The sequence below is a fragment of the Melospiza georgiana genome, chromosome 3, assembly GCF_028018845.1.
Source record: "Melospiza georgiana isolate bMelGeo1 chromosome 3, bMelGeo1.pri, whole genome shotgun sequence".
Lineage (NCBI taxonomy): Eukaryota > Metazoa > Chordata > Aves > Passeriformes > Passerellidae > Melospiza > Melospiza georgiana.
The window spans coordinates 24,251,148-24,395,326 of NC_080432.1; the positions used below are offsets into that span (position 1 = coordinate 24,251,148).

General features: G+C 40.8%; 1 protein-coding gene across 3 annotated transcripts; it reads left to right on the forward strand.

The window, feature by feature from the left end:
* The first annotated feature begins 5,299 nt into the window (after positions 1-5,299).
* LCLAT1 (lysocardiolipin acyltransferase 1) lies at positions 5,300-117,375 on the forward strand. Of its 3 annotated transcripts, XM_058021440.1 has the most exons (7): positions 5,315-5,376; positions 5,483-5,576; positions 43,125-43,293; positions 45,444-45,642; positions 57,929-58,075; positions 66,565-66,681; positions 113,231-117,375. In XM_058021440.1, the coding sequence occupies exons 3-7, from the start codon at positions 43,129-43,131 to the stop codon at positions 113,737-113,739; spliced, it is 1,137 nt and encodes a 378-aa protein (XP_057877423.1). In that variant the 5' UTR covers positions 5,315-5,376; positions 5,483-5,576; positions 43,125-43,128; the 3' UTR covers positions 113,740-117,375. The 3 variants fall into 3 exon arrangements, with proteins under 3 accessions (XP_057877425.1, XP_057877423.1, XP_057877424.1); XM_058021442.1 differs by lacking the exon at positions 5,483-5,576 and having other exon boundaries at positions 5,300-5,376; XM_058021441.1 differs by lacking the exon at positions 5,315-5,376 and having other exon boundaries at positions 5,447-5,576.
* The last annotated feature ends 26,804 nt before the right edge of the window (positions 117,376-144,179 follow it).

A 144,179-nucleotide genomic window follows, 5' to 3' on the forward strand; every position in this document is an offset into this window, starting at 1 on the left:
GTTTAAACAGACTGGAGAGGGCTGCAGTATAAAATCTTTGCACTATAAAAAAGGCAGCCTTGGTTTTTATTGCCCCTGTGGGGAGTCTCCTGTGAACCAAACAGCAACTAAATCAAATAAACATTTCTGAATCAACTCCATCTTCTCTTCAGCTTTGGAGAGTTTAAAAAACCCTGTAATTTATTGAATCGCCTTTTATGGTTGTACCTACAGATGTCTTTTGAATTTGATAGTAAAAACATTTGAACTCATAATGTTTCCCAAATCAGCTAAACCCATTATATCACCTGTGCCAGTTACTATATTTGTAGGGTAGTAAACAGTGGCCTTTATTGTTTGCTGTTCATGAGGCTGTACATAAGAACGAGCTTAGTCTGTCTCCAGAGATATACACCTACCTTGCAGGCACTAGAAATATTATAGCAGCTTAAATCAGTGCAAGCTTTCCATGCTGTCACTGCCTCCCCTGTTTTGATTTGGTGACAGTAATCTCTATTCACTGCTGTGCTGATACCCTTCAAGTCAAGGCCTCTTCTCTACTTCTGCTGTTTCTGGAAGAAAAATTAACAAGTGCAGCTTAGGCATGTTATGAACAGTTAGCAAATTTCCACACCTAGGAGGATATGTGGGCTCAGATATCTGATTTTCTTTGCAAGCAGATGGAGAGGTGAAAATCCTTCTGCAGGCTTGTCATATCCTTATCTCAAACCCTCCAGAAAAGTAGGCAAATGGAGGTGAGACGGTGAATTATCCAGACATCAAGTAACTTAGCTCTTCTCACAGGCTGTGAAATTTGCTCAGAAAACCCAGAAGAGAGGAAAAACCCAGGTGGATGTGGAGCATGGCAGATTCTGTAAATGAGCTACATGAGGTCTGTTAGGGGAGAGCAGGGGTGTGAGGGCAGAGCCATCCCAAGGTGTCCTTGGAGTAAAGGCAGTAGGAGCCCTGAGGATCACATCTGCACTGCTCTCTGGGGCACAGGGCTTTGGGGAATGCACCTCATGACCTCCCACCTCAGGCATTTAATAGCTCCTTCTCATCTTTCTCTCATGCAATCCTTTCCTCTTCCTCTTCTTCCATTCCTTGAATTTATCATTTAATACCATCTCTGGGGCTAATTTTGCAACTGTTTACACGGCATAGGACCATTAGGAAAGCAATTAACACATACTGATGAGATTTAGGAAGTGGAAATAGCCATGTAAACCGCAGATCCATAAGTAGCTTGTGAATCTCAGTTTGAAAACCAATTGATGCAAGCACAGCCCAGGCCATTTCTCAACAAGAGCTCCTAGAAAGTCTCTTTATTCAAGTGACTGAGGCTTTTTCAAGGACCAGGAGAACATGAGTTATCTTTTCTGCTGTTCTTTGGCAGTTACAGAGAGGCGTGACTGGCTGCCTAATGATATTTTCCATACTGTTTATCTTTTCTTCCCTTTGAGTGCCACATGGTCTATCATTCCCTCAGCTCAGATATGGGCCCCAAGGGGACTTAGTCTGCAAATAAAACACGGAGCTAAGCAATAGTGATTAAAACCCCAAATGTTTTAGGCATACTGCTCTCGTTAGTAACACTGGTTTCAAATGATTTCCCTCCTCTCTGTGTCCCCTCTTGGAGACTTGTTATGAGCTCCATGATGCCACTTGTCATCCAGCTGAGCTAATACAAGATGAATGGAGGGGTCCTGCTACAAAGCATATAGCCAAAAAATGTTTTGTAAAGCTAACCCCAGCTATAAAAAAAAAAAAAAAAAAAAAAATCCTTTCTCTTGTGTTCCTATGAAGATCTTGAATTCTTCATGCCATATGTTTCCAGGTCCTGTCAGTGGATGGATAGTAGCTTGTATAATTTTCTGTTTTTCCTATTTCTCAGGTGCTAATAAAATTTGAAAGACTGAATCATTTTCAATTTCATCCCCTTGCAAAAGGATTTTAATTTTTGTGAGGTTTTTCCCCCCACTGTGGGCAACTTTCTAGTTTTCCAATCTGTTTTTTCACATGAACTTTCCTTATGTGGCCATGCTGCTTTTCAGTCTGGCTGCAAGTCCCTTTCCAAGAGCTTTTGAACCTTCTTGATGAATTTTGCTCAAATTTGATGGAAGGGCAGAATTCTCAGAAACAATCATGCTCTTACAAGATCTGTTAATACAGACATTATGATAGAGGAGTGAGAACTAAATTCATGCCCTGACTGAGCAAACATTATTGTTTCTCTTGGCAGCTGGTACTTGCTGGCCCACCTGCACCTCCTGCTTCTTGCTTTGCAAGGATGCTGTCCATGGAGTGGGAGGGAGACAAAATTAATGCAGTGGGGATGGAGATGGGCTGAGTAGCACAGGGAAGCATGGCTGTTGGGAATCAGGCCTTGCTGCTTCCAGCTCTCCCCACAGGAATTGTTTTGTGGCTAAATTAAATCTATATTGTTTTATTTCAAACACGTGGAAAGCTTGACTTCGGCATCAAATGGCATTATTTTTGTGGACATAAAGCCAATACCTTAATATTATTTTAACAAAGCCTTCTGAAATGCACATACATTTCCAGTCAGCCGGATTCTTCCTTTTTGCTGAATACTGAACATTCTTTTCTTCCCCTCACTGTTGTCTTTGGCTGTAGAAATTGTACTTTCCACTTTCACAAAAACTGTAGGGGCATTATGAATGCCTATATTTTTCTTGAGCAGACTTTTTGCTTTCTAACAAAATGCCTACACTAACTCACTTCACACAAGTTCAGCTTTCAGTGTCTGTGTGTAAAGCACAAGGTGCTTATCTGCTTTGCCCATGTAGTTGCAACTGAAAATTAAATTTGCCTTTGTATTTTCTGCTAGAGTGCTAGGGTGAATGCTTGAAAAGATGCCATGTCCTTCTTCAGCTGCCTGCATGTCAATGTATAGACAGAGATTTATCTCCAAATGGTACAAAAGTGCTCTGGGGTTCTTAAGGAAAACAGGAACACCATTACTCATTATTGTTTGTCTTACCAATTCGTTTTCTCCACAGATTTAAGTAAAATATCTTAACCAAAAATTTATATAGTGAGGTGTTGGCATTTTCTAAGCAAATTACAAACTTTGGTTATCATCTCCTGACAGCACTCTGAGCAAGAAGAAAATGTCATTATTCTTACTATGCTGATAGGAAAGTGAGATGATTTATCCAGGGTCACCCTGCAAGTGGCAGAGAGTGGGCTGCTGTAAGATTCTGGTCTATATTTTGGTGCACAGAGTGCCAAAGCTCCTTACTTAGCTACTTGGAAAATCTTTCTCAGTATTTTATTAACCCATTTTAGCATGGATTTCTTCCATGCAGAGACCTTCAACCCAAGAGGCAATTAGCCATATCCATTTTTGCCCAGTTTATCAAAAGAGCCATGACTGCCCTTTGGTACAAATACCAAAAGTCGCATGTAGACATGACTGCTGTTTCACCCCTCTCACCTTTCCTAGACTACAGCAGTATAAAAATTTGGGGACAGCTTTCCATTTAGCATTACAGGGTTGCACCAGGAATTTTTGCAGATATTGCAGATGCAAACTATCTATTGCAGATACCAACTTCAACCTTCTGCTTGAAGTTTTGAGGCTGCCCAGGAGCCTGGCCACAAGTCTGTGGCTGACAGCCCACAGCACATGTTACCCTTGGGGACATTCTGCTGATGATATGTCTTTCATGCTAAGTTATTGCTAATTAAAATCCAGCAGTTTGCCTTGTTCTTGTCTTTTTTTTCAGGAGGCATCAGCGAGGACTCATTTCACCTGGCTTTAACTATGTCATCAGCCAGAGCGACCTCAAGGTGAGCTATTTCAGCTCCCCATGTGCTGGGCTGTTTTAGACAGTTTGGGACAGAATGGGTCACTTTTTGGAGATGCCTAGAGGAGGGAATCTTGGTGACTAAGTCTGACTAAATGCCTGTTTCCTGGTTAGCACAAGTCAGATGAGGTGAATCACACAACAAAGAGCCTCCCAACACAAGAGGCAGAGCGCTCCAACACAGAGCTGGCTTTGTCTCTTCAGCTAAAGCATTTCGAAGGATTTGGGATGCTGTTCTTAATTTTACATAAGACCTGGTCCATTCTGGGTTTGAGATTGCACAAGGTCTAGGGAAGCCCATTCCAGTGCTTGACTGCTCTAACTTTGAAGAATTCCTTCCTATTAACTAATTGGGATTTCTCCTGCTGCATCATGGGACCAATGCCTGTCATTTGCTTGCTGTGCACCTTGGAGAAGAGTCTGGTAGTAATTTCTCAATTACTTTCCACCAGTTGTAGACAACAGCTAAGTGCCCCCTTAGCTCCTGCTTCTCCAGGCTGAATGAACAAATCCCTCAAAAAGCGATGACAGTGGAATTTCCAACATTTTAGGACTTTTAGGACGAGATTCCCCAAAGGCTCATTCCCTATTTTTTTTTCTTTAGATTTCAAGTTTTGACCAAATTGATGACTGATTCTCAAGCCCACAAAGGTACTCTTTAAGGCAACAAATTCTCACTGGATCATTGTAAGCGTATTGGAAGAGACAATGTTGTCCTCAAAGCTAGCTGCTAGCTAGTGGGAAAGAAGGATCTCAGAGGGAGAATGGCTATGGGGGATATATCCCGAAGTGGATATGGGATCAGGTTTTGCCCTGGCATTTGTACTTCGCAGGAATTTTGCAGAGGAACGTGTTCATCTATAGACATGGAATTGATGTGGAATCAGAAAGAGAGCCCAGGTTACTCTGGTCCCCATCCAGCAGCTCTTGTCAGCCGGGCACGGACTCACTTTGGTTTCACAGAAACATAAAACTTTATTTAAAACCTCCTGGAGTTTCCCTTCTCAGACTGGGGGTTTCACCAGCTTTGTTTACCTTATAAAAACATACATGTGGAAAGAGTATAAAGAGGTTAACTCCATCAACAGTGAGTGGTGGCAAAGGGCGGAGTAATAAAAACTGAAAATACGGCTTGTTTCGGGGAAAGTTAAGGGGAAAGTTAAGTTAAACCATCTCCTCACAGCAGTGGAAAACACGCCACGGTCGTTTTCCACTACTCTCCCACCGCATAGGCTATTTTAAGACGAATTCCGGAGCTAAGCAGGAGTACGGATTTCCCCTCGGTGCCGCGCTGAGGGGCGGAGGAGCCGCTGTCCCTTTGGGGCTCATGCCCACATTGAGCCGCCCGCTTTCCCTCCGCAGGCCCCGAGCCCCGTCCCGCGCGGTCCCTTTAAGGGGGCCCGGCCGCCAGCGCTGCCATGGCAACGGCGTGACCGCCGTGACCGGAAGTGAGCGGGGTCAGAGGCCGCGGGAAGATGGCGGCGGCCCTGGCGCCCACGGGCGGCGGCGGCGGCGGCGCGGCGGCTCCGTGAGCTCCTCCCGCCGCGGCGCTGCCCTGTCCCAGGTGAGGGAGGGGCCGCCGGGGCTCCGAGGTTCCGCAGCTCCCCTGGCCTCGCCGGGTGGTTGTCGCCCGCCGGGCTCTCTCTCAGCCGCCTCCCGTTTGTCCCCAGGCATGGTCGCCGCGCTGTAGGACGGCCGGGAGCCGCGGCGATGGAGGAGAGCGCTTGAGCTTGTCTGCGGAGGCGTTCCGTGTGTGTGAGACGTGTACGGTACCCGAAAGCTCGGTTTCAGTGCTGCTGCTTTTGTTGCACCTGGAGGAATAAATAACCGGAGGCCTGTTGTTATAATCTCATCCTTAGCGTCTTTCCTTCTGGGGAACAAACTGAGTGTCTTGTTTTGGCTTGTACATACACAGAAGCCAGTCAGGGTTTTTTCCAGCTGTAACGGGGTGGTTTTCTTTGGTTATTGTGTCTTGTTGTCACTTTTCCCGTTAGTATTGGCGCGCCTGCTGCCGCCTGGGCTGGATGTGCCCTCTGGCAAAGCTAAACTTTGACCTGAATGGTCTCTTGTGCAGTGAATGCAGGGCGAGTGCTGCAACAAGGCTTTGCACAACCGGGCTCTTCAGCACATAGCTGTGGCTGCCAGAAGCTGCACACTAAAAATAAACGCTGGAGTTTTAGACTGGGCGTCCAGCTTCACACCGGTGCTTGTGTGCATTCATTGCAATGTAGTTCTTGGTCACTGGGCTTCTTTAATCTCTACTTTTGTTGGTGTGTGGAGTGGGCTACACTAATGGGTAGTGTGTTTTACTTACTGATTAAAAATATCACCGTATCTCTCTCACTTCATAGCACCTGGGTGTTCTGTCCAACAACTCAGCCACTGCTTTTGGACATTTCAGTTGTAGATAGCATGGTAACCTTCTAATGTTTCTCAAGCATGAGCTTATTCTAACACCGTAAAACAGAGATTAATAGATGGGTTCCCCTCCATTCTGCTTCTCACTTAACAAATGGGGAAGCTAGGATTTAAAAAAAAAAGCCACAATATGTCTTAAATTGAACACAGAAAGCTAAAATGAATTGGTTTACTTTGCAGTCATGTTTTACAGTGTTAGCTCATAGTCTGAATGCAGAGCTGCAGTGGAAGCTGTACCTCAGCACGTCAAGGTAGCCTTTACCAGTGTGAATTCAGTTTGGTCAGTGTGTGGGCTGCAGCTGAAGAGTGTGGTCTCACTCCTTTCCATGCCTGGCCATGGGTTCTTGTTGGTCTCTTTGTAGTGGATTTAGTGGCTGGATGACTTCAGGGACAGTTGATCTAAGAGTTTTATGGGGATGGAAGTTATTCCAGTGAGTGCTTGCTCTGATATGAATGAAAGCTGTTTCTCCCTCTGTGCTAATGTAACCCAGCTGTGAGTCAACCATAATGTGAAACTGTACCTCGAGAAACCAAATCTCAAAGTGGTCATTCAGAAAATCAGAACTACACCTCAAACTTCTGAAAAGTTTCAGTTTTAAAAAAAGAAAAGTCAGCCATGTGTAGGGAATATGTGGTAAGACTGAAGAGAGTATAAGCCTGTGAAGGAACTTTCTCATCTTCCAAGGGTTTTTTCTCCATTCACTGCTTGCCAAAGTGTTTCTGTGCTGAAAGAGGGAAGTCACTTACAAACATTCATTTATACCTCACATGGTTCACCATATGTACTCAGTGAGGCAGAATCTTGAAGGAAAGATAATTTTGTACCCTACTATGAAAGTTAGACTGAGATTGTGCAGGGAAACTTTGATTCTGGCATGGCCCAGCTCCTCAGTCTCAATGAGTTTTGCCCTCTTGGCTTTGTCTGCCCCTGCCCTGCCCACAAAAGCAATCTGGAAGGAATATTGGGAATGGAATAATGTGTCATCTTCACACCCACTTGGGGTTTTAGCAGTGATAGGATTTGCTGGATCGCATGAACCTTTCTCCAGTTGCTCACGTGGGAAACTCTCATGTGTTTCATCTGTTCCTTCAGAGTCTCTATTCCTTCACCAGCTATTTTTAGTAAAGCCAGATTTTTAATCCCTAGGTTCTTAATGTGAACTGCCATAGGTGCAAATCCTCTTGTCCTTCTGCTGGCTTTCTACCTGATTCTGTCCAAGAGTTTTCCCCATAGAGTTTATTTCTCCTAATTTTTGTTTGGACAGTCTCACGTATGTCTTTTCTTTCCTCTTACTTGTCCCATCCTTCAGTGTGCTGGTACCCCTTACTCCTCCCAACTCTGCTTTGCCAAAACACTTTTATTTTTTTTTTAACTTTTGTTGGCTGCTTCTTTCATCTTCTTGGGATGTGCAGAGTCTTTGTCTCAATGTATGCTTTCTTCCTACCTCATCATTATATATTTACAAATAATTGTGTTTTCCTTTGTCCTTCTTTCCTTATTTCATTCTCCTCTTCTCCACTTACAGCCTTGCTCAAGCCTGTCCCTTCCTTGTTCCCTTGTTTCTGGGGGCACACAGACACGAGGCACTGAGCTCCACAGTCTGGTTCAATGTTTTCTTGGCACGGGCCTGAGGAGAGCTGGCTTGTTTGTGTTGTGTGCGTGGTGCTTGGGCAGCGCTCAGGGCTAAGAGAGGGGGAGATGGAACCTTTGGAGAGTTGAATTTTTGGAACAGGTCCCTGCTGACTGTGGGCAAAAGCTCACAGTTTGATTTTACTGTTTGTTGCCTTGGCCTAACAAGTAAATTGCTCCTGAGAGACAATTCTGCATTGTGAATTGTCCAATTTTTTGCTATAGCATGGCACAGTGAGATATGATAGAGCTATGATAGCAGAATTCTTCAAACATACCCAAAATATCTCTTCGTTTTCCTAATTTTTTTCTCTTAGGTGAGCTAGTTGTGAACTTGACCTTATTTTGGTACAATAAATTTAATTTACCTAATTACATTTGTTTGTATTAGAGTTTTTGAATGCTTAGGGGTTAAAAACTGGGAGAGTCTTTACTTGCCAATGCAAAATTAGTAGCTTTGCATGCTATCCTTTCATGAGTTTGAGGAAATTAATTTGCCTTTAATCTGATAATAGGCTTAAGGTGTTTTCCCCTTAGGAACAGAACTGCTTTTTTTCACCCTGCTTTTCCAAGATTTTGCATGTGTGATACTAAAACTCCCCTGAGTCTTGAGGAGCTTGTTTCAGGCATGCTTTGGTGTAAAACCTGCTGTTGATGTTATTTTAGGTGTCAAGGGAGCAGGTATTGCTTTCATTCCAGCGTTTCTGAAAGACGTTTCTTAATCTCAGGCGCTTTTTCATTGAGCTTACGATGGTTTTATTATTTTTAAGGCATCCAGCATCTCTTACTGTTGAGAGAAATTGATCTCTATTTGCTCTTCTCCTTTGGTGGCAGCTCCAGAGGTGCCATGAAGGCTAAATGAAGAGTGCCTCATGAGTCTGTATGAAGCAGTTATGTGGATGAACTCACACTGCTGGTAGAAAGAGAATTAATTTTTACTGAAAAGTTTCTGTGTTCCTTTATAAAATTACTCTTGGAATGATGGTGGTCCTGTGAACTGCTGTGTCCCCAGACATGCTTCTCACAGTTCCTGTGTGTTTTTATCTATAAATGACAGATTGTTTTGTACTCCTTTCACCAAATCAGTGAAACAACAGACTGGGCTGCAGTCAGAAGAGTCAAAAGATAACTGAACACTCAGGCTTTCAAAGGACACCCAGAAATAGAACACAACCAAGTCATTAATTTTTCTTACTAAATCAAAGCCAGACAATAGAAGGTAGTGCAGGTACTGACAAGTACATGCCATCATGATTTTTAAACAAGAATGGAGTTACTTTGAATTTCTTGCAATCCTGCTAATTGCATCAAACTGTTCATGATTGTTGCAGATCAAGATTTAACTTACTTTGCAAAGTAACTGGAATTTACAATGGTTATACATGAAATGGACAAACAGATCTGGGGTGAGCGTGTGATTATGTTTAATTTTTGTTTCCTTTTAACTTTTGCATGGTCAAGTATGGTAATGATCCCATGAAGATATAAATGTTAATTTTTTGAAGTAGCAGAATATATGTTCTATGACCCTTTGAATCTATTTGAAGACCCTCTCTGGTGTTGGAAGGTAAAAATGTTGCTGACTTGCTACACATGAGAGCTTGGGTGAAATGCCTCCTGATGCAGTTTTAGTGAGGATAAAATGGCTGAGGACCCTCTGTTCAGCTTGAGCAGCTCTTGGAGAGACAGAGGCAACAGAGAGAGATTCCAAGCCTTTTTTTTCCCCTCTCCTCGGAGAAAATTCTTGAAGTAATTAATTCCACATCACTTGGTAATTCTGCTCTTAGATTTCATTATGGTTACTCCTATCTAGTGTTGGTATTGATGTTTAACATTGATTTCCTCAGTCTTCACACAAACAGTCTGCATTTGTTCAGATGGGGTATTAGCATTGTGTTTGAATTCAGAAGATAATTGCATATCTTGCAAATTACCCAATGGCTGTTTCATCTTGAAACATTTAGAAATCCATTTTAGTTTCTCATAATTATAATGTTTTAGTCAGACAGCCATCTAAACTTAGGACTGCACTTTGGCAGTGATATGCTTGTTTTTCTAAAATGAGCACAGTTTTTGTGGTTAAATTTTCCTTTCATTTAAGTATAGACTCTAATCAGTGTAGGCCAAACTTTTCCAACCATCTTTAAAATTAGTTCAAGCCATATTTTAAAAAGTATGTTCTCCTAATGGGATTTAACTTACATAGAAAAATGTATGCAGAAATTAATGTTTTTAAGCTGATTAATGTTTTTGAACTGTTTTTACAATTTGTTTATAGACAGCCTCAAATAGGATACTAGTAGTTCCTCTGTAATAAATACCACTGAAAGCACTTCACGCTGTATTTCTGAAATTTGAAAGGTAGCTGTTCAGAAAGCAACTGTAAATTCCATTCATGAAGCAGCTAAATTACAACATCAAAACACAGTAAAATGCCTCTGTTTTTCCAGACTTCTCTGCAAGCAGTATGTGAAGTTTTGGAGATTACTGTTTTCATTGGTTGTCTTGTATGTCCTTGGGCAGGGTATAGTTACCATTTTCAGTTGGTGAATTAAAGCTGTAAACAGATGTACAGCAAGTGCACAGCTCTGGCTAGATGGTATTCAGCATTTTATATATTCCCACACAGAAGTGGGAAGGAATTTGGATTGCCTCTATCAGGTGGCTATTACAACCTTCTGAGTTGCTAAACGTTTGCTTGTTACAGTTTTTAGAAAAGTGCTAGAAAAACCCTCAAGTAAAAAGACTCTGAAAACTGTTACCAATCTTGTATCACTTTTTTATACCCAAATGCAGAAAAAAAGTGTCTTGGCTATACTGAGAGTTTTCCAGTTGGCAGAGTGTTCAGAGATCAAGGGAGTCAATTTGTCAGCAGACTTCTCTTCAGATTGACCATTTCTTCTGATCACAGGTAGAGTAAATTCCTTTCCCTAAGTGTGAGGAGAAATGGAAGAAAATGATGAGTCCTCTGGATTTCCATTTTGTGTTTTTATATGAGATGTGCTGGTTAGCTTGGAAAAACTGTTTCTCTAGTGAAAATAATGTCAAAAAATTCTGTTCTAGTTTGGACATGGAATTGTGAGAAAGCTCATTTTGTTTTTTTAGATGCTTTATTTATTACTCAGATGCTAGAAGGACTAGATCCTTCTGGTTCTTAATACCTACAGTAATCAGGCATTTGTTCAGCTGATCAATTCCATTTGTTTTCAAGATCATGTTTGTGGTTTGTGTGAGTGTAAAGAGCATTGGTTTTGAAAAAGCAGATAGTACTTCAGCAAGAATAAAACATTATAAATTTAATAATGACTGGTAAAGCTTTTTTTTTTCTTCTAATATTTGCAGCTTGTGCTATTACCTTTAAGAAACTAACATGGTGAAGCACTTTCAATTTCAGTGAATGATTTTTTCTCATAAACTCAACTAACTCTTCCTCAGAATTCTTGTGGTACAGTGGGAATTTCTTAAGCAGTCTGTTCACTGAAAAGCAGTTACATGTTTTGTCCTCATTGAGAAAGAACTTTTAACTCTTGTGGTATGATAAGCCAGGAGACAGTGATGACCACATGCTGATCCAAGCTGCAAATGGGCTTTCAGGCTATGGTCAGAACTTGGAGCTTGTTTCTGGTTCTGCTGGGTAAATTTTTAAGATTGTGGATCAGCTGGAGCTGGGGGCCATGTGCTCCAGGGAAGTCATTGCTTGGTTCTTTAACAAAGCCAAGGAAAACTGCAAAAGATTTCTCACAGAGCAAAACAAGTATAAGAAGTACTTACCTGTTAAGTTTCTGTTGGGAACCAGTCCATTTTTTTTAAAACTCCTCACTCATGGAAATCCTGTTTATTCAAGAGTCCAACATTTTAGGAAGTGTGAGGTAATACACTCATGCCAAGGTTATGGAGACAGCCTGTAGTCTGGTAAGGTAAGGCTAATCATTTCCTTTCAGCCTCCTAAACAGACAGTAGCTTTCTTCTGGTCCCCCCCTCTTCAGTGTGAAAACACCGCTCATCTGTCAACTTACCTAGTGAATTCCTTTAAAAAGAAAACAGTTTTAGCAATTTCTTTTAGGATCTCTTTCCCAGGTCATTAGATTTATCCTCAGGACAAGTAAAAATGATGGGTTGCCAGGCAGCTATTTATGTGTAATTCATCATCAGATAGTGGAATTCCCAGATAATGCCCTGGGAATTGGCATGCATTTCACACTTGGAAAGGGGGTATTTGGTTTGTTTGAATCTCTCTTAAATAATTACAGACTGTCTAAGAAGATGGAATGTAGTGTATGTTTGATCTTTCTAAACTTTGGTGATAGACTGTTTGAGGAAAGGATTGGTTTTGCTGCATTTTGTGCTGCCTCCATGAGATGGATAGATTTTGCACTAGAGTTTCCTTCAAAAAATACTTATCTCAATATGATTTACAATAAATGTTTTGCAGACTCATCTATTTCTAACCATTGGAAGTGACAAAGGGTGTGTCTCTCCCAAAATTATGGTTTTACTCAGAGAAGTGTGTTCTTTTATTAGGAACATCAGGTTTAAATTTTCTCTTGAATACCAAGTTTGAAATGAAATCCTTACAGTTATCTGCTATTTTGAGCGTTTGCATGGGTCTGCCATTCATTACAGAATGAATACTTCATTAATTTGTTATAAATTATTCTGTCTTGAGATGCCAATTTCCACAATTTACATTTTAATAATTATTATTCTGTCTCACAGAATATTTTTACTTGTGTTGCAATAAAGGTAGGCATTGTACGTCTTGTATCTCAGTCCTGCTATGAAGAAAGAATCTTGGTCTTTTTGGTAAATGTTGAGAAGCATTTAGTTTTGCACCTCTCTTGGATGCAGTGTTAGATGTTGAAGAGTGTCAACTCCACTAAGCAATAAAAAACCTCACACTTTCAAACAATGCTTGAATTGAACAGCATATCTCATTTAGATTATGACAGTGGGTAAAAAAGCTGTATGTTTATCCTGTCTGCCACCTTAATAGTTTTTGAAAGACAAATGCCTGCTAAGTTGTCAGAGGTCAAACAGCTACTTTTTTGTGTGTGTTCTAATTACAGCAGCCATCAAAGGACCTTGAGAGATGACTGACCTGCAAGATTGAGACAATGGCTCTGTAGTTATGGAAGTATGGAAATTAAGTTTAGGCAGAAGCAAATGTGCCTGAAGTGGTCACAACAGGGATATTGCTAAAATGGTTATTGATAGCACAGGAATTCATATTCTGTCTAAAGGGAGAAATAGCTGAAATGACGTGGGTTTTGTTGAAGTAATTGTGGTAGGCTGGTCTGCTGAAGAACAAATATGATGTGTTACACAGTAGTCCTGTAGTTCTCTTTGAAAACATACTAATAACAATTATTTTTAATTGGAATTAACCATATGAAGAGTTTAAAGGATTTAGTAAAGTTTTGCTTTCAGTCACAGGTTAGCTGGGCTTTCTGAGGGTCTGCCTTCTCTCTGTGCCTTTGCAGCTTGGCAGACTTTCACCTTCCAGCAGCAGCCTGGGGCCCCTGAAATGGGTGTAGGAAATCCTTCCCCTTTTTAAAGGGAAGCTGTCAGGTATTCCCCTGTTCCTTCAGGTCCTTGTTCATTTTATATGTTGTCAGTGGCAAACAGAGGTGCCAAATACAGTTCTTCTTTTTTTTGTAACCTTATGGAAGGCATCCATAAAAATCTTTTAGACAAACTGGCGCTGCACATATGTCCCAAAGCTTTCTTATCATGGGCTCTGGGCATTCAGCTTGCCTTCAGAACTGAAGGTAGCATTGCTGTGAGCAGGAAGCTAAAATGAGTTTGCATACCAGAGAGAAAGATTGTATTCATAGTCTCCATGATCTCTCAATGTGTATTGAAGGACAAAAGTAGCTGGAAAAGGCATATTTAGGACAGACATATTTAGGGTTTTGTAAAGTTTAGAAATACATCATTTCTTGATAATTATAAAATAGACAAGCCTTCAAATTTAGGGAAACTGTCTGACAGCTTTGGATTTCAGTGCAAGATATTCTCTATGAACACAGTATTAACACAGATGATAATGTTTACTAGAAGTCTCACAAAATAGCATATTGGCTAAGAGATGCCCAAAAATGGAAAGTAGCAAAATATTACTGTAAATATAGTTCCACAGGCGGCAGAATATTTTAGAATAAAATTTTTTGGCTGTACAGAAAATTATTTGATGTGTTAGAAAAGTAATATTTTAATGAATGCTTATAGCATAATGAGAAGAAAAAGAAATTATCAACAGGTATTTCTTTATCACTTAAAGACTGCTCTTGCTGCTGTTGCCCTCCAGCCCTTTAGCCAAACATTTACAACCTTTATAGGGAGTGTATATTACAAGCTGCAAACCCAATACCTTTGGCCTGAATATCCTGCAAAGATATTTCCTGCAAATTCCATTTTCCCAAGATTTTTACTTGTGGAACCTTAGTTCTTCTTCCAGCTGATACAAGTCTCCCTCTTAAGAACTTGTGTTTTGTTGTTAATATGGAGGAGTGGCTCACCCCTAGGAGCTGCATCTACTTCTGTGAGACCTCAGTGTCTGTCCTCCTCCTGAGAAAGATTATGGTGTGCTTTTCTGCTGATTTCAGGGGTTTGATTGATTTTGTAGGGAAGTTATAAGAACTTTCCTTTCTGGTTTGGGAGGTATTTGTTACAGAACTACCAGTCTGTTGTTCTTGAAAAGAGTCACTCAGTTAACATCTCTCTCTTAAGCTGAACCTTACTGAGATCTGTCAGATTTCACCAGACTGGGACTGAGGAGTAGAACATAAAAGAGAAGTTAATGTTGGAGTGGGATCTGGAGAGAAGCAGTGTTGTGGGCAAGTATTTTTCCATTTTGCAAATGTTAAGCTTCAACCACGTTAATAATATTTCTACAAAAATATTACTCGGCTAATTTAAAGCAAAACTCTAGAACAGTTATATCCCACATGGCATGAAACATTCCTGGTTGGTTTTTTTTTCTTGGTGTATTAACTTCTAACACAGAAAGGAAATGAATTTTAGAAAGAATGTTATACATAAACCATTTGAGACATTCTCTGTTAAGGAAATACCATCTGTCAAGAAAGATGCAGCCAATGTTGAGTTATATTCAAAACATTGTAAAGGAAACATTTCTCAAGGAAAAGTGGTTTAATTAAAACATTTTAACTGTTTTTGTTCTGGAAAAAGCTTAAGAAATGTCTATATAAGCATTGTAAATGCAATCATAATAAAAACTCAGTTTTTTCAGAGGGAAGTTAGCTTGGATAAGTTGTTCCTTAATGTAGAATAAAGAAATTTTCTGGCTACAATGTAACTAGTAGGGAAAAAGAAAAAGAAAATACTTAGAATCATTACTTTATTACCTTCAAATTCTGTAGTTTGATTGATGTAATTGACTTTTCTTGATGGGCAGAATATATTTCAAAGGGAAAATAGGTTACATTTTAGGATTTTCATATTAAGGTTTTTATTTGAAAATCAGTTCTTTTATGAGCATTTAATAGCACTAGAAGACATTATTTTGCTTCTGGGGAGGAAAATAGTGAAGTACTCATAAAAAAGGTACCTAGATTAGGCATGAGAAACATTAAAAATGATAGGATTTGCTCTTTCTTTAACTCAGTTGAGCCTGCTGGTTTAAGGAATTGTACACTGACTACACAGATTTACACTAATAGCTTGAAATAAAAGCTTTTGCTTTAATTAGCACTTTGCTCTTTCATCCATTAACCTGTTGGTGATACCAGACCTACCCTGAAATGTAGCAAATACAGAAACACTTATGTCTGATCTCTTTCTAGCTCCAGTTGGTTTTTGTTTTTGTTTTTGTTTTTTGGGGGGGGGAGGGGGTGTTTTTTTTTTTTTTAATTTAGTGAAAGAATTTGAAGGGAATGCTTGGAAGTTATGGGTTTTGGCCAACTTAAATGCTGAGGTTTTGATTTTTAGGAAAGCATGCATATTGTACGTGGGAATGTTGGGTCTTCCTCTGTTTAAGATATCCTGCCTTGTCATTGGAGTGTTTTCCTTTCCTTTGTTCCTTGAAAATAATAAAATGGCATTTCTTAAGTTACACGATTGCTGTTAGAGATGAGCAGCTGTTACTCTCCCAGATTCTCTTCACAGTAGGCTCATGATCTTAGACTTCATTAAAATACCAACAGAAACATAAGTGACAAGTGATATATGGGCTGAGTTTTTTAATGTCACCCACATCTCCTTATTTGAATTGACAGAATGTATTTTCATTAACACATTATCTTTTTTTCTTCCATTAAAAACTTGCTGTTTACCACAGCTTGTATTTTAGGAACACCTTAGATTTAAAGAGCGTGGTCTGTGGAATCTGTAGAACACATTTTACTTGTTGCATGTGCCTGATGTTGTATCCTGAACTGAATAAAGGATTGGAGATGATAATCTGAAGGTTTCTGTAGTTAAATCCCACTGAAGACCTGAATTTTACTTTTTGCTTAAGAAGCAAGATAAGTAACATTATTAACAGTAACCACTTGTGATCCTTGTATTTCAATAGTAAGGTTCCAAATTGGACGTCTATAAAATAAAGAATGCAAAGCTTTCACAGCTGCAACTGAAGCTCATAACAACTGTGAATTGTGCTTGTGATGTACTGCACAGTGACAAATATTCTGAAAAAAATTAGTCTGGAAACATTCCAGATTAAGCAGACACAATTCATATGCTGCGTGCTGAGTTATAATATAGGCCTTGAGTTATTAAAATACAAATAGGATATTTTGTGGAAATAAGTTACTGAAATACAGCACTTTCAGATAGCAGTATAATAAACTTAAGATGGAAGAAAAAGGGGAAAAAAGAGGATTTTGCCCTAGAATTTTAATATCTAAGCACTCTATTATGGGAAGGGGAAAAAGAATTACAAAGTAATTTCTCCTTCTTCACCCTGCTGTCATGGCCTGTGCATTAGATAAGGTGGAGTTCCTGTGTGAAAAAACAAACCAGCCAGGGAGCAACAGCCTTAAATCTGGTGCTTTAAAATTTCTCTGTGTTTCATTGTGCAGCTGCAGTATCCCAAATGTTTTTTTGAGTGGTGCTGAATCCCCTGATCTCCGCTGTGGATGTAGCAAACTACTTACACTGAGGATGACCCCTTGCAAAACCCCTCCTGTAAATTCCGATGTTGCTGTATCTGACTAAAACACTTTCTGGGCCCAAACTAATCATTATGTGTTAGATTTCCACAGAATCACTTCATCTGTAGTCTGAGACTACTATGATTTCCTGGCAGTCTGTTTTATTGTAGGCAAATGATAGATACCTGTAGAGATCAATGCTGACTCCACAGAGAAGTCACTGGAATGAGTTCCTGAATATAGGATCAAGATCGCCAGAAAAAGAAATCTGTCAGTATTCCAAGGTATTTCTACAAAGCCATTTACAATCACAAATGGTCCTGTAGTTTGACTGAATTCTGCTTTATGCCTCTCAAATTGTGCTTCCTGCCTTAAATCTTGCTTTGGTCCAGAGTGAAGCAGTTCCTTGTCTATTTACACATGCATGATTGAACACATAGGTTATTGTTCCAAGAAGTAGGAGGAAAATAGCCTGTTCTAATTTCTCTACTCACATTCTGAAATTTTCCTCACAGTAACTTGTGAAAATTGTATTGGCCATCCAGGACCACTTCCTCTAGTTTCAGGCTGATAGCTCTGCAGTCAAGGTGAAGGATGTTGATTGGGATGCCTTTCTCCCAAGGAAGTAATACTGAACCTCTATGCTTTGACTTTTACTTCCTAATTGGTGATAGACAGCTTTCCCTAATCTTTGTTGGCTTTCACAGTGAATATAGTAAATATACCTTAGTTTTTTATGATATTTAGAATGAGACAAAGGTGACTTGATGAACTGGCAGACATCTTTGCAGTTGATAACTTGGAGAGATGCATTTTGAATGAGGTGTGAAGCTTGGAGTTTTAGATTTATCATACTTTACCTTATTTGGTAATCAGTTCAGTCTCTTTCAGCTTTTGATGGAGGGCACAGTGATTGCCTTTATTGGCACATCTGATAACAAATTGCAATTAATGCCTTGACTTCCCTGCTAGTGGTAAAAAAAAAATAATATTCCTCTATGCACGAAGTAACCTTGGATGCCAAAAAGTGTTGCCATTTCTGTTATGTGGTCTGCATAATAGAAAGTGACTAAATTATGCTATCAAAATGTGTAACAGCTTTACAGAAATTGCAGGTTGTAGATGTTATTTAATGGGGTATCTTGCAGCTGACTTGAGGGGGTTCGTAATGTATAGAAAAACCTACTTTCATCTTAAAAGAGTCAGTTATGATCTCTTAATGTAGTTTCCCATTTATATGCTTGATATCTCTATCTGACAGGATGGAAGCTGGAGATAGAAAGTTATAAAGAGAAATTATTTGACTAGATAAAGTGTTATGGGAGAGTTCATATTGAGTCCCGTTAGCTATGTTGTGTTGAACTGCAGCCAGACATTTTGAAATACTTTAAATCCCTAACGTTCCTGAACAACTGGAGGAGAATCCTATTCTAATATTCCTTCTAAAAGGGATTATTATTTATTTTTGTTGTAGTTTGGTCTAAGAATTTCAGTGAAGTATCAGGAAATTATTATATTTTTCCTTACTGACTCATGCAGTCAAACATGATTTGAGGCATGGAATCTGTTACCAGTAAAAAAGACTTATAAGTATGCTGTTAGAGGTTTTAGATCACTTTCAATTTTGTATTTTCTATAATATACGTAAAATACCATTTCTTGCTTGCTCTGTTGCCATTAATCTCTTTCCTCTTTGCTACAGTTTTAGTTATTAAAAATTCTGACATCCTAAGAAATGCTCATCACATAACGTCTCATTTTCTTTGTTACATCCCTTTTTCATAGTGCAGATTACTGTAAACTGCTCAGGAAGCACTGTGAAAGAATAATGGCTTAATATAAATAAGTGTAAAGGAACTTGCAGTTGTTGCTCATGTCTTCTAGTCTACCTAGGCATTTGGTTCTTTTACCAAAATGTGGAGGGAAAAAGTTGGAAGATGGGTAAACTTTTTTTTTTTTAATATATTTATGGTTTCCTGAAGTAATTTGAACTGTTTTGATAGGTCATGCTGTGACACAGAGTTGCTATTTTTTCTCTCAGCCTTGCAATATTTCACAACAACATTATCTGCTTTATTATTTGCTTCATGAAACTTAAACTGTTTGAAAGAGAGCTGAGGAATGGTGAATTTTTAAGTGACTTTATAGTCTTCCTAATTTTGCACCTAGGGAGATATTTTCAGACAGAATTTAGTTTCCTGAAAGCTGGCCTTAATTGTTCTGCTCTGAGTTAGGACCAGGACCAAAGCTGTTATTGTGGCTAAAGCAGAAACCCCCTCATGGTGAATTTGGAGGGCTCTTTGGCTTCTTGTAAAACCCTGTGCAGCAGCTTGGGTGAAACTTTTAACCCTTCAGGCTTAACTTCCCAGCTTATCAGGATACTCCATTTCTTTCAGAAATGTTTAGGATTGATCCCCTGCACAAATACATACTGGATATACAGGAGAGAGTTCAGTGAAGGGCCACAAAGATGGGGAGGGGACTGGAGCATCTCTGACATGTGAGGAGGGGATGGGAGCTGGGGCTGCTCAGCCTGCAGGAGAAAAGGTTTGGGGAGGGACATGTTATCAGTGTGTGCAAGTGCCTGAAGGTGCAGAGAGGATGGAACCAGGCTCTTCTCTGAGGTGCCCAGTGACAGGACCTGAGGCAATGGACACAAACACAGACACTGTCATATCTATGAGGTGCCCCGTGGCAGGAAGGAATGATGAGTCTGACTCCATGCTCTTAGAAGGCTAATTTTTATTTTATGATCTATATTATGTTAAGGAATGCTAAACTATACTAAACTATGCTAAAGAATACAGAAAGGGTACTTACAGAAGGCTAAAAGATACTAATGAAAACTCATGACTCCTTCCAGAGTCCCAACACAGCCTGACTGTGGTTGGTCATTAAGTCAAAAACAATTCAAGCAGAAACCAATGCAACAACCACCTGTTGGTGAACAATGTCCAAACACATTCCAAAGCAGCAAAACACAGGAGAAGCAAATCAGATAATTATTGTTTTCATTTTTCTTTGAGGCTTCTCAGCTTCCCAGGAGAAGAATCCTGGGCAATGAGATTTTTCTGAAAGTATGAGAGTGACAAGCCACATCAGAAAACACCTTTTTTGACTTGGAGGGCCAGTGAGCACCAGCACAGGTTGTCCAAGGTGGTTATGGAGTCTCCCTCAGATATTCATAAGCTCTCTGGCTGCAGTTGGTCCTGCTTGATCAGGATAGGACCAGAAGACCTCCAGAGATCCCTTCTATCCTCAGCCATTCTGTGTGGATCTGTTGTTTGTAGGGTACTGTGTCTGTATGGGTTTGAGATGACTCAGGGATGAGTCTCTTTAAAAGAAAAAGATGTCTTATTAATTCCTGTAAAATTCTCACAGGAAATAACTACTTAGCTTTAAGTAAGCTGCAAAATAAGGGGTGTTATTTGGGAAACAAATTTCCTTTCCACTTTTAAGTCTTGGGAATCATGGGAATTGAAAACAGAAGCTGTAGTTTTAGCTGCTGTGCAACTTAAATGTACGTTTTAGCTAAGCCACCCTAGGAAAATAATGCTCTTTCCTGAGGAGGGGAAGGACAGAGGCACTTGCTGTGTAGTCTTGCTATAGGCTGTTTCTCCTCCTGTGTTAATGGTCTTGCCCTGAAAGAAAGGAAAGAAGCGCTTTAAAACACAGGAAAATGTGGTTGTTGAGCCACAAAAAAATAAGTTTCAAGAGTGGTTTTGATGCTATTCACAATCTCTCTCATTCTTGATTTTTGTTTTGATTTTGATAGTGACAGTTTAAAGAAAATTATTTGAAAACCATAGTTTTCCTTAAGGTAATGGAAATCTGCTTGTCATTTTTGTCATGCTTCCATTTTGAAAATGCCGGTTTATTTTCATAACTCTAAATTCAGTGACTTCAAAACGTGCCTGTACATTTTAATTGGCCTTCTTAACACATGCTTTGTTGTTAAATGAAACATTTTTATTGGCACAAAGATATTTGCCCCACCTATTTTCATTTGCTAGCGGTGGGAATGGTAACATTAAAGGCTGTTTAAAATATATGAAGGGAGTTCTGGGGTCATTCCCCACCTATTGTTTATTTTGGTTTATGCAAGTACAGTCAAAAGTAATCATGTTGGTGAAGCTCTGTCGTTTAAGTAGTGCTTTTGGAGACTCATGATTTACACATCAACAGGTTTGGCTTCTTCAAGCAAAACTTGGGAATTTTGTGTTAGTGAACAGTGAATGCTGGCAAGAAAGGTCACAGCTTTAAAGAAACCTAGAGTACATTGTACTATGTTATGGAACAAAAGACAGTAAATACAGAAAGTCTTTGATTAACTTCTCCTTTTCAAAGTGTCCTGACCTTTATTGAGTTCCTCTAGCTGACATTTTTAGAAGAGTTTTAGTATTCCTTTCATTATAAAGGGTTTATTTGTATATTTGATCCCACATATTTCATTGTCATCTTCTCTGCCATTTGACTTTCTTTAGTTACAATGGCATCTACATTTCATATCAGGATGGTTTCTGTCGTAGTGGAATGATGTAGTCCTTTTTTGTACAAAATTCTGGAAATGCATTTCTGTGACTAGGTGGTATCTTGGTACACAAAAGAAATGGAAAGCAAAATTGAATGAAAAACAAAAAAATTACCAAAGCTGAAAGCACCTAGGAAAACATTTGAAAGACAGCATAATATATTCATGTTAGGAGTAAGTCCTATAGGATTCGCATCACATATCTTTCTATTTTTAGTTTTAAAATTATTAGTTGCCATTTCTATTTAAAGATAATGACATATTTAGTCAGACTTAATGCAAGTGAATCATAGTATTGCATTATTATTGTATTAAACGGTGATTGTTGGTTGTGTTTCTTATACTCCTTATATTTTGGAGGGCAAAAATAACTTCTCAGTGCTCTGGAGGTTGCTCAGACATTTCAGTCTGGGGTGGTGATAAATAAATTATACTCTAAATAAGGCAGGCAACAGGAATTCATATTTTTGTTTTCTTCAACCAGCCTTCTCCAGCTGGCCCCATTCCTTCTCTTTACCCCCTGTGGGTTTAGCCATGTAGGCTGGATAAGATTACAGATACTTGTTTTACAAGCAGTCACTGCAAACTTGGTCTTTTTACACAACTGTTTGTGCTGGTTCTGCTGTCTGAGCTGGTGGCTCCCAGCTGTTTTTGAAGGGTTTTCCAGGGCTGCCTTTTAGTATGGTTGTGTCCTTCCTTTGCCCAGCTCTGCTCCTGGGCTTGCTGCTGGAGAATGAGAACTTCCTCCAACAGTTCAAGGTTGATTAAATCTTTGTAGTTGGTGCCTTGGACGGCTGGCCAGCCCAACCAGACCTCCTGGCTTGGAGAGGCAGCTTCTCAAGAGCATCCCTTGCTCTGTAATAACTGAACAAATCCCAGATGTAAGATTTAATCTTCTCCTTACTACTTTCTTCCTCTGTAATACTGTGCTCCCTGAAGCCTTGAAGCTGTTTTACACACTCTGAACCAGCATTCACAGCTAACAATGCCTCCTAGTAAGATATTCCATAAAATGGAAACTTTTCCTTAGAACAAGATACAGCATTTAGACTTTATTTTAAAGTCACAGGACTTTAAGTGTGGCGCTTCTGACTGATTACCTACTACTGGCAGCTGAGGGAACCCGAGGGTCTGATTTGTACCTTTTTTGCTTGAATGGGCAGGTTGTCTGGCTGCTGTCAGTCCTTTTCCTTCATGAATTTGGGTACTCAGCAAGAGTGAAGAGGGCTTAAAAATTGCTTGTGGAACAAAAGGATTAGGTCTTTTTATATAGAAGACAGGAACAGTCTGCTAATGAATGAGTAGTAGTGAGAAGAATGTAAGCCTGAGTATTTTATAATACTCAGGCATAAGATAAATGTTACCAGAGGCTAAGAATAAACTCACCATCTCTGTCTCTTGCAGGCTTTCTTCCTGCACGTTCTTATTGAGGTGTCTGACAAGACACTGTCAGACAGGACAACTAGCCAGCACTACTGCTGATTGTTTGGCAGTTTCTGTGGTTTTTCCACTGGTCATTTCTTTGAACTTCATACAAGATAACAAAGTTTCCTAGGTCAAGACACTGGAAATATTAATTCTCCATAAATGTTGTTCTGTTCAGCACAAGTCAGATCTGAGTTTATAGAATACTTTCTTTCTTCAGCCTCGGCAATTCTCCAGTTTTCTGAGGGCAAGCAGCCCAGCAAACACTCCTTCAGACAATTCCTCATCTTTCTCCTTTTTCCAGAATGAAAATCCAAAAATCTTGGCAATGGCGGCCAAAATAACAAAAGAAAAGTGGGTGTTGCCCCTTCTTGCCAAATTTTTTGTAAATGTTTCTCTCCTTCACTGTCCCAGCATAACAGCAAAACTTCCCAAAAAATCCACAAAATAAACCAGACTCTTTTTCAACCTCTGCTCAAATTCAGAATAAATGCCATTAGGAAAATGCTAGAGAACAAGTACTGTAAAGGGCATATGGTTTATCTGACTGTTAATGTTTTATTCCTCATCAGTTATGTTGCAGGAAACTCTAGGGCCACTGGTAGGTCCTTGATGATGCTCAGGTTTTATTCTTGTTTCTAGGATATCAGTTGGGTTGGTTCCAGTTGCTTCTCTTTTACTTGGTTGCAAGGAATCTGAACTGGGGCATGAGTGGATAGATCTGTAGCTTTGGGCAGGCAGGAGTGAAATACAGTTTTAAAGAAGTGGAAAACAAGGGGGTACAAGCTCCAGAGAGTGATTCTAGGCTAAGTGTTCTCTCCTGCTGGCTTGTTCGTCCTCCAGTGTCAGTAAAATGATTAGAAATAGTAGGGAAGGGGAGGGGCATGGTAGGCAGTGAGATCCAGGGATTAGTGTTAAGCAGACCAGAGGTGAGATTAGAAACCAAGGCTTTGCTGGCAGAATGAGTTCATACAACTGAGGGGGCAAAGAGCACTGCTGGATCAGAACCTAAGACCAAAGGGCACCAAGAGGGACAGCCAGCAGGTTCTTAGAGCAATAGTCAAGATGTTATCTGTAGCTACAGAATAAAATCTGTTTGGGTTTCCTCTGTACCAGGAGTGTGTGGCAACCTCCATTGGTGGAGTTGACAAGGTCAGCTCTTTTTGGCACTTCTTATGCTGGTGGCTGGCTGCAGCTTTTGTCTTGAGTCACATGTGCTGCTTTTTCTACAGGTTGTTGTTATTTTAATTGAAATTCTTGCAGCTACAATGAATTCATTAGTAGGAGAGTTTTAAGAGGTTTTTTCCCCCCAGAAGTGTTTTTTATCAACAAACCATTGAACTTAAACATGTTCATATGTGTGATAAGAAAGAATAATTTTTTCACCAGTGGCTTTACTAGAAGAAATTCTGTTTGAATTTACGCATTCAAACTGTTGAGATTGCTGCTTTTTGATGTGTCTGCAAAATTGATCTGTATAATGAAATGGCTGTGTGTGAACTGTGCCATGACACATTCAAACAGCTAATAATTGATTCCTTGAAACTATCTCTATGTATGTGAGTCATGGTTGGACTTGTGACCTCCCTAAAATGCTGAGGTTTTTTTCAGGATCCTAATTGTGACCTTTCCCCAAGAGTTAAGTATCTATAAAGTATTTCCAGGTCAATGACAGTCAAAGTAGAATTCCAAATCAAACGGAACAGCCGTCCAAATTGAGACATAGTCTGGAATCTGAGTAGCATGTCTGTGTAGGGAAAGAAATTCTCAATTCCTGTGCTTTTGCTTCTATTTTGATTGCTAATATAGTTTCTTCTTTTATTTATTTTGGAAAGTGCTAAAGCTAGAAAATCTGATTCACTGAATCCAGGCAATGTCTCATTGGAAGACTCCTGGAAAACCACACTTGTTTAAGACAAACATGATGTCATTTCAGTAGCAGAATCCTTTTGTGAGCCTCCTGGAAACAAATGTTTTGCATGAGGACTCAATTTTTCATGTTCTGGATTAATTCAAACAAATTACCCTGCAGACTGTATTTGTGGTAAACTTTTTTTGAGAAAGCCTTTTCTTGGGCCACATTCAGAGACAAGACTGACTCTGAGTGATGTTTAGAAGCTGCCGAGGTTGTTAGCTTGTGAACAGGTAAATGTATCAAGCAGAGCAGTGTGCTTTAGTCTTCTGAGCAGCTGGGAAAATGAGTGTTCTTTAGAGCTTCCAGCAGGTGTTTCCATCTGCTCTACAAACTATTGTGCTCTCCGTAAGCAAAGTATGTTGGCCTGGAACAGCAAGGCAGCTTGCTTTTCTTTCTTTAATTAGGTGATGACTTAAGATATTTGCAGAGGAAAGAAGATAATTTGCTTAAGTAAAGCCAATTTATAATAGGGATGTTGAGGACTCAGCTTTATCTCTTAGAATCTTTTTTCCCCTTCCATATCTGAACGTTCACAAGTTTCTGGTTTCTCTAGTGCAGGAGCAAAGACAGAAGGCTGCCTCTGAATGTCAGGGAGGGACTTAAGATATAAATCCAAATGACCTTATTGGGACTTTGACACATTTGCTTTCCAGCTGATTGAGAACATAGCCATGAGAAGAACGTGCTTGGGAATTTTCCACCTGCCCATTTGACGTAGGAGAAGAAAGAAACCATTCATTTCCTGACAGCATGTCTGAAAACTGGAGATGGAATGGTTATTTAATGTGTTTGGGTTTTGGCAATCTGATTCATAGTTTTTGAATGCTTGTAGTTGCCAGTTCTTGATGCAATGCATTTTTTTATTCCATGAATAAAAAGATGCAGCAGACAAATCTTCAGAGTGTCAGAGCACACTGTGGCCTGTTCTCTGTTTTGTTCTCCCTCTAATAGCAGGATAAATAAAAGTATTTTGAGGCCTGTCCTCTTCCATCAAGCTTCTGGGAAAGAAAAAAGAAAGGATGGGGGTGGGGGGGAGAGGGGGAAGACAGCATGGAAAACTTTATGAAATTGCTTATGAGTTTCCTTTTCATGTGAAATTTCCCTGAAATTTTCCCCATGACTCATTTCCTCCTTATTCCTTTTTAAGTCTGTAGTTTGGGCTTTTTAATTTTTTTTTCCTTCTCAAAGACAAGTTGGTAGCTTTTTCCGGCCCAGTGTGATGTTGATTTTGCAATGGTATATATTTCACATATGGGCATTGCCATCTATTCTCCATGTGGGCAGTTTTCCTCTTGTCTCTAATTTCTCTGCACAGAGCAAAGACAGGAAGCAAGGAATACACTTCCACAGAAAACAGATATAAATCATGTGTATTGTGTGAGGGAAGAGGTGGTGGGAAGTAGGTTTTTTATTTTAGCAGATGTGTATTGATGCTTGCAAAGGTCCTGTGCTGAAAGAAGGTCAGTGAGAGTTTGTAATGATTTCATAGCTTCTGGCTTGCAGTTTTCCATTCATGCTGATGTACACTCCCTGCTGGGTATAGAATTTTCTAGAACTCATTCCCTGAAATGTGACCCACCATCTTCTAAGTAATAAAGGCAGCTCTTTTCTGGATTGAAAACTTGTGTAATTAACTCTTTTTCCTTGTCCAGTGTGGGAGATGCGAAAGCTTGAAAGAATGCCAGTCTTTAACCAAGACATAGTCATTGCTACTCAAAAATGGAACCCAAAAATACTTATATTTACTGGAAATCCATCTAGTCTGACCCAATTCTTGCATATGCTTAAAACACTACAAACTGACTTCTCTTGCAAGGGAAAAAGAAAATCAAAACTCTCAGGGTTCTTATTGTACTGCTAAGATAAGGCTTACTTCTTTAATGCAAATATACACAAAAATGTGTTCCTCTTGTGCAGCTAGTGTTTAGTAAAGCAATTCAGTGCATCTGAAGAATTATAAACTCTTCAGGACCTTGGCAGTGTTTCTTGGAATATCTGATTCCATAGAAGCTTGTGTGATCAGATCACCAAACTATCCTCACAGTGAATTAAGGCTACTCCTCTCCTTACCCTCATCCAGGGCTCAGATAGATCAGTGTGAGTATTTAAAAAAATCGTGTGATCCCTGTAGTGAAGCAAAATTATTTGAATTCCCAATCATTAATTTACTGGGAAATAATGCATAAATACTATAAGTAAAACTCTTTGCAGAGATAAATTAGATTTTGATCTCTACATTGGTAGAGGTCAAAATAATGACATGATTTACATAAACACATACTACTTGTATAACTGTTCCCTTTTTAAAACATAAGCAACCAAATGGAAAACCTTGAAAGAAGAATGTCGCTTACCCTTAATTAGAAATAACTGCTCTCCTCTTAAGCAGTACAATCCTCCTAAATGTTGAAAATTTCATGGTTTAGCATCCTCATCCTTTATGAAAAAAGAACTTTTCTTTTAGAGAAATTAAGTGACTTCTTTTCTAGGCCCTTTCTATGTCATTAATAACATAATTTCTTCTAGTTGGACAAATTGCTACATCTGAAACAAGTTCAGGATACTCAAAAAGAGGTCTCAAGAGCAAACTGGAAACTGGAATCCAAAATAAGCTTAAAGTAAGTTTATAAAAAATACTAAACTACCCACACACGCCTTCCTATCCCAATATAACTAGAAACATATCTCCTGCATTAACTTAGAGCTGTTACCTGGTAGGATCTTGCAAATACTAAGAGAAAGTGGCATTTTCATCAGCTGTGGCGATGCGGTCTTAGTTCCCCTTTCTAAAATGAAGTGAGTTTTCCATCCAGGAAAATTGTAGCTCACTTTAAATTCTGTATTTCCATGTGTAAAGGGTGAATTCTTAGCTTGTTCTGGGATATCAATGCATCTAAACATTGATAGATGCTCTCTAAGTGTTTGTTCAGCCACTTAGGAGCCCTGAGCAAAAGGTTTGCAATCTAATTTTTATGTTCTTGTCTCTGAACATACAAATAAATGTGAGGAGTAGTTGTTGAAAGGCCAAGTTCTTCAAAATTGCTCAGAAAATCCTCTGTTCAACTAGGAAAACTAAACTTTTGAGCTTAGTCACTGTTTATTCTTTTGGATTATGAATAACTTGACTGGAGACTGGCTGAGCGTGCTATATTATTACTTTTATCCAGTTTATCTAAGTGAAGACTGAAGTTTTGTGGTTAGCTTGCAATTCTCTTTATAGATCAAAATTACCATATGAAAATAGGGGGAAACCTTTTTGCAGGCCAGCTATTGTTGAATACTGTGGAATAGCATTCCATAAACATTTGATTAACTGAACTAATGATATCTTCTGGCCTTCAGCTTTGAGAAGGACAAGTCCATGATATTTAAAATACCACCTCAATATAACACAGTTTTTCCAAACTGGTGGCCTTGACTAAAGGATCTTTTGTATGTTCAAATCAGCAGGGTCAAACTGAAAGAACACTGAAGAGGGAGCTATTTTGCAGAAGCAATTAATTTTGCTAACAGGGATTTTTTTGTTGCTGAAGTTTGTCATTATTCTGCACATCTAGTAATTTTTTATATGTGAAGAGGAGAATGGCAATTTTATTGTCATTTTTTATCCTTTACATATCTCAGTGAGTCTGATGATCCAGCTCTGGAACTGATCTCCAAACCAGCTTGAAAGGGCTAAATTTCATTACATTCTGAAATTCAGTTTAGAAATCCAAGATGTGTGGGTCTACAGAGAGAAGCATGTTCTTGTAAAAAACCTTTTATTCCTAACACGAAGCTCTTCCAGGGCATCTTGTGCCTTTTTCCTTCACCCCCTTTTCTCAGAGGAAAAACTTGAAAAATCTTTGCTTTCACAGTAATTTGCATTTGGAGGGTCCTAATGTGACAAAGATGTGAGGCATTCCTGAGGTTAAGTGTCTCTTTAGCTTTTCCTACTGTGATTGCAAATTTTACCTAGGAGTTCTGAAATATTAACCCCCTGGAGATCAAGCCTTCATGAAAATAAGCTGTATGTATATTTGCTGCTTCACAGGGAGAGAAAGTGCAGTTTTCTTTTGTGAAATTAGATTATAGGATGAGCCTTCTGAATAGAGTGAGTTGGGATAGGGAATGAGGGAGAGTAATTCCAGTGACCCAACTTAAGGTACTTATGTAAATGCCCAAAATGAAATGAAGGAAATCCTTCTTTGATGGATTGGTACTGGGCTTGGCAAATTCAAAATTGCATAAGGTAGTTTTGATCCAGGATTTTAAAAAGTCTGTACTACTTTGCTGGTAGGAAGCAGAAGGCAGCTAATTTCTTTTCAATTTAATCTTTTCTCAGAGATTTTTGAAAAATAAAAACAACCAAACCCTTACTCCAAAAACACATTAATGTATTGTATTATACATACAAAAGAGGTGAAATCTGAGTTAGAAGACCATTCTTAAAAGTACATTAATATCTATTTAAACTAAAACACTTGAAGAAATGTGCTCCTTTACATAAGCAGGTCTGGCTGTGGAAGCTGCTTGTGGTTTAATGTTTCATCACAATAATGGCAGCTTATATGTGCTTGCCAAGAGACCATTATTTTTTCTTCTGCTGCTCAGGCTCTTCCAGTGAAATATCTTTAAGGTGAGAAAATGCATATTTAACAGAACCTGTCATCACTGCCTGTGCAGTGAGAGAGCTTTGTGTGAACTTCTTACCCCATTCCACCAAGCATAATTGCTGATGTTTCTGTGGAGCAAAGTTTAATTAAAAAAAAAAAAAAAAAGGAAAAAAAGGATAAAATAAAACCCAATAACAGAATTAAATGTGACTTACAAGGGGAGGTTTTAAAAGTGACTTATGTAAATAATATTTTTTTTATTGTAAATACTGTAGTATTCTACAAAAAGTGTTTTCCTTTTTGTAAGGAAATAATGGGGAATGTTCATCTGCTGTTGTCAGAAAATTGATTGTTCTGTAATAAAACCTTGATGCTTTGAGTTCTTTATTTTTATCCCTTAATGATAGCCCTTTCAAAGAACCAGCTGTTCCTTTACCTCAGCATCCTTTGCCTGATGGAAACAAATCAAAGAGCAGCACACACTGGGACTAATGAGGGCTGCCCATGTGCTGTTTGATCAGTCAGCCTCTTCCAAACAGAGTTCATGTGGCTGTGTTACTTCACTGGGTTTGTATACATTGGTTATGTATTTCTCTTTGAAAAGGGTGTTAAGTTGTCATATCATTAAACTAGTGAAGGTGGGGGAAGGATCTAAAAATGTTGGGTTTGATTACTATTGCTAGCTTACCTTCTATAGCAGGAATCCTGAAAGATGTCACTTTTTTGTCTGTTCCCATTTCTCTATAGCAAAAACGCCCAAACAAACAAAATAAAACTTTGATTGCTTAGTAAGTATGTTAATAATATTATTTAAAACTGAATTTACTGTATGCATTGACCATAAAACTTTTTAAAATATTGATGAAGAGGATTGTTTGCATTTCTTAATATTCAGATCCAGGGCAGAGGGAAAGTAAAGACTCAAAGAATAGTTTCATGAGCATTTGTCTTCAATTTATTTTCCTCAATGCTCTGTTCTGAAGTTCTCATCAATACATTGAAATTAATAATGGGATTTAATTGCCCAGCAATCCTTGCCATCACTTAGTCTGATGATTGATTCCTCTTACAGGCATTGCTTTAATAATATATCTGTTTGATCCCAAAAGAAGAGAGCTTCATAAAGTTGTTGTGAAAGCTTCTTTTCTTACTGTAATGGTTCAATGAAATGTTCAGCTGTGGCTGAATTGGAAAGGAAACACATGCTGTTGTAGCTTGTATCTAGCTTGGAAAAAAATTTCAATACAATAAATCTTAGCTGTTGTTGAAAACTCTATGCTCAGCAGGAATCCATGTTTCCTCAAGTTGTTTTCAAATTTTCTCCTTATTGCATTTTCTAAATTCTAAGCAGCTCTACCCCTCCTTCCATGAGTTAGACAAGGATTCTTGGGAAACACGGGCGGTGGAAAACTCAGGCTCATCCATGCCTGAGTCAGTACATTAATCTTCTGGCTTATAACTGGTTTCAAATTGTCTTTGTTAGAAGGCATGTTGTATTGCCTTGCTTAACTGGAGTACAGGGCTTTCCACTGGCTTTAGGCTTCCCCTTTTGACACAGTGTGTTCCTTCACTCCCAACGCTGCGTTGTTGTACTGCTTTCTGTCCTCTCTCCCTGCTTGTTCATCTGCAGGAGGAGCAGGAGCAGGTGAAACTTATTTGTGTGAGAAGGAAGTTTTGAATGTTAAGCAAGTTAATGTAAAATTAATATGTTTTAGCCTTGAGAAATTATGGCCTTCTTTCTTTAAAGTTATTTGTGTTAGTCCAAGTATATAACTGATACTTTAACTGCCATGGATTTTTCTCGCAGCGTATTTGTAGAGACCAGTAGAAATTGAAATTTATTTTCTATTTAAACTATGAAAAATGCATTATTTATCTTTAAATGAAACCATATAATGCTGGTTGCATTTCTAAAGAGAGCTTTTAAGGCCATCTACATGTTTTGAGCTATCCTCATGGAAGCTTGTGCTCCTGTATAAATTCATATCAAAGTATATACAAGAGCTCATATTTAGTGTTAGGAGTGGAAGCTCTTAGAAGTGTCCACAAATGTTCTCCTATGGAAGTTGGAGAAATTAACAATCACAGCTAACTTTTCCAGAGATGCTACTTCCTCAACCACTGTTCAATGGGGGTCTGCTGAGGGGAGAAGTCAGAATTATGAAGAGCAAGGCCTTGCTTGTCACTGGGGCTCTTATTTCACTACCATTCTGAAGAATTAGGGGCAAAACCCTGCTTAGTAGGAGTTAAGACCCAGGAGTGAGTTATTTTCATTTGGAGCCTCCACTAGAGCAAAAATTCCCGTACTATTCATTCTGCCCATGAGATTGGAAAGTGTTGTCTGTGTGTTGTCTTGGGTTTATGCCTTTGTGAAAGACAGCAAGTTGACCCAGCTGCCAGTTAATTAAATCATAACATTTTAGTAAAGTGTTGGAACAATTTTCCTGTGCCTTGTTTGATGAAGGTTATGTAACTACAGTTTCTCCAAATAGTTACCATGTATTTACTTATGTTACCATAAATTAATGGCTTTAAGAGACTCCAAGTGATCCTGTGTAATTTCAGGTCTTTGATCTCTGTGTTGCATCCTTTGCTATCACTACTCTTGCTCTTGTTTATCAAACTCTGATGATCTTTCTGGCAACAAAAATATTTCAGAGGTGAGCATCTCAGTGTAGGAGAATAAAGTTGTTTCTTTGTTGCTCAGATGAAAAATGTCACTTAACTCTGGAACATAAGAATATTTCATCGTCAGTGCTCTTACTTTTAGTGCTGGCTTTTCTGTGTTTAACTTTGTACCTGTGTTTGTGATGTTTTTTTTTCTTAAGTTGAGCATGCCTTGCAGTCATACTTAAGGTGGAGTAATTTTCTTGAGGCTCTTGTGCTTGAATACAAAGTATCCCAGTAACTAAATGCATACTGTCCTTTGATTATTTGAAACTACTCTGGGAGTTTCAGTTTTGTGTTTACTTTCAGACAACACAGGGAGAGAAGCCTCAACCTGATGAGGAAGAGAGGGAAGTGGAATGTCATAAGCAGCTATTTTTGAGAAGTCCATAATTTATAATTTCCCCAATAAAAACATCACTTTCTCAATGCCCATTGCAATGAACTCGTTAAAAGCATTTCAAGAGCTGTGATTACATTTGAGAATCCTTCTAAAAATGCAACTAGAAAGATGTGCTTGCTTTCTCACATATATCCTTAGTTAGTTGCCCAGTTACTTACTAAGGAGCATGTTTATACCTTGAAGATAAGTTCTTGCTTCTGTTTCTCTGATATTACTGTGCTAATCAGAAAGAGCAAATTCTTTCCAGGAATTCTGTGTTTTGTGTAATCTTTTTCCTGCAAGGTCAGGGCTCTTGCTAAAAGGGAAAGTGCACACCAGGGTGTGTTCCCACTTGGAAATAACTGAGACAATACTAGGTCTTCTTGGAAGAGATTCTTGTAGTAAAACAAAAAAGGGGAAAAAATCTTTATAACAAATTGATAGATCATTAAATCTTTCTGGCCCTAATGAAAAGTGTGGATATGGCTGATGTTATATGTGTTTCATTACTATAAGAGCTGCTGTGAGAAGATTCTTGATTTAGATATTTCTGGTAGCATGACCTGCACAGCCAGATTTGAACAGTATCTTCCTTTTTGGATAAGATTTATCTAATGCAAAGATTGACTCACTGCATTTCCTCTTAGATTCCTTTTTTATTGTCATTTATTTTAAGGGGGAGAGGGGATACCAATAAATTACCTTTCCTAGACTATTACTACCTTGTCACCTGTTTCCTTTTTCTTCCACGTGATAGTTTTGGTGTAGGTCAGGGTATTCTCTTTTGGCCTCTCATTCTCTAGGTATGTGCTGTGGAGTTTTCTGAATGATCCAAATGTGGCTTTTTGCTTCAGTGGTCTTTTAAAAGTTGGGTTTTTTTGTTTCTTTCTGCTACCACTTTTCAGCTTTTAAGGCACTTTTGTAGCAACATCAGTGTTACTGAGTCAGAGACTGGAAGGGTTTTTACTTGGTCTATAGCAATGCCCCAGATGTTGTTGGGAGACTTTATCTGTAGCTCTTGCAGGCTTTCCTTCTCCCCCCCCTTTTTTTCCTAATAGCTCTTGTTAAGCCAGAGCATTGCTCACATGTGTAAAATCTAGTAGTCCCTGAGTAGCTGTAATAGGTTATTTCCCTGACTGGGTCACTTGCTGTTCTGTAGTTATTTCATGGATACTTTGTTCTTGGATTGACTAGCATCTATGTGTCTGTCCCAGCAGCTGCCAAACGTGTTTGCAGATGACTTGAAGCTCATTCTTACTGTACATTGACTTGGTCTTTGTGATGGGGAATGCAGCACCTATTAAACCACTTCTAATTATTTTTATAAGCTCCTTTCAGTTCTGGCAAATTTTATTAGAAACTGAGTTTCTGTTTCAAATGAGCTACTATTTTACCTAATAAAAGGCTAAAAAGCTAAAAATCATGGTCTTAGATGTTGCTTTTCCCCCCGTTTGTCTTCTGGCAGCTTAGTAAAGTATTGCATAAGCACTGGCAGATAAACTTCCTCAGTTGTCTCAGCACTGAATTACTTTATTTAGCTTCTTATGCTGGTAATTTGTTTTAGGCAAAAATGACCTTGATAAATTTTCATGGAAAACATTTTCATACTCATTTGTCAATAGCCCTGGATCCTTTGCATCTGAATGCCAAAAAATTTGCAACTAAGAATCAAATGGTTGCTCATATCTTTGTAGGTGTTTGAGGGACCAAAGCCATTCAGCTTTAACAAGGAACAACATGAGTTGCTTTATTGTACTGTACTGATGAGACATTTTCTGGCTTTGAGAGCATTTAAGTCCGAAGAAGAATGTTTTATAGAATCAGATGCAGTAGCCCTGGAAGCAGAGGCAGCATGTCTGCATCAGGCTGCTGCCATGAGTACCCCTGCTGAGCCATGGAGCTTTACTGGCAGAAGTACAGATGGACCAACGTAGTTGTGCTTCTTCCCAGGCACAGCCTGCATCCATGCACAGCACAGCACACATGGTTTACACCCTGAAAGGCTCTGCTAGAAATGGCTTTGAAGACCTCAATCCACCTGAAGCCCTGGGGACATCCTTTTGGAGTCTTGTCAGAAGAGAAAAACTTCCCATTGTAGCTGATGGAAAGACGAAATGACAGAGCTGAAGATGGGGTTAAAGGTACCCTGCTCAGCAGTGGTTTGTAATGTCCTCTTAGAAACAGCCAGGTATGATGTGATTCTACTGGTGAGCTGTGCAAATGAGATGTGAGGGCTGTTGTCTAGAAGACTGAAAAGCACAGCAGATCTTCATCTCTGACTGTAAGGTCCTGAAGCAGAAATATTGTTAGTTAATAGTGGGATGGTAATTTGGCAACATGTGAGTTTTGACTATGCTTTGGATATTGATCTACACCAAAATATAGTAGATTGAAAACAGCATTTCATGTCCAGAAATGGAGCAAATGCAAATAAACTCTTTTCTTCTGCTTCTGGTGGGAATGAAACATTTATAAATTTTCTGCAGAACTGCTGCATTTTTTTTCTTTTGCTTTGGAGCCTGCCAGGTAACCCATCTATTTTTTGTTCTATGCTTACCTTGGAAAGCAGCCAGCTTGTAAGCGCAGCTCACTAGAAAACTGCAATTTATATGACTTTTAAAGTTGTTATAAACTTGTGATACTTGCTGATGTGTAAGTATGCTTCAGAGTGCTGTGTACTCCTGACACAAAGGCAGCCCTGCAAAATTTCAAGTTTTCAAATGGAATTTTCCAATTAAACGGCTAGGACATTTTTAACATTATTTGCAAATGGTTTTTTTTCTTTGATATTTGTCTTGGAAATACATTTTTAAAAGCCTGAGGCAGTTGCAGAGACTCAGAGGCTTGGCAGAATTATATTCCATTGATAATAGCAATTTATCTTTATTATTATTGGGAAAAAAAGTGGCATAACTTTGTCTGTAGGTGCTTTTCTCCATCTCTCATCTAAGTACTGTTGAGCCAGAATCACTTACATGGTGGGCAAATGAAGATAAGTGTCTGGTCTTTGTCTTCAGTCATTTAATAATTTGAGAGTAGATAAAATCCATAATCTGATCTTGCAACTGATTTTAGGTGGAAACTCACTGGCTTCAGTAAGTTTGCTGTTGGATTTTTAGCATAGGCCCTGCTGAACTTTGGCAGCATGTAATGTGCTATTGAGAACAAGAATAAAGTAGTTTAGCAATTGTTGCTGTACAGGTGATGACTGTCACAGGATAAAAGATGCTAAAAAACAACAAAGCTGCAGTGGATAAGAAAAACAAACCACACTGCAGTATTACCCATCCAGAATCAAATTCATTTGCAGCATACATTATAGCTGGAAAAGGAGGAATTATTTGGGCCAATATATTCTGTTATGAAACTGAGAGAGGTTTTTATAGAGGATGGTCACAAATACAGAGCTCTGAATGAAACTTTTTCCAAGCTGGGTACCTTGCTTAAGGCCTCTGAAAGTCTGCTTTTACATCCCCCCTCTTTATTTTCATAATTGCACTCTGAATAATATGAGTTAGCATAGGCTGTCTTGCTGTTCCTGTCCTGGTGATAGCCACTGGTTTTCCCAGGCTACATGAGTTTTCTTCATATGCCTTTCCTGTATTTCTTGAGTTGTTAACCTGATGAGAAAATTCTGTCTTGGTGAGGGAAAAAAAAAAACATTTGAAGTTTCTTGGATGTCTTCTTCTCTGAGAGTGATTTTTAGTTCAGTGCCAGTGACAGAGATTTAAGGATACTCCTGTGAAAATTACTAGTTTTCTATTTGAGTAACTCTTCTTCAGCATGAAGTCCCTTATTTCTGTTTCCCCACTGAGGATTTTATTGTGAAATAGATACTTCTGAAATTATAAATGTCACCCCTTCCCACCAAGAATAGCTCTGAACTAAAGTGTTGGGGTGCTCTTATGCAGGGGAAAAGAAATTGATTTATTGGTTTGTTTGTAACATCTCCAGTTACAAAGTGGAATATTTTATCTGCTTTTCATAATTTCCACTTGGATTTGTTATCCATCAATGTTGGTCAGCTTTTTGGTCTGTAGACTTTGGAAACCAAAGGGGACAGATTTACCAGCTGTTGACCACAATAACTTTTTTGAAAAACAGAGTGGGCCTCAAGCTGACTTGCAGGTTTTATATAAAGTACTTAATAAACCCCTAAAATTGACACCGCTCCATGTTTATTGCAAGGTTATGTTGGTTTTTTGTTTGTTTCTTTTATTTAAAGAGGGGTTGGGAGGAATACAGCAGCTGTTTTTCATCTGCCAAACCTATTCTTGATGACTTGTCAGCCAGGGCACTCTGTTTATATTGGTTGTTGTTTAATACAGGCTTGTGAGGCCCCAGCAGCTTGATGGATAGTGCAGAGCACAGCTCCATGCATGGAAAGCCATGAAGAAGGAATTCAGAATTATTAGTGTCTGTGCAATATGCATAACAAAAAAAAATGAGGTAGCTTTTGGGAGTAAGAGCTCTTGTGCAGTTATTCCTACAGCAAATCTGTCAATTCATCTACATTTTCTGATTATAGTAAGGAATAAAAGCAAGCTACTTTTCTATAAATCATTGTTTCTTTTTTTTTTTTTTTTTCAGGAAACAGCTGTAGCTATTGCATCTTACAAATTATTTCAAATACCTTAGCTCATGCTTTCATTCAAGTTTTATTGGTCTAATGGTTGTCTGGAGCAACAGTGGAAAGAGAACAGGTAAAGGAGGGTGAAAAAGCATCAGACTGATTTGATGTCTGTACCCTGACTGAATTACCTGCTTACAGTGTCTAAAGGCTGTACTGCAAAGAATCTCAGCGAGCATTTTTGCATTTGGGAAGACACAATTACTTGGAAGAGCAAATTCAATATTCTATTAAATTTTTTATTGAATTATAATAGTCAGATTAAGTCTTGGCAAATAAAAGAGATAATAAATTGTAAGATGCAGTAATAATAATATTTTATTTGTTATATTTCCGGAAATTGTTCATTAAGTTTTGTACTTTGTTTATTTTACGTGTAAGCTAATATCTGCTATACTGTCAGGGGTAGGGCTTGTGGTGATATTACCTTGTATTACCCTATCCTATATTGTTTTATGATGAATGTATCTCTTTAAGTTTTTAAAATGCAAGAATTATATAAAAAGGAAGTAGTTTCAGTGGTCAAGTGCCTGTTTCTTCACTTTTTTTTTTGGTGATAGTGATCTGTGCCATATTTGTGTGTTCCTTAAAATACTGAAGTGCTTAAGAGAAGGACCAGAAACAAAATGTAGTTCATAAAGAGTTCTGTGGAGACTGACGGAGCTTCCTGCCTGTGTTGCGTGGACTTCTGATTAGAGTGGCTATTTCTGCAATTAATAATTCAGCTTCCTCCTGCCATTGCTTCCCCTAGAACCTCTTCTATTTCTCAGTTAAAAGAACTGAGGCACAAGTGAGAAGTTACGTGATCAAAGAGACGGGTGAGTTGTAGATCTGGAAATACAACTGAGTCAGCCTGCACAAACTTGCTGCGAGCAAGTTTCTTTTTAATCCGGTGCTACACAGAAAGTAGTTTCTTGCTCTGGGTGCAAGAATTGATAAAAATTTCCTTTGAAATGCTGTTATGGAAAAAAACCATAAAATGCTCAAATAGAAAAATGTGGTGATTTTGTTGGACTTGAAACGTTCTGCTAGGATGTGTTGTTTCCACTGAAACTTTTGTTTGCTTGGCTGATGTTCAGCACCTGCTCAGACCTCTCATTTGCATCTCTAAAACTGGGAAGGGTTGTCAGTCTGCCTGCTCTCTTGTCTAGATAATTTTGTTTAGTGACCTGAAAAAACAATAAACAAGTGAAAGTTTGGATCATTGATTTGCAGGTTCATTTAATGAACACCTAAGTAGTTGGCAAACTTTGTTCCTCTCTTGCCCACCTCCTGGAACTTCAATTCAGTGCACCCAGATCAAAGGTTTTTAAAATTGTTGTGAAAATGGTATCTTCTGATTTGAAGATTATGTTTTCACATGCAAAACTGAACATTTTTGAGCTGGAATTTACAGTTCACCTGTTTCACTTGCCCTGCTTGGAGGAAATGCAGAAGTTAAGTCAGTTTGGAGTTTAAGTGCTGGCTTTCTTTGCAGAGCTGTTAGAGAAGAGGCATCACTGGCTGTCTCTGTGAGTTTCTGCTTGATTTTAATTGAAGATGTTTACCTTTTCTACTGGTAATTGACTGGAAGAAGCATTAAATCCAGTGCCTAGTATTTCCCATTCAGGTTTGAAGGCTAATGAGCAGTTTTATTGCCCATGCTGATTGAATGGAAATGTGATGACCAGTAATCCACTGTTGTTTTATTGGCACTGAAGAGCATTTCTTTATTTTTTCAATGGTGTAATAAAACCTGATTTGCTCACTTCCTAGTACTAAGTGCTTGAAGATTTCTCTCATTATCAGGCAGCTGGCTCTGTTTGTCACGTGGTACTGCTCAGTGCTATGCTGAGGCTAAAATCTTGTTTTACATGGAGCCTGGAAGATGAATTAACCTGTTTGTACAAGCACTTTGAATTAGCTGGGAGCTGTTAAGGAAGTTTGAATCATGGGGTGAGTTGACTATGCTGAGACTTTCATACCTGAAAGTTTTGAGCTTTTCTGTTTCTTATCAGATAAACTTTTTTTGCATCCTTTGCCCACTTACGAGCCACAAAAGCAGTTGTGAAGAAAAGTTTTGTTGTAGAGAACAGTGTTTAAAACTTTTTGAAATCACCATCACAACAAGCTGTGGTTTGTCTGTCATTTCAGTTGTACCTTCAATAAAAGTATTTAGATGTCAAACACAACAAGCCAAAATCCAATAACAGGAAAATATCTTTGCTTTATGTTACTATGCAAGCATTTTGTTTGCATAGTTTATCAAAATAATTTCATGTAAATATTCTAATAAAAATGAAGTTTACAAAAACTGTTTGGGAAAGTATTTTCTCCCCTTGTAGCCAAGAATTTTTCAAATGAACTGAAATAGAAAGCAAAAATTGTATTTAAAGAATTATTGTTTCCAGTTACCTGGAGACAGAGCATGTTTCCCTTCTGCTATGGCAACAAGAACATATAAAGTACAGTACCCCAATAACTTGGAGTTCTGCCATGAAATAGATGAAGCCCAGTAGTATGAGGGTGCTGTCTTTATCAGTGCAGCTTTCAGTCTGAATTGTAAAATAATTTTGACTGACTTCTCACAGCTCTGACCCACACAGCTAATGGAAAGTGGCTTTAAGATACATAAAGATCATCCTACACATTAAATTCAGTGTTGAAGGAGATTGCTGCATTAGAAAGAGAGTTGTCAGCAGCAGTAAGAGGATACTTCAGTACTTCTGTACTTTGAAAATGCTTGCGTCCTGTTCAGGCTTCCTGTCGAACCCTGTAATTCATTCCTTGGGTGTCTAATCTCTGACATGAGTCAGCTCCAGTTTTCTTTGTTTTGAGATTTTTCACATTTGCTTTAGATCATTTTCCAAGTCCTCATTAAGTACTCCTTTCTGTGGCTGGTTTTTATCATGTTTTGAGGTTGCAGGCATGTATTTTGCATTGATTTGTAACTGTTACTTGTTGAATGCAGGTGTTAGATTTGGGATGGCTGACATATCTTAGAGACAGTTTGTTTCTAAGGTAGGTATTTAAGGGCTGAGGAATGCAAAAGGATGAAAATAGTCAGTTCCTTCCTTGGTGGTGGGTGTGTGGAATGGTAAACTGGGTACAACAGCCTGGGTTTGCAGTGCCTGGCCTGGCCCAGCTGTGTGCCTGCCCTACATCCTCAACCCTCACAAACTTGTGTAGTGCACACCCAGTTGGATCTGCTGAAAGTTTCTCCCTTTCTCTCCTTCCTTGGGGTAGAGGTAATTCAGAGACAAAGTCCAAGTCTGTTACTCCAGATAAATGCATGTGTAAAGATATATAATGTGCTATGTAGAAGCAATAAGGAAAATGGGGTATTTATCATGCTAAAAATGTGGCTTTAAGAGAGATAAATGGCATCGATTGAAAACACACATGGTATCTTTTGTGTCAAGAAATAAACAGCACAGTGTTTAACCCTCTGGAATGCACTGTAACTCTACAATGTATACACTGGAATGTAAAAGAAAGTACTGCTTGGTGCTGGTTGAAGAAGGGGAATTTCAGAACTTCCTCAGGTCTTTTCCATAGCTCAGATACTTTCATCTAAAACAAGCAAACATAAAAGTGTTTATGAGGCAGTCTTTCACAGAAAAGATTTTCTTTTCCTTAAATCTTTTGTTGTGTTTAACAGTTTGAGGGAAGGACCAGTGTAAACTGTGAAAAAGACAGCCCCTAAATAAGTGACCCACACTGCTTTTCTAAGAGTCTAGAAGGATGACAGAGCAGTGTCTCCTCTCATTAGCTCTGGGGGTACCTGTGGGCAGCAGCCAGGTGTTTGGAGCTGGAGCATCTCCTCGGTCCCTCTTGTCTGGCAGCCTTTTGGAGCCACAGTGTCTGCCTGGCAAATGTCACTGCGTCTGACTGATGCCTCTGAGAGCCTCACAGAGGAACAGAGCAGCTGGCTGAAGTCTAGCAAACTCCTGTTCTCTGTCTGGTAGCAGGTTTTACCTGTCTTAAAGCTGTTTCCAGTTGTTTAGGTACATTTGTTCCTCAAAAAATGCCTGTTCAGATCAAGCACATAGAGTTTTAATTCTGTCTGCTGCCTTTTGCAGTAGGTCTCAAATCTTGATGGCAAGAGAAGGCTTTTTCTTCTGGTCTTGCTGCAACTAATAATTCCCCCCTGACCCCCCTTCCCCCCTTTCTGTTGGTTCCTGCTTTTTTCTGGGTTGCTGTTTTTTTTGGTTTTTTTTTTTTTTTTTTTGGTTGGTGGGGGTTTTTTTGGGGTTTTGTTTTGTTTTGGGGGTTTTTTTTATGTCCTCTTCTGCCTTTATCATGGACTTCCCCCACAGAGTATTGCAATAACAAATAGAAAAATTCCTAACAAAAAGATAATTTCCTCCAGGGCCTTACTCTTCAAGGATCCCTTAATGTGTCAGAATTGATACTACTTAGTGCATGCTTATGTACAGATGTGGCTATTTAATTCCTGGTTTTGTACTCCAGGAAATAAATATTATGTATGTTTGAATTCAAATTTCATTTCCAATGCAGTGATCAGCAAACATTTGAATTTAGTGTTGCTTGTTTTACTATGCTGCAGAAGCAGAGTTAAATACAGCTTCCTAAACCCTTCTTGCATTAAAAATTTGCATGGCCCCTTGTCTCACTCAGCCTTTCTCCAAATACCATACAGTTTAGGCAATTGTTTAAACCTAAAAGTATCTCAAGAGTAGATCTTTCTTGTTATTTGTCAAGATGAAGTAGCAGAAGTAAATTTCATTTGCTAGCAGCCCTAGTGTTGCCATTTCTTTACTGTCAAATACTTTGCTGTGCAAACATCATTGCTATGGACATTGTAGAAAACATGCTTGAGATAAATCATGTATGTTACAATACACAAGGCTTAATGGATTGCTTTTCCATTGCTCATTTTAAAATTAAACCCACCAGCTTCCTGTTTTTCTTGTCCTGAAGTCCTGTCTATCTGAGCTCTTAAAATTTCTAAAATAGCCTGTCAAAAAAAGGAATTCAGTAAAGTGACTAAAAAGTGACTTCTGCTTAACCTTTGGTTTTATAAACAATTGGCTGTGTCCTAAATAGATGAAAACAGTCTATTTTTAGGCCCTAATTTAGAGAATTGATATTTCCACATTTGCTTTGTCATAGCTGGTAGTAGTTGCTAAATTGTGAAAGCTTGTAGCTATTACAAATGCTTGGAGGATTGCTGAGTGTTCTGCCATAATGCACTAAGAAGCTCAGTGTACTGTACATTTCAATTTATAATAAGACAGTGTAGCTGATAGCACAGACACTGAAATATTTCAAGTCTAGACTATGCCTTAAAAAACACAGGCTATTGGCTTTTTGGTGCAGCAAGTTGGAAAATAACTGATAAGGGAAATGAAGTACAGCAGACTTCAAAAAGTGATGAGTTCTCTAAGCCAGGGTGGGTTGGGAGGGTTCAGCCACTGCTTGCCTGCCTTGTTGGGATGAAAAGGGACCTGGTGTTTGAAAGGGTTGGTCAGCCTTGCCAGGTTTGAGTGGTTTGTGAGGGAGGTCACACATAGATGGGGAAGAGGAGTTTCTGCAATGCTCTGTTTACTAAGAAGAAATGGGATGGAGAAATAGAAGAGCAAAGTTTCCTCTCTTTAGAAAATGGTAACATTAGTATTTCACCACAGACAAAGGTAATGGCCAAAGAGTTTAATGTCACTGGTGTTCTCTTAATAGCCCTTTTGTACCTTTGGATAATAAAAATAGCTTGCTGAAGGTTTTGAGTGGAGCTACATATTGTAGTAATGGGAGGAAATTATGATGTAGCTGATACTTTTATGGCCCCTTTAATATCCCAATTCACCTTACAAATCACTGTGTTTATCAAGTCCTTTTCTTACTGCTGCTGGGGAAGAAGAACATTTTGGTTGTGTTTGCTGTTGTCCTGTGTTGTTAGCTGTGGAAAAAAGGAGGAATGTTACCTCAGACCGGGCTTGTGGACTTGAAGAATTACATAATTTCTTTCAATTTGTCTAACGTAATGCCAACCGTGTTTTTCAGAGCCATGGTGTCATGGAAGGGGATGTACTTTGCACTTGCACTATTCTTGGGAAGTTTCTTTGGAAGTATATTCATGCTGGGCCCTTTTCTGCCTTTGATGTTCATCTCGCCAGCCTGGTACCGCTGGATCACCGACTGCATTGTGGCCACGTGGCTCACACTCCCTGTGGTAAGTGCCACATCATCCAGGTCTGGGCAGCTCGCCATAATCCCACAATCTGGCTTGCTCACTAACACTTTGGATTTTATTTTAGGGTTTTTAAAGCTATTTATGCTTCTGTATAAACAGGCCCTTACACACTTACTATCGGTGGAGACTGGTTTACAGTGTTGTAAACTATGTGCCTATTTACTGTCCCCCTCTTCTTTCACAGTTTAATTTATATATCAGCTAATCTTGTGTGTTCATGTTATGCTTGAAAAGGTCTTTTTTTGACATCTTCATCCCGTGTCAGTCAGATGCAGAGAAGAGTAGGTGAAACTTTAATAAACAGAAGAAAGTTTTTTTTAACAGTTAGCTTCCTTAATGAGTTATCTTGTAAACCCTTTCTTTGAACTGTGCTCTAAGTCTTAGGAAATTTATCCACTGTCTGGTAGATTGTTGTCAACCTTCACATTCCTTAATCCTTGTAGAATTTAGCCCTTCTGGTTGACTTAGAGATAAATGTTTTCAGGTGAACAAGAAGAGCTCCCCCTAGAAAGGATGTATTCCTCACGTATCATCAGCTTTACAGCTATATGAATCTGGAAATCAATAACAAAGCTCTTCCCTGAATTGTTCCAAAGGAAAGGCAATGTGAATGGAATCTGTCTCTTCTTCCGTTCTCTAAAAGCCAGGGAACGTTGTTCCTCTAGGCCATTAGAGATTTATTTAACTTTTTCTGAAGTGAAATGCCATATTGGTATGCAGCAGTATGTGTCTTGTGGAATAAAGGAAGTTCTATCCTTATAGTAGATCAAGTAGTTTCTGCTTTTGCTGTTTCTGCCTTCTGTGTTTTAAAGGGTCTCAGCTGTTTCTTATTCTAAAACTTTTGTAGATTTTATCATTACTAAATGCAGTGAAATTAGGAGGGCTGATGTAATTTACAGTAAAGGAAATAGATTGTTATTTCTTGTCATGATGAAATTTAACTGGGTACTGATATTGTCACAAAATAACCCTTTCTCTGTTTGTATTCAAATTTTTTTATAATTTCAAAATCTCCAAAATCTATTACCAGTCTTTTCTTTGATTAGTTGCCTGGGCTTTTTAATTCTGGGTTCTTAAAACAAGTTTGTGATAACTTTTTCAGTCTAGAAGTTTGATTTTTAGCCCACACTAGAGCTACACAAAAATAATTTTAATGTCTTTGTGAAAAGGATTCTGTCTTCTGAGAATTGTGGGGATTTAGATTCAGGAAAGGAGTCTCAAAAAGATTTTGCATCCAGCCATTTTGAGGCTCAGACCTTGTCTGCCTTAGGTTTCTATACTTACACCACTGCATTCTTAGTCAGGAGAAACAGGTTCTTGGTTTGTCTCTCCAAACAATAAAAGGCTCTTGTGCCAGTTGGACTCCAGCAGGGAAACTCTGACCCTGACCTCTGTGATGTAAGAAATTTTCACCTTCCTCACTCTGCTATCACATTTTACTTCCTTTCTAGGAGTCAGCAGGGTGGGACAGTGAGGTGGGTCTGAACTGTTTCAGTTTAGTTTGGCTTCTATTAGGCACACACAGAGCTGGCAGAAATATGAACAGAAGTTGTTTTACTTTCTAGAGCTCTGTTTAAATCCCCAGTGTTTGTTCTTTTGTGGTTTTTGGTGGGGTTTTGGTGTTTTTTTGTTTTGGTTTGGTTTTTTTGGAGAAAGAATGGGGAAGAGAGGGTAAGGAGGTAATTTGAAGGCCTTTTTCTTATGGTGTTTTGCTGTTTTCTTTTTCTGTGCTGACTGGGTTGGACAGTGTGCTGCCAGTGACCCTGACCTTAGGGGCAATAAATGTTTGTGCAGCCAATCTCTCCTTAGATTACCGACCAAGTTATAATCCATACTGAGTCACTTATGTTCCTACAGGAGAGTATTCCTGGAAAACCAGGGAAAGGTAAGCTTAGTGCAGTGATGGGAATAGAGTGCTTTTTAAGAAGTGCTGCTTAATTGTTGTTTCCTCTTCCATTCAAGAGCTATTACTGGAGAAAAGCTGACTGCTTTATGAGAAAACAGAAGTTTGTTTACCAGTTAATATGAGCGAATGAGTGAAATTATATAATTCAAATTAATTTTCATTGCTAATGGGGTGATGCTTTTCTTCTGGGAGTAAAGCCATAATACTGAGATGCTATTTCTAGGCCTTGCTGGAAATGGTGTGTGGTGCCAAGGTGGTTGTCACTGGAGATGGATTTGTTCCTGGAGAAAGGAGTGTCATTATCATGAACCATCGCACACGAATGGACTGGATGTTCCTGTGGAACTGCCTGCTGCGATACAGCTACCTCAGACTTGAGAAAATCTGTCTCAAATCCAGTCTCAAAAGCATTCCAGGATTTGGTATGTCACTAAACCCTTTAATTTGAAAGGAAAGTATGTTTAAATTATGTCCAGCATAGTTCATAACCTGCTAAATGACATAGGTTTAAATTCTGTTTCAGTATTTAAAGAAAACGTTGTGTAAAATATGTGGCATGTGGAGCAATTAAACCATAAATCTCCAGAGGACACCTGGACTGAATGCCTAAGCATTTCGTTTTTAAGGTACTACATGTGCTGCTGTTGCTTGTAGGTAAATATTTTTCTGCTTCACATACCAAAAGCATTTTTCAGGATGATGAAAAATGATTTTAAGTTTTTTCAAAGTCTCTTTCAGCATTGTGGTTTGGGTGCTATTTCACCCCACATTGCAAATGCTCTCATCAAGCTTCTTTCTTCATTATCCAATGTAAACTATTGAGAAGATGGAAAAAAAAGCTCTGTAGGCAATTGCAAAGTTAATGGTTCATTTTAATAACTAATTTTAAATTGAACTTGGCTATGCAAAATATTCTGTGCAGGATATGAAATAATCAGGATTTATAGTGATGTAGGCTGGAAAGAGATCTGAGTTGCACGTATTCAGAGAAATTGTTTCAGATAGTCCAAAAATTGTTGCACAAATGGTTTCTGAATAAATAGGCAGACTTATCTGAAATAAAAGCATCTCTGCATTTTATTTATCTCTTAGATTTATTTGCTGTTTTATACAAAACTAGCTTGGGCAGGATATGCGTCAACTTTATGATGTCGAAAGAGTAACCTTATTTATGGTTGCCTTTTGTCAGGCCATTTATCTGAACAGATAATTTTGGCAGGATTCCATCCTGAGGAGCTCTCCTACTGTTGCATTGTGTTGCATTCAGTGCTCTTTAAGTAACAGCAGCAACAGGGTAATGTGCTTTTATTTCCCTAACAGCCACATATTAAGGTCAATTTTACTTGACAAAAGAAAAATCTCTTTTAACATGACAGGAAATGAGAAAATGCATATTAGATATCTTCATTATACAGCAGAAATGTTTTGAAATCTTGGAATCAGCTGTGTATGCAACTTTTTATAGCAGTGATGGAAGATGAAGTCAGGAGTATCCTGGGGAAGATTGACAGATTTCTGTCTTCAAAAGTAACATGTTTTGTTATTAAGAAAACCACTTGTATTTGTGCTTATTAAGGCCATTAATAAAATTGGAAGGTCACCTCCAGAAGCTTGGATGCTAAGCTGTGCTTGGTAAAATGCAGTTCCTGAAAGGATGTTAGGAGTCATTTAGAGATTGTTTGTTTTTTAAAAAAATATCAATTCTCAATTTTCTGCATAAACTGAACACATCTAATAGATTTGATCAGTGGGCTCAGGCAGATGGATCCATGTCAGGTCAATATTAGCAGACCATGATGCCATCTTTGTTCTGATATAGCAGCTTAAGCCACTAACAAAATTCTGGGCTTGTCCTCCACCTTGTGATGTAGAGGTGACACATGCAGACATTTGCTCCTGTTGTTTCCATGACAGAATGACAATTTCTGGTGGTAGAGCTGGCACTTGGGTCTGTAGTGTTATAAACAGCTAATTTTATGCCTGATCCCCAAGAATTCTCCACAATACATGGGCTTTGAGGACTTTGGTTGCAATTTTGTGAATTATGGCTTATTTTTCAGTAAACTGTTAATGCTGGATTATTAATCACAGAAGGGGACTTCAGTTAAACTGCATCCTTCACTGAAGCCATGATTTGATGTCCTGAAATTCTGGAAGATAAGCTTCTGTTTTATTTTAGTGTATCTAAAAAAGAGGCCTTAAAAATGCATGTCTCTGTATGCAGTCAGGCTGTGGCATTTTCTTGCAAAAATAAAGTGTTCTGTTATCTGTGTAATTAGGGGATTGTTAGAAAGTGAGACTCTTGGATTAAATGAAGACTGATGGAAACAGATGAAGCTGTATGAAGTTTGTTGGGGCAGGATCACTGCAGAGAATGGTGTCTAAAGAGGAGAACCCTAAATCTCACCAGAGACAGCAGAATTTCTCCCACTTATTGCTCTCAGCCGTGCTGTGTTATATGATAGACCCTTAGTAAGTGTTTATTCAGGTTTTTGGCTTATTTTTAAGTTGTGTCCTGTGGTTTTTAACTAAATGTTTTATTTTATGAGCTTGTAAAAGCCAGAAGATCACTTGGAAATCAACCAGACAATTTCAGTGCACTGCATCTGTAATTGATACTTTAGATGTTGATCATTTAAGATTTGATATTTGTGATAATTCAATGAGCTATTTTTATCATGTCTTTCAGATTTATCTTTTCATGTATTTATATGGATTAGTTGCACATAGTCAGATGTATAGGGTTAGGGAAGTTTGATACACTGGCTAAATGCATCTTCTAATAAATCTTAACCTAGTGGTAATCATACTCTGAGTTTCAGAAATATTTGAGTGACTATACCATATTTCCTTCTTTGCAATTTTTTGTGATCTTTCAAAGGCTTTTTTTTTTTTTTTTTAACAGGCATTAAATTTAAAATTATGTTTAAGATAAGGTTTGTAATGCAAACCTTCCATATCCATGTTTCTGAAAGCCTTGCTGTATTCAGCATAGCACTTCTGTTGTCATAAGTAATTTCCCATTTGGGTGTAAAAATAGGTCTGTGAGAGATTATGCTTTTTCCAGTGGCATATATGATAGGTGAAAGGCAAAGCTGGGAATGGAAATAGATCCAGAGTTCTTGTGGCCCCCTTTGTAGGTTAAAAGTGTAAAGGTATCAGATTTAATGAGTCTGTATTACAAGTAGGATGTTATTTTCTAGTTAATTATAATTAAAATTAGAGGATTCACTATTTCAAGGAGACACATTGAGTCATTTATCTAGTTCTTAAGTTATTAATTCTTTGCATTCCAGTGTATGAAAAAACTTTAAAATTGATTAAAGGTGAGCTTTAAAAAAAGAAGTCCAAAGAAAAACAGATGGTCCTTTCTTCCTGGAACTGTAGCTTTGACTTGATGAATTGTGTGCAGTAAAGTTTTCAAAAAGAGATATTACGTTTCAGTAATCTCAATTTCAGAAACATTCTTGCAGCATTTCAGTACATCTTGCCAAAGCTGGCGTCTCCAGGGAGCACTACTCTGCTCTTGGCTGTTGCTGCAGTTTCTCATCTGACATCATCAGAAGCTACTGACACATTCTGCAGTATCAGTTTTCAAGGAGAATTTCTAATGGCATTGACAGTTTCCTGCATGGTCTGACATGATAGGACTTCTCTACAGTACTTGTAATAGATAGGAGCAATTAATATTCTCAACTATCCTGATTTAATTAGGAGTAGTTTGGGAAGTGATACAGATTGTGGTGCAGTCATGTTCAGAATGTGCTATGGAACACATATTGTTCCAGTAGGTACCAAGGAACATACAGGGTAGTGTGAAATGACCAGATAATGTCTAGGAGATGGTTTTAATTTTTTTCTGAGCATTTGTGGAATTTCCACATTCATTTGTGGAAGTCTTCTTGTGATAACCAGTAAGACTTCATTGGAAATAGGTATGTTTTAATGATGGACAGTTTGATTGTGTTGGATGAGCTTACAGTAATATTTGAATTTTAATGGTTAAATGTGCCTCAATATGTATGTGAAAAATAAATTGAAATTTGGGTTTAATTTGAGTGCTATCAGATAAATCTATGGAAAAGTGAGAGAGGGTAACCAGAAGGACTAATGTCAGAGCATGGCTGCCACATGAGATAATATTAATTCTAGTTTTGCTTAGTGCAGATGGAAAAGATAAATACCATCATAATTCAGTGTACAAACATAAAGTATGCAGGTGTTGCAGGCACCATTAATGGACATATCTTCAGGACTTCTCTGTTCTGAAAAGGCTCACTAAGGCTGCTAAAGGAGGGAATTATAATTGAAGCAGACCGGGCAGGAACAGGTAAGGAAAGGACAAGATGACAAAGAAAAAAGAGGAGAATAAGCAAAGGTGACAAGCCTGGAGTAGTTAAGCACAGATATAACTGAGTAACTCTGTCCAAATCTTCATCTCTGGATTCAAGTTATTCTGTGGCTAACATTAACGTATAATTTAGAAGATTGCAAGATGTTGGAGCTTTTTAGTCATTTTTCACTCATCTGTTCACTCACATGTTGTAGCTCACAAAGGCTCAAGTTAAATGCCAGGGGGGGAAAAAAAAGGACGTTTGCTCTATTTCAGCACTGGGCTCAGCCCCACCAATCTTCTACTACACGTCAGTTGATCCATTATAGCTGTCCAAGTGTGCGAGCCTCGCCTGAAGCAAGCTCAAAGTAATTTGAGTCATCTTGTTTTTCAATGAAGCAGGGCAAAACAACTCAAATTATCCTGCCTTTGCCACAGGCTAAGAGCATACACACCGACAGCTATGATGGATCAGCTACCAAGAAGTAAAATATTGTTGTCACTAAGCCTAGAAAATTTTAACGCTTAACTCAATTGGAGTATGGCTAAAGCAGTGCACTGTGGAGGATCTGTACACATTTGTATCGGCATGGAAATGTTTGTGCTGCCACAGCTACTATCATAGGTAGGGATGGAAATGCTTCAGCATAAAGCTCCTTTGCTCTGGCAAAAGCAAATCTATAGCTGGATTTACATTAAAATTCTTACCAATAGAGCATATTATTCAAAAAAATTGAAACTTAACCTACTGAACTTCCTAGTATAGTTCCTGTGTCAAGTATCTTACATTAAAATAGGCTGAGAGTTTTGAGGAGCTGCAATGTTTTGTCTTCTAGCAATTCAATTATGAGCTGCCAGACTTAATTACCATAGAGTTGTTAACCTACGTGATTTCGAGAGTAGAAGTAGAAAAGCATGCTCTCTAATGGCAAGCACAATTGTTATTCTACCAGCTATTCCTGCTGAAGACTCTTGAAGAAGTTTTAAGTGTGAATGAAGGATTATTACTGTGCAGCAGAAATGCAGTTTAAGTTGCCTGTAACCTTTTATGCTTTTTTTTTTTCCCTTTTGTAGGGAAGAAAAGCTTAGGGGCCTGTTTCCCAGCTTGTCTCATCCAGGAAAGGCATAATAGGTTTCTCCCACCCCTGTCAGGAGAAAAAAAAAATCCCACAACCAAAGCCAACAAGCCTGTGTTCCATTAAACTTTCCTTATCCTTTCTATATAAGAAGGACTCCATTTGTTCTCTACCCCTTTTCCTCTCCAAAATGCACATCAAAAGTGTGAGATCAGATGCTAACTTCTTTCATTCTCCCCCTTTTGCAAACAATAAGTGATGGAGGGAGGGGTTATTTTGTCCAAGCTCACAGAACAAATCAGAGCAGAATTAGGTTGGCGTGTTTTCCTGACTTGCATTCCTTTGCTGTTACCAGTGGGTTATGCAGCATCTGTACAGCTCAGCTCTTCAGGCTGGGTTCCTTTCAGGGTCCCCCGTGGAGGAGATGAAGCATCTGAAGAGGATGCAGGCCTTTGGAAGATGTTTTTTGTTGTAGAATCCCTCCCAGTTCCTGACAGGCAGTTCGGATGACACATCCGTGGGAGAGTCTCACACTGTTTGGTAGAGCCTGCTTGTTCTTCCTCACAGTCTCACAACTGGAGGTTGTTTTCTGCATGTCTTTGGAGATTTTGGAGTGACGTAGGGCTTTTCTTCAGATACGTATTGGGCAAGGCTCATCTTTTTTAACACGTAGGTTTTCATGCGCTGTTTCACTGTATTGATGTATTTTTAAAATGCAACAGAAAAAGCTACTTTCCAGCCATCCCAGAGCCTTTGCTTTAGTTTCCTTTGCTTTTGAGTGATATTATGTTCTGTTATTCTGATTTTACATAGTGCATCAAATCAAATAAAATTCAAAATAAAATTTAAGGTGCATACTATAACAAAAGAGGTTTAATAGTCTGTAATGCCATTTATAGCATTTTGTAAGTGGCACTAATATAATGGTAGAGTTAATCATCTAATTGTCCATATTCTATAACAATGGCATAATTTAGGAAATGAAATTAATTTTTGAATATGAAGCGTCCAATAATATCCTTCTGAACCACAATTAAGGCACTGAATATTGAAAGAAGATGGTAAATCTCTGGGTGCTTTATATGCACACATATCTTGCTGCTCCTGTAATGAGTCTTTCCCACATGGTTTCACAAGCTCTGTGTTTGTTCCTTGGCTGAGAGATACCAATTCTTCAATGGAATATTCTTTCTAGAAGGTTCCACAGTTATTTTTTCACAGGCCACTGTATCTGACTAGCTTGTTGACAGCATTGTTCTTGCCCTGACAAGGAAATCTTGTGCTGCAAACCTTGTTTGAAGAAGTTTTTATTCTTTCTCAAGAGAATGAAGCAAAGGAAATTGAGAAAGCATTAAGACTTGAATGTGACTTAAACGAACATAAAATTTGGAATAATTTGGTACTGAAATAAATGCATGAGAACTATGGACAAGTGAAAGATAAAACTAGCTAATCAAAGCAAGACCAGAATATTTTTGTATTTTTTTCAGTAACCTTGAAAATCTGTGCTTTTAACATTGCTATTTGTTAATTGTTTTAGTCAGGAAAAAAAATTTGGTTAGGCTTCACATACATTAAAGGACATGATATTCTGTAGAATGCATGGTAGACTACATAGTAATATATATATGAAATAGATAATCTGAACATAAACTGGACATCACCATAAAAATAATTTTAAAACAGATGTAGATTAATGTTCAGAGTCTGTTAGTGCAAGGCAATAGCAAAAGCATGGTGGTTTTTAAATTAACACCTCACAAATTGAATCAAATTAACAAATAGACTGAATCAGATGATTCACTATAAAAACAAGAACACTACTGTGAATTTGTATTTGTGAATTTTATCTCTGAGTTTATCTTGTAATTTGCTTAAAGAATTCACCCAAAAAGACAGTAATAATTCAATTCATTATACTCCTATTAACTGAATTATTGGAAATGAGCATGGTTAAAGAAAACTTGCCAGGAGCAGAGATTGTACTTTACGAGATTGTTTCAAGAAACATTTTTTTCTTTATTTTTCTAGTTTCTGCTCTCAAACCATTACATTAAATATAAAAAAAAATTAATTATTTGTTTGGGGCTTGTAGACATAAAACTACCTAGGAAGTAGGAACAACAGCAAAATGCCCAGTTCTAATTGAATTTGCAGAAATGTGCTTATGAGTCTATACTGATTAAAACTCAATGGTGTATATACACAGTACCTTTACACCCTGGCTTCCTGTATGATTTTCTGTGAGCCAGCATCTTTTCAGTACCACGGATCTCTGAAACAGGGGACATTCACAACTGCTTACTTGTTGCCTTGTGGTAATTTTATGCAGCAAAACGCTTGGAGTACCAAACTGTTAATGGGTGCAGTTATTTGTGTACAGTGGGATCATGAGCTTCCGAGGGATTTCCCTTATTAAGCCTGGATGTCTGGTTCTCTGATGCCTCAAAAGCCCTGATCAGGACCAGACTCCTGTTGAACACAGACACACTGAATAAGGCTTTTATTTTTGACCAAGATAGTGCTATGAAGAAACAGTGAGTAATCCAGTTGTAGAAAAGAGAGGATGAATGAATATAATAGCAAACCCCATACTAGGCCTTTTACCTTCCTACCTGTTTCTGTAATTTTGAATCATTTATTGAATTTGTTTGCAGGGGGTTTAGTAGTATTAGTTGTTCTGTTAATTGCTACAGGTAACATACTAAAGACACCATTTTCTGGAGGGGAGGTGTGTGTGTATGTTTGCTCTCAATATCAGCCATAATATCCCTCTTTGAGATGTGACATTTTGGGGGATATCTAATTTCTGAGGCTGTGTAGATAAAATTGTGATACAAAACCAGACAAAGGCTTTTTTTTTTGGCACAGCTCAGCTCTTTCTCTCTTTTGTTCATTGTCACATCCATGTTTGGTATCTGCTTACTTCCAAATTACCTTTGCAATGAAAACACATAAAGGAAATTTCAGCTTTGAGTGTTGTTTTCTTCTAAAGGATTTTGGGATGAGGAAATAGAAGTGCAGGGTCTTAGAATTTAAAAAGCTTTAGTCTTGGAGCTAGCATTTTTAATACAATGCTGCAAATTCTTGACCTGCATAAGCTGTAGTTTGTTTTATCCCCAAGGCAGTAAGGAAATTCTGATGTATAGCACATCTCTCTATTTCAATAGCAGGCTTTTCTTTTTGTGCAAGCACGGTTTTTTTTCTGCACAGAATTACATCCTAATAGGATACATATCATTACTGTGTCTGTGTTCCTAGAGATTTTAAGCTGCTTGTTTATTTTTTCAGCTCTGAAATGTTGATTTAAAGGTCAATGTGGCTAGCTATTCTCTCTGGTAGGTTTTTGCACTGCTGTTTGGCAATTTGGAACAAGAGCTGTGCAGTGTGATGTTTTTTGTGTGCCTTTGCAAGCAATGTTAGTCATCCAAAATGTCGGCTCCGATAAGAAGATTATTTTAGCAAAGAAATGGATGTGCATTGTTATGGTTTCTTTAGCTTTGCTGTTTCTCTGCTGTGTTTTTGTCATCAATGATTTCTTAAGAATCTGCAAATCCAAAGGTAACCATTTTTCCCCAGTCAAGTAAATGCTGCCTTTGCTAAGAAAATTCCTGTTGTCCAGGAGCTTTTAGACAACCAGAAATGCTGTGCTAAGAAAGCAAAATGTATTTAATTCAGTTGAATAATATGTTGACCTAAACTGAATAGCAAGTCTTACTGCAGGCTGCACATGAGAAGGGACTGCCTTCTGCTGCTTTTTCATAAATATTACTGATTAGCAAAACCTTTCATTCTGCCCATTGATTTACTGTATTCCTCCTGTTTCCCCACACATTCCTGTTTGGCTCCCACATCATGTCTTGGACTTGTAACATGTTGTTTCTGCAGCAGCACAATGCAGACACACTGGAATAGAAATCAAAGCAAAAGTTGCGTTTGCTTTGCACAAAGGCAAGGAAAAGTGGGGTTTCCTTACCCACTTGACACTAGTGGGGTGATGAGACACTGCTTCATGAAATAAGGCTTTATAAAAATCAGTAATTCACAGTTTTGTTGCCTGGAGGCCTTGAAGTGGAAATTTCTCCACAGTCATAGATGGTAAAATAGCTTGGCCCAGTGTGCTGTGCTGGGGTAAGTCAGGAGGAAACCTGGGTCCTTTACTCTTAGTCATCTATCTGTTAGATAATCTCTTCTTTTTTGAACAGTCAGGACTGTTTTATGTAATTAGATATACACTTAAAGACAGACACATTCTTCCAGAACACTGGATGTTATTTATTGGAAAGGTTACAAAATCAAACCTGTTGTTTATCTTAAAAACTGGATGCCTCCCAACTCCTTCCCCACTCCTTCTCCCTGACATTGTACTGTCACTACATTACAGCTTCTGTTTAATTATTCATAGCCCAAATATATAGCACCACCACTTAGAGCAGGAATGGGAAACTACTGCACTCTATCCTCTGTTTTATGCAGTTTAGTCAGGTAAAGTACAAGTCACCCAAGCAGCATCTTTTGTTGGTAGCTAAAGGTGTTTTTAATTGGATGGTCACAGTGCTGTTGAAGAATGATAGCTAGAGTGAGTTTATGTGCAAGTTTTGTTATAATTTAAAGCCTTGTACTGCATGAAGAAGGGTAGGAGAGAGGATGGGATCTGACACCTTTTTCCATATTCCCTTTCTTATGGACCCAAATCACTCCTAAGGAGCTGCTGACCTGGGAAAGTATCAACAGGCTTCCTTATAAGTGAGCATTTACTTTGCTTTTTGCTTCCATTCTTTCAGCCTACAGACTGTGCTGCAATGAGAACACAAGGACTGAATAATTTAGGCCTGATGTGTGATACCACACAATAAAATGGCTTAGCACAGTACAGGTTCCCATATACTAATTTAGGTGTAGTGTCCTATGTACATAAAACATATAAAAGGTCTGGGCTGAGGGCTAAGAACAATTGGAAAACACAGCAGAACTTTCCTAATCTCTGTGTATTTTTCCACTCTGTCCTGTGGAGCATCTGCATTCTCACAGTTATAAATGGTATAGTTCAAGGCATCTCTGTTTCTGCTCAGAGGAATTTTGTCCTTTGCACTGTCCATTTTTATGAATTTGATATCAGGTGAAGTATCACAAAATATCTCAAGTTGGAAGGGGCCCATAAGGGCTATCAAATCCAAATCCCTGCTCCTCACAGGACAGCCTAAAGCCAAACCATGCCCAGGAGCATCAGGCAGATGCTCTTTGAACTCTTCCAGGTGGGTCTGTGATGACTTCCCTGGTGACTGACCACCTTTTCAGTGAAGAAACTTTTCCTAACATCCAATCTGAACTTCCCCTGATACAGCTTTGTGCAGTCTCCACCTATCTTCTAAAGGAACCAAGTGCTTGGGCACCATCTGGTATGAAAAAATGTCCTCTTTATATAACATTAGCATGGAAATGAAGCCCTGATTATTTCAATTTCAAGTACTAGTGTGGCACTGTTTTTGTGCCATGTATTGTAACAGTAGGAGATGATTACATGCAAAAAGATAGCATAGTTAAATTGTATCAGTTATTTTAAAGTTACTGTAAAATGTACTTTTATTTATTTCCTTCAAGCAATTTGTTAAACATGGATAGCTTCTGTTAATAAAGCTGTAGTGACACTTCTTGACTGCAGATGTGGGAATGTGATAGGTGCATAAATGCACATAAAATGTTGTGGTCAAAGTTGAGCTTCCTTTACAATGAGTTTTTCACAAATATAGTATGCAAATATGGAAAGATTTGCTGAGACTGCATTCTGGGCATTTCTTTTCTTTAGTCATATAACCACTTCTAGTATTCAGTTATCTGAATATCACTGATTGTCTGGATATCTGAGATTGCAGACTGCTTGTTAGTTATTCATGTTCCATTTCTTTAACTGATTTTTAAAAATTAGAAGTATTTACCTCATGATATAGGTCACAAATCTTTAACAGTGCCAATAATGTTTCTAACCAATACAGAACAGATAATGCAGCAGGTTAATGTATTGTCCAGGCTGACTGACTTACAAAATTGATGGAAAAAAGGAGTGACTTTAATAAGTAGTTTTCTAGCATGTGGTCCTTATGAGGTACTGCTCTGAACAGAATATAAAGGAATCCTGTGAAGAGGAGCTGTAATGAAGGGCAAGAAGAACATGCTGTAAGTCACCAGCAAAGGAAAAACAGGCTTTGAGAGTGGTGGTGAGCAAAGAGGAGAATGGGCAGCTGTGATGTTTTCTCTTTGATGTGCAGGATCTCTCGGCAGGTTTTCTGATGAGGTACAAGCTCGCCAAGTACGGTGGCAAGGCAGTGTCATGCTCTTCTGAGCCCTGTTTAGGAAGGGAGCATCTCAGGCATGTGGTGGAGCTGGAGCCCTGATTTTTCATCCTGCTGTCTGAGCTAATGGACAGAACTTGTAATATTATGTGATATGCTGTACACTATATACTTGTGCCAAAAAGAGCTAAGAAGATACTGAAGATAATGGGGTGGCCCCCCCTGAGCTGCAGGCTGAGCAACAGTTGCACTTACTTCCCTGCCTTACATTGTCAGTTGGATAGCAAGCTGCAAATCTTTCTGTGTATTAATACAAACAAATAGATAGATATAATTTTTTATTCTATAATCAAGTGTAAAGAAAAGCTGAAAGTATTTTCTTCTGTGAGTAATGAAAATTATAAGGAGGTATATGTAATAAAGCCCTCAAAGGAACAGATACTTTCTGGCTTTAAATGCTTCACCTCAGAGAATCATGGCACTGTTTAGGCTGGAAAAGACCTTTAAGATTATCAAGTCTGAGCACATCCCTCTGCACTGCATCCCTGAGCAGCACATCTACACAGCTTTTAAATACTCCCAGGGATGGTGACTCAAACACTCCTCTGGTAGCTTGTTCCTAGGGCTAGGTTGACAGCACTTTTGGAGAAGAATTTTTTCCTGGTATCCCATCTAAACCTGGTGCAACTTAAAACCATTTCTTCTTGTTCTGGTGCATGTTGCTTGGGAGAAGAGATCAACCCCCACCTTGCTACAACCTTGTTTCAGGACAGCATTTACCCAGTTCTTGGTCTGGTAATGAGTTTTGAGTTTTGAATGCATTTACACTTTCTTTTTTTTACCAATCCAAAACTCTTTTTACAAGGTAACCAAGTGCTCTCAATCAGAGTTGATAACAGGCGGGCAGCAGATTAGATCTAACACAATTTATAAAATTCTTTGGAATTACAGACACTGTGGAAGTATCAGAGTGAAATGTTGCTGAAGGTGTGTTTTTTTTAAACTTCAGGCTGGGCGATGCAGGTTGCAGCCTTTGTTTTCGTTCAGAGGAAGTGGGAGAATGACAAGAGTCACTTCAAAAAAATGCTGGATTATTTCTGTGACATTCGTGAACCGCTGCAACTCCTCATCTTTCCAGAGGGAACTGATCTCACAGGTAGGCTGTACTTGTCATCTTCTCAGGGAATGTTCAACATGGAAATTGTTTGTTGTTTATGGAAAGAGTTTAAGTTTAAGTCCAAGGCAGGAGCAAGACCTGGTTCTCATGGGTAGTAGAAATGATAGTAAATGATCAAACAATGTGCTGGTTCATGTGAGAGGCACAAACACAGTTCCATTAGGAGACTTTGCAGTCTTCCTGAAATAGCTTACATTGCAAAGCATCTACTGATTGACACTGCTTTTTATTGGTCAGTACTGTACATACACTGCATTAGCAAAAGCAGATTTCAGGACCTGGAATATATCACTTGCATGCTCCTATTTCCTGAATTACTGTGACAAAATCATTTCATACCAATGAGGGATCAATTTCAATCCCTAAGAGGGATTGAAAAGGACTAATGATTCTATTTAATTTCTTGCCCAATGTTTTAAGAGGGGAACATGGAGATACTTGTTCCTTAGGCCATGTAAGCGCTGGAAGCACTCTCTATCTGCCTCTGTAAGGGAAATGTCTCTGTAAAACAAATGTTGAGATAATCATAGGAGTAAATGTAATGAGTTTGACCCTGTAGCATTAATTTTTAATCAAATATCTACCTTGATACAGGTATCTTATGGCATCATTAGGAAGCTGTTAATCAATGTTGAAGACAACTCAAGTGCCTATAAAAGAAAATACTGTATGAATGTTCTGTGGTGGTTTGTGCCTCCAGCATGATGCCTGATTTGATAAGTGTTATCTTTAAATAGAAAATGAATTGCAATTAAGCTTCTATCTTCTGGCTTATGTTAAAGATTTTTGCTATACTTTTCATTGCAGATATTCTCAAATCATATTTTATTGCAAAGACATGTCAGTAAGTAGTAGACACGGTATAAAAATAACTAACATATGGTGCTGTTTTTCCTTCTATATTCCAAATATCCTTAAAATGGATATGTGTGTAGTATTCAGATGCTATCACACTGTAGGGAATTATCATCACTTGATCAGCTTTCCTTAAAGAGGATAAATTCATTGAACATTCTTGGACTTCTTCACATGACATGTCTTGTTGAATTGGTTATCTTGTATCTAAAGATAGGAAAAAGGATGGAATTTTCTTCAGTAAAAAAATTGTGAGGCCCTTGGACAGGGTGCCCAGAGGAGCTGTGGCTGCTCCATCCCTGGAAGTGTTCAAGGCCAGGCTGGATGGGGCTCTGCTCTAGTGGGAGCTGTCCCACCCTGCCCATGGCCAGAGGCTGGAATGAGGAGATCTTTAAGGTCCCTTCCAAACCAAACCATTTCAAGATTCTATGAAATTATCTCACTTCAACTTTTTTTTCTTTGAATTCATGAGGAACTGTTTCCTCCTAGCTCAAATTATGAGGTACAATCTGTATCTTACTCATGGAGTAAGGAGGCACCTCCTTGGAGCACTCACACTTTCTGAACAGGTGTTTCCATCTCAAGATGTCTGAAAGAATTGGATTGTTTAGAATTTATCCATAAATTTTGTATGCCTTCTAATCTCTAGAGGAAACTAGTATTCCTGAGAGACAACAGAATTTTAAAGACTTGAGGAAGCTTTGTATTGCAGGTTTAAAAAAGATTTGGCTGAGGACTAAGACAGCCACAGTGTGTTAACATTTGTGCTTGCAGAGTCCTAAAGACAGTGGTGAGGATGCTCCCACCTGAATGCAAAGCTGCTTAAGGAAACACAGGGTTTTCTCTGTGCTGTAGTTACTGATTTAAATTACTTAGGTTAAACTTGGTTATAAGTTGTTGATCCCTCCACTGAGAAACTCATGGGAACAAGTTTCTTTATTTAATTAATTTTAAAAAAAGCTAATTGAATTTCTGGACACAGGTTGTTGACAGATTTTTTTTCCCTTTGGTAAGGTAATTCTGTTGCTCTGATTTCCCTTCTTTATGCCTGTGTAACATGTTCTCTTTACCTCCACAAAGCCCAGTGGAGATGTACTAACTGTGCTGTTCTGCTGAGGCCACCACAGGTGGGTGTGAGCAGCCCAGGAGGAAGCAGAATGGTGGGAAGGATGGAGTGATGGATAGGGAAGACAATAGGGCACTGTTGTGCTGGCTTCTGACGTGTTCTGTATTTACCACTCTTAAATTGCCATCAAGTATTGAATGCCACTTGGATACTGCATTTGTGCTTAAAAGGATGAATACAGATGGACAAAACCCTGTATTTTTTTCTCTGGAAGTAAATAGCTCTCCCTCTCTGATTGTCCTCACAGGAAATACTGCTTAATATACATTTTAAAATAGTGTAGGAGACAGGAAAAAATCCCTTGACAAGCTAATCCTGACCAAGCAGTAAATGTATGCCATATGAGAATGCTAGAACATAATGTATGTACCCTTTTGAAGAAATTATTTTCAGAAAACTGTTGCATTATTGACATATTAGGACCTGTTGCAATTTCATGTTCCATCCTTTAGAATAAGAAATAAACTGCGTTTTTTCTGAACAGTTTCTCAGAATTGTAGGGAACATTTTGCAAAAATAGAGGCAGTGACACTTGTTTTCTGGCCAAATGGTAAAACTGCTAATTACTTCTGAAAACAAAATTCCTCTGATGCTTAAAATGAAAAGTAACATTCTGCATCAATGAATAGCAGAATTGCTGTGCAGCTCTGTGCTGCTGTCATTTCTTTATCCTCTCAGTGGCCATGTGACAATGATAGATTTACTTCTCTTTATAATATTTTCAGGTATTTGAGAATGAGATTTCCAAGAAATGTAAAATATGACTGTATTTATATTTTGCCTGACTTTAAGGTGGTGAAGTACTTTGCTGTGGGAGATGCTACAGAAATAAATTTTAGAAATAGTAATGTCCTGAACCCTGAACACTGTATTTGCAGACTGGATTGTATAGGGGCTGAGGCAATAATTACATAATTGTATACTTATTTCTGATAGGTTGGCCATCTTTTCACTCTGGAGTACTTGAAGGTTAAAGCTCAAAGGTATTTTATTGTAATTGCTTAAAAAGAAGCTCTCAGCAGGTAAACATGTAGCCAGGCTTTCTGAAGCCCTGAAGAAAACAAAGCCACCATGAGTGTCATGCTTCCAGAAAGCTGGAATACAACCCACCATATTGCCTGCTCTTTTGTTTTTCCTGGTGTTCCTTACAGGACTGTTTGTAGTCGTTCTTCAGAAAGCAATAACAGAAAAAAAAAAAAAAGTTACTGTGTTGCTCTGTGCCTGGTGCAGCCTGATTTCCTCTGGATTTGTGTGTGCATCCCTGTACATGTTCCTTTCTCCACACCAGTGCTCCTTTCCCATGTGTTCCCTTCCGTGTGACGTTTCCTGCCCAAAGCTCCTGCTGCTGCCTGGGCTGTGCTGCCCTGGCCAGTGCTGGGGCACCCAGGGGGCTCTGCATGCTGTGCTGAGAGCCCTGGCACACCAGCAGCCTGCCCTGCACTCTCCCTGACCCTCATCTCTGCTCCCAGAAGCTTGCCTTTGCCCAGGGTTTTCTGAAGCTTCTGCTGGGCTGGATTGTCTTTGAACCTCTTGTCCCTGATAAACTGTGTTTGCAGGGGGCAATAGCTTCAAAAGTTAAGGGGAACAAACAGGTGGACAGAGTGTGATTGCACAGAGCTTTTTTCCTTGAGGAGCAGCTAAAAAGCAAGTAGGAAAGCTTGCTGAAGTTCAGATTTTGGCAGGGGTGATGTGATGTGGATGACAGAAGGTAACAATGAACTGCAGTTGGCTTTTTAACTTTGCTAGTAAATGTGATGTGCTTTGGTAGGGCAAAGAAAATATTGATCAGAAGCACTGAAAGGGGTTACTCTAACGTGGAATAGGTTGAAAGTAGCACAAGTAAGAAAAATTGCTTCCTTTTTTCTCCAGGTATTAACTGTGAGCCAATAAAGCTTTATCATTTCTATGCAAACCTCTAATAGGGAAATGAGGATTTTACTTTTTATCAAATTTGAGAGACTTTTGGAGTACTCATTTACTCTTTCACTGTCTGGCACTAATATAATTTGAGAGTACTTGAAGTCATAGAAGAACATGCATGTTTTTATCAGTGCGTTTTTATCACAAGTGAAATTAAAGAAAAGGGTAGTACTTAATATCAAATTTCAGCTCACAAGCTAAAAATACCATTTTACTAAAAAAGGAAAAAATTGTTCATTTTATGCACAGCTTTTCAGGAGCATTTCTTTAAAATCTGTAACTCAAAAATAAAGAAAATGTGTTAGCAACATTTCTTCCTTTAGTTACTTTAAATGAAATTTTGAGGTGTGGTGCTTCTAGAAAATGCTGACTTTGAGCTTTGCCAGTAATTTTAGAGTGTGGCAAATGGGATTTAGAGAAAAGTGGGAAAAACATAACGAAATTATTTACCAAAGGTGGCACAGGAGCACAAAAAAACCTAAGAAGTTTTGGCAAGAACCCTTAAATTCTTGTATTTTTGTGTAGTTTGATAGTTGCTCTGCAGAAAAGTCTAAAGACTCAAATAAACTGGATGGTTGTACCTGTCACCACCCCAAAGAACATGCTCTGGGAGCCTGCATGCATTAGCTGAAGGAGACAGGGAAGGAGAGGCAAGTTGGTGTGAGATCTGAGGAGACAGGGCATGAAGCAGCCCTGGAAATGTCCCACATCACCCTCAGCTGATAAACTGGTGCTTTCCATAAAAATAAGTTATTGTCCTTATTCCTTTTTAAAAGCAAAGAGAACCAAGTGGTTAAAATAGTCCTAATAGGAATGATGAGCAAAAACATGGAGACTAAATTTGCTTTGACTTTAATACGATGTAAGAAAGAAAATACTTGTTCCTAGAAAGCAACACTTGCTCAGCTCTTCAGAGGGCTTGGTGATAGGGGACATTACCTTTAGCCAGCCAAACTATGTGAGTGGATTTTGGCGACTGAGGTAAACTGAGTGCATTTGTAGGACCTGTTTCAAGAGCTGCTTGATGCTATTTATGTTGGTAGTTTAGAAGAAAAGAACGTATGTTTTTCCTCTTTTTGAGGAAGTTTTTAGGCATCTTTCACTTTTTTTTTTTTTATTATTCCACCTAAGACTATTATAAACTTGACTATGGAACAATAAGACACCTGCATGAGTTTTGCTGCACTGACAGTGTAGCCTGGTCTATTGATTATGGGATTTTAAAGAGGCATTGGTTGTGTGAATTCCCTCAAGCTGCTAAGGATATAAAAATGGGTTTCTAATTTCCTGGATTGGTTTTCTAACCTCTAGATTTCACAGAACGGGGAGCATTGCATGTTCTGCCTTTTGTTGCCTCTGGTTCTGAGCAGCAGAATTTGCTCTGAATCTCCCCCAAAAAGTTTGGGCACTGGTGTCTGGCACAAGGATCCTAAACAGCAGTGGGCACCAAGGTCCTTACATTGGATGAGATGGCAGTCAGAACATTTAGTCATAAGTAAAAAAAGAGCAAGAAACTGGGGTTTTTTCCAATGCCAAGATTACAGAAGGGGGAGGAAGGGCATCATTCCTACTTTTTTGTAGTGTGGAGGCTTATGCTGCCCTTGTTTTCAGTATATCATCAAAGCACATTGACCTTCCTGAGTTGCTGTAATAAATAATGTTTAATGCACAAAGACCTGTGGCTTTATAGTTGTTAGGAAGGGGAGAGGGAGATGATTTTTCCAGATGACAATGATCGTTGTGTTAGCTGGGAGCATTATTCTAGTTGTAAAATCCCATTACTCTAGGGTCATGCAAAAAGGGAGGGGAGCAGTCTCTGTTATATAAAACTTACAGTCCAGAGGCAAGACAGGCATACAAATGTCAGGAAATAGCTGAATAGTGTTGGCCAGTGTGCTGATGTCCAGCTGTTCACACATTTCAGAAAGGCAGTGTAGTAAAGGGAAATTTGGAAGATGTTTTGCAGATGTTTACAGTGAGTTCTTGCCAAGTACAGGGAGGTGCACTTAGAAGAAGTTTGAAGATGATTACTTCAAGGTGATGGGCACTGGAGGTCCCAGATTTTTCTTGCAGCATCAGTTGGGTTTTACTCAGAGAACATAAGTGTCCTTTCACTCCTTGCTTATCTTTAGTGCAAGTAGGAGAGTTTTGCAAACACCAAGGAGCATTTTTGTGCTCCCTCTGAAGCAAGGTGCTAGTGAGCAGATACACAGAGAGAGTTCTGAGTGCTCATTAACTGTGTGCACTTTGATGTGCTTAAAACTTAGAATTCTTGTTTTAGACTGCTTACCTTTATGTAGATGTATATGGCACTTGTGTCTCAAAGCTCTGATTGACTTGATTTGCAGATTTTCTGAAGTGAAACCCAAACTTGGATATGCTGAAAATGAAGAATATGATACTTCTGTCCTTTGGAAACAACAGTACATCACCTTAAGAACTTTTGTGATTAATAAATTTAAAACATTTTACTCAAACCATTCCAGAATCTGGAAAGGAACTCTTGATTTTGGTAGTTTTTATAGGAACAGACTTGGTCATCAGTGTCATTTCTTAGAAAATAGTTTTGTTCATGAGCTAATACTGGTGCACCTAAGAGGTAGAACCTGTTTTTTTTGGAGGAGCATTGAATAATTACCAGATTACTGTTGCCTCTTCAGCCATTCCAAGTCTGGCTCATGGTTCCCTTTGCAACTTTTGCCATTGCAGTGGGAGTCTGCAAGGCAAGTCCCCTTTGCTGATTCAGAATAGTCATTTGCAGTATTGAATGGAGTAGTAGTTGAGCAGACAAAAATAGATATTCTGACTATGTGGTTAAAGACATAATGTATATGTCCAAGGGAAGATAAATTAAATTACCTAGCCAAGTGTAATTTTAGTATTTCACACATTCCATAATTTTAGCAGTGCTTTTTGAAGTTATAATATTTTTCAAGTATTTGTATGTTTTGGCAATTTGGCAAGAATTAAATCTTTGGATCCTCTTTGCTGAATCACTTGCTTGGCTACTGTGCAACAGCTTTCCTTTCCTTGTGACAAATCACATGGTCAGGAGATCTGTGCAGTGAATCTCAAGGCTTGCATATATGAAAAGCAGCTCTCTCAGGCATGGAAACAGTAGGTCACAGGGAAAAGATATTTAGTGTGGTGATATGTTATAGCATTTATTAATTGGTTGACAAACCTTTAGAAGGGGCACCAGCATTTTTGAGAAATAAAGAGGTCATATAATTTAGGGACAAAAGAAAGATGGGGGAATGTTACATTACAGCAAAAAATAAATCTCTCACTGCTCTTGATTTGTTCACTTGTGCTATTGTACTTTTACAGGAAAAATTGGGAGGACTGTAAAAGGAAGGATTTATCTCTAAGTATCACTTACTTTAAATGATTAAACAGCAATATGTTTTCTATTACTTTATCTTCCATCTCTGTTAAGCTTAACTGTGGACCCTTAAAAAATAAATTTTTGTTTTAAAAATAAAATAGACTGCTCAAGCAGTGATTTTTTCCATACATCAGTTGCTGGGATTTTGTCTTTTAAGCACCTGTAAAACTTCATATGTATGAGTTATTAAATAAGTTATTTGCTCAAATTGATTTTTGCCATGTTGCCAAGGGAACCCTGCAGATGTCCATTGCCTTTTGGCCCCAGGGGAGGCACAGCAGGACCCGCAGTAAAGAGCTGAATGTAGCCAGCAAAGTCCTTTTGGCTGTTGACTGAGGCTGCTTGGAAGAGCCTCCTGCACATCACAGGAGAACAAATTGCCTCCTCTCCACCTGTCTCCAGAAGTTTTTGCTTTGGTGTCCTTGTCTTCCTTGCTTAGCGGGCTCTCTTAGCAACCAGCTCTGGAAGGCCTTTGGTTTTCTCATTAGTTTTTTTGATTACCAGAGGTTTGAAATACATCTGTCATGGGGTTTAGCCATGGTGCTTTCCAGCTGCCTTGCATGTACTGTGTGTACAGTGGCAGGCATGTGTTGTGGCACTGAGATGCTTGGTCAGAAAGATAAAGTGGGGAACTGTGTGCAGCACAGGTTGATGAATAAAACATGGCAAGTTCAGAATGAAGATGTAAAATAACATTTTAAGCTATTAGATTAACTGCTTTCCTCTTTTTAATATTTTCTTTCTGAAATAAGTGTAGTGTGGTTAAACACTGACTTCAAGGTATCTCTGTAATATGAAACTTATATTACTGTATGTTGTGCTTTTTGAGTTGAAAAAAACCCCAAAACACAGTTGAGCCAATTAATACACTGTAGAATGGATATTGAAGTGTACAGAGAGCTATTAACAGACTTATAAATCTCAGATTGCATTTGATAAAGTATGAAAGATTTGCTGATGATTTGCTAAAATGAAGTGAGAGGGTAAAAAGGCTTTTCTTGCAATCCACATGGCTCTTCCTCATACCATGGTATGGCCAACTGAAAGCACACTTGTGTCTGCCTCCACATCCGTACTGTGTGAGCTGCTGTTGTGTCCTTCCTGTCGTGTAATCATTCCATTTAATCCATGGTCTGTGTGCACAGTAACACCGAGTGCTGCTTCTCCTTCTCTCCTCAGACAATACCAAAGCCCGCAGTCATGCATTTGCTGAGAAGAACGGACTGAAAAAATACGAGTACGTGTTACACCCGCGAACGACCGGATTCACCTTTGTGGTTGAGCGTCTAAGGGAAGGTAATCCTGCCCTGCCCTTGTTTTTCCTTTAAAATGATTGTAACATGGAGAGATTTGAGACTTGATAACAGACACTGATATCATCAGGAGGTATGCAGGGAATGGAAGCAACTTTTGTGTTGTTTAGTTTTAAGTATTTTAGCTTGTTTAGCAGACTTACATCAGAAATCAGTGGAAAAAATCTCAAGGAAGTTCAGCCTGTACCGTCCTCAACCCTGAGTGGGTGGTTGACACTGAACACACAGGCACGTATGTCACTGCCCTCTCAGAAAAGGCTTCTGGGTTTAATTCTGAGAGCTGGGTAAATGAATTGTTATGTTAAATGGACAAGGGGAATGCACAGCAGCATGGAAACTCAGCAAGTCAGCCGCCCAGCGCTGCCAGATGTTTGGGGTGATGGTGACTCAGAGAAGCTGTGTGAAATACAAGTTGTGCTGCTTGGCAGGGTAGTGGACAAGAAAATGTGTGATACTTTTTACTCAGAAGTGGTTTTCCATCCCAATATTAATCTAGGCATTAGGGTTGAAGATGTGATTGTTACACTGAGATGTCTGGGAGTTGTTTTGGGAATGGGCACTTTGAGGAGGTTGAGGCCATCAGGATGTAACCTTTAAATGGTACAGATGTGGCAGGGATTCAAGTACAGATGAGTGAATATTTGCAGGATATATGGTTGAAGAAAATAAACATGCACAGTAGATATGAAGTGACTTTTTTATAGGCTGGTTCTTCAGGGAAAAGCAATTCCAGATCTTTACCACATGCTGGTTATTTTGACTGCCAGAAGAAGAAGTTTGAGATTATTAAAAAGAATAGGGGCCTTCTGGTAGGTTTTTTTCTAGCTGGAATCGTTGCTTGGATTTTTGAAGGCAGACCTGGCTTGCATTTTACCTGCTTCCTTCTAAGCAGATACCCTAAAATCACTGCAAGCACTTTGGAATTTTGTCCAGCTGGACAATCCCATTTATCTCTTTGACCCTATTGCACATTCAGAGCTGGACACCTTCGATTTTCGTCTCTCTTGAATGTTTACTACTCAATTTGCTGTAGTAAAAAAATTTGCCACATGCACAGTTTCAAAAGCTTCCTATACTTAAAACGTCACAGCATTAAGTTAACCTAGTGCATAACAGTATTTCAAACTGGAATAAATTTTCAGTTAAAGAAGTGTTTTCTACTTGAAATATTAATAACTGTAAAAAAATTCTGTATTTGCTGCAGGAGCAAGCTTTGTGGTATACAGTAATTTTCTAATTTAATAAAAATGTTTTTCTCTTCCATTGCTCTATGAGCAATCTTTGCAAATTAGGCGGTTGGGTTATGAAAAGGAAAATATTTGAGGCTGATTAACTGATTTTATGCAGTAGAAAGCTGGGGGAAAAACAATAACACTCCAGCCTTTGAAGTGGTTTTACATCTCCTTTTTATTTAAGGCAGGCAAATATTGTGTGAAATATTAATGTCCCTTTTGTGTTGAATTTACTAGATATTGGATACTTTGAAAGGCGTTGTAGGCTATATATATATTATAACTGTATGCTATTATGTAGTAAATTGTGTGGGAGAAGGTAGTTCAAGTAGCATTTTAAAGTACTTGGTTATTACTTGTTAATTTAAGAATTGGTTTTCAACTGCTTCCAAGTGTGCAAAATGGGGACCATTTGTGTTGAAAAGTTTTGGGGTTTTTTATATATGTATATATATATAACTCATCTGTAGTTGCTGCATTTTAAAATACTTCATTATATTTTATAGATGTGCAAATATATATGAATCTCTGTCTTTTCATCTGTACAGTATAGATATCAAGGTTGGTATCAGATGCAGATGGCCCAGTTGATACTTGGTGTTATTGTGCATCTTTGGTTTGAGTTATAACTTAAACTGATAGAATGCTTTCTTAATAATCCTAATTTCTGATGCTAGCAGTAGTAAATAAAACCAGGACTGTCAAGGGATATAGTGTTGACCTGAGTCTCCATTTCTGAATTGTCTTAATGCTACAATCATAGTAATAATCATAAAACCAGATTTGATTTTTTTTTTTTTTTTACTGCTCATACCTGCAGGCACAAAGTAGTGTGTGTGACTTCAACATGCAGGAGGGAGTGGTGGTGATTTTAACATGTTTATGTCTTTGAAAGTATTTTTGTGCATAGATGACAACCTTACTGCCCTACAGCTCTCCTGTGAATACATTTTGGCTTGTGGCTGTTTTCCATTCCTGAGGCTCAAGTGTCTTTTCTTCAGGCCTGTGTACATTATTTTGCTCCAAAAATAGGTTGATGAAAAGAGGGGGGAAATGTAATTAGAAGTTTAACTGCTTTTCAAATGTTGAAGGAACTAATTTAATTTGGCAAGAAGCCTGATAAATATGCATCACAAGCTGTAGCATGAAAGAATTACCTATTATTATATAAAAATGACTATTAGTGACCCTTCTGAATAGGAAATAAAGAATCAGGTGAAAATAACCTTCAATAAAATTTTGCCTGTGTCTGTGCAAAGGACTTTGTTCCTGGAGGAAGCACTGCCAGCATAAACCAAGCTCTTACCTGTTCTTTGCTTTCATAGGTGGAAAAAAGCACTCAAACTCCTCTGGCTGGCTTCTCTTTCTTATAGGGTCATTATTTCAACTATTTGGGTTTTTTGGCCCATAGATGTTGTGGTGATGGTTTCTAAGTCACTGCTGAGATTATGGGAGCTAAGAAAAAAAGACCTATATGATGTCCACCAAAACCCAATAAAAGATGTTTAGGTAGTACATCTCCTTGGTTTTTGACTCATACCTTTTCTTTCCGCATTCTGATTCATCCAAGTGGTAGCTCTTTCCCCCTAAGCTGTCTCTTCTAAACAAAAATCCACACAGAAGTTGACTGGTTTTTCCTTTCATTATGCTCAAGTGCCAAAACAAGTGCCAAAAAATCCATAACATTGTTGTCTTCTTATTCATAGAAACCATAGAGTCACCCAAGAGTAAACACAGACTATGAACATGCTTTAGATGTATAATTAATCATAGATATCTCAAGAGAATAAGGACTTAAGCTGTTGCTAGTTTTCAGGCAAGAGGTATCTGGTTGGTTGACTATTGATGGAAAGCTAAGAGAAAAAAAATAGGTGATTTGCTTCTTTCTAATTCTGTTCACTTGATCAAGTGAATCATTTGTCTTGTCTGCACTGTAAGGAATCCTGATTTCCATCAGCACCTGGTAAAAAACTACTACAGATTTTTGCTGTGTTTCTTTGGGGAACAAAGATGAGCATTTTTTGAAAGACGGAGTAAGAACATGTGAATGAGCAATAGAAAGTGAACTCCAGCCTCCAAAATGAGGATTGATCATTACTTTTTTTAGTTAATCCCTCTCTTTAGCCATCTTCTAGAATCATATTTAATCCTTTTTTTAAGACTGAAATTCTGAGTAGATGTTATTTGTGGAGTAATTTTTGGCAGAACTTGGGTTAAGGTAACTCATCTCTTTTTACAAAATGTGGGGCTTTGAAAAGGGCTGAAATGCGAAGGAATTTAAATAAGACCTTTATAAAATCATGCCATTAACAATGTTAATTGAAAACATTTGTGGTTCATATAATTTTCTTGAAGATCCACTTTGTGAGATCCTTCTGTAAGAGGTCAGGAGGTTACTCAGGAATGACGTGTAGGTTTTCAGACCTGTTTGTATTTTGTAAAGTTTTTTCTGAAGTGCCAAATGACATTGAAAGTTCAGCTGACTTGAATGCTCAGTTTCAAAGAGATGGAAAATAATACTGGTTTGATTTGATTCAATATTGTCTGGATTCATTGAATTACATATATTATCTTGGCATAATATCTGTAATTGTGGCCAAATAGTCTGTCAAGAGAAAATAGCTGTTTACAAATGTTTTCTTAAAATTGCTTCATGGCTTTTAAGCATTTTCTCAGGACTAAATAAACAGTAAGTGTTAAGACAGAGCTAACACTTTAAAGCATCATTAGAAGATTATTCGTGCTTTTGTAGACAGTCATTTCTGCCAACATTAAATTTAAACTGACCTCTTTTTGACACTTCCTCTACAGCCATCAACAGTCTTTAATAGCTGGATACATTGGACTGGATGTTCCCATTGTGGGGTTTATATTTTACTGGTTGTACAGTATAATGACTAGTCAGAATTAGTTGTCTTATTATAGTATTTCAGCTTTGAATTTATTTCTGGCTCATAATTAGCCAACTGAAAAAAATATTGCAGATAACATCTGCCAACTGCAGGATCCCAAAATAACAAAGATACAAATTTAACATGCTTGCCTTCATTGCACATTCTTACTGATGGAAAGAAACTGTGATTCTCATCCTTTTTCTATGATTGATTTAGAATTGATAGTTTTGCCCTAAAATTAATGTTTATACACACACAGTTGAAGCTAATCTGTACCTTCTAATGTTCATACCTGGGTTTTGCAGTTGCTTCAGTAATTACATGCAGGTATTCAACCTGATTCATGGCTAGGGCAGGAAAGTTTTCTTTAGGTGTTCAATCCAGGTTATCTCTATATAAAACTGTAAACGCTTTAATCCTGGGATGCTTAGTGACTATTTAGGCTCAGTAGTAGTGTAGATTCAGATTTTCTGGGAGTTAGAGTATACAGATATGCATATTTATATACTGAACTCTTCATGGCATTTATTTGGGTTCTGGTGCAATTTGCTTACACGGCACTTTTGAGCTAATAATGTAGAGAGACAGTTTGTGATTTGCAGATCAGTGTAGAAGGCAGTCAGTAGGAGATGATGATTAACAGTTCCTGAAAGCTGACACGTGGTTTGGCTCCCCTTTGCTGAGGTGTGAAGTAGCCAGGGTTAGGCAGCAGGTCTTTGTGAGCAGTGCCTGGACATCCTTGCTGTGCACCAAGAATATTTATTAATGAAACCCTTCAGCTTCAAGTAGCCCAAGTTTATGAGCTCTCAGAGCTTTTCTGTTACTCCAACTTTGAAAGAGAGGCAGGAGGTTGCTTGTATGAGTTGATGAAACGTCAGTGAGAAAAGCTACCAGGGGTCTTGTCTTCTGGTGTTGATAACACTTATGTCCAAAGCACCTTCAGCTTACAAGGCAGGTGCCATTTGTTCTTTCAAACATAAATCAAAGTAATACCAATTTCTAAGTGTGTTAGATTTTTAAAGAGAAAATTGATGCAAGTGTGAAAATCAGGTCTACTCATTGACTGAAATGTTCAGGCTGTGGTAATAGGGGTGTATGAATGAATAAATGTGCATATTAAATAAACTGCTTTTTATTTTGATTACATAGTTTCTTTCCTCTTCACATATATATTGGGTGAGGCATGTGGATCTCAATCACAGAAGTGGTGTCTGCTGAATTACCTGCAGAGGTTTTATGTAGCAGGACTGCAGCAGTTTCCAGGTTTGTGCATAATTTGTCTTGTGTGTAACAAAAGTATAGGACATAGAAAGGCCCCACATCAAATTACAGAAAATGTTAGATTTGTTCTTTCAACAAAATTTAGCCTCCCTCTTTGTGACTGAACAGATTTCTGACTCTGCCAAAATTTCTGTGGGTTTTGGCAAGGCCAGAGCTTGCACACTGACCAGCACTGCCATCTCTCAGAGCAGCTCTTGCCTGTTTGTGCTGGTTGCTCAGTTGTGTAAACTAAAACCAGTCTGTTTTTGAAATGGGAAAACATAAGTGTCTACATCAGCCTTAGCTTTGGGTCCTCAATCAACTGATTTCCCCCGTATGTCCATCAGATTTGCAGAGATTAAACAGCAGCTCTAAACCATTATTCCTTAATGCAAGGAAATTCTTTCTTCAGGATTTCTTTTTCCTCTATGCATGCGTTCCTCCCAGAGTCATGTCACTAAGTAGATTGATACTCTGAAATTACTGAGCTATTGTAAAAGAGCTTTGAGCAAGTTTTTAGCTGAAAATGCAATATTAGAGCTTCACTAACTGCTGTAATTGATCTTCTGCTTTTATGAGAATTGGATCCTGTGCATTAAATAGCATAGCCTTTGATACAGAAATATCAGTATGTAAATTGAAGCTTGCATACTTTTTATGCCTTTTGTGTCTCAGTAAAAAATTCATAACATTAGTCATATATAAAAAAAAAGCAGGGACTTGGTTCAAAAGCATGCTTTTATCACTGGGCATGTCTGTGAAATTCAGCAAAGCAGAAAATCGGATGCAGGCTGTTGTGCTTTATTGCAAATGCTGACAGTTGTCTCTGTACTCTGGAACATGGGAAAGGGCAGCTCGACTTTTTCCAGAATCATGTTAACCGCTGATGATTACCATATCTTGCAAACATCTGCGTGTGTTGGCTGTGATGTACTTCTCAGAATGAGCACCAGCTTTCTGTTAGATATTTTCTGGCCTTTGGTACACGTTGAAGTTTCTGTTTCTCTTCTTTCATGTCTTACTGGAGCAACATTCTACACTGCTTGCCCCACCTCTGTGGAAAACAGTCCATTGTTTCGTTCCTCCTGGGAAGGATTTGCTTTTTCCGAATCACTCTTTTCTGTCAACCCCCATCCTTTGCTCTTTCCACCCCCCACTGCTATTGAGAAGGGAGCAGAGCCTTTCACTGAAGAGTTTATGGTGTAAGAATCGCTGCCCCTCCAGTGTTTGCAGGGTGACACGTTTGAGTCACCACACATCTGTGGTATTCATCGGAAATATTTCAGGTTTTACGTTCTCGAGCCTCTCAACGTCCACCTACTGCAGTAATTCCCTTGCAGTCTCTCACGTGTGAGTCATGGCTTGTGACAAGCAGATACACCATGCAGTGGATCATTTTCCATTTACCTCCTCACAGGTTATTAATAGTTGCAGTGGTAACCATACTAAAAACTTAGCATTTGCCAGCAGTTACCCCACAGTGGTATTAGAGGTTTCCACTGTTTTCCCTTGACTCGAATACACAGTATCTGTGGTAACGATGTGGTAATGTTTGGCGAGGGTGGACTTTTTTAATTGCTTCAACTGGAGGCCTGGAACGATGCTAGCTCATCAGATTGCATATGTAAAAACTAAGCTTGGCCACCAATGAGTTCAGGAAAAGAGATTTTTCAGGAAAAACTAGAATTATTTTCTTCAGAATTATAAAACTATTCCTGCTCTTTGATTTTATGTTTTTTTTTTCTCTTGAAGATATTTTTAAGAAAGATTTTTCTAGTAGTTAATGTGCTTTGACTAGGTGGTGGACCAGGACTCTGAGTAACAAGTTGTATCTGTTGGTCTAGACTGGGTCAGCATCTCTCTGGGTGTATGTTTTGAAAGGTCATTCATTGATTTGTGTGTTTTGAGTACTGAGCTTTATGGCTGTTTTTAAAGACTTAGGACAGACAATAGGTGAGCCTGAGGTAAAGTACAAGTTCATTAATTACTCCTCTTTCTTGTCAGCCAATGATCCAACAATTTGCAGATGATCTTGGTTGGATTGGTAGCCTATTTAATTATTGCTGAAGTTGAAATTAATTCCTATAAGCAGAGGAATAGTATTGGCATCTATTTGTTTCACATGCTATTACCACATGCTTTACACAGCTTACCCATTTCTCAGCTTGGTTTATTAGTAAGGCAGATAATTGCTTCAAGCAGTCTTGAGTAGAGAGAAACCTAAACATACTTTTTCCATAGTCTCTTTTTCTTTTTTGTTTTTTAACTGCTTTAGTTTCCGTTAAGAGATGATGTTTCCTGATGTGTTTTATTAGAAAAATAGCAGCATCTACAGGCTGAATAGACTAATCCCAAATCAAGAGTCCTATTGTACAGGAGAATCTCAGTCATTTTTTTTTTGTATTCTCCAGTCTTCCACTTTTTGCAGATGCTAGCTGTTTTTATTTCCAGCTGCATTAAGGTTGCTGCAAATGTGTTTTGTGTATTCTTGATAACCACTTTGCTGTATGAGTAATTACTGGCCGGGGAGAAGGTCCATGGAGTATCCTTTCAGTTACTGGGAATGTTGGAATCCTCAAACTGTTCAGATATAGCCTCCAAATCTGTAAGACAGTAATAAAGCTCTCAATCACATCTACTTGCAAAATATGCTGCTTATGTATCATTAAATCTTAAGTAGTTTGTTTCTTTCATTCCTTTCTGCTGTTGCAGCTTCAGCTCTCCTTCCCTTTGCCCTCCTCCCAGTCCCCTGCCACTATTTTCAGGATATAAAAAATGAGCCCCGCATCAGACTTTTCCAAGCTGACTCAGATCCCTGAGTTTAGCAATCATTTGCAAGGCTCTGCTCCAGAGATGTTTGAGCAGTGCCACAGCCACGAATCCTGCATGTTGCTATGGGACTGATACTGAAAAACGAAAAACATCAGGGGGCAGAGGAGCTTGGGAAAAATTGTAGTAAAGCATAAATGCTTTTTAAAATAGATTTTTATCAAAACATAAACTTCAGCATAAATTCAACTCTACACCTCATTCATCACTTTATATGTAATCTGAAATATTCCTGTCTTTGAGACTTATTTTGTCAACCTTTTTCTGAACTGCAGGATTTTGGAGGGCAGGAAGCAAGGTCTTGGCTCTCTGTGTTCTCACTAAACGTTGGTGGGATAGAGGAAGGATTTCCCTTTACTGCCTGTGTGCCATGCCAGTAATTTGAAGTGCAACATGTAGTAAGTGTTATAATGAAGTATATTACAGCTATAGGATTTGAATATATTTTCCCATAAATTCATTTATTTGTAGAATGATTACCAATTAAGAGTTGGAGAACTGTTTTAATACACGTTTGAGTCAGTAGTGTCTCTCTCTAATTCTATTTCATACCATTAAAAACAAATAATATCTTAAAATAAGCATCTCTGAAATGCCTATCATCTATATTTAGACTTCTGCAAAACTGTCATTTTGTTTGCAAAGATAGTAATTGTTGCCCTTGTAGTCTAGCAATAAAAATAAATGCTCTTGATGATTATTAAATCATTCCAGAAGCAGGGTCCTGAGCAGGGCTTCTCCTGATCACTGGTCCTTCACTGCTCTGCTCTGAAAGGAGCCAGCCTGACCTGATGGATTCTGGCATGGCAGACAGTAAGGACATCTATTAGGAGAAAAGAAGAGCCTGCACAATAAATAAAAAGAAGAGAAGCATTTTGAAAATGCCTCAGAGACATTGGAATTTGTGAGCAATGGCACGTTTGCCTTGCCTTGAAGTTGCTATGGGTACTGGCATTTAAAAGCCAAACACAGAGGGCAGACTTTAGGGACGTAAGTCCCATTTAAGATCCTTTTAAGAATTCTCCTAAAGTGTTCTTTTAAATTTGCTTGGATGCTTTTGAAAAATCATCCCTCAAAAGCATTCTTTGTCTAAGTGCTCTGCAGGTTCATCCTGTCAGCAGCACCATTGTGATTTTAACCAGTTGACTTCTGCCTTCACTTATCCAAAAAGCATTCCTTCCAATGGACCTGAAAGCTCCCTGCCATCCTTTATCAGCCCTTTGCTTGCCTGCTTTTGTAGCTTCTACCAGAGAATTAAATGAAACATATGCTCAGCAGCTGTGTGGCTCCTTCTTTCCTCCCCATTGCTCACACCCCATCTGTGAGGCCTGTGTCTTTTTGAGGCAGGGATTTTGTTTTGGTGTGTCTGAAACACCCATCTCACTGGTGCAGAAGCTTTGTTGGAACAGGTAGCAGTTAAGTCACAGCTGTCTCAAACAGGGCACTCTGCATGCCCACAGCATTGCAAATATTTAATAAACCTGTTAATAATACATTCCAAACTGTAGAGGCTGTAGAGATTCACCAGGATTTATGCTACCTGTGGTGCTGACAAACTGAGTTGACATTACACACTGAGACACACATGTAAGCATGCTCTCAGTGTTCAAATATATACATAATTTCTGATTTATAATAGCAGTGTTGTACATTTGGATAGAACATTTTCAAAGGATTATTCTCCTCCTTGAAGGGATAAGTTCTCTTGACTTTCAGTCTTGTGCCTTTCTATTTTCTGGCACATGTAATCAACCAGCAGCATATTCTTTTTCATGTGTTCTTGTGTGAACAGTAGTGGACAGTACAGAATTCATTAAAACTGAACAGCCAAAATGCTGATAGAATATAATGTGCCTGTGACTTAAATGGTGGGGCTTTTTCCTGTGAAGTGTGGTACGCTGTGTACATACACAACTGTGTGTATGTATATAGAGGAGTTTTGGTGGTAGATTTCCATCTTTCTTGGAAAACTGTCTAGGTCAAGGATTGTAAAAACCCCATTAACACAATTACAGAAAACAAATCTTACTTAGCCTTTGTGAAGTTATGCATAAGAATGTATGCCCCATGAGTTTTTACGAGCAAAATGGTTTTACTTTGCCGCTCCCTCTCAGCTGACTGAAAGCACTGTGGGCAGACCAGGACTGCTTTGCACCCAAACAGAAGAGATTGTTGTTTAGAATGAATTTCACTGGCCTCTTGCTGAAGGCCCCTTACTGCCTCTGAGCTGGGTGAGGGGAGGAACTCAATTAAGTAGGTGCACATTGCTTGGAAAGTGTTCAGGCATCTGCTGTCCTGGATGCCCTGTCCTGATCTGCAAGTGAAACTGCTTCACAGGGCACTGCTTCTTTTCAGAGTAACACTGGAGGAAAGTGTCAAGCATTCAGATTGTGTAACTAAATACTGAGAAATGGGAATTTCAGGAAGGGAGATTGAATGCAGCCCTCTTGTGGTGTTCACTTTGGAACAGGAGAACAAATGTGTTTTGCCAGTTTGGTATTTTCTTTGCTTAGAATGACAAGCTTCTAATAGTGTATTTCATGCTTTTTCGTTTCAAACTATAGTAAAAAAAAGTCAGAATGGAGAGCTTTTGCTGGCAGGACTTTGAAGCTGATCTGCTGTCTGAGAAGCTATGAAAGGATAAAGAAAATTCCATAATCCGTAACATTTTCTGGAAGAGCCCAGGACCTGTGAACCTGAGGAAATGCAGTTTCATCCTAGGAGAGAGGTGGAATTTAGGAGAATCTGGTCATAACTCCTGAAATGTTGCCTTCATTTTCAAATATTCTATAGTAACTCTTTTACAGCTGTTATTTCAGCATTGTTTTCTCAAAATATTTTGCTATCCAGAAACACATTCCTAAGATATTTTCATTATTTTAGTAGAAGAGTTGTGGCAAATACAAAAGGATGGAAATAGTGGAGATAGATGAAAGAAATGAGAGGCTTGAAGATTCATACTTTGACAGCAGTACATGCATCCACATGTAGATGCAAAAATGGGGTTTATGCCCATGAATAAGTCAGACTACACTTTGGGAAACAGTGGCCTGTCAAAGAGATACATGCACATGGTTATGTAATAGGCATCTAGCTCTCAGATTTTGTTCTATTAAGAAAAAAAAAAGGATAAAACTCCCCAAAACAAAGAAATAAAAGACCACACAAAAGCTTTTCTAATTTTCAAGTGATATATTTTTTTGTTAACTTTCATGACAAAATTTTACTTCTGCTTTATGGAGCAGAAATGTCACGCTGCTTTTTCTTCCCTGGAATTTGCTATGCATACCTGATGTGGAAAAAAATTCAAGAGCTGTCTTGAAAAGGAGCACCAGCATAGTTTTAATTCCAGAAGTATGACACTTCACAATAATCATTCTCTGAAAAATACTAAACACACTAAGAAATCAATTATAAACGAATAGGAACATGAACAGTATGCTGGTCAGGCTTTTGTCACAAAATAAACAGAGACTGTTGAGACCTGCATGTAAAATATATTTTGTCTGCTACTTTGCACACACTGTAGCTAAAATGGAAAATTCTGTAGAGCCGAATGATAGCTCTAAGTGAATTGGCATTTGCAATTAGTTTTCCAGTGGTTTGGCAGTATTAATAATGCAGCAGAAGGACAGGATATCCTTCAACTAAGTCAGTATGAAAAAAGGTTTTCATTAGCATTACAATGAACTCTGAGAACCAGGTATTCTTACTCATGGGAAATAAGGTTTGGGGAAACAAATTTTGTGTTTGAAAATGTTGGGTGAATTTTGAAGCATATCTAAATGTGACTGTTATCAGAAAAAGGTTTTAGAATAGTTTAAGGATAAAGTGTCTTTCTCAGGCTGTTATTGTAATTCATAAGATATTATTTTCGGCAGTGTTTATTATACAAAAGAATGTTCAGAACCAGATAAATACACAAGGGAGCCTGGTTAAATAGGAATAAACCAAAAGAGTTACTTAAAGTTACAAGAGAAACAAAATGCTGACATAGATGAGATAAATTATTCTTTCTGTTGTTTTTCCATAATACTCTACTTTGGTCAAAACCGAAGAGCAGTAACTAATATATTTGCATATTTGTGGTTCAAATTTACATGAAGATCTCAAACATTCTGATTTATCAACCAAGGTAAAATGAGATTGAAGCAATCTAGTCCAGCGGAGCAGATTCTTATCAGCACAACCTTGGCACTGAAGTAGATTAATTGGAAGCCATCTGATGCAAGTTGCTGACAAGGAAGGGGTAGAAGAGGAAGCAGAGTGCCTTTATGTAACTGATGTCACCACAGGCCACTTGTGTTTGTCACAATGGTCAAATTAGTCTAGCCTTAATACCATAGTGTGCAATTCTGCTAAAATGGAGCTGCCTTTCTAGCAGCCTACAGCAGCTTTGGAATTGGTGCCTTTGCCAGTGTACCCCATCCTGAACAGCAGCATTTTAGCCTGATGGCCAGCTCCCTCTTTATCAGCCAGTAAGATCTTTTAGGTGAATTACAATGTGTGCTATTACACAATAGCTCAGGATCATCCAAATTCTTAATCTTTTCCACATACTTGGTTAGAGCGCTAGCAGGGTTTTTAGGAAGGCTCTCTTCCTACACTTCCCTGCTATAAACACTCCAAATACACTTCCATGTAATACTTTTAAGTCATTGTGGGTCTGTCCTCTGCATGTACTGATGCCTCTCCCTCATATAGGCCTGCAAGAATGTTCTAAGTGGCATCACAGTTCTGCAGAAGACCATTCATTCTTCAGTGTTCCTTCTCTCTTACACCACCTGTATTTTTTGTTTGTTTTTTTTTTTTTTTTTCCTTCATGTGAGAGCAAAGGGAGGAAACTCTCAAATTGAAGAGAATTAAGAAATCTTAAGCATTCCTGATTTTGGTTATTGGACATTTCTTCTTTCTGCTCTGTGCACCCACCACCATATTCTTGCTCTGGACCTGACCACAGTGCAATTAATTGCTGGTAATTTCTGTGTGTTTTGCTCAGTTTGTTGTCTTGAAAGAAGCCATAACTTGGATAAGCCCCTCTCTCAAATGTGAAAAACATGATGCTTTGCTAATTTTCTTCAAGAAAGTCACTACAGATCAGACATTTGTCAGAAGAACCCTTCTGTAGCCTCTGTGAGATTTCTGCTCTGCATACCTCCCTCCAAGGCAACCCTGGTTATGCTGGTGCCTCAAAGTTGCCCAGTACAACAATGTTTTAATCCAGCATACAATGGATAGAATTTGTTACGACACAACAGACACTTGTGATAGTAAACTTCCAGCTCAACACTGCTGAGATGTAGTTGGTTTCTTTTTTTTGGTTTTTTTTTTTTTTTGTTTTTTTTTTGTTTGTTTGGAGTAAATAATGCACCCCATAGATAAAATTCTGAGTGAAATTCAATGAGCTTGCTTTATTAACAGTTATGATCAGTAGAGTCCCCCAGACTTTTGTTTTAGATGACAGCCAGCCAGCTGGTCAGTCTCGAAGGAATTTGCTTCCAGGGGATGTTTTACTTGAGTGATCTTGTCTCTCAGATTGGAAGGCAGATCCTTGTTGAGAAAAGCTCCCAGAGGATGTGTGAGTAAAGCTGGGTGAGGGACAGGAACATCTGTACCAGAACTTCAGTGATGCTCTGGGCAGGAGGCAGAGGCTTGGGGGGCAGGTGTCCAGCTGTAGCTTTGCCATAAATTTTTGACTGGCCTTAAAAATAAATGCCTGGAACACCAAGTCTGGAAAGGAAAAGAGATTAAGCCTCTGCTAGCAACAAACAGCATGTAGTCACCTTGGTAAGTGTAGGTGAAGTTTGGTGCAAAGTGTTTAGCCCAGGAATAGCAGATGTGAGTGGAACCTAATCCCAGAACTGAAAACTGTTTTAGGTATCTTTAGAAGGAAGGAAATGGCAAAGTTGTTTTTGTCAAACCTGTGTCCTAGTTATTCCAATACCTTGGTATTGCTCAGTCTTAGTGTACTGTCAAAATACAAACATTTTTAATGTTTTGGGTTTTTTTTTTAATAAAGCTCTGTCTTTTTTAAAATAAAGTTCTGTTTTATCTAGTAATTATCTAGAAATTCCTTTCCAGAAATTTCAGTGACTTTTAGCATTAAGATAATTTTAGGTGTCTGTTTTGGCCACCACATCTTAGCAGAATCCCTCCCTTGGTGAAGTTAGTAGAAAATATCACATTGACTATACTAGAAAGGCGGTTGCATGTGTTCTTGTATGTGACAAGAAATAATGTATAATGTCTATATACAGCAATTTTTAAAATCCCAGCCTGTCAAACAGGTATTGATGTATTTATTCTAAATTTCAGTGAGGCTTTCTCTGCATATCTTGTATGTCAGTATGTTGGGATAGGTAGAATGAGAAGGGGCAGTACAAAGGAGGGGAGAGCTTTAGATGTGTGTTTGAACTCAGTTGAATGAAACTGAAATGTTCATCTTCTTTAAATGTAAAACATCAGAAAAAAAAAGAATCAAAACACAGAAGAGGTGAAGATGAGGGGAAATTGCTACTCATCTATTGAATGGAAACTTGATGTTAAATAAGATCTTCTTATGTTTCACCGTTTGAAACACAGTAAGAGTTCCAGGAACTAATTACCTAGCAATGGATGATGACATGGAAATATATTAAATATACATAAATAGCTAACCATGAATACTTGATGCATGCAAAAGAAGAGTCTAGTTAATTTTTATGTAAATTAAGAAACTTTGAAAGTGGCAATATAATAAGCAACAACACTGTTTTGCATTTGAATAGAACAAAGCAGCAAATTCACACTTGAAACTGAGCCTTTCTTCTTAAACTGTCTTTTTCTGGGTAGATATCTTAATGTCTGCTTCATTCACAGTAAAAAACCCTGTGGTCCTCATAGGTAAAATCTTGTCCAGAAACAATCAGACAATTTAGACTTTTAAAAGCTAATTTAATTCTTTGTTGGATTTCATGTCTGTGTTCTCTATTATAGTGATGGAAGGGGTTTGTGTTGAATCAGCGTGACAAGAAAGCATAGTTCATGCCAAGATTGTGTAAGGATTAGCTTATTTCCAAAACTTTGTGGAAGTCATGAAAAGGGGTGCTCCCTCCAAGGACGTGTTGTGAGACTGGTCTGGCAGAGGTGGAGATGCTCTGAGGGTGGGCTCAGGGGCACCACACTGCTTCCTTGAGCAACAGCTCCAGCACAAACTCAGCTCAAACCCATTACCTGAAAGAAAGAAAACTCACCTGTGTGGAGAATAAAAACTGAGGAGCATTGAGGAGGAGGAGGAAGTTCAAAAAGAGGGTGCATTTGTCTTCAGCCTTCTACTGCAGGTTGCTTGATAGATGGCAATCTTTTTAATGACTTTATGCATGGTTTATTTATGGTCCTCATATTACTTCAGTTCAGAGTTGTCCGCGTATACACAAAAAGTTCAGATGTAGATGTATATACCTTTTAAAACTCTCTGGGAGCTGTTAGTCTTTGAGAGTCAGGGAGGAAGGTATTAAAGCCATTATTAAATGTATTTTTATTAATATGCACTGGTAAACAAACTTCAAGCCCTGTGAAAGAACAGCTGCCTTTGGCACGTTTCAGTGGTAAGCATATGGCTATTCAAGTTTGCAGTACAAATCCCAAGGCATTTAGATCAGTGGCTGTCAAATAGTTTGTCATGACAGAGAGTTCAGCTTGAAGCTGCAAATTTGGTGCTATTCCTTCTTTCTAATCTACTGTAGAATTTGATTAGTTGAACCACCACTCAACTTCCTGTAAGACAGGCATCCACAGGCATCCTTCATCAGCAAATAAACTGCCAGAGGCATGCAGGTCACAGTGTTTTACCTCTATGTTATACAGTGCTGTGTATTACAGAGGTTTTAATAACTTTGGAAGGGCTGAGGAAAAGTGTTTGTATTAGGGATAGTTAATAAAATTAAAGGCATCATCTCAGTTCATGTTACAATGGCCAAAATAGAAATCGTCTCTTATTGCAAACAGCTTAGATGCACAAAGTTTGTGGGTGAGGCTTTAACAACTGAGCTGAAAATCAAAATGACAAAATTCTGATTTTTTTCCTTAGCTTATTTCCAAATCTATAACTTTCACATGGATTTGAAATCTAAAATAAATGAATAATTTTATTTATATCTGTCTGAGAAACAGAATCAGAAAAATCATAGTGAATTAGCTTTATAGGTGCTATTGAACACTAGTTATTTGCATAGAAGGTGCTAAGAATTGATCATTGACATTATAAAATATTAAGTCTTCCTGCACAGATACATTTGGGCTTTGAATTTAAAAGCTGGTGCAAAACTGAATATTTGAAGGTCTAACGTATTCTTTAGGACTGCGGCCAGATTTCTTTAACATGTTTCTGCATCCAATATCATTAAATCTTACAAGGTTATTTTATTTCATTAGTTGCAGAGCTGGTAATTTTAATTGGATGAAACCAACAATGAAAGCAAAATTAAAAAGAGAAGGAGAAAAAAAAGCACAGCCTTTGGAAAATGTGACATTCAGAAGTTGACAAACATCATAAAGCTATTTGTAGAATCTTAATTCGGCTTTCTTACATGTATATATGAGATTATTTGGTCTTTAGCTAAATGATTGCATGCCATTCTCTCCACACACGCGTCCTCTGCCTCATTGAGCACTCACTGAAGGAGCAACTTTTAAATATTTTGTTTTCCTCTCCTCTTCAGTGTGTGGCCCTGGGGCTTATGTGCTGCATTATTCAAGCTCTTCTCTGAAAACAGATTTCCCATGTAAGCATCACTGCTGCTTGCTGCTCTAGTGCTAGAGTGCTTCCTGATTTTGAAAGAATTTATTTTCTCAATGCCAGTATTTCTCATGTGTGTGGGAAATGGACATGTGCAGCAAGACTAAGGTCAGGTCTGCTGTGTGGTTTCAGCCACCTGTGGGTTTGTTTCCCAGCCAGGTGCTTTCCATGCCCCGTGCAGCTCAGCCTGCTCAGCAGCGCTGCAAAACTGACCCCAGAAACATCCACTCAGCCCAGCCAGAAGATGAGAAATTCAAGTCTGTTTATGAAAAAGGCATAAATAGCATGCAGTTCTCTTGGGTTTTATTTAGCATGAAGAGTGGTTTGAGACTCAGCTGCCTAAAGTTGAACTTGTCCTTTTTGCTCCCCCCTCCCTCCGTTTTGTTTGTTGCAGACCTTTATGCAGTAGATGAAGCAGAGCTCCTACATTCAGCTGTTAGCCCTGATTCACTGGAGGTTCAGGTCCCGGGGCAAAGTAGTATATCATCACAGAACTAAAGATAATATCCATTATATAGGCAGAGGCAACCTCAGATCTGGCATTTCCTGAGATCTGAAAAATGAACTTTACAACCTTATGTTCTTCACTACTGATGTTTTCAAGCACTAAATCAGCTGCTGATCACACAACAGATACTGCCATCATCCCTCCACAGGCTGGGTCTCTGCTTTGGCTGCCAAATTCCCTTCAAGAGTTGTTAAATAGTTGTCCCCTTTGTATTTGAATCAGATGGCTTCCTTCCCCGTGCTGCATGGGTGGTCACATGCAGGAGCCACAAGGAGATGGGGATATAGCATGGTCCTTTACTCAGGGAATTGTGCATGAATTAAGGACCAGAAGTTGAGAATACTCAGAAAGGACAGATTCTTTTTAAATTTCAGCTGTAAACTCTACAAAATGTTTGCTGAGCATGTGCAAAATTAAGATTCTTCAAAGGCTCGTAGTTGTTGGCCAAATTTGGGATGTTTTCTTGAAAGTTGGCAAAAGGCATATTACTGACACAAATACCATCTCCTGCCAAACTTCAAGTCCCGGCTCCAAGGCTTGGGGATGTTATTCCCTTCCAAAGAACAAACCATCTGAAATTCTTCGTGACTTTTTAAGTAACAAAAACATTTTTTCCATAGCCTCAGTCTTTGATATAGTTGAATTGCTTTAACTGAGATTGTGGTGCTCCTTCTTCCCGTCAAAAAAAAATAAAAGAAGGAATCTGTGTCTGAAAGAGCCTGGAAATTTAAACCACTTCAGTCCGAGAGGTTTAAACTTGTAGTTACACATAGCAATTACAGTAGGTTCTTGTAATGAAAGACTTGGGAAATTGTAATGTGGAGGTACTAAGCCTGCTTTATAGTAAAAGAAATTGGCTGTTGTCATCTGAGTTGTTTCATACTAACATAAAATTTGTGTTCAGGAACTCTTCTTTTCAGATGAAATAGCCCAATCTGGACTGGACAATCTGTCCTACTTTGATTTTTGCTTGGCTGGGAGAATGTGTGCTATGTTGGCATTGCCACTGTGCAAACCTGGTCCAGCCATCTAAGGCTGGTTTCTTAGGGTATCGTCTTGCAATAGGAAACATCTTTTTGATACAAGAATGTGAAGAATTTTTTTACTAATAGCATCTTGCCCTTTATGGGTAAAGTTATTTTGCTGCCTTCCAAGTTGAATCCAGCTCACACTGCTTTTCTGCCTTACTGTTGCAAGTCTGGGGTGAATTAGTTCAGCTCTCTTGAAATACAGATGAATTTGTCACTGTACATACAGTCAAGTATTTGCACTTTTAGCTAGAATGTGTGGATTTGCACTTGGAAGCTCAGGTTTTTATTTCCCAGCTAAACTTTAGTAAAGATAAACCAGGAAGCCATTTGTAAGTTGTTTTGGTTCTCAACAAGTTACACAACTGGGGTGGAGGGGATGGGGGGATTATTAATCCACCCAAAAGGTTTGTAACCAACTGTGTAGTTTTATGTGCATGTAAACCAGCAACTGCCACTGGGGAAAAATACAGGAAAAGGATTATTTTACAACAGGAGAATTTTTCTTATATGATTCACCATCTGGCCTGCAAATCCTGATGTCATAGCAGTGGTTGTAGGGGGAAGGAGCAGACCTACAATGCCACAGCCAGAGAGCAAGGGAGGTGGTCGAAGCTGTTTCATTTTGATGGCAGTGGAGAATGCCACCTCGAGTGCTGCAGCTTCATCTGAAACAGCAGGGCAATCAGACCAGCTGGCAAAAGAAATCATTGATTCTTTCATGCACGGATAGGCACATGACTCAGTTTGATACATCTGAAAACACCACAGGGTATTGAACTGTTTTACTTTCGTGGGGGTGGGCACATGATGAGTCCAAATCTCTGCAAAACCTCCTCTTCACACTCATGTGTTTGCTGGACTACAGAATAAATTGGTAAATCTGGTACTTTTGCCATTTTCTGGGATGCTGTTCTTCTCCAGTTCACTGTCATCTCATGAAATTTAGTATTTGCTGTCTCCTCTTGAATATGAGCTGAGAATTCAATGCTTTATTTCTATGGATCAAGGAAAAAACACAAATTCATTTGAAATCAGATTGATATTAGGTGTTGACATTGCTGGTTTTAAATTTCTCATGTCTTGTGGATACAGATAAATCAAAAATATAACCCACAGCTATTAACAGGTGTAAATGCCTTCTGATACTCTCTGATCAATCTGTTAGTATCTCAAGCTCTTAGAGCTCCTTGTTGAGTTGCAAAATACAATGAATCTCAGACACATAGAAAGGTTTGGGTTGGAAGGGACCTTAAAAATCATCTTGTTCCATTCCCTCCTCTGGGCAGGGCCACTTTCCACTAGACCAGCTTGCTCAAAGCCCCATCCAACCTGCCAAAGCAATTCATTACAAATATTTAACAAGGAACAGTTAAACATTTTTATTTTCTGGAATATCTTTTGGGTTGTGGGATTCTTTGATTTTTTTAAGCTTAAAAAAACCACTGTGCTTGGTATAAAATAATTTGGTAAAATACTGGTAGTCTCTATATTCAGATTAGTCTCTCTTTGACAATGAATGTGTTAGAAATACCAAAATATAAAAGATATTTACTGGAATTTATAGAACTTCATCACTCGGTTTTGTATCTTTTTTCTTATACAAATACTACAGGTATTGTTTGATTTAATTCATGTTTTACTTTTTAAACAACAGGAGTCAACAAAAGACGCTAAATGTTCCACTAAATGTGGCTATTATCCTGTATTTAAAGCTAATTAACTTGAAATTATAAGCCAGCAGTGGCTTGCATGTTGTAACGATCCTAATAAACAAATGGTTTTGATAAAATCATGACATGGCCTGCTCTACTTCATATGAGATAGGATCATTCTAAAATCAGCAAATATCCTCCTCACTCCAGACAAACAAACAAAAACCCTTAGACAGAAACAAAACAACTTTTTGTACTTCACGAGCTTGTTTGGTAACCTTACCAGCAGTTGCAATTTTAGTGGTTTTGCAAGAGATTGCATAATTTAACTCGTGAGTACTTCAAAAGGAGCTGTAAAAGCTGAACCTCTGGGTTCACCCAATTTTAGGGTAACAATGGGAACAACCTATCTGCAGGCACAGCCTTAGGAGCAAATGCCTTTCTTCCTGACCATCCTGAGAGTTTAAACTAAGCAGGAGTATTTTCAGAAGATTGTTTTAGAGATTTGAAGAGTAATTACATGTATCTAATGCAAAATCTGTCACCTGTGGTGACAGTTGTTCTGGCAATTTAAGAAATTGTTCATTTTGTGCATACTGCTGTAGCTTCTTTGGGAACATCTGATGAATTGAAACTCCTAAGGAAATATGCAGTCAGTTGTAATAAGTGAATATAAAAACAAATGTGTTTTTTGAAGGACACCAAAATACAGGCTAAGTCATGCTTGTAAAACAGTGATAACCTATTTTCTCTTCTGAATTTCCAAGAATAAGAGACACTTTATTGTTTTCCTTTCTTGGCTAGAGCTTGAAATTCAAAGCCTCAGCCACGGAAGGGTTTCCTTAAAACATTGTCTTTAAATGTCCATTAATCTATCAGTGGTTTTGATATAGTTTCTTACATGAAGATTTGTTTGGGAACCTGACTTTTTCCCAGTTTCAGTTCTATTTAGCTTTCTGTCCTCTTTTCTCTCTCTTATTTTCCTGAAAAGGGAACATGTAAGTGTTGGTTGAGTTAAAGCTTCCATTTGGTGGTTTCTTGAATTAGGCCTTGCTTCCACTGCCCTCCCACTCCACCCAGCATTTTCTTCATGACTCACACACTAATTTGTAGGTATTAAAAGTATTGGGAGCTACAGATTGTCCCTTTGCCACTACTGATTTTCTTCCAGGAATTATTTTAAACTGTAACGGAGCATATCTGTGAGGCCCTCTGCAAACTGTGCCTGAGATTCCACCTCTTAGTAACTCACGTGAAGTCTGGCTTGTTTGGGGCACATTGCTCTGTTTTGTTGTTGTGAGGTTTTTTTGGGTGGTTTTTTTTGGTTTTTTTTTTGTTTTTTTTTTTTTTTTGTTTGTTTTTTTTTTTTTTTTTTGTTGTTTTTTTTGTTTTGTTTTTTTTTTAATACATAGTTCTTTCTTCTTTCTTCCAGTGTAGTTTAAATGCTGAACCAAGGAATTCACAGTCAAAATAAAAATAATATCAGGCAGAACACTGTGAATGGGTGGTGTAGCAGCAAATCTCCTGTGCTCCCATTGGAGTTCAGGAAACAGAGCCCTGTCCACTGAAATTGTGGTTGAGAGGATGGGGTTTGAGAAGGCATTGTAGTGCAGTGGCAAAGGTCTTTGAAAATAAAGAAAAATGAAGTAACTCGTAGCCAAACTCCTTCAGCAGCTGCTTCGGGAAGAGATACAAGGAACAAAGAAATTGTGTGTAATAACCAGCCTATGTAGGAATCACCCAGAGATGTAAATGCTCTGAGTCTACCACCTAGATCATTGCTGGTTTACTACAGAGAGAAACATGGGTTTGTGCATGCTATAAATCTGTGTCTAGCAAAATTTACTTTTGTGAGCTGTGGCAGTGGGCAGGCAGACTGAAGGGACACATTCTGCAGCTCTGTAGTGTCATGTACCAGGTGTGTGAGGAAATGGCTGAGTTTAAAAATTGAGGTTTTCAGTAAAAGAGGTGCAGAATATCTTATCAGATGCTAGCAAAACTCTTAATGAGATTCTGCTCCTTCAAGTATGGGAGCCTTGTGAAATGTTGGTTCTTCCATCACTAATTACAACCCTGTAGCAAAAATGACATATCTGGTTTTTTGTGCGTGTGTCTGTAGTTATTACCCTATTGTTTTGCAACCTTAAATGGGACTTAAGTTTTCATGTATTGTCTGGTTTTATTCAGTCTTAATTCCTTTGAGTTTAGTTTTTTGGAAGGTTCCAGTTATTGATGCATTGAAGACTATCATGGACAGAGGTTACCAAAAAAGGGTGTGACTTGGGAGCGGAGTAAATTTAGCACATCCACATTTTATTAAATTTATGACTCATAAAATGCTCAATATTTCACAGAATAGCCAACTGACCCTCATTTTGCTTGTGCTGATGGATGTCCTGAAGTTTTGCCAAATAGTTTTGGAATTATATCCTCCAGAAAATGTTATTGCCTATTAAAAGCTTGAATGTGACCTTTTCTCCTTTCTCTTTTCTCTGACCTCTTTCTCTGGACAGATCCCATATTGAAATTCTTTTTTTCCTCTGTCCATTTGGCAGAAGGATTCCATCTCCTGCATATCCTCTGTTGTGTTTTAGTAGATGTGAAAGTGGACAGTTTTGCATGCAACATCATCTTCAGAGTTACATCTGTCTTCGTACATTATCTTTGTTTCTGCATCTGGACAATCTGATACTTGTAGACAGGATATTTGTAATAAGCTTCAGCTCCTCAGTGAAAAACTGCTTAATTGTTAAGAGGGGTTTTTTTTTGTTTAATCTTGTTATGAAATGTTCCTTTTTGTTTTCTGGGTGGTTTTTTCCATACAGCTGTTGATACTGTAAACTGCACATTTGCAGGGACACATGTGTCTGCAGCCCATGAAGCTGTCGGCTTCTCAGTAGTTTTTCCTGTTTATGGACTGGAGAATATTTCAGATGGAGAGGAGCAGCTGGAGGGAGAGCAATGTCAGCATACCCTACTGGGATTTTGATCACACTAAATTCTGTTAATAAAATTCAGGGTCTATATATCAACATAGAATAACTTGGAAATGTTATATAAACATTTTCCAGTGAAGACTAAGGGTCTGTGAGATGCAACTTAAAAAGTATTATCTTTCTTTAAATCTTTTCAATTCAGAACTGTAAAAAAGCCAAGGTTTCCCTAGCTTCACTGGCAGATTTTAAAAAACAAAGATTTAGGAGTCCTTTTTGGTAAATGTTAGAGGTAATACTTTTAATCATGAGCTAAGTCAAATCTATGAAAATAACCTTTAGTGCTGGTTTTAAAAATTACAGCACTAAAGATAGGTGGGCTTACAGCAAACTCTGTAGGTCGGGATATGCAGATGTCCTTTCCAGAATGGCAGTGTGCACTCACCTGACCTGTGTCCTGTTACAGCAACCCCTTGTGCAAACAGAGAGAGACCTGGGGTCTGTGCTCCTCCTTTGAAACTGTGTGTCCGACAAAATGCATCAAATAATGTATGTGAGCGGAGAATAACGCGTTATATAATGCTCTGCTCCTCTTACTCACTGCCTAAGCAGGCTCATTTGGCCACTTCATGGCCTCCCCTGCCTGCCTGAATGTGGTTTGTGGATTGCAGGAAATAAGGAGAAATGAAAGAGCTGGCACAGGGAAAATTAATGAGCGTACGCAGAGGGGCTGTAAACTGTTCAAGGCACCGGTGGCCGTGCATATGAATAAACAGGTACAAGAGGTGAAAGGGGCTTCTTTAAATTTTAGATCCTAATCTAGCAATTTCATTTGTGGTCAAGGGACTGCACAGATACACAGGGCAAGTTATGCACATCTGATTTCAGGACTGTCAGTGCATTAGGTTTCTGAAAATAAAAATAAAGCAATTTATATGAAACTCAAACAGCGTTCCTTATGTAATTCATCTTCGGCAGGCATCTTCTTTCCTTCAAACATGTTGAAACACAATATATTTTTATTAGTTACCCTGTCAACTAAAAAAAAAAAACAGGCCTGATTTCTATTTTATTGTCTTTTTCCTCCAAATGTATTTTGCACATTTTGTTAAATGCTGTCAGTAGTCACTTTCTGTCCAGTTTGAATAATTTTTTACTCTAAAACTACAGGAATAAAACCCTTCAACTTGCTTTTTTAAGACATGTAGATAAACAGATACAGCTGCATATATATATATATATATATATATATATATATATATTTATATATGAAGTTTTCCAGATGAGCAGTTGATAATTTGTAATAGTAAATTTTAAAAACTCTATTTGCATTCCTTTTTAGGCTAATTTAGTAAGGTTTGGTATATGAAAATATATTTACAGACTGCAAAAGTAGGTTACATTGTCTTTGCATTTCTCTCTAAACCAAAATTGGCCATCTTTTTATGTAGTACCTGGCTTGGGGTCTTTTTCCCACACAGGATATCAGTGCTATAATGTGGTTCAGGAATGCAGATTTTTACCTCAACAAATGCAATGCAATCATCCTCAATTCAGAATGGCTGCATAATTTTTCCCAAATAGCCTGTCTCCTTTCTGTTTTGGAGTGGAATATAAAAATATCTTTTCTGAAACCTTGGTTGATCTCCTCTCTGAATGTATGAGGTTAACACTTAATTGCAATTCTGTGCATGAAGCAAGAAGTGAACATAGCATTTAGTTGTGTGATCTTGTTTCCACTTGAGAAAGGGAAAAGTACAAACTCAAGTTCTGTTTGAGTGAGGCATCCTTAAACTGTCAAGTACTTTAGTTAAGCAACAGGAGAAAGTCAATCTACTGTACTTAGGAGCTAATTTTCAGAAACAGGCAGTGAAACATCATAGAAACCATTTAAAAACCTGAACCAAGCTTTTCAGCAACCAGTCTGGGTAATTTTAAATATAAATTATGTGTTCTGTCCTAGTGAGAGCCTCCCTGGAACCCACAGGATTGTTTTGAAATTCATCCATAAAGCTGAAAGTTGTTGTAATGAATTGCATTTTAATAATGTTCTGCAGGTTCCAACCAGGACCCAAAGGTTTGATTCATATCTGCCAAGCACAGAAAACACATGATAAACAGACAAAAAGATACTGATCCTCCCTGGAAGAAAATTGTTTCCATGCAGAACTTTGGTCATTTTGCACATGGTGGGAGCATTCCCAAAAAGCAGCATGAAGCATCTTTGAACTTTAACACTTTGGAGATCACTTTTTGGTGGTGGGAGAGCAGGGACTGAGGTAATCCATGTACAGGGGTGCCAGTAATGTGCCTGCCATGCAGTTTTTGGCAGATTACCTATAGAGGGGTGAGTCACATCATTTGCAATAAAGAATCCTAGGTGTAATTGAGGATGGAAATTCTAGATGAGTTTCATAAAGGCAGAAAATAAAATTAGACAGGTTTAAGCATGCATGTTTCTTGTACACATTGTGTGTGGAAAAAATACTCCTGTCTCCTAAAGCATTGTAAATTCCAAGTGTTAGGCACACAGACTACAATCTGGTTTTGAGAAAATGCATTAACCATCATTTTATAGCTACTTTTTCATACCTGTAACAAAAGTCACAGTGGAGAATGTCTGTGTCTTGTTCAGGCTTGTCTTTTCCCTGCCAGTTTGATGGCAAATCTCTTTTTCTTTGTCCGAACCAGGATTTTTGCAACTGTTTACTCAGAGTTTTATTACTGTTTAGGTGTGTTTAGGCCTCACATGGTTTCTTATAAACAACCCTAGGTGGGATTTGGTTACTGTTTCTGTCTCTGCAGTTAATTTTTTGGTCAAGCACTTTGCCATTTGGAAAGCAGTATAAACTCAAGGAAGCAAGACTGAAGGACTAGGCAAAGCAGAGCTTGTTTTCTTTCTTTTCTTTTTCTTTTCTTTTTTTTTTTTTTAACATGGTTACTCATTTTCAATGGTGCTTTCTGTAGCAGAAGTAATTATGTTGCATCAAGCGTTAGCGCTGTTTGATCTGTCAGTTTACAAGTGTATGTATTAAGCCTTCAGTAGGAATTCTTACGTTGAAACTGAAAAGCACTGAAAGGCAGAAATGCACTGTTTACTAAGACAATATCAGCTCAATATGCCACAGAGGGAGCTTTAAGCATCTTGCAGTGTAATAAGGAATATATGTGTCTTGTCAGTTCCCCATCAGTTAAGATCAAGAGCTGGGTGACTGTTGGGAGGCAGGAAGCATCTTGTAAACATTGCTGTGTTGAAACACAGGACCTCAGTTTGGAAAAGAAAGGAAACAACCCCCAAACCTAAAATTATAAATTGAATTCAGTCCTGGCTTTTTTTTTCTGGTGGTGGAGGAGAAGAAAAAAAAATAAACAAACCTTAAGAAACTATTCCACTTGTTTTTCTGTTTGCACTTTAATTTTGCTTTTAAGATGGAATCTGTTACATTCCAATATCCAGGAGTTCAGGGCAATGCATCTGGAGGCAGTGGCATAGCCCAATCTTCATTCTGCTATTCTTGTGAGGCACTGCTGTTTTGAGTATCTCCTATTGACAACAGGAACCTTTTTATTGGTGTGAAGGTGTCAGAGCTGATCACTGCCTGATTTCACAGAGTGATATTTTAATATGGATTTCTTCCTTCCTGAAAGTTTTTACTTCAGGAATACGCAGTAATGTTTGTTCTTCTAGATAAATGAATGCATAAGGATACTGTGAGAGGGATTAAAAAGTGCTAAACCCCACAGTTTCTTGATAAGTTGAGTCCATCATTGCTGTTTTCCTCTCACCTAGTTTGGGGATGTTTGTGACAAAGCACATGAGGCAGGTACCTGTTCTGCAATGCAATTTCTCTTGTGTTTTGTCAGTGGTGAAGGCATTGGGTTCTGAGCAGCAGCGAGGAGCGTGTTTGTCTGCAGGGATGGAGTGAGTGCCTACATCTCTGGAGGGAGGAGGGAGGGTGTGCCCCTCACTTCTGATGGAGTTTGTAGCTCAGAGGTCCTCTTGGGCCCTTCAGCATTTCAGAAGAGGAACAGCTGTGGTTCCATGCCTTTGTTTTTCCATCTGTTGCTAGCCAGGAATTTGTGAACATCCTTCTCGGATGTGGATCTTGCTGAGGTTATTCATGTCTTTGTCACCTCCCAGGCTGAAATACTGCAATGCATACTTGGAGTAAATGTTCCTAAGTCTCCCCAGCATTTAGTGTGGTGTGTACAAAGCAGTGGCATACTTCCCAATGGGTTTAATCAGCATGGGCTTGATGTTTTCAGATAGCTTTGAGCCCTATAGCTCTGTGATGAATTTGCTGAAAGCTGCAGGTGTGTTGTATCTCTGAAAATCAGGTCTTGGGAACACACTGAGCTCATGTCTGTTACTCTCCTCTGGCTACCTAACTTGTTCCAGATGCTCCTTCTAGGCAATAGCAACTAATAGAGGAAAATGCTACTCCTACTCCAGGCAATGGGAAAATAATGAAGAAAAAATGTCCCAACCCTTGGCCCAGAATTTGTATGAGTTGCAGGAGGACGCTGTGTTCAGTGTAATCTTGTTTTTGCATCTTACCAACACAACAGATGTCAGCTGCAGGTTGGGTCTTCTGCCATGAGAAGGCAAGCCTGGGCCCACATCTTAGATGTGTGGGGGAAACAGCACTTACCCTCTTTGATGGATGAAGGAAGGGGTTTCTAATAAGAAAACATACTGTTCCAATAGCATCCAGCCTGATGAACTTCCCTGGCCCCCCACTTCTATACATAGTCAGGGATTCAGATTCCTGAGCACCCCCAGTGCAGCTCTTCAGCAGGTCTGGCTTCTGCTGACTCCATGTGCTGAAAGGACTCAGTGCAGGATCTGGTGAAGCAAAGGGAGCATCCAGTGTGGGGCAGGAGACAGCAAGATAGTTCCTTTTGGAGCTGGGATATCACTGGATTGGTTATCACCTGCATCCCAAGAATAAAAGTGGTTTAAAACCTCCTTTTGGAGGGAGAGGTGTTTGCTGTCAGACTGAACAGGCTACACTTCTGGTTTGGTAGCATACTGAGCGCTCATGTTCTTCTCTAGGTCCAGGACAGTTGTCTCAACAATTAAAGGAGCGAAAGCAGCGGATCAGAAGATCCATATTCAAGGTGTTCCCAGGGGGCAGAGAGCAGTCCTGGGCTCAGATGTGTTTATTTGCCTGTGAGAAGATGTGTCATTGTGCTGATGATGCATGAGCATCCCCCATGCATGTCTGCCAGCTGTACCTCCTGCTCCCAGCAGTCCCTTTCCCTTTCCTGTTGCAGGACATGGAGCACATTCCATGAAGTCCTTCCAAAAACTCTCTGTGCCTCATACCCAGTAAAATCACAGAATCACAGAATGGTTTGGGTTGGAAGGGACCTTAAAGATCATCTTGTTCCAGCCCCCTGCCAGGGACAGAGACACCTCCCACTAGACCAGGTTACTCAGAGCCCCATCCATCCTGGCCTTGAACACTTCCAGGGATGGGGCAGCCACCACTCCTCTGGACAACCTGTGCCAGTGCCTCACCACCCTCACAGTAAAGAATTTCTTCCTAGTACCTAACTTAAACCTACCCTCTTTCAATTTAAAACATTCTTCCTTGTGTCTCTACATGACCTTATAAAAAGACCCTCATCAGCTTTCTTGGAGATCTCAAGATCTCAAACAGGAAGAAATTTCTGGAAACTTCCTCCTTCGCAGGCAGGAAGATTGTTTGGCCATGCTGTGCAGGGGTTAGGGGTAGCTTAGCCATGCCATGACTCTTACATTACCAGTGGGGCCATTTTTTAAACCTAGTTACAGAGTCCTTAAATGTAATCCATGTGCAATAGTCCTTGTTCCCATGGGGAAGAGGGGAAAAAAAGAAGGAAAATAAAAAGGAAAAAAAATTAGGAATGTAAATATACATATTGTATCCAGAGATGCCTCTTGCCTGGAAAGCTGATGTCTATAAAAGGCTTACAGGCAGTCTGCTAAAAGTAGTAAAATTAGTGGTCTCATCTTACAGAGAAACAAGGGGCTTTCCTGTGTGGTTTTTAGATTTTAAAAAGAGCAAGGACCTGTTGGTGGGCTACCTTTATTCTTGCTATGAGCCTAAACTATGTATGTTGTAATGGACAAAATAGAGAATATCTAAAATAAATCCCCTCATAGCTCTTCTTCAGCTCTAGATTACAGAGGAGGGCTGAGTTAGAAGCCAAGTCAGTTTATTGTCTGTATTTCTCCAGCCCTGCTCCAGTCCCTACTGCTGATCAATTATAACAGCAGTAGCAGATTGCATGTCAGGACATCCTTGGAAGTGAGAAATTAGAACTGTTAAAGACTACTTCACAGTTGTGTCAACCCAGGAATTAAGTGAGAATTAGACCTAAATAATATGTGTGGTCTTAGGAACTTGCTTTGGGTTAGGTTTTTTATTTTATTTTTTGAAATGATGTCAAGGGGTTAAAAGTGAAACAGTACTAAACTATTCACAGGATTTCACAGAAATTGTGAGGGTATGTCCCCAGCAAAATGATTGTCTTGTTCTCTAGGTAGAAGTAGGGTATTTAAAGCAAAATCAGTGTCATTTCATTCCTCTAATAAAAAGTAATGAAAAATATTTGTACACATCTATTCACTCTGGATATTGAAGACAGAAAATGAAACTCAGTGCTCTCAGTGGCATTTAGGAACATGGAATTTATGATGTGCTACAGTTCCTTGTATATTGTGTTTATTGTGTTTCACAATATATGGTGGTCTCACATTTCCATCAGTGTGCCTTAATGCCTGACATGCCTCTGGTGCCAAAACATCTCACTGTGGGTTACCCACAGGCTATGCTGGATTTACAATTTCCTATTTCGCCTTTGTAAGCAGAATGTTTTCTGTGCCTGGATAGATAAACGAGCACATCTTGCAGTAAAAATTTTATATGGGAATTCCTGGAGCAACCTGCACAAAAGCTGTGGCATGCTATACAATTAATGATAAGACTTGGGCTTTCCATTTGTGTTGAATTGTGAAAGGAAGACTGAAATCCCTTTTCTTAACATGAAATATTTAAAATCAAGCATTTATTATGCCTAGATTTGATAAGGCTACTTACCAGCCTAGACATGTTTGCACACAGCAGTATCTTCTCATTTAAATTCAATCACAGTCACAAAACAAGGCTGGCTTAGACTAGCTGAAGATATAAACTTCATTTTCATCTCATTAGGCCACCTGGAAGCAACAATCAGTGAGTAGTCCTGACGTCAATGGTCTCTCTACTTCATTAAAATGTTAATTTCATGGCTTTAATTCCCTTTGTAAAACGTGCTGCTGCAGGACACTATATGCAGATTTATTCTGAAGCAGACAAATCTGCATGCCATATTCCTTTTTAGTGCCTTAGGTTCTTTTGGATTTTTATTTTTAGCCATCCCTATTTTTATAAACTGCTGTGAAAAGATGATCACCATAACAACCAAAAAGTAAATATTTTCTTAAAACGGCCCTTTGAGAATGTATACTTAAGAGTCAGGAATTCAGGGCATCATGCATTTACTGGTATTTTGCTCTGCTGTTCCCTTTTTCAGTCTTTAAAATTGAGACAGGTATTGTTACTGCTAACATTTTTAGACCATGGATCATGAAGGGAAAGCAATGTGTGGTAAATCAGAAGCAGCTACATAGATCAGCTATAGCATCAACATTTTTAGTTGAGGTTCTGCTTAATGACAGAACAAAATGATGGTTTTCTCAATTTTGGAATCCTTCTTTGATAATAAGTATTTCCTCAGTATTTAGTCATCTTCATTCTTGCTTTAGGGGATACATTTCTGGTTGTGTACTTCAAGTTTGTACGTCATAGTTTGAGTTCAACTGTTGGCAGTAGAAGTGTGTCTTCAGTGCAGGAAACAAGAGAAGGTAATTGTTCATGTGGTCTTTCCCCTTTTATTACATGCAGTTCTTTTTAAGAGTACAAGCACTCTTGGGTATTTTTCAAAGTGCTGTGTAAATGATTATTGTGTGTTAGTGTGGCATCTCTAGATGGAGGAGCTGTTTGCTCCTGCTGCAGATGGTCAATCCAAACCTCAGGGCCTGGGCTTCTTGGTGGAGCTGCCTGCTCGGGAGTGCCCTGCTCAGCCAGAGAGCTCTGATGGCACACTTGGGGCTGGGCTGGTGACAACACAGCAGCACAGTCCTCCTGCTCTCCCCTGGCTGATCCTGTCACCTTTAGGCACTGTACAAATCCCACTGAGGCCCCGCTGGCATGTGGTGCCAGGGCCCTGCTGTGCAGGACCCTGGGCAATGTAGAGGGTCTGCCTGGAGTTAGCCTGCCTGGAGAGGACAAAGACCACCAGGTCCCAATACAGCAGATTAAGGAGGGCATCCTTGCTAACCATTGGACACATCTGAATTTTTCCCTCTGAGACTCTCTGGGATCTTGCCCCACAGGATGGTGTTCCTGATAAATAACACCACAGGATGGTGTTCCTGATAAGTAACTAGGAACAGGTAGCTAATTTGGCCTCCTGCCTGCTCTGAAACTGCCAGGAGAGCAGTGGAGATGTAGCTTTATCAGTCTACTACTCTGTACATTTCTGCTACTTCTCTGAAGATGTGCAGCACAGGGAGCAATATAGAAATGCACCCTGCAATTGTAACTGAGAAGTGGCCAAAATAGCTTCAAAGGTGTGAATAAAGGTGAATAAAGTTAGTGTTCCAGACTTCTATAAGGTTCCTATTTCAGATTAAGTGAGATAATTTACCAGCAAGTCTAAAAACATGTTGGTACCTAATTTTTCACTCTTAGTGTCAAGGGAGAAGTTTTTTGAAAGTCAGTGAAGACAAATGGACAGTAGCCAGTTCATTTCCATCTTGGGTCTCTTGCCTACAATGTTATTTCATCACAGGCAGTGCCATAATTCAATGTACTAGTCAATTTAAAATGCCAAAATGTGCCAGGGTTTTACTCTATGGATAGAATTATTCATTCATGTCTGCAGTTGGTGAGTGGGGTGATACTGTGACAACTTCCTGGATCACAGACTGATCTAGAAAAATATTCCATTTGTAACCTGAGACATTAGCTGTTACTGCAGCAGTGCACTCACTCTTCTAACACTGTGTTTTGATTTGTCCTACAAAATCTCTTACAAGCTAATTAAAAAATTCATCACTTTGGTGTGCAGGCCACTTAAACATGAGTTACCACAGGTGCCTGGACAGTTGTCATCAGATGGTCAAATGAATTTTGTTGTAGCTTGGATATTTGAAAGGCCATTTCTATGATAGAGCAACACAGTTAATGTTGCTGTCATCACTTTAGGAATTCATGACTGTGGATTGACATGGCATTAGGAGAATAAAAATAGGAGGTCTTACTGTTTGGTTTGCATTTCTTTTGTCTCAGACACTAAGTGTGTGTAGTTCCAGAGATATTCATGCGAAAATTGCTTCTTGTTTGGTGTGTTTATTTGTTTTAGTGCTCCTGGAAGTGGGGCAGATGGAAGAGTTGGTGGGAGGTAGTTTGTGTCACCGTTGCTTAGGCAGCAAATATACTGAGTGATGGACTGTAGGTTTCAGCATTCCATGTTTCAAAAAGTATATCAAAGCTACTTAAGTTCTCCTTGCTTGTGTTTGCCTAAAGAGAGAAAGGTTTTGACCAAAATTACCTCTTAGAGCTAAACTGTCTTTGCTCAGCCAAGCTACACTGGATTTTTCATCACCCACCCCATTGTTTATTTTTGGAAGATTAACTGGCAGTTTGTCATTCAGCAGCTCTTGAAAAGCCTGACTCTTCCTCTGAAGAGAAATTATGCTCTTCAGATAAACTTCAACTCTCTCACCACCTTTGTTGACTTGTCCTGTGACCCAATGGCAATTTCTTTATTCTGTTTTAAGAACAGCCTTTTCCCTTCCCACTGGGATGGAACATCCATTTGCACCTGGCTGATGAAGGCATCGTGCTATACCACAGCAGGGCCTTCCTGCAGGCAGTTGAGAGTTCTACATCAGCCCAGGATTGGGTCTCTTCCTTGGCTCTCATCCCTCCAGAGCAGAGATGTTGGTGTGTTCAGTGGTGTTCAGGAGGTCTCTTGTCCTTTCCCTCCTGCCTGGAGCCCTCCACAGCTGTTTGTGTCTGTAGGCCAAATAGGAGTGGGAATAGCAGTCTTGCCCTGAAGGCTGAGCAGATGGTGTGCAGCTTGTCCATGGGCACTGAGGCAGAATTTAGCAAGGCTAAATGTTGTTTGCAGTGAACAGGGTTATGTTCAGGAGCACTTGAGGGAAAATAGCAACGTTCTGCTGAGGAACATGGAGTTTTCTGGGATGTCTTTTCAGTGTGAGTGTTTCCCATCTGTTTGCTGTTCCTGTACACCTTGGGATCTCCCAGTGGAGAAAGCTGTGGAATGAAGATTTTTGTGATGCCTTTTGTGCTTTCAGTGGTAAGCCTTAGGGAAGCAACATGCAGATAGAAGATTGTTCGGGTAGTTTTGAGGGAAACTGTTTCTGAAATAAAATGTGTTAGGTATAGCAAAGGGTATTAGTGGAAAACATTGCTCAGAAGGATTTTCTCTTGTGACACATAGTTTCTCCCTTTAATTAAGCATTGTCCTCTCCATGCACTGTGTGAAATTTAGGGGGCTACATTTTTCCTTGAGTTAAAATATTTAAGGAAAACAATTGTGTACTGACAACAATGGGCTTTTTAAATTGCAGGCCATTTGTTTCTGTAATTCTTATGAAATAAATTCAACTGCCTAAGTTGATTCTATTCATTGTGGTTTAGTTATGTACATACTCATACTTGTGTTAAAAAGCAATGTTAAAAACATTAGTGATGAGTGCTTTCAGAGCTTTCTAGCATGCAGTGCCAATGGAGTTAAATGTTCCACTGGAGTTCAGAAATGGAAGTTTATAGCAGATGTTTTTAGGAAACCAATTTTAGACTTCTGTTCAAAGATGCCTCTACAAGAAGGATTTACAACATTTCTCATCTGTGACTTCAGCTGCCAGCATGGGTTTGCCTTCTGATCAGTATAAAAACCAGCAGACCACTGCTGTACACATGTTTATTACAAAGGTACAAAGGACAGAGGGTGACCCTACACCTGGTTGTTTTTGCCTTAGCAGAGAAGCACATTGGCTCAGTATTGGGCCATTCCATACTGGGATAAATGGCCTCTCTCAGTCTTGTTCTTGTGACACTGAGACCTGATCTGAAGATGAACCACTGGCCTGTATCTGACTCCCTCGCTGTCCTTGCAAAAGGAATTCAGTTTTTACTTCTCTGGCTGGCAGACTGACAGCACCATCCATGTGGAAGTACAAGATGGGTGCCCAAAATTCCCCTTCCATCTCAGCGCAGGAATGATTTTCTAGGCACTCCCAGCAGTCTTTGTTCATTTTCATTCAAGGAACTGACTTTAGTATAATTCTTCTAAGCATCTCTATGAATAGCAGTAGTTGGGAAAAAGCATTAGCAAATCATTTTATCACTGGAGACAAATCTTTTTGTTGCTGTGCATTTTAAATTGCTGCAATTCCTCATGCACCTGTAAGGCCATGCTGTACTGTGTTTCCACGTGTCCCAGGGTATGGAGCATCCCTTTCTCTTTTCTGTGGCATTGTCATGACAGCTTCTGTTGGCACAGCCCTTCTCACATCACCATAACTGATTTGGAGCTGAGAGAGTTGTTCAGTGCTTCCAGCAGTCACTGTCAGAGGAAGCTCATTTGCTCCTGGACCTCCCTGTGTCTGTTTTCTGCAGGGCACTGCTGGGTAGGGGAGCACTTCCTTCAGTTTTCCTACCGTTTCACCAGTGAAGGGAAGAAACTCTGACACTCTAGAAACGTGCTGCAGAGTAAACAGCTTATGTCCTTCACCTTGGCTTGAGTGAAGGGAGGACTAGCAACTAGCCCCGTGTTCTGTGGGGACCACCATGCCACCAGGAGGATGTTTGGTTATGCAAGAAGAGTGGATTGGGCAGCTTTTTATTTTTTATTTAGGAAAAAAAAATAGGAGACATTCAGTTATGTGCCATGGGTACCTCTAGGGCCATCCCTTCTTAAAGAAGTGCATCCTGATCAGGAACAGTCAGTCCTGCAGTCAGTTCCTACAGGTAGGAAGGGCTGGAGGGCTCTGCACTGGTTTTCTTTACTCCTTCCATAGTGGCTGGGAGGGTGCTTGTGTTATGTGAGGCTTCTCTGCATGAGGAGGATCCAAAGGCCATTAGACCCTTCAGTGTTATGGCTCATTTCCCTCAGAAGAGCTGCACCAAGTAGCTGCACTGGGGTTTGGGTCTGATCCTGTGTCATTAGGGAGGAAAGAAACTATATAATCATTATCCTTTTTAGAAAGTTTAATCACAGCCTGCGGAGGGATGGCAGTGTTTTATCTGACAAATATGTCACTGTCTTTCATCAGTTGATTATAATCATCTTGGAAGTTCCAGTGTGTCTGTTTTTCCCTCTTCTTTTTTGCTATCGTGTTTTGTTTAACTTTCCCTAATGAGCCCAGTGAAAAGCAATTGTTCTAAATAAATCATGTGCGCTACAAAGCAGTATATCACAATTAGGTTTCCATTATACTTTAATTAGGCATTCCATTATTAAATTGATGTCTTTGGCTTCTTCCAGGTCTCAGACTAATCCTGAAACAAATTCCTCTTTGTGGATAAATATTAGTCAGTCGTAATTAAAGAGTATTCATTGGCGTTGCGGCTTTTCATTAAATCCCTTTCTGATTAAGATGGCTCCCCCAAGTACTGGGCTGATTAAATTTAACAAGATTTGTTCACTTGTGTGTATCATGGTCTGGTGGAAACTGTTTTAGCACCAGGGGATTGGGAACTATAAGTCCATATCTTGGTGCAGGCTGCCATGGGTCTAAATGCCTGTTTTGTGCTGTGCTGTAGACTCTTGTTTCAGAGGGCTCTATGGCTTGTGTGGCCAGCCAGCAGTGGAAAAAAAACCATGGAAATTGAATTAGCAGTGTTAGAGTTGAATTTCAAAGGGCCAAGTTACATCTAGAGGGTTACAATAAAGAAGGGAAGATTAAAGTATGTTAGAGGCTCTGTTTTCTTGACTCTTTCATGACTAGGGCTTTGCTGCTGAGTTGAAACCTGAGGGCTTTTCTACCCCAAAACGTTTTCTCTCCCTGAGATGTATAGATGAGCTCATTTCTATGTAAATATGCCTCAGCTGAAAATTCAGATAATAAAACAGATGCTCCTGACAGAAGTTCTGCTAACAGCAGAGAATGAAATGTTTTCAGAGCAAAATCCTTGTCCTGGGTTTCAAAATCAAGGTTAAACTGAAGCGTTGCTATGGCTTTAGTGTATATATCAATTGGAAAGAGCTTATAAGGATCACTATTTTCTGTGTGCTGAAATTATGCCTTCTCGGGGGGCTGCTGGTGCTGTTCTGCATTCCTCCTGCTTTGTACACAGAAATGAAAACAAACCACTGTGACCAAGAATGGCAATAGCACAAATCGGTGAGGCGTGCAAGAGATCAGCTCAGGACATCTGCAGAAGCACTCCATCCAAATATTTGAGGTGGCAGCTAGCAGGTGTTTTTTTCAATATCCAGTTCATACTCTATTTTTGGTTCAGGGTACGTTTTCATTTAGTGTTTTGGTTTGGGATGGGCCATATTTGTAATATCAAATATCTCAAAATGCGTTTTCAGTTTCGTGTATCCCAAAAGTGGTGGCACTGGGTACATCATCTAGCCAGTCTGTCATATTGCATGGAACCAGAGTCTCCCCCTGGTTCCTGATTGCTCTTGCTGGGCTGCTGAGGGCTGAGAGTGATGCCTGGGACGGTGTGAAGGGGCAGAGCTGGAGGCGGTGTCGGGTCAGTGCACAGCTGAAGAGTTCTCTCTAGCGGCTGGCTGTGGGTAGTGAGGACAGACAGCAAAGTGCCCGGAATTAAGGAAAGGGTGCTCATCTGTAGCGACTGGAAAAAGGGAGAAGCACAGAGTAAGGTGAGGAAAGGAAGCTGACCTTTATATCTGAATTATAAAAAAGAATAGTTGTAATGTGCTAGAAGCCAAGAATAAAATGTCTTTTCTCTAGCGGTCATAATTTATTTTCTTATTGCTGCTGTTGCAGTACAGCAGTGGATGGTGTTATGCTATTCATAGCACCATCTTTCCACTGGCCTGAAGTGAGGGCTGATGGACAGCAAGAATCCTTGGCATTTCCGAGGAGATGGGGTGCACTTTGATCTGTTGATTACCAAGCAAGAATTGCCACAGCTGCTTCCTTCGGAGTATCTATGGTGAATTAGTTTCCTCTACTCACAGTGACTCACACTGATTTTGTAGTGACTTAACCAAAGACAAGGCTCAGAATAAGTTGCATGCTCAGTCTGCAGGTTTGGCAAAATGTTTATTTAAGGCAATGATTAAAAATTATGAGAAAATGATGAGAAAATTCCTACTTTACATGTTGACAAATCCTAGAAGTATAGAAAAGAGATAGAAGCATTTGAAAAGAGTATGAGCAAGGGTTTTGGAAGAATTGAGGGAATTAAATAACATCTAATAAGAAGACCACGGAGATTGAGAAGTATAACCTCTTTAACCCTTGTATTTTAATTGGGATCCCAAAAGCCTTTGTATGCTGTTGCACTACAGCATGGCAGTTTATACATACTGCTACTGCTTGCATCTTTAAAAATGTACCACTTTTCTTCTCCAAAAATTCCAGGGTTTAAGCCAGCTCCATTGTTTACCTAGCAGTAACATCCTGCAATGTTGAGCATCATTGGTATGACAGTTGTGTATGTAAACTGTTCCAGAATGTTTTGCTTTAGTGTTAACTCAGTGAGACCAGTCAGAAATGGCAGTGGAAATTGCAGATACAACAGCTGGATTCTGGTAGAACTGGATTACCTCAAATAGGAATGTGTTTTCTGTTGTAGAGATTGATGCTTAATGTCATCTGCATTGGAGAAAGATTGTTCATTCAAGTAGACAGCAAAGAAATGTACTTTCATACAGGGGTGGATTATTTCTTTCCCAGATTCCCAGGAATTTGAAATGCCCAACGAGTAACAGAAAAATTAGGTGAATAGTCTGTTATTTCATAGATAAGAATAAGCTCTGTATGTCTGTGTATGATTTATTTTAAGGGTATCTGGTGTCTTATTTTTGCTTAATTGTAATGATACTTAGCTTGCCAGAAATACCTGCATGACTAGTTTAGCATTTTTTTAAATAAAAATAACTCAGCCATTTCCTAATTTAGGTATATTTGCCTGCCTAGCAAGACATCTTATTGTAACATGGTAGACTACACATGATGTTTTTTGAAAAGATTTCACTGAGGTGTAGCAAATTATCTTCATTTCAAGCAGAATTGTGATTCTCGTCTGGGCTGGTTGGCTGTTTGCCAGGAAATGCATTTTTGAGCTCAGAGGAGTTGGAAAGTTGCATACCAGTGTGTCAGTGTCTCTCTGTTACATAAAACATCATTTTTCTGTTTGAAAAGCCAGTGGTGTCCTATAAGCCTAGAAACAGCAATGTCTTCTTCTACCTAACTTGTAACATACCTCTGAAAACCAAATCCCATATTTGTGTGTCAAGAAGACTTGTAGCAGGGGAGGTTGGGAGGGAGCAGATATGCAGGCAAGGGAATAAACATGGCATTTTTGTTATCTGGATTTGATAAATATAGTTTGGGAATGATAGAGTAAAGAGTGGTGAGTCAGTTTTGCCTGGTCATCTCCAGTGACTGAAAATAACTTGTTATTCCAACCCTTTTATCCCTTCATTCCTTTCTCTCCCTTTTTTTGTGTTTTATTTATAGCTCGGCCAGCTTTTCCTTTGCAATTTGTAAAATAACCCTTCAGAGTCAGGGAGGGAAGACTGAGGAGCAGCTCCTGGGCAGCCTTGTGGATAGAGCCAGTGGATCATTCCCTGATGCTGTGGCTGGATCCCCCCTTTCCTGTGCACATCCTTCCTTCATCTGCACAGAGATTCATTCCTCTTTTAGCAGGCAGCCTCGGTTCCTAAAGTCATTCCTGGGTTTGTGTTGACAGGAGCCACATGAGGTGTTTCAAACCAGCTGGCTGTGACTTTGGCAGCAGCAGGGTCAGAGGCCTCACGTCTGGAGAGGTGGGAAGGCTGAGTTTTATCAGTGAAACCTTAGTGGAGGCTGTGAGCTGTCCTGAAACATGAAATCCACCAGCATGACCCAGACTTGCATGAATCCTGTAAAGCACAGCTGTGTAAACAATGCTTGCAAAAATTCTGAGCTAAATCTTCTGTGTTTTGCTTCAATTCCCGTGCCCAGCATTTTTGTCCAGTTTAATCCACAAACTAAGGGTCCGTTTAGCACTTGATACATCTTAACTTGCAGATCAGGATAAAATACTTCTTGACCTGCTCTTAGGTCTTCCACAGTACTGACTTCTTATAGCATAACTGGACTATTCCATATTAAACTATCTGATTTGGTCTGGAGAGGAGGAAGGGAGCTGGCAGGCTTAACTGCAGTCCTCATTAATTTATCCATTGAGAGGGCAAGGGGAGAGAAGTGTTCAAGCAATAAATGTGAATCATAAAATCATGGAATGGTTTGGGTTGGAAGGGACCTTAAAGATCATTGGGTTCTAAGCCCTTTGTCCTGGGCAGGGACGCCTTCCACTAGATCAGGTTTCTCCAATCCCCATCCAGCCTGGCCTTGAACACAAGGCATCCACAGCTTCTATGGGCCAACGTGAGCCAGTGCTTTGCCACCCCCACAGTAAGGAATTTCTTCTTAGTATCTAATCTAACCCTACTCTCCTTCACTTTAAAGCTTTAAAGCCATTCCTGTTTGTCCAGTCACTCCATGCCTTGTAAAAAGTGCCTCTCCAGCTCTCTTGTAGCCCCCCTCAGCTACTGGAAAGTGCTCTAAGGTCTCCACAGGGCTCTTCTCCAGGCTGAACAACCCCAACTCTTTCAGCCTATCTGTAGCAGAGATGCTCCAGCATTCTGAGCATCTTCATGGCCTCTGCTGGCCTTATTCCAACAGGCCCATGTCTTTCCAATGCTGGGGATCCCGGAGCTGGATGCAGCTCTCCAGGTGGGGTCTCACTAGAGCAGAGCAGAGGGAGAGAATCCCCTCCCTGGACCTGCTGGCCACACTGCTTGGGATGCAGCCAGGATGCAGTTGGTGCAGCCAATTAGCAGACACCAGCCTGGGGTGTGAGAATCCCAGGCCCTGTCACAGGTAAGAGTGGAAAAACAAGAAGTAGGAATGTTAGTACTAGATGCCTGTGTATGGACTAAATGAGGCCATTTAGGAAATTTCTACTGGTTCCAGCAGCCATGCTTTGAAAAGTATATTGAAATATTAGAAGAGATTCAGAGAGCTTTAGTAAGGGATTTGAGCTTTAAAAGCCATGTTTCATATTGAGATCTCAGCGAATAAGTGTGTTTAGTTTGTTCAGGAGCAACTTCTGAGTTTGACAGATCATACCACCACTTACCTCTGTGAGCAGACAGGTCTCTAATTTAGCCAAGTTATGTGGTCAGGAAGTGGAAGTACAAAAATAATGCACACAGACACATGCACACCCCCCTGATTAATTAGGGGAGCTGCTTGTCTCGTGGTAAAAGCTTTAGGGCAGTGCAGGCTGTCTGTCTCACCACATCCATGGCAGAACTGAAAGCATTCTGCATAAGCTCCTGTGTCATTCAGGAGATCAGATTAGATGATGATAACATTCCAGTCTGGTCTTAGAATAATTAAATGAGGTATTTACAGAGATTTCAAAGTCAAATCGGATCTCCTTCCCCACCACCACCCTCTCAGCAGCTTCAGTTAGTGGTATTGTTTACATATTAATGAGATGTAGCATCAGGCTGCAGAACCGTGTGATTTAAATGTATTTAGCAACAGAATTAAGCACATGTAATGGTTGCTGATAGCAGTGAGGATGTCCTTACATCTCTTGGTCTTTGTACTGTCTACCTGGTGTGGGATGCCAGTAGTCCTCTACTCCTGAATGCAGCACCCAGAGCACATTTCCTTCCTGCTGGGCAGCAGAAAGCAGACAGAGCTGTCCTTTCCCCTGGCTCCCACCCTCAGGGACCAGAGGTGCAGTGTCCTTAACCCCTTAGTGTCAGCAGGTAGAAGGGCTCCTTCTCTCCTTGTATCACAATGCCAGTGGAAAATCAGATAGGTTTGGAAAGAATTGGTATGCAGGATCACTCTTCTCTGTTAATCAAAGCAGCATTATCATTCTGTCTTTTTTTGTTTGCTTATTTGATTGCTACACTTACCTAAAAAAGATTTCCAATAACTACTGAGTTGAAAGTGATTTAGATTAACCCCAGCTGACACAGCTGCTTTAAAGAGGGCTGCCTGAAGTTTTAAATCCTCACAAGCATGATACTTCCCAGGAGGAGCTGTAAATCCTTGAAGCTGCTCCCTCCTGATACTGTGTTCTCAAGGAAAAATCACTCAAACCTTGTGAGCCAAGACAGTAATATTTCCCAGTAAGCAGTTTTAGATGGCTTTTGTTTTAATGTCCAAAAGTGTATCTGTGTTTAAGGCTAACATAAAATACTCAGATATTGTATAACCTGACAAGTTCTCTTCTACTTGTTTCCATCTTTTCTTTCATTATCCTGCTGATCAGTTTATTTACAGAAGTACCAAGCCTCCTCCTATCAGGTTTCCTAAGGAAATGTGACTAGGGTGGAGAATATTAAGTCATAGGTGGGTGAGCAACAGCCAGTGTTTAATGGAAACCTGGGAATGTATGAAATATCTGGAGCTGTGCAATGAAGGGACAGGTATGTCACTTTGCAGCAGAAAGCAGTTGTATTGAGCTGGGAGGTAGGATGGACAAGGACCTCACATATAGGTCCCACTTTCAACAGAGCAGCTTAAATTAAGAATGAATATTCTGTTGTGAGAGCATCTCCATGTGCCTCTCCCCGTGGTGGCTCAGCAGCTCATCAGCTGCTGTTCTGTGATGTACCCTGGTTAAGAATAGCATCCTCTCTGCTGGATCAGAGCAGGGAAAGAGCCAGTGTAATCCTTGTGAGGTGTAAAGGAATGTCAATGATAACCAGAGTAGGACAAATTAGGGCTGCTGAGATCCTTGGTAGGGATGGAAATGGGTAATAGCCACCCCTGTTAATGCCAAGGAGACTTGAATTCACCTTTGAGGCTGCTGAGTCTGAGCAGTTCATTGCATGATTTGCCTTGGGGCCATCCTCTTTTTTAGCTCACTGGTGATCATTTTGGCTTTCAGAGCTCCTGTTCTGAATCATTATTTTGGCCCTGGCTGGTACAGATCCCTTTGTCTCACAGTGAGCCTGCTTGGCATCGCTGGGTAGGAGCAAGCAAGTGTCCTTGTGGCTGGTGTGAGTCAGAACTGAGGAACAGACTGTGCTTGAGCTCCCAAGCAAAGCTTTAGCACAGGGAATGGGTCCCTCCATCCATCCATCCATCCATCCATCCATCCATCCATCCATCCATCCATCCATCCATCCAGGACCAGGGGCTGGGTCCATCCCACTTACTTGGGATTGTGCTGTAGGGCTGAGCTTCACCTCTGGTAGTTGTCTCCAACTGCAGCTGCACTGCAAGAATCTCTTTGTGAATGTGTTTGAAGGAAGCTGAAAATCATTTAATCCTGCCTTCTACATTCAGGCTGGGTTTTGTCTCCTGGAATTAAAATACTGTGCTGGCATGGTATTATTGAACACAGAATTAAAAGTAATTTTCAGTTTACCTGTAAAATCTTTATTTTGAACCTACTAAGAGGTTCTTGCTTGTAAAGTTTTATGATAAATGATGAAATAAAAGATGCTGGCTGCCTGTGCCAGTGTACAGTGCACCTGTATTGTGTGTGAGCACATTGGGAATGTGTGCTCAGGTTTGCTGGGGCAGGGAGTTGCAGAAACTGAGCTGCACGGGGCTACCAAATGCTGCAGGATAAAAATTCTGATTGAACAACTGGTGTAGTGAAAGAAAACATCCTCATTTTTCCTTGGAAGTGTTTTTTTAAAAAAATGTGTCTTTCTCTGATGCTGGTGTTTTGGTCCTGAGCCTGGTCCAGTTCTCCCCATGCCACCTGAGTCCAGTGCCCAAAGCAACCAGCTGTGCATTGTAACTGCCTGAAGTAATGTCGTGTATCAACAGAGCTGGAATATAAATAACTTTGATTGGGCACAGAAAGTTCAGTAAGTTAAAGAATAGTGCTTTTGAGGCATTTTGTCATCCCAAAATGGAGACTGCCACATGGATTAATCATCATCTGCATGTTGTGCAGTTTACAGCCGGTTAACAATAGTTAGAAATAAACTTTATATTCACTCCTGAGCACTGCAGTAAGCTTTCCTTTTCTGAGGTGCCCAATCAAAGCATAGGACAAAATACTATTCTTGGGTGCAAAGGATACATACTTCCACTACTGCAGGAAGAAAGTCACGGAACTGTAAAGCGACTGAAATTGGTGTTTCTATTTGTCCTGAGGAGCTGGGCTACCTGCCTGACGTTTTAGCCTAAATAGCAGTTTCTTAGCTTAATTAGATTTCAGATGCAGATCTCTGAACATTATTTGATTTCCTTTGTCCTTCATTCCTTCCTCAAGGGGTCATGGATACTCACAGGAAAAAGACAATCCCTCAGATGTCACTGAAAATATTGCAAGTGTTTTGTTCTCCTCAGCTTCTCTGAGCTGTATGTTTGCTTACTTCTTTTTTGACCCACCAGAGACATAGAATGATGTGGTTTCCCATGGGAAAATTTTTCTTCAAAACTAGTAGAAACAGGTTGTTGAAGCAAGTGTTTAAATTCAGGTGGAAAAAAACATCCTTAAGTGAGTGACTGCCCTATGTCTTCACTTCTGATCACTTGATTTTCTGGTTGATTGGCACTTTGCTATGGATCTGAAACACATGTTGTTAAATATCTCCAGACTGCAGAGACAACAGCCTAACTTCACAGGGAAAGAGACAGTAAAGATGCTCAAAGGATGCAGGTTCAGAGCTGCCTGATTAAGCCTAGCCTAAGGGAATTCCCTTTCTCATGAATGGTCTAGCTTTGTCTGCTGTGGTGACTTTTCTTCCTTTTAGCAGATTGTCTTGTAGCTTGCCTTGCCAGGGAATTAAAGCTTCAGGCTGTCATTTGTGTGGAGCTATTAAATATGGATGACCCAAGCAAGGGGCCTCTTGCATATAAAACCTGGTATTCTGGTCTTCTCCCTTTCTGATATTTCTGTTCTTTCAGATATGCTAAATATACCTTTGAAGTTTCTTTTCTTCTTGTACAAAATACACTTTCAGAGGTGAATCTTGCAGCTGGAATTAGGAGATAGTGGTTCCAGCTGGACACACAGAGCAGGCCATGTAATCGCTTTTTGCCTCAAATTCCCCATGTGTAATGTTGAAACAGTAACATCCTCCCTCCTCTGTGCAGCTCTTTGAGCTTTCTTCTGGGTGACCAACTAAGGAGCCATAGTGTGCAGCCTGGTGGGAAGCCCTGCTGGAAGCTATCTTGTCTGGGGAGGCTATGGATCCATAGGCAAGGAGTAGAGGCTTTCCTGTTTCTGATCAGGAATTCATGGGGAGAAATATCCCTGCATGCTAAAGACATCAGACCAGCTATGTGAGTGCAGGGAGTCCTGCCAGCCTTGCTTGCACAGAGTCAGCAAATCTGTGTCTTAAGCAGATCTGATGATTTATGACCTGTGGTCTGCATGCCAGTGGCCCTTAAGTGTAAAGCCTTGATTTTTCAAGTAGTTCGTGCAGTTGGCAGACTCATAGTTTAGCTGCCCAGGCATGAATGACTGCAAGATGTGCAAGAAACTCATCTGGCTAAAAACTCATTTCATAAAAGTGTTTTTTGATGCAAGGATATCAGGAAGGCTGGACTTTTCTGGCCTCCCTTTTGGGGTAAAGTGTGTAATTTTATGTTCCACTAACCTGAGGAGCTATGGAGGGTCAGGAGGAAGGAGATTGTAAGATATGGAAATCTCTTGGAGGTTTATGTAGCAGCCCTTCCCCTGGTTGGGCCAGGAATTAAGGGATGGATGTCTGTGCTGCAGGATGACTGTAAATCTGATGCTAGAAATATTTGGAAGAGGGGAGTTAAAACGCAAGCTGCTCTCAAAACTAAAATGTTTTGTGCCAAGGTGCAACAGGCTGGCAGTTATTTCCCTTTGTAATTCTGAGTTTCTAAGACATGATCCATTTTGGTATCTCTTGGAAAGAGATCTGATAGGTTTTACCTGTGCAGAACACAGGATTGTCTGCTCAGCTCAGAGGTGATCCCAGAGCTAGACAAAAGATGGAATATTGAGTTTTGCTGTGATAGACCTCCAAGGAGCCATATAAATCTCTTTAAAACCCCAACTAACCTACCACAAAACTATCCAAGAGAGATTGCTTCAAGACAGCACAGTTATTAAATATCTGAAAGGCTGAATAGGGTTTTTCCCCCTCTTGTGATATTTGGAGTTGAACTTTAGATACATCATTTTGAACATGGCCTTTTAAAGTAACTTTCTATTCTGGCCCTGTCATTTTTAGGGCTGTAAAGAAAAACCAAAATGCCAGGGAAGGAGAGGAAATGAAAATGAAGAGTGGGGCTAAAGAGTAGGTTTTGATCATTTTTGCAAGAAGTGGCATCATCTGTGAGAACAAAAGTCTTCAATTGCTGCAACTGGAGACAGCTCTTAGTCTCCAATTCTATTTTGCCCTGAGCCAGCCAGCCAAATAAAAACAGCAACATAAATCACTGCTGGCAGAACTTAGCAGTTATGCAACGTCCAGTGCACCACATGCCTATTTTTAGATCAGTTTTACACTAGCAGAATTTACTTTATGAAATCTAAAAAGAATGTCTGTTCAGAGGCTGGGGGATAAAGATGATATTTAGAAAGTGCAAAATGTAAAAACACTTAGAACAAAGATGCTCTAGCAAGCCCTGCTTTGACAATACTGATATCCTTTCAAAAATGTTGGCTCAATCAGGCCTGCTAATGAAGACTAGGGGTTTTTTTCATCAATAGCCCCTTGAATTTCTAATGTGCAGTTGCTGTTTGAATGGTTAGCTGTGCTCCCTTTACCCAAACAGCTGAACATCAGACTCACATACAGCACTCGTTATCCAAGACCATATGTGCCTCTTCTCTCCTTTGCATTTGACTTAATTCTCTTACTATTGTAATTCTGCATTCATTTGTACTGTGTGTGATCTTGTTCCCAAAGCTTGTTGTTCAGATTCAGAACAGGCAGTGATTGGGAAAAGTTTGACCTTTCAGCCTTTAGATACTCTAGCAGATGAAACACAGTCTGCATAGTTAATGTATCTCTGGGATTTCTGGGATTTCTGCCACAATTTTGACAGTTTTCAATCATGTCTTGAAGCAGATTAGTATTCTGACTGTTGCATGATCCGTATTGATCCTTTTCCCCCCAAACCTTTCTTCTAGGTGACAACCTTGATGCCATCCATGACATAACTGTGGCATACCCCCAAAACATTCCTCAGACAGAGAAGCACCTTCTGAAAGGAAACTTCCCGAAGGAGATTCACTTCCACGTCCGGAGATACCCCATCGAGACAGTGCCCACCTCCAAGGAGGGGCTGCAGCTTTGGTGCCGGCAGCGCTGGGAGGAGAAGGAGGAGAGACTGAGGTGCTTCTACGAGGGTAGAAGGTGCTTCAGTGCAGCTGGGCAGGGCATTGTCCCACCCTGCAAATCCGAGCTCAGGGTGCTGGCCGTCAAGTGCGCCTCGCTCCTCTACTGGACAGCGTTCCCGCTGGGAATGCTGGCGCTGCTCTACCTGTACAGCTTTGCACAGTGGTACTTTGCAGCCATGATCGTCTTTTTCATTGTGCAGCAGAAGATGTTTGGTGGGCTGGAACTCATTGAACTCGCTTGCCATCAGTATTTTAAAAAGCAACAGAAATTTCACGACACAAAAGTAAAAATCAATTAGTTCCGGGGTAGAGGAAGGGTGGTTTTGAGATGCCCTGCAAATTTTATGCACAGGGAACAGTTTTTGCATGAGAAGTGTCTTTTACTATCGTCATTGTTAGACATTTGCACATGATTCTGTGAAGAGAAAGCGAAATGTTAGATATTGCTCCACATGAAAATGGTAGTCTTTAATCTCTGAATGTAATTTTGACATTGCTCTCACAAGCAGCTAGCAACTGCATTCTGCTGTCATTAAGAAACAAATTGCTGGATTACTGAACAATCATAAGGACATTAATAAATGTGATGTGCACTGAAGTTTCATGTAGAAACCCAAACAGTTCAGCAAAGAGAGGCAGATGTATGATTTCTTTAGAGTCACGTTGGTGTGAAGTAAGCACTGAATTTGGAAAACTGGTAAGTTTAGATGGTAGATGAAAGTTGAACGAGAAGTTGTTCTGTTTCTTTTTTCTATTTCAAATACTCAAACTTATTTTGTAGTAATATTTTTGCATAAGCTTTTCCAAACACTACTGAACCTACCAACTATTCAGCTATTCTGGCTTGGTCACTCAGGAGGATTTTCAAGCCTTGCAGTCTTGTGTCATACTACAGAAAGCAGTACAGTGCTCACTCTGCCTCCATTTAAGTGTTTGCTGATTATTTAATAGACCTGTGCAGCTCAGTTTTTATCTCTCACTGTTTCATACTGTTCTAGTCTCCCTGTTAGCTGTGGGAGACTTGTTCCTACTGTAGTATGCAGAGCTGCAGGATAGGGGAGCTGGTTTATTGGTATTTTTTTTTCTCACAGAGGCAAAAATAGCTGTTTGTCTCTGAGTAACTGGAAAATGTTTTTAAAAAAGGCTTCCTTGTATCCTTGTAGACCTTCTTTGGTTGAAAACATTTTATTTAGTTTTCAGAGTAGGCAACATACCATTTTTTTCTTTTTTTAAATTTTTGTAGTATTAATTTTGGTTTTCACATTGCTTCCTTTGGCATTTCACGTGTCCATGTGTGTATAATCAGGAAGAGTGCTTGTTCCTTGCATGTCAGGCAGACCTGTTGAAATGCAACAGTTCTCTCCTTGGTGGTACAAGAGATGGATCTTCTGAGTTTTGGACTTAGCACAGAGAAAAGCTGGGTTTGAGTTTTGGACTCAGCACAGGGAAGAGCTGCATCTTCCCTTTGCATACTGGCTTTGTTTCCTGATGACATCATTACTTTTTCAACCTCCTTCACAACTTTTGGTACTTTTCCTTTTTTTTCATGACATTCACGAAACCTGAAGGCTTAAATTCAGACAAGGCACTTTGAAGTGCATCCCTTGTCATGTATAATAAAAGTAATGTTCATGCTCACATAGAGAAAGACAAAAACATTGCCAGCACTTCGGAGATACTTCAGGTCTTCAGATTAAATTTTTTTGCAACCTCCAAAATTTTAGACAACTTGAACAATCGTATTGCTGCAAAACCTTCCTGACTTAGTAATTATTTGTTTTTTATTGCATGAGGGCTTGTTTGAGCTGGACCCAGATGGCCTGGCTCCGTTTGTTGAGTGGTGTTGCTGTGAAATGTGAAAGTCCAGAGTGCAAAACGTACCTTGTACTGTGCTGCGTGTCTCAAGTGTTGGGCTGGCATGGTGGACACACCTGTTTGCTTCTAAATTACGACACTAAGCATGTTGTCTACTAATGTGTTTGTTTTGAAGACCATTTTTGGACAAATCACCAGCCTCTATTCAACTGTCCCTTGCAAGGTGACAAGTCTTTTTTAATCTGTGCTTATAATAACTAATTGTTTATTATGAGGAAAGTACTTGAAGCCATCTGGTTTACTCCAAATTTTTTAATCCCTTTTTTCTTAAAAATAAATAAAAGTAGGTTTATATTTAGGGTTATATTGCTTAATGATTTTTTCATGTTTGTATTTGTGTACCTGACTACTGGTGTTGCATTGTCATGAGTGGAAGGAGGTCTTTTTTTAAAGCAGTTCTGTGATACCACAGGCGTGGTTGCAGCTTACACTTCCATAGCCTGTCTTCTCTTCAGCCAATACCCTGCACATTCAGGTAACCCACTGCAAGAGAAAACCTAAAAACCTCATTTGTGGTTAATGCAGAGGAGACCTAAAAGGCTTCTTCCAGTCTGTCCTGAGCCATGGCTGTGCTTTCACACCAGGAGTAACCATAGCCAGCCTACTCCAATAGCCTTAACATCATCTTCAGGAATGACTTCAGAAGACAGGTTCCATGTGTTGGTGACATAAAATACCAGCTACGCTTTTCTCAGTCGTTCAGAGAACTTGGTGGTGTCATCAGATGTACCAGGAACACCAGTGTGAGTCTTGGTCATGGCATGGTTCAGGATTTATGTCTCTGTGTAATTAAAGTTGGGCTCTGAAAATGAAGTCAATGCAGTCCATCGTTAACCCTTACAAGGGATTTCCTCCCAGTTGGAGCCAAACATGTAACCTACTGTAATGTGGTAAAAACATCCTGCAAAATTTGTAATTCATCCTCCTCCCTAATGTGTTTGTATCAAAGAGAAAGAATAATCTGCTTTTCAGCTGGTAATGTCACGTTTGCAATGCCCAACTCCACGGTGCAGAGTGAGTGGTAAGTGAAGAATCCTCCTCCATGTGTTTGATGTAGATGTTTAGATTATGTGCATCATTTTTCAGGTCAATTAGAAATGCAAGATGGGAAAAATGTTGATTAAAAACTAAAAGTTTTGTGGATGGAGAAGCTTCTTTGTTCAAAAAGTGATTAAGGAACTGCTGGAAGATTTTTCTGTGAATGTTTTTTCCCCTCTGGTGAAAATGTAGCTGTTTAATGAAAAGGTTCTGATATACAGATTTCTTGGAGACTACTTTGTTCCTACCCTGTCTCCTTTATCAAAGATCACAAAGTTGGCATTTAAGGCTTTAGTGGTGGACTTGGCAGTGCTGGCTCAGTGATCTTTTCTCACCTAAATCATTCTGTGATTCTGTGCTGGGTGAATCACTTGGAAATTTTTTCAGTGCTGTTGGGATAAAGGTGCTAGCACTCCAGGAATCCCACAGCCCTCTTCCATGGGACTTGGATTGGCGCTGGGTCTCATCTCAGTGGCAGGTTTGTCCCAGTTCACCTTCTCCTGCAGTCCCAGCAGCTGCCCCTCTGGGCTCTGTCTGCAGGGCCTGCAGGTCCTGCTGGGTCTTGCACACATTGTTTGGGGTCAGTGCTGTGCTTTAAGGATGCTGCTCCCTTTGCTCAATCAAATGTTTCCTCATCAGCATCAGGGGTTTCTTTCTCTCTGCTCAAGCAGCAGGTTGAAATCCTGCCATCTCTCTGTGTCATCAGGCTCATCTGGGTAGCAGGATGTCAGACCAAGACATTTTTCTCTTGACTTCAAAGCTGCAAGGCCCAAAGCTGGTCTGTAAGGTGTTGTCTTGATCATAGGAGATGTAGTTCCTAGTTTTGTGCGTTGCATCAATCGGTGTTGTTTAAAAGATCTGTGTTTTGATAACTTGATTTTATATGTGCACTGTGTGAAAGAAAACACCAGGACACTGCAAACTACAGAAAGCCTTAGTTTTCAGATTTCACTGATGATATTATTAGAATGTTTTAACCATGTACCAGTTACTCTACAGCAACAATAAAGACCTGAAGCATTGCATGTGTTTAATTTTGCTGTTTCCTTTTTACTGCACCTGTAAGGAACAAGCCTTGTGTCCAGTTATGATATGGCTGGCTGGCTCGGGCAGACTGGTGTCTGTTTCCATGCTTGACTCATGGATTGTGGAAGGAGAGCCCCCCATCTCTCCAAGGGAGGCTGGAAAGGGGTGTCTGGCTCTACCCTCCCTTCCAGCTTCTTCATGTAAAGAAGGCACAGAAACCTTTGAGTGTGCAAGAACTGCAGCTCAGCTTTAGCCTTGCTGTGCTGCTTAACCAGGATTGCTGAAGAATAACCTGTCTTAGGTAGTGATAAGGGCTCCATTTGAGCTGTATCCTGTTACCTCCCATGTAATTACTGACACAAAAAAAACCAAAAAAATCTATGGCAAGGTTCATATTCTTAGAGGGCCTTTCTTTATGTGACTTCAGGTCACAGGCCCCTTGATTTCTCTCTCCATTGCTTGAGTGCTGACCTGGTGTGGAGGCACAAGGGCTGTGTTTCTCAGCTCCTGATTACCCAGTGAGAATATCCTGGCTGTGCTGGCTCTATGGAAGTACCCACATCTCCAGCAGGCATCCTGTGGCAGAAAGAAGAAACAGAGACTCTGGCAGCAGTTTCTGCAGCTGGAAATTATATTGGCCATGTCTGTATACACTCAGAGCATTCAAAGCCTTTCCCCAAAGTCAAAATGAGTGGCTTGTCACCCTGGAAAGGTGGTTGTCTCTTCTTCTTGGTTTCCTCACTAATATGCAATGAAAAAATGTATTTCTCTGTCTTACTTGTCCTTACAGAAAATATTAATAATGGAGGCCAAAGATTATTTCACCCTCCAGCTGCCCCAAACCCCTCCTTTGCAGCTCCATATGATGGGGGAAAATGGTCTTATTTCCTGAGGAAATAGGAACTTTGAATCACACTGCAGGTGATCTCAACCAGACAGTGCTCCTGGGAGCAGGGAGCACGGGCTGTGCTTGTAGCATGGCTGGGTTGCTGCCAGCCTGGAGGGTTTGGCTGAGGCATGTGAGGGAGAGAGAGCTTGCCTCTGTCCTTGCAGGGCAAGCAGGAGCTGATAGCAGGCCCCGAGTGTTTAAGTAGATGTCTTTGTTCTGTTACAGCAGGGCCTCCAGGTGGTTTGTCATCCCCTTCTCTGGAGGTTTTTGTCTGGAGTACTGTTTCTCAGGTGGGCATTGCTGCCCTCAGTAGAAGATGGGAGAGTTTGCTGCATCTGAGGTGCTTTATGCATGAGAGAGGCAGATGTGCAGGTAAGTGTAATGGTTTTGGTGGTCAGCAACCTCTTCCCTGTGTTGCTTTCTCCATCTTGCTTGTCTGGGGGAGGAGGTGACAACCCACAGCCTCAGGGTTCTATGCCCACAGCTTCAGGGAGCAGAGAAGCACCTCCAGCTTATCAGAGAGAAGAGCTGAAGGGGCTCAGGCCTCAGCATTGCTTCTGCATCCCCAGGACAGGTATGGAGGAGGATGAGCTGCTGCATGGAGTGAGAGCATGAGGAGATGCAGTGGGAGGAGCAGGAGGCACAGCTTTCTGCAGAGCCCTAACCTGGCACCCACATCACTGCTGGGTCTTGTCCTCTGCCCCCCTGCACTGTTTCTTCCCCTTCCTTCAAGGCTTGCTCTGCTCTCTGAACAGCTGGGTGTCCAGTCAGCCAGGGGAATGGATGTAGATTAACACTGAACCCAAAGAGAAGGGAAATGTTAGGGATAGCAGGATAGAGTGCTAGGGAAGGTGTTGGCTCCTGCCAGTGCTGGGTGCAGCTGTTGGGAGCTTGTCATCCTGTTCTAGAGGCCGAAGGAAAAGGTCTGTGTTAAAATACTTCTTTACTTAGATGTCTTTTGAGAAAGTGAGAAGAGAAGGAGCATCCAGCATAGGGTGGCTCCCAGCAGGACCATTGGACTGCCCCAGGAGTCTCTCTGTTCTTACCTGACAGGCTGCCCACCAATGCTGGCATTGCCTGTGTGTCCCTGTTGCTACTCAGAGTGCTGTGTCTTCTCCGTGCTCACATTTCTCACTTGATGTTTAAAGATATGCAAATGGTTCCTCCTGCTTCTTTTCCTGGCAATTGTGCAAGACCCTGAGTTCTTTAAGGATAGAATAATCCCTCACTGTCAGTAAGATTCCCACTGGCAGGCTGGGAAGCTACCCACCTTTCCAGGGAATCTTGCAAAATCACTTGTAGCAGTGCTGCCTTATGCAATCCATGTTTTGCCTGGCAGCCAGGTGCTTCCTCACCTTCCTGGCAAGGAGCTGCCTCATCATCCCCCTCCCCACTGGCACAGTTGGTTTCCCTTCCCGATTATCCACAGAAATTATTCAAGTGGAGTTGTTCTGCCTGCTGGTAGGTCCCGAGGTTTGCTTCCTACAGCTTTGCACCCCCTGCCCGTGCTGCTCAAAGAGCTCTCTGAAACTGAACCCACTCCATTCAAGTGCCCTTTTTATAGCTACCTAAGGAAAGGTCCCCAATTTCCCAGGGCTTTTCTTGGTGCTTTGTGATGGGCACAAATGATCAGCCAGTGGGTTGGTCTCAAGGTCACAGCAGGGAAACCTTCCAGCACTTGATGATCAGACAATCATGCACAGTCCTGGACATGAGCTGGTCAGGATCTGAAATTGTGCTGCTTCTCACACACCTTAACACCAATCCCTGCAGGAGCAAAACCAGCATTTAAGGGAAATGAGCTAAACCTCTCTTGGCAGCAAACAAAACTTTTGTTATTCCTTTCTTGCTCTATGCCTTCCTTCTCCTCTCTCCCTCCCAGGAGTAAGAGATGAGAAGGTTTTGGGACACCCTCTGTGCTTGAAGCAGGAGAAAAGCAGCTATTTATCCATGGAGCCACTACATGGATAAATAGTCCTACATGGATCAGGCTGTGCTGTTCACAGAGCAGGACTTGAGGACTGCTTGACACTGCAGGTTCCTTGCACTTGTCTGTCCCTGGAGAGCCACACAAGGAGGGAGAAACTGGGCCCAGTTCCTCACTGGGCTCTGGTGTGGGCACTGCCAGCTCATTCATCTGCACAAAGAATGTGAGATCCTCATGGCCAACACAAGGACAAAGGACATGGAGCATCATCCCACAGGATCCCAGAGCTTCAGCCAGCAGCTGGAAGCCAGGGAGGAGCACCTGGGAAAGGATCTGCTGAGCAACAGCCCTCAGGTGGCCTTGGTGCTCTTGTCAGAGATGCTGTGAGTGATGTGGGCCAAGGGTAGGGACAGAGCACAGGCACCCTCAGTGCAAGCCAGGGCTGGCATCGGGCTGTAACACTCATCTGTGGGTTTGGTGCTGCATGTCCATCTGGGACAGATGTTATTCCTGGCCCCCAAGGCCTTGGCTGGGACAAGGGCAGGACAGTGCAGGATGCAGCAGGACGGGCAGAAATGCCACACTGCCAGCAGCAGTGAGGGCTGGCACAGATATTCCAGCTACAGCCACCCAGGGGCTGCCTGGGCCTGTCCCTGCCATGTGCTCAACACACCCAACCCCCAGGAGTTCATCCTGCTCATTTGGTGGGGTTTGTGTGACACAGCTGATGGGAGCTGATGCTCAGCTGTGGTCTCTGCTCTCTCACAGTTCCTGCTCCTGCACCACGTGAGGGATGCTGTGTGGTCTCAGAACGTGGGGTGTCTCAGCCCTCATGCCCAGCCTGCCTTTAAATGAAGGTGTTGAAGCTCTTGGAATAGTCTGGTCTCCTCCTCTACTCCTGCACTGGGATGAGTGACAGGGGCAGGGCAGCTGGCTCAGGCCTCCCTGGTCCATCACAGGGCTCTTGGAGCAGGGCAAGGGCAAGCCTGATCCTGTGCTCACTCTGTGGCCAAGTGTCACATCCAGTGGGCATCTCCAGCCTCTCTCTCTCTGTGCTCCTCTAGAGGTTTTGCTTTCTGCCTGCACTGGGGAAAGGGAGATTCTTTTCCAGGAGCCCCTGGGAGGCAGCAGAAGGAGATGTTTTATGCAAGATCACAGCAAGGTGTTCAGGTCTGCCTCCTCACAACATGGGAAGGTTACAGGCAGGCTCTCAGCTTTCCACTGCTAATGACAGAAAGCGCTTTGTAAGTGAGAGAGAGCATAATTAGGGATTAATGAGAAAGGAGCCTGTGGTTTTATTGCCCGTTGGACACCAGTCCCGTGGATGAACAAGAGAGGTTGCATTAGCTGCTTCCTGCTGAGTCCTTCCAGCAGGAGAGTCCTTAGCAGACTTTCTGCATCATTTAAGGACAGGAGGTGGAGGAGGGCTCTGCAGGCAAGGAGTGCTGGGGCTTGGTGTCCTCTGCTGCAGGCTGGGACGGGCCCCAGACCTGTGGCCCCACAGGACCTTGAGGCAAAGACCTTGGGCTCTGCTGTGGCTCTGCCACTGCCCAGTGGCACATGTCACACACCTCCTGCATCCCAGCTGGGTCAGCAGGACTGAGACATCTCCTCAGGTGGAGGCCACAGCATGCCAGGAGAGGCACAGTCTGGGTGCAAAACAGAGCTATTTGCTTGTGTGAAGGTCAGAGCAGATCCCACCACTCTTCTGCCCTGCTTCAGCCTGAATCCAACAGCGAGGGAAACTGGAAGAGACCAGATAAAGGCAGGAATAAAACCAGGGAGGTTAAACACCTGATTTTGAATTAGCTTCATCATTCCTAGTCATTGCATAAAAGCTATTAAAGTTATTACAGGACATGCTGGATGCTGGCACAGCAGGAACAACAAATCTAAGTAGAGTGGTCCTTGTCATAAATATCACTCAGGCTGTCTTGACAGCCCTCTGCCATCCTGGCAGAGCAGTGCCAAACCATGGCTGCAGCTGATGGAACAGCTCCTTCTCTCTCTAAATGGTACAAGGCTGCATCCTCGAGGAAAGAAACCTCCTGCTGTGGGGCAGACCTGCTTTCCCTGGGGCCTTTCCACAGGGATCTGGCTGCAAGTGCCACAAGGAGCCAGAGGCCAGGATTTGAAAACCACAGCACAAAAAATAATCATCCCACTTGTGCATGCATTTGTCAAGTCTATTAATAATGTGCTTCACACTGTACTTTGAATGCTCTTTTTAATGACTACTCTGCATTTTGCCACTCAGCCATTGCAGTCACATCTAAGTCCTAAAATTATCAGACATTCATCTTGTAAAATCACAGCCTGACTCCCCTGATATCTCACTCCATGATACCAAGGCATCTTTATTGCCAAGCACATGGACTTTTGAAGCCTGACACAGCACACAGGTAGGTGTTTTTGCTGCTCTGTTAGCTGAGCCAGGTGCCTTTTCCAGTGACAGACCATGGCACCCCCTAGGTATAAAGTCCTCTGGTTACCCCTCTGGTCTGCCAAATGCTCTGACACATCCAGTTAGGAAACAAAGCCAACTTTTAGCTCAGTGTCTCCAAATCCTAATCCTCCCACTCTACCATGTCTCCCAGAGCAGAGAGGAGGATTAGAAAGGGGTGCCTTGTCCCCCACACCAGCAATGATGGGCAGAGCAGAGAGGTCGCCCTGAACATGGGCTGCTTCCAGGGCCATCCACCCTCCCTGAGTCAGTCCTTAAGAGGATGCAGCAGGGAGGACGGGTGCTGCTTGTTAGACAGGTTATGTAATTGAAGTGGTCTATATTTATCAGGAGAGCGTGGCGTGCACACCTCGAGGGTCAGAAAGCCCGGCAGTTTGGAGAGCATTAGCTCCCCTAATGAATCAGCAGGGAGAAGGACCTAAAAATACCACTTGGCTGCAAAGGACATCATTGGGTGGCTGGGGGAGCCAAGGTCAGGAGGCCCTGATGTGCCTTTCCAGCTCTGGCTGGAGTGGTGATGCTGTGCTCAGATGGTCATTGCCTCAGAAAAGGCAAAATCTACTTGTGCTAAACTCCTTCCAAACTTTGGCTGTGGTGTTGGATGTTGAGCTGTGCCTAAAGGAGAAGGGAGGGGGTCTCAATCCATGCCATAATCCCTGTGTTGTAAATCAGCCTCCTTTTGGCATCATTTTCCTTCTGAGCCTGAAACATCAACACTTGTGGGATCTATCCTCCTTTTTAGGGCATAGAACCACCATAAATGGTTGGTTTCCTTCAGGGTCAGGGTAGTCCTTGGCTGGTCCCAGCCATGGAGGCTGGTTTGTGCTGCCTGTGCTGAGCCCTGCTGTGGGGGTCAGACATGAGCTCTGTGCTGGCTCCTGAGCACTGGGGAAACTCAGGGCAGGTTCTCCTTCATCCTGCTTGGTGCCCAGCCTCCAGGAGCAGCTGTGCCACCCCACAGCCCCAGCTGTCACCTCAGTGGGGAAGCTGCAGCACATCAGCAGTGGCCCACAGTCACCCTGCGTCAGAGTGCAGACACGGAGGTGAGCCGGCAGCTGGAGGGGTGCTCCTGCTGCTTTGCATGGATGGAGAAGTTAGTGAGGGTTATTTTTAGGGAGCTGGAGAGGGTGGAAGGAAACAACAGATAGCCTTTGTTTTCTTGGTTTCTGCTATTTTAAGTGAATGTGTTTGCCTGTGGTGCCAGGGAGCTCAGCTCAGTGCCCTGGTTTACTCAGGGCGTAGGCAAACAGTGGCCATTGCCCCATGCTGTGTTTGTGCAGTGTCCACACTGTCATTTACCTTTATAAGATCCTGAATTCTGTTGCCTGGACCAAATTCTGCCTTCTTGTAGACAGATTGGTGGACCTGCCTGCCCAGGGCAGAGAGCAGAGCCTGGACACAGTCTGTCCCCCGAGACTGGCCAGGCCCCTGTGGCTGTGCTTTCCTGCCACATCCCCTGTAATGTTTTGGTCCTTGGCTTCACATGATTCAGATGAGCTCTGAGCCCTGCCTACCACCGGCAGACGCTAAAACTGCAGAGGGGTAGATTTACCCCTCTCTATAATTTATATCATTAGATTGATTATCAAAGCTGCTTAGTGACCCATCACAGCCAGGGCTGGTGTCCCTCTCAGTGGGGTTTGCAGAGCAATGGTACTTGATTCAAATACTGCACTCCCAGGGGCTCCCTCTCATCCACCTGGAGCCTCCATGCTTTGCTGTGGCTTGGAAGAGCTTGGTCAGAAAGTCCTTTCTTGTTGTTATTTTTGTGTGATTCTGCAGAAGAGCTCTCCCCCATGGATGTCAGGGTTATTGAATGGAGGTTACCTACAGGGGCAGTACAGCTTCCCAACTCCAGCTGGGATAAACCAAGCCCTGAGAGGAGGATCCTGCTGAGCTCTGAGGAGCAGCAGTGCCTTGGAGGCAGTACAGGAAGGGGTCAGGGGACAGAGGAATGCAGGTGGGTGCTGTCACTGTGTCAGTGCTCCATGTGGAGCTCTGCAGTCAGGCACAAGCTGGGATCCTGTTCCCTACACCTGGAGATGCTGGCAGCCCTGATGGCAAGGACAGGCCCCTGGAGAAGGACCAGGAGGTGAACACCAGTGGTCACATCTGTGCTGTGGGCCCAGGGCACTGCTAAGGCATTCATCTGTGCTGTGCATAGTCTCAGTCCTTCCTTCAGTGTAAAACTTTGGTGTGTTTAACATAAACCACAGGGGATGTTCTCCCATCACACTCTTACTTCTTGTCTGTGGGGTCTCTGTGGTCACTGCAAATCCACCCATGCCTCTGGATCGTCCTTCTGGGCTCTCACTTGGTCAAGCACCTGGGTGCCACCTCCTCTCTGTTGCCAGCAATGTCACTGGCTGAGCCTCAGAGACCCAACCCACCACCAGCGCTGGCCAGCATCCCTGGCCTCTCTGGGATCAGGTCTGTCCCACAGCAAACAAGGAAAAGAACTGATTCAAACATAGCTGTGGGGCTGGTCTGCCCCATGCACATTTCCTGAGCAAGGTAATTTATTTGGAAGAGTTGCTCTTGGCAGAGGTGTTTGATTACATTTCTCTGCTCCCGTCCATCCTCTCTGCTGATAACTCAGCTGCCACAGCAGCTCCTCCTCCCCTGGCCCCACATCTCCTGGACAGGCTCACAAGGCACATCCTGCTCCTGCAGTGGCTGCTGAAATTGCTTTTTATTTTTAAACCCTGGGACACAAAAGCCCTACCTTTATCATTTGCCTCCGGTCTCAGCAGCTCCACAGATCCTCATTAAATAACCACTGATCCTCAAGGCACTGATCATCGCTGACAGGCCCCAAAAGCAAGGGAGATCCAGATGTCTGGTGTGCCCACAGCTGGTCCCAGCTCCCTGTGGCTGTGAAATATGGGGGTTCTCCTCCCTGTGGGGTGGGGAGAAGGGCTGTGAGGAGCCCAAAGGAATGGTGAGCTTGTGCCTTTCACTGCAATGTGGGGACAGGGGCTGCAAGGACTGAGTTTATCCCAGCCCCACCAGAATTTATACAGACAAACAATAATAATGGTTCCTCACAGGGGGTTATTGAGATGGAAAAGTGGCAAACTGGATTATGGCCTGTGCAATTTCATATTCCTCTTCCAAGACACAATTTAAATAATCCTTTTTCATAATTTATTTGTAATCTCTGTAGCACAGACCCTGAGGGAGGATGTCGCCAGAGCAGGAGCACTACCAGCCATGGGTCAGCTGAGTGTGAGGAGGTGGGTGTCCATGGGGCAATTTGGGTGCCAACCTGACCCCCAGAAAGAGAAGATTTGAAGGGAGGGATGGATCATGCAGGGACATTGATGCAGCTCTCTGTCCAGGGCAAACCTCAGTCTGATCTGTCCTTAAATGCCCAAATTTCAGAAGTGTCTGGACTCAATGTGTGAAGCTTGTGTCTGGGTTGGGATTACTCCCAGCTGGCTCTTCCAGCCACCAGCCTTGTCTCCCAGGGGAAAGGCCATGCTGCATTTTGGGAGGGATCATGCAAAGATTGGTACACGCACAGAGGGAGTCCCGATATGAAACATTCCGATGGACTCAGTGATGGGAAATCAGGAGTCACACCTGAGGGGGGTGACAGGAGAAAACGTGGTCACTGGTGGCTGTTTAGGGCCAGGAGTCTGCTCTATGGAACAGGCTGCAGCTGGGCCTGCAGCAAATTTACAGCTTGACAAGGATGCTCAGGAGTCCCTGCTGGGGTTCACTTCACCCTGAGACAGGCACCAGCTGACACATAAATGAACTGGGTTTTCCCCCCAGCTTTCACAAAGGCTGTAATTGCACAGAGTTTTAGTACAACTCCTGTCTCAACTAAATATCTTCAGGCATCACTAATTAAATTGAATTTACTGGGATGACAAGTGTCCCTCTCTTCTCAGCCACAGATTTCTAAGTGCAGCTCAGGCTCCAGCACAGCCTGTTTGGACCCTCAGGCTTCTCTGGCTCAGGGGCACTGCCTGGGTGCCTCTCCCAGTGTGAAAACCAAGGGGCAGACCGGGCATCAGCCCAGCATGGTTTGTATTTCTGCAAAAAACTCAGATGGCCACAGATCAGGCTGTAGATCCTTTGTCCTCCTCTCCATGCCCGGTGGGGAGAGTTAATAATAGATGTTGGATGCTGCAGGAAGATGCAGAATTTAAATGAATTCCCTTTCCTTCTCAGTAATAAAAATGTTTCTCCCCTAAGAGCCCCTTGATTAATTGATCCGGCAATTGACAAATCAAGGATGGGGAGGCATAAAATCCAATAGAAAGGGATGAAAATAGCATTATGTACCATCTGATGCAGTCAGCGATGTCACGCTACCAAATGACGGCAGAAAACTGGGGCCTTGGGCTGGAGGAGCCCTCATTAAGATGTGGCATGGGTATTATTAAGTAAAAGAACATTGATTTTGTTTGAAAGATTTGGCCATCCATATTAAATATAATCTCTGTAATGTAATCTCGGGAGTTGCTTTAAATGTCAGCGTCACTTGGCTGCATCTGCTCGCTGGGGCTGCTGCTCCAAAATGAAGATGGAAACTTCATTCTCCATCACCCATTGTGCCCCCTTAGCAGCTTGATAGGCTGTGCCCAGGCAGGGGAACATCAGCATATGGGCTCCCCACAGGGAATAAGGGTGTGCCAGAAATGCCTGTGCATGTAAAGCATATGTGACTGTAGCAAAACAAGTCATTTACTGAGGCAGAAGCAGCCAACACACAGGATATTTCAAAGCCAAAAATCGCTTTAAACTCTGGGCTTTCATGTGAGACTTGAACACCTGGCTAGATCCTCAGCAGCAATTAACCCAGGTAGCTCTAATCAAAGCCCTTGGAAGCTGAAACCCCTATCCCAAGTCCAATCTGACAAATTCTGATAAAGATTTTTCTTTGCTGTCACACAGATGTCCAGATTCAACAACAGCAATGCCCTCTCAGGGGTTCGTGTGGGCTCACTGGAGAGGGGTGGCACTTGCTGGTGTCCCCATAGCTCATCAGAGAAGCAGATGCCTCAAGACTGGGGAAAAGCACCATGGAACTCACAGCCCTGCAGCACAGCTGATGCCAGGGTCCTCACCCTGGTGAGTGTTTCCACAGAAAAATGGAGCATGGTACCACTGGTCCCAGCTGGGAGCAGGGCACAGTCCCAAAGAGCCATGAATCTCACATCTCCCAAACCTCAGAGAAGCTGGGGACATCCCTGGGCCACACAGTGTGGGAAGGAGCTGAGGACGAGGAGGATCTCTGATGGGGCCATGAAGCCAAAACCCACAATGGTTGGTAGGATGCTCTTTGCTGGCTGCCAGGGGCATCTGCAGCCAGAAATCCAGCCCAGCACCTGCAGAAGACTCTCACTGTCAAAAACAGATTCTATGAGGGAGGGACCATGGGCTTGAAAGCACCTGGGAAAGCATTAGTAGGACCAAGGGAAGATTGGAGACTTTTGGATGCAGTTATTCCTGCCTCCCACAGGGCCAGTGGGCACAGAGGCAGCTGTGGTTTGAAGAGCAAGTGCCTGAGCACATGGGCTGCATGGGTCTGCTAAAGGAGCTCGACAAAAGGCATCAAAACAGTTTCCTTGAGAATCAGAAGTGTCCAGCCACAGCTGAAGGCACTGAGCCACTTGACTGTAATGGAGTCAATTTTCTCCTCCAAAGTGCAGCATATAAACCTTTTTATAGCCATGCACCAGCAGAGCTATTTTTATTCCCTGCCAGCTGTTGAAAGCCATTTCTGTGGCTCCCTCCTCTCTCCATGCCCTTGCCCACCATCCCGCAGTCATCATTTCATTGCCTGCTTGAGCCCCTGGGACCTGAATGACAAAGAAACAGAAGGTTATCACTCTACTCTGGCACTGCTTTGGGGCCAGGAAGGAATTCTGTATGGGTGGGGGCTGGCAGGAGATGGGGAGGGGGGCAGTGGCAGCAGTCACGTGTGGCAGGGCTCTCCCCACGTCCCTCCATCAGGAGGTCTGCTCTGTGGGGTTACAACAACAATGAGCTGGGCCTTTGTGTGGTGAGAAAAGCAGCGGGGTCCAAGGGAAAAGCAGGCACGCTGACAGAAGACCCTTTAGAGGCTCAGAAAATGTCTCTGGTGCCAAGCTCCTCAACACCATCCTGCTGGAGATGGTAGGGTTTGTGAGTAAGAGCCCTTGTGGTTCTGCCCTGATTTTATTCTTCTCCCAAGAGTCCCTTTTCAGGTAATGGGCTGTGCAAACTTTTGCTCTGACCAGCTTCTACCTGGCCTGGTGTGGGAGCAAAACAAACCTTCCCATAGGTCCATTGAATATTTTTACATCTCTGTTGTGACTGTGGAACAAGAAATGAGATAAAATCACTCTCAAGATCACTCTGGGCAAAGCCCATGTTGTCCTAAGGTAACTCTGAACTGTTAGGCTTGAAACAAAAGGGGCTTTCCCCATGGTTTTTGTCACAGTAACTGCAAAGAGGGAACAGCATTACCTTTCCCTGTGGAAAAGGAGAGGGTCACCTGCCTGTGACCTGTGTCACCACAGCTGTGACTCTGTGGATCAAGTGTAGAGCTCAACATTTGGGGCACGGAGGAGGCACAAACTCTTGCCTCCCCTCTCAATCAGTCCCATGGGGTGTCTGAAGGAAATACAGACACCTCTTTCATAACCTCTCTTTGGGAAAAAAAAAAAAAAAAGAAAGAAAAAAGGGAGGAGAAGAAGAAGAAGGAGAAGATGGAAAGAAAATAGATTTGTATTGGTTGGGTGAATCCAGTCATTTTGAAAAGCTGCAGAGCACAAAGGTGAAAACATACATGGAAAGCAAAATACAGGAGCTTTTGTGTGCTGCCAGCAATTTTCCTTCCCTTCACTGAGAAAGGAGCTGCCTGGATGTGTGGTGGTACAATCTGCTCTTTCAAATGGCTGAGTCAAATACCAGCTAAATTACAAAGAGTTGTACAGAAACATGAAGGACACATAATGACAATATTTTGTCATTCCTCCCTCAGATGGATGTGGAAAATGGGAAAGAGAAAAATAATTACATTAGGGTTCAGATAGGATTTTGATAGCAGTTATTAAATGAAATGTAAAGGTTATTTTCAAACCCAGACCCTGGATTCTTCTCCAAGCATGAACAGACTGGCAAATGATCTGAATTTTTCCATTTTCTTGGTGTTGTTCCTATGGATGTGTTTACCACATGGTCTGGCATTGCAAACTTAAATTAAAAAAAAAAAAGGAAAGGAACAAGCATTTTGCTGGGTACACAGGCAAAACACATACTGGCAGAGCAAGGGCTGGATTTGATATTTCATTGCCAGGACACCTTGCTCTGGGATAAGAGTAGCAATAAGCAGGATTGGGATTCAGACTATATGAAACAAGAATATTCTGTATCTGTGCTCAGCGCTTAAGTTCTTCAACCCTGAGTACAACCTGCAGCAGATACTTGGGATTCAGAGAAGGAAATGTGCCTGGTATTGTCCAAACCTGGCTGAAAAGCCTCGGTATTTGATGCCTGTTGACTTTGATGAGTTGGTTTTGGGCACAGGCAGCCAGAGCAGGCAGGAGGCTGGCAGGGCGTCTGGAGACATCCAGGCAGCCTTCACACCTGAATCCACAGGAAGCTCCTGCATGTCCTGTTTCTGGTCTTTAATGTGGCCAAGTTTACATTGGATTCAACTGTGCTTAAGTCTTGTCTGAGAAAAGGAAAGAAATGGGCTTCTTGTTGCTCAAAACAGAAAAGTCAGTCTTGAAATCAGTCCACCAGCCCTAGTGAGGTGATGGACATTGCAGAGAGGAACCATCAGCCCAACCACATCAGGGTTGACCTTCTCCCTTGTATCCCAGAGTGCAGGGAACACTTCCCACGGTGTTCAATACCAGCTGCCCCTTCTTCCATCACGCTGGGCTGCACTCTTACTTTGGACAGCTCCTCAGAGTGACTTGTTTCAGACCCTCCTCTCCAGCTGCGTCTTTATCTTCTCCCTCTCTGCCGTTGTGTTTTATCTGTCAGGGCTTGTCCCATGTCACCTCTGAAAAACTCACCTCAGCTTGAGGTCATCTGTCATTTCATCTGCCTGGTAGTGAAAAACCAGTTGTGACCCCTCCAGTGTTTTTGGGGCCACAGCTGACTATTGCACCTGCCTGGCAAGATTTTCCTCTCTAAAACCTTTCCATATCTGCTGCGCTTGGAGCACAGGCAGCCAATGCTGGTTTTTGCAAATGAGCAAATGAGTTCCCATGGCAGAAGGTGAGAGTGGAGCAGGGCAGTAAAGGTGGTTGATGCCCACAGTGGTTATTGTCCATTGTGGGGCAGAGGCTGTGTTCAGTACCATCCCTTTCCTCTTGCTGCAATGTGCTTGTTGGTGTTGGCTTTTGCTGACCTGTGGTCTCAGTACTGAAGCCTGATTAACAATATGCCTGCTTTCCTCTTCTTCTCTTCAAAGCCTTCTCTTCTCTTCCCATTTCTGAGGAGCTCAACACTGCAGGATCGTAGAATCATGGAATGGTTTGGGTTGGAAGTGTCCTTAAAGATCCCGAGCTGTATCCAGACAGTGACACCAAGCCGAGGTTCCCTATACAAGCTCCTGCTTGCTCTTCCTTCCTGGGCAAGCGAGGCATCCTGTGGCATTCCAGTTATCTTTAACATTGTCACCATATTATTTTTGGTGAGTATCAAGCACAGCTGTAGTCGCACTATTGCTGTGAGAGCCTGGGAAGCAGCATGTGCTGTCTGTGACACACCAGCAGCTCCCTCCCTTCCCAGATGGGGTATTTAGGTATTTACCCTCCCTTTTGGGCTTCCCCTGGCTGCTGCCATTCCCTGGCAAGTGGTGGGGGAAGAAGGATGCTGCCACCTCCTGTAGAGTGGGTTGCCCATCTGCATGCTGTGCGTGGCTGTCACAGATATCAGACGTGGCATCATCTGAGAAACGCCGGAGGAAAACGCTGAACCACAAAGTATTAAGGGGAAAAGGTTAAAGACCTCTCCCAGCTGCCCTGCGTGCCTCACCCCAGTGAGAGACCGAGCACAGCAGCCCCCGCCCACGGCGCTGCCGAGCTCCCGCCCGATCCCGCATTTTGCTGTCCCGGAATGCGCGCAGGGAGGACTGGCTGCGCTCCTCGGGGCTGTGCGCTGAATGATGATGAAGGGGCATCGTCATGGCAACACGTGCAGATTTCCCGGTCGCCTAGCAACCTGATGCAGGCTGATGTAAGCGGTGTGCTGGCTTCCTCTGCTGGCTGCGCTCCTCCGATGTGTCCGGGAGATTTGTGGCGGCTTCAGATGGGGTTTGTCATCGGTGGGACGTGCCGTGACATCAGAGCGATGAGGATGTTGCTCTGTGTGTGCACAGAGGGGAAGGAATGGAGATTTTCTGCTCTGAGAGCCTCATCCCGGGCTCTGTCTTGCTCAGGGGCACTAATGTGCTCACCTTGTTTTTAGAGGTTTCATAGTACTTAATTTAGTACTTACTGTAACTGCTTTGCGTAATACAGGCTCGAGGAGACACAAAGTTGCCTTTAAGGGATTTTGTCTCAAGCTATCCCTCTTGATTTTTGCATTAGTCTTCTCAAAGGTACAATGTTTTGGGGCGTGAAGAGGCTGTAAACAGGTCTGATTTTTTCACAGTATGACAGCACATCAGAGTCACACTAAATCTCTGTACACAACGTGAAATGGCAAAAGCCTGCAACATCCTTCTGGCTTAAGGGCGCGTTTCTTTATATGGAGCAGAAAAATATCTTTACAGTGATGGGTGGGGCTTCAGTCTCTGCTGACAGCCAAATCAGGTTCTACAGATGCCAGAGGTGTCTGCCAAACATAGTTCAGTGACAGTGAGGAGCCAGGTAAGATGCAGGAGGTAGCTCATTAGAAGCTCATGTAGCGTCAATTGCCTCCTCGCTTTGGAAAATCACTTTGGAAAATCTGGTCCTCAGCCTCAGGAAGCAAATTAGCACTTTGATAGCCAGTGGCCTTAGTGGAAGGTGTCAATTCAATTAGCACAAAGTGCTTGGGCTTTTGGACAGCTCTGCTCTGCTGCAGATCACAGGGAGGCAGCTCCTGTGAGCCACAGCACAGAGCAATGAGGGAAAAGTGCTTGGAGAGGAGTGTCCAAGGGCCCTACTGCAGTCAGCACATGTGCAAAATTGGCAGAACAGGTCTTGTAGGAACAGAAAGGTCCTCAGACTCCTCCATTGTCCTGGTAAGGGTAAGAAAGAATCCCAGCTGACAGGGGAGCTTTGTCTCTGGCATCTCTCCTGAGCTTATGGTGGGATCTCAATCATGTGGACCCCTGGGGTGAATATCAGCTGCAATCTCAATATTCCCAAACCTATTTGGGAATAAAGACCAACAGTACAAAGCAGGGGAAGCTGAATTAGAACTGGGGAATCAACATCATTCAGCAAGTCCTTCCAGATCTACTGGACTATCCATTTCTGCCTGCTTAGCCCTTTGTTTGTCCTACACAGATCAATGGAAATGATGAAATACTTCTGATGATGCTCCATATGGCCCAAGAGAGAAGCAATGAGAGACAGCCTGAAAGGAGGAAGGGGAAGCAAGCCTTTAATGGGCCAGAATCTGCATTACCAGGGTGACAGAGAGGGAGGGCAGTCCTGGGGGAGGCCAGGACCACCTCAGTCAGCCACTCGCCCTTGCTGAGAGAAGCCCTCCTGCTTACAGACCCATGCTTGTATCTTCTTGTGCTCTATGAGCTAGGTGCTCTATGGGCACTCAGCAGATTATGCCATCCATGCCATCATTCATGAGCAGACAATGCCCTCAGTGGTGTGGGAGAGGTGGAGTGTAAAGGAAAAAGTCCCCTGGCTCAGGCAGGAAATCCATGCATATCCCAATAATTCCAAAATATCAGAAGGGCCAATCATGATAAATAAATAAGTAAATAACATAATAAACAACATATAAAAAATATTGCTGTCAGGTTTCATCAATATGGCACTGCCAATTCTGCAATGGATTTGTGTCCCCGGTTTCTCATCATCAGGACCAGAAGATGCAGATGAAGAAATCTGTAAGGAGATTGAGATGAAGGCTTTTATCATCCCAAAGACAGATGGAATGGCCGTATAGAACACTTCTCAAACATGCAGGGTGTTTTTCAGAGACAACAGTCTCCAAACAGCTCTTCCACATGACTGATGGTAGTAAAAAGGAATCCGTCACTGTTTGGCTTCAGGCTTTCCACTCAAAACCACGTTGTATTCTGTGTTTGCTCACAGAAGGAAAAAAAAATTACTTCAATGAAGACTTTATTTAATTGCTAGTAAATTGTAGAGAACCTGAAAAATGAGCATACCAAATTGGTGGTGCTTTTCCCCAGGTCACCTGGATGAGATTTCCGAAGGGCTGATGCTAGACAGGCAGTCAGCCCCAGCGGTCAAGGAGGTAACTCTTACCCTGAAGCAGCCCCTTCTGAATCTGCTTTTTTGATATCTTTTAGGGTTAATCATCACACAGAAATTTCCTGCTGTGAAGCCTGAGTTTCTGGAGCAAAAATCAGAAGAGCCTTTCTAGATGCCTGCTTGTCAGGTGCTGTGGAAGTGCCAAACTAAACAAAATGACTGTTGTCTTTTAAGACATGTGCCTAGGAGAGGCTGTGGAAGGCTTTAAAAAGCCTCTTCATGTCATAGACCTTGACACCACAGTTCTTCCTCCCCTCATCCCCTACCCATCACCTCTCTTGCCAGCAACTCATAAATGGAAAATCTCTTTCTCACTTAAAAAAAAAAAAATTGTTCTATTTTCCTTTTGAATATTGAAAACACTGCATTTATTATTTCTTCTCCATCCTGTCCTGTCCTGTTTAGTCAGGTAATTTCTTTGAAGGGATACACCTGGAGCAGTACCACCAGTTTCACTCACATGGCTGCCCAAGGTTGTTTGGCTCAGGTCAGGATACTCAGATTGCTCACATGGGAGCATTTTCTCCCCACTGCAACATTTTTGGCTGAAAACTGACTTCTTTGCTGCCAAAGAGGTGACATTTCTGTGACAAAGGCAGCTTCTCCATGAAAACTCTGAAACACCTGGAAACAAAACAATGTGGTAGATAGATTTGTTATCCCTTTGGAAGTTGTACTGATGCTTATGAACCCCCCTGGAGGTGCCTGAATGGCCCCTCTGGCCAAGCCTGCATCCCTCTGGCAGTGTGGTGTCCATCCCTGCAGCCTTCCTTGCTTCCATGCAGCCTTGGCCACCAGCAGGGCTCCAACGTGAGGCCACCAGGAAGGGTTTGGCTCCTGCCAGGGTCCTCCTTGACTTCTCCTCTGCCTCCCACCACGGGCCTGCTGCAGCCACAGTGTTTGGGGAACATTTGTGAACATTTGAACAGGGATGAAGGTGGGTTTAACCAGAGCCATCACGAGGAAGAGCTTATCATGTGTCTCAACAGTGCCAAGGTAGTGCAGGCTTTTTGCACCAGCAAGAACTGGAAGCGTAAATTGCTTTGCAAACTGGCTTGATGCCAGCCACTAGTATTGGACCAATCCTTGCAGGTTACAAGCACAAAAACTCTGTATGAAGCTTGGAGAATTTTACTATTTTTAATACTCTGCACACACAAATTACTCCTTAGGTGGGCAAATACCACTTCATCCTCAGGCTTCTTACCAGGCATAAAACCTGCCCTGGGGGGTACATCACAAAAGTGCTAGAAACTGCAAGGAGGTAAGAAATCTTGACTTGTTTACAGCTCCTCTTCTTCTGGCTATTGTGTTTGGGTGAATGGTTTATTATCTTCTGCCTAATTGCTTTGCTTCCCAGCCCATTCACAGAAAATCTGGGAGCAGCAGCCATCTGCCTCCCTCCTGGGAGTGGAAATATCAGAGCTGGCAGATAACTTTTGCAGGGGGTTTTTTTGAGGGAAGGGAAAAATTGTTCCTTTCATTTTTTGTTTATGAAAGACTGTGAAAAGCCTCTCTGTTTGCAGATTGATCTGTTTGCTTTAGTTTTGTCCCATTCGATTGATTTCCTGGAAATCAGACATAGCTAGCTTTGTGGGGGAGACCTCTTCCAAGGACTCGGCAGCAAGCTTGTTCAAGAAAAGAGGGAATGCAATCTGGGATAATGGCAGGCAGAGGCTGTTCTTACCTCTGCACTGCCAGGCCACCAGCCCTCACCATCTGTGCTTCCCATTTCCCTCTTGGGAAGGGCAACACATCCTAGAGACAGCCCTGCAGATGTTGTCTGACTCCTTCACACAGTGGCTGAGCTGAGGGCATGAAGGGTATCTGTGTCTCTCTCCAGCTACCTCAGAGTTTGGGGTTGAAGAAGACATTCGAATTCTTCATTTTTATTTCTTTTTTTCTCTCTCATAAATACAACATGGTGATTATTCTGGAACTTGGAAAGGAGGCACTGCCATTGCTGTTGCTGTTATTGTTGATATATTGGTATTGCTGCTTGAACACCTCCAGGGATGGGACATCCACAGCTTCTGTGCAGTGCTTCACCTCCCTCAGAGTGAAGAATTTCTTCCTAATATCTAACCTAAACCTACCCTCTTTCAGCTGAAGGACATTCCTCCTTGTCCTGTCGCTACATACCCTTGTAAAAAAATCCCTCTCCAGCTTTCTTCTAGGGCCCTTTGGCAACTTATTTATGGATCTTCCTGTCCTGGGAGACTCTGGGCTGCAAAACCCATCTCTGTCCTGGGCCTGTGGGGGCAGGAGAGGGTAGCAAAAGTGTTGTCCTGATCTGCTCAGCCCGAGGTCTGCCTGCAGAGCTGGATTCAAGGCTCAGGAATCTTTCTGTTGTCCTGGAGGAGAAGGATAGGGCAGGTTTTGGTTACTGCTGATAATGTAAGGCAGGATTTCTGCTTTGCACCCAAGCCTTGCACTTCCTTCTTCCTTGCCCTGGAGCAGCCATGAGTGCAGCCACTAAACTCTGCATCTGGAATTTTTCTGGGCAATCCTGTTTTTCACCAGGAGGCTGAGATTTTCAGCCCCACATGTGAAACACAAGCAGGGGCTAACCACAGGATGGGAGCCTTTTTCAGAGGTGGCCCCACCCAGGTGTTTCCTGTGCTGCTCTCCCCACGGAATGTTGGTGTGAGCTGGGGCTGGCTGAGGGGCAGAGTGGGTCACAGGGTCCCTCCAGTCCCTTGGAGCTGGCTCCTGTAGAGGAGCAAACCGAGGACAATCAGTGGTGAAGCCACTGAAGCACAGCAGGTCCATGGGAGCTGCAGCCTCCAGGTAAAACACAGCTGGAGCTGGGAAAACAGGAGATGATGGAAACAGCTAAAGGCACTTGGCAGCCTTTTGACTCCCAGCAGCAAAGTTCTGCAATGTTCATAGTGAAAGGAAAGAAATTATGCAGAAATAGGGAAGTAAGGAAAAGGTTTGGGCTGCTGCTGAGCAGTGTCTGTCAGGGGGAATGACTGCCTGTGCCTTTCTGGACAGGTATTGCTGAACTGGTTCCGAAGGATGGCCTGGGATGGGTGTTGGCAAGATCTCCAGGCATTCCTTACTGTTGGAAAAACCTGCTCACCATCCAGCATTTCATTACTGTTGGAAAGAGCTTTCCATTATTCAACCCAACCATTTCTCCCTTCTTTAACCCACACAGCACTGGTCCAATCAATTTTTCCTCTCGGGTAATTTTGTGAACACCAGTGGTGGCTGTAACTGTGGATGCTGGCAGCTGTCCCTTGGACATTCTTCTGTCCTCTTGATGCAGGGACTCACTCTGAGGTGGCTTTGTGGCAGCTGTCAAGGCTGGACCACGCTGGAGGGGAGAAGACAAAGCAAGAAAAAGAAAAATCAAAGCCAAAAAGCAAGAGTGAGGACAAGTGGTAGCAATTTGCCTCCCAAGTTGCTCATTCCAAGCATACTTGAACAGTGCTTTTGCATAATGTGTAGGGCTATATTTGTCCATGAGACAGAAAGGCAGAGAGGGAGAAAATACTTTTACATTGAGGTCATTCTTGCTCACTTTTTCCTCTAAGAAAATCAGTCCTCTTCAGTCTTTACAACTCCCTTTCCCTCCACCCTGCAGAGTGAGTTTTGATTCACATGGAAACAGCAGTTTCCTGATGTCAGTTTGCGAGAGGTGCTTGGCACTGCCAGGGCAGCTCAAGTTGTAGGTGGTGGTGATGTGCACAAAGACTCTAAAGCTCAAAGACAAAGGGAGTTATAAAGTAGGTATTTATCTTTGGCCGGATGCATGCAGGATACCTTCACAAAGGCATGCAGATCTACCTGCTCCCAGCATTCTTTTATATCCTCTAAAATGTTACGTATACATTAGGGTTTGCAATACATTTATGGATATTCATTTCCTGCCTCCACCTTGTCCTGCTTTGTATGCTAATTAACTCATGAGTCCCTTATGCCCACGTACTTGTCTCTGGTGGTCCTCTAGAGGGTCACAGGGGGATGAAGTAACTAGTTTTCATCAGAGCTGACCTTCTCACCCTGTCTTCTTATGCATGCTTACTGATCCCTTGGTCACAGCTCAGACTATGTGATTGTTTTGATCCACTTCAGGGGTCCAGAGGAGCCTTGTGATCTTGGTAGCCTTGTGATATTGGTAGCCTTTGTCCTGTTTTGATGAACATAATACTTCCCTTATTACACATCCTTGCACTCTTTCATGTTGCTCTAGCACATATACCTTGTCCCCCACATATAGTCTGTCTTCCCTTTACAGGCAGTTAGCACAGAAAATGCAGCAAATATTAAACAATATTTCATCTAAATATCTATTTCAAATCACTGTCCCTTTAATTCCTAACCCCATGTCTCAGTCCCTCCTTTTTTCTAATGCAGTAAATTCTTTTACTTAGTACAGAAATTCTTCTTCCCAATCTCTGCGATCTGTGTCTCTTAATGCAGTGCCATGTACTCAGGACAAATAGGTTAATATTGCTACTTGTTGCAGCATCTTCCAATTTCGGATAAGTATTGCAAGAGACGGTGCTAAACTTATACCAACTAATACCTATAAAACAATAATGGGGTGACATTATGGATTTAGAATCCCAGTTGCAGTTGGAGACCATCCAAAAAAAGTGAATCCCACCAGTTGTGACTCCTGTCTTGTTTCACCTTTGCAGGACCTTGTTTATTTCTTTTGTGTCATAATGGACAGTGATTACAGTTTTCTTCCCAGCTTCTTGAACATCTTTTAGAATTTTGACAAGGTCCTGATGCTTAATTATTGTTTCACTAAGCTGAGGTTCATTCCAATAGGTGTAGGTAACAACTTGTGATACATTGTGTGGTTAGACCAAATTAGCTGATAGGATACAACTGGTGCTAAATACAGAAAATCACATCCAACAATCTTAACAAAATTACAAATACAAAAGTTAGAATTATTATTAATGAGTAAAGTTACATTATCTTTGTCTATTTCTACAAAAGCACACAAAGTCCTCAAACACACACAGCCCTGATGAATATATATAAGCACGGTTCTTTGACTAGCATCTGGGTGAATCTCAAAGTGACAAATACTTTGCTCAATATCAAGATACATGCCTTGAGCATCAATTGTGTTGCTTTCACAAATAAACCCTTGTTGTTCCCAGGTAACACGGAAGTCTAGATTCACAGTTTACCATTTCTCATCCACTCTCCATGCCCAGGTTCTGTATTCCAAAGGATAGAGCACTGATCTTTCATTATTTAATCCTAATGCTATAATGGGGTGAATAACATAAACTGTGGCATTGCGTATAGTGAGTACAAAGGCAGTAGCTGTGATAGCAATAGGACCATAAGTAAAGTTTACCAAAGTCCACCAAGGCTGAAATTTCTTTTCAAAATCAGTAGCATTGTCCCAGACAGCTTTTTGAATTTCAATTGGAAAGTCTCTTTCACTTCCTTCTCTTATAATTAAGGCAGCTGTTAATTGCAACCATAATTGTGCCTGTATACAGCTAAAAAGCCAAAGACAGATTACTCTGAGCCATAGCAAGTGCATGTATAATTAACCTATGGTCTTGGTTTTTCCCAACTTAGTAACACTTGAAATTTGCCACTGACTGGTTCCCAATGCCAACAAAGATGATTGTGAAGGTTGTTTTAATTTTGTTAGATCAGTTGTTGAAGTGGCCAATTTATTCATTAATATTTCTGAATCCATTCCATTTAGAAGTCCCAGCCCTGTCCCTAATTTTCCAGTCACATCCCTTTGCATTCTGCCCATGGTGCATGCTTGCCTTTGCAACCATGTTGTCCAACCCTCAAAGGATGGCTTTAGGAAAGAAGAGCAGGTCGGCTGGACTTCAGAGATGTTAGTTTGCATTAGAAATTCAACACGCTCAAGAGACCATTCTGGACTAAACAACATTTGCTGTTGGCCTGTGTTCCTTATTACATATGGGCCAGTTTCATAAATTTTGGGTTCAGACCTAGGTGGCATGATTTGGGTTTGGGCTGGAGTGCTGGCATAGGTTGTAATGGGCTCAGTTGTGGCATTTATTTTAAATTTGAATGAGAGTTCTATAGTATCATATGTCCAAAGAAAAATCACCTCAGTGGTCTGTACTAAGGTAAAGTTATACCAACAGTCCAATTCACTTGAAAGACTGGAAAGCTCCTGGTGTTTGTCTGTGGGACTGGTTGAAACACTAATTTGGATTGCTTTCTTATAAGCAGTTCCATTAATCATCTGACATCCTATTCTAATTTCCTCTCCTACAGTCCCTTGAAGTGACCACAACCTTTGCTTTTGCCATTCTTGCCTTTCATATACTTCGTTTTCTAACATGACTACAGTTGATAAGTTTAAATCTTTTATATTAGAATATTCTCCCATGGATAATATTCTGAATACTATAATACTGAATAAAAGCTTGGGATCAAGGCCACTCAGCACTGTTCTGGCTAGAGGTATTTTCTAATTGCGGGATTGCAGTTATGATTACAAACAAAAAAAGATTCTTGATTAAATTCCTGCAATCTAGATTACTAAACATTCCCAACAGAAATGTACTCATTTTGTTTGAGTAAGTTTTAGTTTTAGTTCACCCAGTGTTGCCATTCAAGGGGTCTCTGGAGCTTTCTTCACTCAAGAGTGGTGAATCCAGGCGTTCTGTTCCTTGATTTTAATCGTGGTGAAAGTGGTGAGAAGTACTTGGAATTGTCCTTCCCACTGCTGCTCTAAGGTCTTCTCTGCAAAAGACTTGACATACAGATAATCTCCAGGCTGTATGTGATGCACTGGTCCATCTAGCCCTCTGCTCTGAGTTCCAGCCACATGTTTTTCAATTTTTCTGAGTTGTTTACCTAAGACCACCATATAGGCAGTCCTCCCAAACAGCCTTTTCTCCCCAGTTTGGGTGGATATCCCTTTTTGTGCAATGTGGTCTCCCAAAATGCATTTCAAAGAGGCTCAGCTTTTCTTTAGTTCTGGGTTTAGTCTGAATTTGCAGCAATGCTAACAGGAGGGACTTAGGCCAAGGCAAATTAACCTCTTGCCCTAGTCTCACAATTTGTTGCTTGATCAAATAATTCATTTTCTTGGCCCTTTCCAATTTGGCCAAGTTTTGGTTTAGGGGTATTCTTATTGTTAGTTTGGAGGCAAAGTTCCCACTGCCAGGCCACTTGAGTGATAGCGGCATATAAGTTCCTGGCAGTGATCTTTCCAATCAAATAATTGTACAAAGTGCCAAATTCCCCAGTGTGTTTTCCAATATTCCTCTTTTACTAATGGCCTCTGTAAATGGGAGGGGATAATCAGTTTTCCCTCTGCAGTAACAGCCCATCCCTCCTGGTTATACATTTTGATCCTCAATTAGCCTTCTGTCCTTTTCATTATACACTAGCTTACCTTCTAGGGAGATTTGACCATCGGGAATCAAGGCTCCTTCTCCTCTCACCTCACCTTTTACTGCTTCTTTTGCCTCTCTGTCCTCCAACTTGTTTCCCTCCTACAATTCTGAGCTCACTTTCTGACGTGCCTTAATGTGCACGATTGCTGCCTTCTCAGGCAGTTGAACTGCTTCCAGCCATTGTATTATTTCTTGTGCATGTTTAGTGTTCTTCCCTTATGAGTTTAACAGTCCTCTTTCTTTCCAGATTGCTCCATGAGGACCACCCCAAATGTATATCTTGAATCTGTGTAGATGTTTACTCTCTTCCCTTTTGATAACTCTAAGGCAGGGGTTAGGGCAATTTTTTCCTGCCTTTTGTGGAGAAGTATCTGTTGGTAAAGGTCCTCTTTCAATTAGGTCTCTGGATGTGGTAGCCACATTCCCAGCATGTCATTTACCATTGATGACATAGCTGCTTCCATCTGTGAACCAGGTTTCTGCATCATCCAAAGGAGCATCCTTCAAACCTGGGTGGCTGGAGTAAGTGGCTTCAGTGGTTTCTAGGCAGTTGTGATGTACCAGCTCTCCTTGTTTTCCACTAAGGAAAGAAGCTGGGTTGACAATGTTAGTTACCACTATCTCTACATCATCTTGCTCGACCAGGATACCTTGATACTTCAAGAACCATTGTGAGGACAGCCAATGGCCTCCCTTTGGCCTTCCCAGTGCTGCAGATTCTGTAGGAGACACTAGCATGGTCGTGTTCTGGCCCAGGGTGAACTGGAGGGCTTCTTGAATGTTCAGTAGAACAGCAGCAACTGTTCGGAGGCAACCTGGCCATCCTTCAGCTCCTGCATCCAGCTGCTTAGAGACATAAGCAACTGCCCTTCTATATGGGCCCAGGTCCTGTGCTAGTATCCCCAGGGCTATTCCCTGTTTATCATGGGAGAAGAGGAAGAATAGTTGACTCACATCTGGAAGTCCTGGAGCTGCAGCTGGCATGAGGGCCGCTCTCAGTTGATCAAAGGCCTGTGTGGCCTCATTTGTCCACTGGAGGTCTCTGTTCCCGTTTGCAAGGAGCAAATACAGAAGTTTCACAAATAATCCATAATGATGAGTCCATAATCTGCACCAACCAGGCATTCCTAAAAAGTTCCTTAGTTCTATTATGGCCTGGGGTTTGGCATGTTGATTCTATGTGCTCTTTCCCCATTGTCCAGCACTGACCTTGTAACTCCGGCAGATCACCTTCTGCTTTACCACCTGAGCCTTTTTCTCTCATACTCTATACCCCTGGAGTCCCAAAAAGTTTAAAAGGCTTACTGTCCAAATCACGCACCCTTCTTCTGTTGGGGTAGCTATTAGGATATCATCCACATACTGCAACAGGTTCTCTTCTCCTGGTGGATCTTCCCAGGATTCCAAATCCTTTGCAAGTTGTTCTCCAAACATCATGGGCGAGTTTTTGAAGCCATGTGAGCTGAGTTTTGCATCTGTTTTTCAGATTTTCCCATTCAAATGCAAAAATTTCCTGGCTGGATTTGTGGAGAGGGAGGCAAAAGAAGGCATCCTTCAAATTTAGAATGGTAAACCAAATTAGCTCTGGTGTTAACAAGGTGTACGCGTTAGCCACCACGGGGTAGAGATCCTCAGTTATCTTGTTAACACCTCATAAATCCTCTACAACTCAGTATGACCATCAGGTTTGTGGACAGGCAGGATAGGAGTGTTGAAATCAGATTGGCACTCCTTCAATAACCCCAGCTGTGAGAATTTTCAATTATTGGACTAATTCCATCTCTATATTCCTTTCTCAAATGATACTGTTTAATTCTAACTGGTTAATTTCCTTCCTTTAGCTTAATTTGTATTGGGGGCACATTTTTCACCTTCTCTGGTACATTGGAAGCCCATACTCTGAGAAATACTTGGTTCAGCATCTTCTCACTAATTTCCTCTTTAACCTCCATAGCTGTCAATATTAAACTCAACACTTCAACATACTTTTGCTTATTCATCTCCAGAGTAACCTCCCCATTTTAAACAAAATGGTTACCCTTAATTTCTCCACTAAGTCTCTCCCTAGGAGTGACTCTGGAGAGTTGGGCATATACAGAAACATATGGATGCCCCATTGTTTTCCATATTTTTATTATAGTGGTTTGCAAAAATATGCTATTTCAGATTGGCCAGTTGGCCCCTTTGCCCTAACATAATCATTCCCCACTGGTACCAAATCTTCATTTAAAGCTGAAAATGTTGCTCCCACATCCACCATGAGTTCCACCTCTTTCCCCTCCTTCCCCAGTTCCATTTTTATAACCAGTGGATCTCCTAGGGTAAGATACCCTAGTTCCCCTCAGTCATTATCTGCATGAGCAACCACCACCTCCCTTCCTCAGTTCCTTTTCCCATTTCTTCTCTGTTCAGGGCATTCATTCTTCCAGTGTCCAAATTTTCTGCAAATTGCACACTGATTCTTGTCCAGTTGGAGTAATTCTTACCTAGATGGTTCTTATCCACATTTTCTTTTCCCTTCTTATTTTACTACTGCTACTTACTTTCTCATCCCTTGCTTGTATCCTTCTTCTTAAGTGCTAAAAACCCTCCATGCCTCATCTAACAAGGCCTCTAAATTCCTTCCTTCTGGTCCCCAGAGCTTCTGAAGTTTTCTTCTGATGTCTCCTGTAGACTGCCCTAAAAATAAACTTACTAGCTGCTGTATCCCTTCCTCAGATCCAGGATCTAATGGTGTAT

What these genes read in the sequence shown, in the direction of transcription:
- LCLAT1 (XM_058021442.1), top strand. Translation starts at nt 43,129, where the DNA reads ATGGTGTCATGGAAGGGGATGTACTTTGCACTTGCACTATTCTTGGGA. An exon ending in CAAAAGCATTCCAGGATTTG is followed by an intron (nt 45,643 to 57,928) that starts GTATGTCACTAA and finishes TTTAAACTTCAG; the next exon opens with GCTGGGCGATGCAGGTTGCA. An exon ending in GGTTGAGCGTCTAAGGGAAG is followed by an intron (nt 66,682 to 113,230) that starts GTAATCCTGCCC and finishes CCTTTCTTCTAG; the next exon opens with GTGACAACCTTGATGCCATC.